This window comes from Anastrepha obliqua, chromosome 1 (genome assembly GCF_027943255.1).
Source record: "Anastrepha obliqua isolate idAnaObli1 chromosome 1, idAnaObli1_1.0, whole genome shotgun sequence".
NCBI classification, from domain to species: domain Eukaryota; kingdom Metazoa; phylum Arthropoda; class Insecta; order Diptera; family Tephritidae; genus Anastrepha; species Anastrepha obliqua.
The window spans coordinates 146,247,335-146,391,513 of record NC_072892.1 but is presented as its reverse complement, the minus strand read 5'-3'; the positions used below and the strand labels follow the sequence as shown (position 1 = coordinate 146,391,513).

Sequence of the window (144,179 nt, the reverse complement as noted above, 5' to 3'; positions counted from 1 at the left end):
CCCTAAGGCGTATGTCTGCCAAAGCGTCGAATTGAGTTGAAGAATATGAAATATTATGAAGTTTTAATATAAAATAGTATGAAGTTTTAATATAAAAGCGTCGAACAAATAAAAGAGTTGAGTTGATGAGTCCCTTAAGTTAAACCCTGAGTGTATGCCCCTAAAGCGTATATCGTCGAAAAGTATTTGAATTTGAGTTGAAGAGTATCAAGTATTATGAAGCGGCGAACTGAGTTGAGGAGTATCAAATTTTATGAAGTTTTAATATAACAGAGTCGAACACGTAAAAGAATTGAGTTGATGAGTCCCTTAAGCTAAACCCTAACCGTATGTCCCTAAAGCGTATATCTGCGACAGCGTCGAACTGAGCTGAAGAGTATCAGATATTATGAATCGTCGAACTGACTTGAAGAGTGTCAAATTTTATGTGGTTTTAATATAACAGCGTCGAACACGTAAAAGAGTTGAGTTGATGGGTCCCTTAAGTTAAACTCTGACCGTATGTCCCTAAAGCGTATATCTATTAAGCGTCGAATTGAGTTGAAGAGTATCATATTTTATGAATCGTTGAACTGAATTGAAGGTATCGAATTTTATGAAGTTTTAATGTAACAGAGTCGAACAAGTAAAAAAGTTGAGCTGATGAGTCCCTTAAGCTAAACCCTGAGTGTATGTCTTTAAAGCGTATATCGTCGAAAAGTATTTGAATTTGAGTTGAAGAGTATCAAATTTTATGGAGCGTCGAACTGAGTTGAAGAGTATCAAATATTATGAATCGTCGAACTGACTTGAAGAGTATCAAATTTTATGAAGTTTTAATATAACAGCGTCGTACACGTAAAAGAGTTGAGTTGATGGGTCCCTTAAGTTAAACCCTGACCGTATGTCCCTAAAGCGTATATCTATTAAGCGTCGAATTGAGTTGAAGAGTATCATATTTTATGAATCGTTGAACTGAGTTGAAGATATCGAATTTTATGAAGTTTTAATATAACAGCGTCGAACACGTAAAAGAGTTGAGTTGATGAGTCCCTTAAGCTAAACCCTGACTGTATGTCCCTAAAGCGTATATCTGCGAAAGCGTCGAACTGATTTGAAGAGCATCAATTAGTATGAACTGAATTTTAGCCCTATCTTAGAATACCTCTGAGAAATTTATTATTCTTCATCAAAGTAAGAACAATTTTAAATTACATCACATTTGCTCTCAATACCTATTTAAACGTATGAAGAGTTTATATTCACTATTCGTATACCTAAGTAGAAAAACTTACATATTTATAGCTCAGTCACGAGATGTGGGAACTCAGTCCATAGTTATCAATTTCGGAGTTATATTCCATATTTTCTTCTAAGCCTCATCAGAACTTACAATTTAATGAGGTGATATTTCTTACAAAAGCTGCATCCATCCACTTTATGCCCACTAACGGAAATATTTAAATTCGCTTTATGTTCCTTTATATTTGCTCCTCTCATGTTCTAGAAAATATTTTAAGTACTAACTTCGCAGGGTCTAAAGTATAATATTTTAATAATATACTTTCCTTAAGAAGCCAAATTTTATAAAATATCTATTATCTAACAAGCTTTAATAATCGTGCAGTAATTATTGGCACAAGCGCTTATGCGTATCGGCCATTTTTTAATGCAATATTTTCTAAAATATGACAACTCTTAGCACAGTTATGATATTATTTGGTTTTAAACAATTAACTTATTTTTCCTTCACTTAAATTAACAATTTGTCTTAGCTCTATCGTAAATCTATTTGCTCCAACGTTTATTTTTATTGAACTATATTTCAATCTTTTGGGGCCGTAGTAGTTTCCGAAATTATTTCCAACTCTTCAATAATTCTATAGATACATATGTGTATATATGTATCCCAACGTTTAGAGTTGGAATAAAGCGCTTCAATTTATGTAAAAGTATTGTATCTACAACCATTTACCTAAACTGAAAAAAGGATATTCGCATTTTCTTTACTAAAAAAAATTCTCATTTATTTTCTTATATTTTATATTTACATATATGTATATATATATACATATGTATACAGCTAGTATATGGAAACTTAATTAAATGCATACATACGGACATATACTTTAAGCTTTTTTAAATTGACTATTAATCCATTAGCAGTATGTCACTGTACAAAGGTTCAAAACTGACACGTAAAAGCTCAAAAAGTATTATTTACTACTGTACTCCTTCACGTTTATATTATTTCATTATGACTCTTTAATATAAAAAAATTCTATTTTTACATTATTACATATTATGGGATTTACATTACAATCTTGGGATTTTATTCATAATATTTTAATTTATAAATTTAGTTTTTATAAAATTTTTTTTATAATATTTTTTACAGTTTGTTTAGAACTTTTTTATATAAATTGTGTTTTTTTTTGGTATTCGAAATCCTTTCGTTTTAAACCATCTCTATAACCATATTCTCTATCACCATATTTCTATAATCAAATATTTTCTTTTTGTATCTGGCTTTAAGCCTTCCGTTTTATAAGCGTACCCGTATATACTTACATACATACATATATTTGCTTGGAAGTATTGTGCAATTAATGTAATATTATCGATGCCTTTACTTTTACCACAATAATATACACATTTCTTTATTAACTTATCTTACCGATAAAATTAATCATTCAAGAATTGGGATTTTTGAAGTCTTAAATGTTTGTTGTCTTAAGCAAATAAAAATATACTATAAATCGGCTTAACATCTCATCTTATTATTAGTAGCCTCTGAAAGCTTTTATTATATTGTACACATGCACATACACAGACATACGTATGTAATTTAAAATAACTATAATAGGTTCCTAAACTGTACGCAATACTTCATGACGATTATTAACATACTCCCTAAATATTATTATAGTACATGCTAAGGGTAGGTTTGACCAATCAATAACTATGGTGAAAAACCCTATTGTGGGGGCAACTTCGGCTACCCCGTCACAGGGGTGATTCGTCAGCCGAAATCTGCACTATATTTTCACACATATTCACACACTTGTCCAATCAGTGTTGTTCAGACGGCAACGAAGTAATATTGTGTTAATTTTTCTCGTATATGACTAACACACTCTTAGTTTTTTCGTAAACATCGATTCGTTTCCCCTGCTACGTCAGCCCAACAACTGATTCTGCCAAATTCGCTGAGAGCCGGCTAACGGTCTGATATTGACCACACCATAAAAAAATCTTTTCATAAGTACATGCTAATACATATATATTACTAGGTACATCAATAATCATGAAATAACTACGTGCGAACAAAACTCACATTTCCTTAAGTTATAAGTTTTACTCATGCATACGTATGCAAATCCAGTAACGTACTTTTACAACTACTTTTACTACTACTACTGTACTATTTAATGCTTTTCTAGTAATATTTGCCAGTTAATGTACTAACAACCTTCTCAAGATACTAATATTATTGACTTTTAAATCTAAATAAACTTACCAATTCATACGATTGTTCGAAAAATCATCTTTTCGGACGAAGCGCATTTTCGCTGGGTGATATTGGCGAATTTTTCTTTAAAAATGCTGCTCGAAATGCTATATTTGTCAACGGTGACAATATTTGGCTACAGCAGGTTGTGGCGCTCCATGCCACATAGCCTCTAGACCATAATCGTTCTTTCACGCATTAAGCTCGGTAATAGTGCTATTAGTCGTTTCGGCTATTTCAATTGACCACCTCGGAGCTGTAATTTGAAGCCGTTAGGCTGCTTGCTTTTGTTGCGTTCCGTAAAGCACCCATTTTAATGCGAACAATCCAGTAACGATTAGATGCTTAAGCTGAATATCGAGCTAGCCATTCGTGCGGGAAACGGTCACTGAGGTCTATGCTCTATTGCGAAACCAGACGAGGCACCCACATGAATAAAGCTGTATTTCGTAAATAAGTATGAATGTATATGTTCTTTCGTATAAACCAATAATATTCGGAAAGAAATTGTTTTTGCTATTTTTTATTTTTTTTTTTAACAGAAACCACTATATGAACAACCACCCTGTACCACATTTATTTTTTTGAATTAACTTACGCACTTGATACTATCATACAAAGTTTCGTTTAAAGGCTGATATATAATACATATATGTACATATACCATATCCATATACATACATACTTACATATGTACATAGGTCCTTATGGTATTTGCATACGTATTTTCATATTCGGCTATGTAGTTAATACCCACTAAACATAATTCTGTTATGATGTACATCATGTTTTAAAGTATAGTATGAATAAAATCTCTGAGGTCTTCATTCAGATGCATGCCTCAAAATTCTCATAGCTAACCCACAGTATGAAGCGCAAAAATAATAACGAATTATTTATTATTATTGAATTTCTGTATTTTGAGTACATGTGCATTCACTAAAGCGTAAGAAATAGTAACGAATTATTTATTAATATATATTTTTTTTATTATTGAAGTATTACAAAAGTATTTTGAGTCTATGTGCATTCGTAACGTAACAGTCTGTTAATGTATGACTTCACATAGTTGTATAGAAGACATACTCGTATATTTAAATACTCAGGCCCACAAAATATCTGCAAAATGTTAGTATTCTTTATAATAGCAGCGAGTATTTTTTATTATATTATGCATTTATTTTTCATAAAATAAAATATGTTTATATGTATATTCATTTATCACTGCATACATATTTATGTAGGTATATATTATTTTTTCAAGTATGAGGGCATTTACAACAAAATCTCACATACATATGTGTTCATAAATTCTCTAAATTCACTCAGAATTCATTAGTTCTCTAGCTGTGTTAACTTCGTTGCTCTCCTAATTTTATATTTGCGCCAATTGACCTATGGGAATGCACGACACTATCTGTTCTTGCCTTGTCTGAATGTATTATTTTTTTGCCACTATGCTTACATATACTCGTACACGTATGTATGTCTGTATGAAAGTGTGTACAGGTGTATTCTTTTTTTATTATGCGATGTATTGTGTTTTTGTATCAAATAGAAGATATGGATATGATATGAATATACTTCGTTACATATGAATTTGTATTCATATACATTGTTTTTGCATATTTTCACATATAAAATAATGAAGGGTTTTGCAAAAGCACGAAAAAATCTGCCAATGATTGCAATTAATCTGAATAAATATTCACAAGTGTATCGAACATATTTCGGAAACCAAGAAAAATATATAATTCCACGTAAATATTTAAAATTCTATATATGTTGTCATCGAGTATATAAATGAATTTATATAGCATTTGTTTAACCACTTACCGGCCAAAAAATAATTACATATATCACTCCCTCTAGACCTACCATAAGTAATCATCAAGTTAGTAGAGGGCAATCAGCCAATAGCTACATACAATAAATACTTCAATACTCATCCTCTTTTTAGTAATACACTTACATGCATAGCATATTTAAGGGATATAACGATATGAGATATTTTATTCTGCTGCTTTGGTACTTATATATTATAATGTTATATGTATGTATATATCTTATATGTATATAAGCGCTATAAGTACATGCATATATCCTCTATATATACATATATACATATATGCACATACATATGTATTTTGAAATATTCTGCGTTTTAACTCCGCCAATTTAAGCAAATTACTCACCTTTTCCACGTAAATATTTACACACATTCAATTATTCAAACATACACCCATATTTACATATATATAACACCCCTACTTACATATATATCCACAACATGCACTTATGGCCTTTGAAATATGTAGGTTTGCGTGTGGAAATGCAAAGTAAATATTTTCCATGCAAGTTAGTTCAAGGCTATGTACATATGTATATAAGCCTGAAATCATAAAAATAAAATAAATTTAATATAGAACACTCAAAAGTGCATCTGGTACTTAAATAGGATGGAATCTCATTCAAATCCTGCGAAGTGGACAGCAACAAAGAAATGTTGATTAAAAATTTAGAGCACAAAATTACCGTTTTATAAAAGAAAGAGTGGAGAAGGAGAAAAAATGAGTACGAGTGATACGAATGATATACGAGTATGATGATGACATTGAGCGAATGAACTCTTTAAATAAATGGATTTTGAATGGTAAATAAAAACAAAACAAAAACTCATGCACGTTAATTGAATGGGTTATTTGCTAACTTTAATGGAGACTGGACTGCTGATTTTCGAAGCAGCAAATTTTTTGTAGTAGATTGTCAAATAGGTCTGACATTAATTCGCCCAAAAACCTTTACTGAGATCTAAATATTATATAACGTGGAATATCAAAAAGGATTTAATACCAATTCTTTCGAGATCTGCCGGAAGTAAATATGTAGAAGAATTGAGGATTTGAAAATGGAAGAATTGCATAGAAAACAGTTAATGATTTTATAGAGATTCCAATTTGTATGGCTCTAGAAAATGAAAGAATCACAGAAAGTAATTATATTTTTGGAGACATCGATTTTTTTTGCCAAAGAAGATAAGAAGAATCCACAGAAAAAGTTAATAATTTTGGAGCGGCTCAAATTTGTGTATGCCTTAAAAAATCGAAAGAATCGCAGGAAAAAGAAGTGTATATATTTTGGAGAGATGCTACGTTTTTTTGCTCCTTTAAACCTTGGCAGTATCGCCGAGAAAAAAAATTATTTTAGAGAGACTCAAAAATTTGGGAAATTACAAAGGAAAATATGATTAATTTTGGGAAAAGTGGATTAATCACAGAGAAAAGAGTTATATTTTTGGAGAGGTGGAATGGAATGTTTGGCTAAGAAAATGGAAAGATTCGCACAGAAAAATTAATAATTTTGTAGTGGTTGATTTGAAATAATTTTAAAAAGTGAGAGAATCTCTGGGAAAACATTTATATATTTATATTTAAGCCGCAAGAAGCCTAGAAAAAAAACAAGTAATTTTAGAGAGACTCGAAAATTTGAAGGAGTACAAATTTTGCGAAAAAATATGAAGAATCGCACAGAAAAAGTGAATAATTTTAGAGCGGCTCAATTTCGAATGACTTTAAAGATGAAAAGAATTGCAGATAATTGGAGAGATTTTACGTGTCTTTGACCCATTAATTTAAACATTAAAAGTATCGCCGAAAAAAAATTACTTTTTTATGAGAGAATCGCAGAGAAAAGGATATGGTAAATAATTTGGAAAAAATGGCAATTTATATACATATTTGGTGAGGTGGATCTATTTTTTGTCTAAGAAAAAAGAAAGATTCGTACAGAAAACTTAATACTAGAGCGGCTCAATTTCGAATGACTTTAACAATGGGGAGAATCGCAAAGTAAAACATTTAGGTACATATTTTTTAAAGTACAAGAATCGCCGAGAAAAAAAAGATTAATTTTAGAGAGACTTGAAAATTTCAGGAATCGCAGAGGAAAAAATAAAAAAAATTGGGCTTTGACTTTAAATATTGAAAGAATCACAGAGAGAAAAGAATTAATACTTGTATTTTTGGAGAGATGCTAATTTGTTCATACGTATGAAAATACGGAATGCAATACTGCACCGCATTATATGCAAAACTCTTACCCACGTTATTGTGCTGCAAAAGAAAATAAGTTTCTTCGAGAATTTTAGAATACATGGGACTATGAAGGAAACTCGATATTTCGTTGAAGTGAAAATAAATTTAATAATACCTAATAACATTCCAACAATTGGGGCGTAGCTTCCTACATCACTGACCATATGACCGTATGTGCATGTTTGCCCAGTTCTTATACTTAACAATTTTTACAAACATCAGCATTATAAAGTACTTAATAAACATGCATAATGCAAACAAAAAAAAAAAACCCAAATAATTAGTTCTATTCTTAATTTTATTAATAGCCTATATATATAAATTTAAATAGTTTTAATTAAAACCTTTCGTCTAACTCGCTTATTATTTAGAGCAAAATTTATTTTTAGAAAAACTAACTTTTCGAATACTAATTAGTACGACATTTTACACAATTTCACAATTAAAATTTACAACTCTCAAAATGTATAGAAAATTTTGTGTGACATGGAACACAGCTACATAATCGAACTCATCGCAAGTTTGGTAAAAGCTTTAAAGCTTTTCGCAAAACCTTTTTCATACTTGCTTTGCTCACACAATTTTTTTTTTTTTTTTTTTTAATTTCGTCTTGTAACGAGACAAGGCATATTTGCTTCCAAATTCAGAAAGTACATATAAATGTACATGAAAATAATTATTTTATTATTTTTTAATTTATTAATAACTTTCGGGGTGAGGTTCTCTCCTAGTTAAAAAAAAAAAAAAAACAAAAAAAAAAATGCCTCTTCTGTGGTTCTCACAACACCACAAAAATGAACCTCACCCAACAAAATGTATAAACAAAGAGATCAAAATTGAGCTTGAAATATGTGTACATTCATTAATTGACACCGAGAAGCCAGCAAACTGAAGAGCACTGAGAGCTTGCCGAAAGGAGCCCCTTAATGACATCGAAAAGCCAGCAAACTGAAGAGCACTGAGAGCGAGAGCTTGCAAAAAGGAACAAATTCCATTTGCCAGATTGAGTCGAATATACATACGAATACATATTATCCAGCCAGGGCCATCACATCAATTCATCAGTATTCTCCGAAAAATACTATTGCGAGAACGTCTATTGCTTTCATAATACCAGCAACAACGACAATGAACTGAGGATTGTTGCGCACACAAAATGTTTCCATGATTGCCATCAACCAAGAAAGGTAAACATTTGAGTGACTCTAAGTTGTATATTTGGTATCTTTTAAATAGTGTACTTTCTGATTACACTGTCAGCGTGAAAAGAAAGTGCACAAAACACATATTGATAAGATTTGACTATTTATTTATTAAAAACAAAAAGGGGCTATGCAGTTTTTATGGATAATTGATTTTTGCTATAATAAAATGCACGTTGCAAGTGGTTGGAAAATTGCGTAGATCTTTGAAAAGTTTTTCTGCTGACAGTGTTGTGTGTTTTCTTCCACATAAGTAAGCGTTAAATATATTAGAAAAAAATGATGCAAGACCGCGACAGAAAAAAAATCTCAAAAATCAGTGTGTAACTTGCACCTTATTATATCAAAATTCAATGACCTATAAAACTGTATACCCAAAATTTTTCTAAAAATTCTGAGTAAACTTGAAATTTTAATCAAAATTTGCCGAATTTTTATAAATTTTATAAAACTTTGCTTCGTGTGATTCTTGTTGTAGCAGGAACTATATATATTTATATAAAATAATTGAAATAACAAAATAAATCAATAGTCGAAATTTATCAATATTTATTATAAACTTATCAATAGTGTACACTTTCTTTTGACGCTGACTGTGTATTGATTAGTCTTTGAAATTAATCAAAAATAGCGAACTCCAACTTAAATGTAAAATTATAATTATTTTATATTTCTTTTTTATTTTGCAGATTCTCGAAATATCTCTAATTGTAAACGGACGATTGCCTGAACGTGGATGGAAATGTTGTAATGCCCTGCCATTTGGTGTTCATGTTAAATTAAAAGTATTTTTAAAAAAACAAAAAATAAAAACTATACCTAATACATTTTTGAAATACCAATGTAAATGAAATCAATTCCACTTTTATATTTTTGTAATAGATCAAATTAAGCTTACTCGGGGCTTGTTCGGGGCGCCTCATAAAAGCAGATGTACTGCTGAAGTTGTTAACGTTTGCTTTGCTACCCTGCTTGAAATGCTAAGTTGATAATTTTCTGATGTTCGGCACTTGCATAGGCAGGTGACGGCAAATAGGTTAATAAAAATAATGGAGTTTTTTCTACAAATATTTTTATTTATTTATTTATTTTATTTATTTGTTTATATAAATAGTACATAGTAACACTAAGGTCTTTTAATAGTACTTCAACAATATTATAAAAAACTGGAATGTTTTTAACATACAAGTTTCTTAATCTAGATTTTACACCAGTTCATTTACAAATCAATCCAATATATTTAACTTAACTATAATAATAAGAAGAGAAGAAGCAGTAGGAAAAGAAAAGAAGAATTTAGAAAAAAAAAAAAAAAAATAGTACGAGTAATTAGAGAATGTAGAGAGAAATTTAATGCGCTACTTTAATGCAATCAAACACTTTTAAAATAATTATAGACTTGTGCCCTGAAGTTAAATCTGTTAAGTCCAGCCTTCACAGTGTCGGGTAATGAGCTCCACACTTTAACAGCGTTAATGAAAAATAATCTAGATGATGGTAGGTTATTCAATTTTGGAACGATGAATTTGTTGTGTCTGCGAGACCTTACTGGTATCAACTTCTCTGTCAGATAGGGAGGAGACCTGAATAATATAAGTTTGCACAAAAATATGCAATTCCTAGCAGATAAATAACTATTAAGGCAATAGCCTAGTAACCTTGATCTGAAGGTCATATCTGCCAATCCCATATACATACCGCGTGGCGGTACATTAAGTTTATGGCAAGATGTGGAGTCGAGTTTGCTGTATACCACCTCAGAGTAGATAATGAGAGGCATAATTAGCTGGAGAACTAATTTGCGCCTCGTTTTCTCTGGCGTGAATGTTGCAGAGACTCTCAGCTTTCGCAATGTAGCGTAAATATTCCCCACAACCCTATTTATGTATATGGTCAGCACAGGTAAGTTTTGTGTTAAGAATAAACCCCAAATTTTTTACCTTATCCATAAAGGTAAGGGAACTTGTACCTATCCACAATTTTGGGATATTGTCAACATGCACAACACTATTACATATAGGTAAGACATATGAGTTTGACGCGTTCAGACATAAAGAGTTTTCATTAGCCCATACAGAAATAGCAGACAAATCACTGTTTATTTTGAAACATAAATCTTCAACGAGACCAATACGACTGGACAAGTACAATTGTATATCATCAGCATACGCATGGACATTCACATACTGACAAACGTTAAAAACATCATTGACAAAAAGACTGAATAAAAGCGGACCAAGGATAGACCCTTGCGGAACACCAGTGTGTACGTATCTAGACTGAGATGTTGATTTACTGGTCTTGACCTTCTGTATTCTGCCACCAAGGTAGCTGGCCATGAGCTTCACCGCACTGTCTTTGAAGCCGAAATAGTGTTTAAGCTTCAAGCATAACAATTTGTGATTCACTGAATCAAATGCTTTAGAAAAGTCAAGTAAGCAAAGTAGAGTCAAGACTCCGTTGTCAAAACTAATTCTAATGTCGTCCAGTATTTTAACCATTGCAGTCGAGCAACTGTGACTTTGTTTGAAGCCAGATTGTAGTGGAGAGAGTAGACGATTGTTCTGTACAAATGATGAAATGAAATTTGCGTGGCCATCAAGTTTTCGCAAACTTTGGAAAATGCGGGCAGTATGCTGATAGGTCTATAGTCACCAGCATACTATAAATAGCATTTGTCTTTTTTGCGACTGGGAACTTCTCCCATACTGCTGGGAAACATGAACTAGTCCAGCAATGGTTTATTATATGGGTGAGGGGTCCTACTATATTTTGTATGACTATACGGACGAATTTTAGCGAGATGCCATCATCGCCTACAGCATTACACTTTATTTTGGATAAAGCTTTCAGGACATCTACCTCACTAACTGTCAAAAATTGAAACTGTTCTTTTAGAGTAGCACAAGGTGAGGACTCTTTTAAAATAGGAGCACAATTTGTTTTCTTACCAACACTGCTAAAGTAGTCATTAAGTTCATCAAGGTCAATCTCACGTTCGGAACTTTCCTTGCCATGAATTTTTAATTTTTTTAGGTGGCGCCACAGTTCTCTTGTTGGAAGTGACAGATCAAGTTTTGAGTAACTGTACCAACGTTTCGCTTGTCGTATTATTGCAGTGGCTTCATTTCGGATTACCTTGTACCGGCGCCAAGAAGTATCCTTCAAGTTTTTTCTCCACTTAGCATAACATTTGTTGCGCTTTCTAATGGCAGCTCGAATTTTCGAGTTGTACCAAGGACATGAACTATTTAAAACATTTACAGAACGAAGCGGAACATGCATGTTAAATATCGAGGATAGGTTATGGTTGAGGAAGTCAAGTTTATTATCAACAGTACTAAGAAACCAACATTTATTCCAATTTATAGAACCCATGTCTGAATACAGAGAATTAACATTCAACGATTTAAAATCACGATACTCGTAGGTGGCACCTAAATTTGGACGATTCATCACAACATCTAAAGTACAAAATATTTAATCATGGTCAGAGATAAAGTCAACTTGGTCGAATTTAAGAATATGTATGTGACAAGTCACATATTATAAAATAATCAAGAAGACTAGGTTGTGAGTTATTTGAATATCTCGTTGGTGTAATTCCGTTAATAACACAAAGTCCAGCTGTTGCCAACTGGTCGAATAGTTTACTACTACTAGGCTCATTTTTTAAAAGGTTAACATTAAAATCGCCACACAATAGGATATGTTCGTAATTTAAGACAGATTCAGACAGATCAACAATGCATTATAATGCGCAACATACCATTTCAGAGTGAGCAGTGCGTTCAAAAATGCAAATATGGCAGTACTGCAAATGCAACGCGTTCTTAAACGTCATTTTTGTATCAAAAGTCGTGCATTATTTGCAGCAAAAATTTTCACACTGCCAATAAATACGCTAGTACAATGTCTGATGAAAAGTGGGTATTTAATTATTTATTTTAGCTTTTAATACAAAAATTGATGAAAAATACGATATTTAAACTTTATTTTATTATAACGGGTGATCAATCATGAGGTGCTTTTTTCAATAGTTAAAAAAAACAAAAATGTAAATTATGTTCAAAACCTTTATTTATCATTTGAAAGGACATTCTTTGACATTTAATATACTTTTTGAATATGACTTCATTCAAATGTTGGCCGCAACTACGCTTAAGGTGGTCCATTCTGAAGGTCCAATTTTCAATCACTCGTTCGAGCATTTCGACTGGTATGTCGTGAATAACACGCGTAATGTTGGCTTCCAGAGCTTCAATCGTAGCTGGTTTATCAGCATAGACCTTGGACTTCACGAATCCCCAAAGAAAAAAGTCCAAAGGTGTGATATCACAAGATCTTGGTGGCCAACTCACAGGTCCTAAACGTGAAATCAGCTGCTCTCCGAAATGACTTCTCAATAAAATCATTGTTTCACGAGCTGTATGGCAAGTAGAGATCATTAGATTCAATTTCAGGTAGCAAAAAGTCCGATATCATGGTACGGTAGCGAGCACCATTCACAGTTACGTTGCGGCCATCATCATTTTTGAAAAAATATGGACCGATGATTCCACCAGCCCATAAACCACACCAGACCGTTGTTTTCTCTGGGTGTAAAGGTAGCTCTTGAACCTGTTCTGGTTGCTCTTCATCCCAAATACGGCAATTTTGCTTATTGACGTAATCATTGAGCCAGAAATGCGCCTCATCGCTGAACAAAATTTTGCTCGAAAACAGCGGATCTTCTTCAATCTTTTCAAGAGCCCAATCGGCAAAACGGTGACGTGCAGGAAGGTAATTTGGCTTTAGTTCTTGTACGAGCTGTATTTTGTATGCTTTTAAATGAAGATCCTTCCGTAAAATTGACCAAGTTGTTCCATACGACAGTCCAAGTTGCTGAGAACGGTGCCGATTCGATTCATCACGTACACTCTCTGCTACTGCCGCTATATTCTCAATGCTTCTTGCTGGACGTGGTCTATTCGGTCGAGAATTATCCACCAATGAATATTCGGATTCAAATTTGTTGATGGTATGTCGAATAGTGTTTAAGGCAGGCCGATTATGTTGACCATAATGCGGTCTAAGCGCACGAAAAACATTTGTCACAGAACGCTGATTTTCATAATACAGTTGAACAATTTGTAGACGTTGTTGCGGTGTGCGTCTTTCCATGATGAAATGCCAAACGCTGTTCAACAAATCCACGATGACAGTTTGCCACAACTCGCGCGCGATCTGTAAAAAAAAACGCAAATGAAAAAAACTCCTCTTAATTGATCACCCGTTACTTTTCTTGGTTATAGTGATTACTTTAGTACATCGGAGATAAAATTACTGCTCAGAGTCCGACTGAGCATGGAGAACGAGTTCACATCGGGAAAGAGGAAAAAGAGCGTACTCTGGGCTAAGGTCGTAGATGAAGTAAAAAAAAGTTAATAAAGATTTAAAAATAGATAGCAACATCGCCCAGCGAAAATTTTCTAATTTACTCATCACATATAAGCGAATAAAAAAAAGATATTAAACTTTTGACAAGATATGTCCTTCTTTTAAGCTTTACACGGTTTTTTTTTTTTCTTAAATTTAATAAAAGACTATCGGTTTTTTCCTCACATACATCGTCCATGACCAAACTTAGTAACAATTCCATTTTACTGCACAGCGCGTTAATAAATGCAACAAATCTATTTGCAATTTTTCAACAAATCTATCAGTTGCATGAATTGTCACATTGACAGTGCTGCCAGCGCTGCAAGTACTGCGCATTATAATGCGTTTCTGAACATAGCCATAGTTTATCAAGAGCAATACTTTTGTTAGGATTGTAAACACATGCACTTAAAATTTTATTCATGCCATCAGATACTTCAGTAAATAAGTATTCATTTTCACCGTTATTTGACTTTGCTATCAGTTTAAATTTCAAACTTTTTTTGCAGTACACTGCAACTCCCCCCAATTGCAACTCCTCGAACAAGTTCTCAGTTTTATATTACATATTTATATAATACTAGCTGTACCCGGCGCGCGTTGCTACGTCAACAACTAAAATAAATTTAAGAAAAATAACTTTAAAGAAAAATCAGTACACAAATATTCAATTCATTCTAAGCCATTTTATTGATTTTGTTTATTTCGAAAAAATTGTGACATTAAAAAAGTTTAGTTTCAATTCCTCGATGCTTATTGAAGTGCTGTGGGATACAAAATATTTCTTGTTTTTCCATCTGGTGCGTAGACGAATAAATCAGAAGGTTTTCCGACACCTGAGCAAGCCACATAAGAGCTGTCCATATGAGAAGCATGGATTCTGCAAATTTAATCCGCACACTTGTAACGATTGTCCTTGTGCTTTGTTAATAGTCATTGCTAAAGCAGCGAGTCGCACCGGGAACTGTAAACGTTTGAATTCGAATGGCATATCTGTCGGGATCATTGGGATAAGTGGCGACCTCTGAATTTTCCAGTCAAAATTGTTGCCTCGTTAACATTGTTCATCATTTTCTTGACTGAGAGTCTACAAAGTTCCGTTGCAAAGTCGTGGGGGATTTACATATGTTTCGAAGAGGAATGATGCCTACGCCAATTTTCAATGTAAGAACGTGCGGCGGCATGCCTGGCAAATCAAGCGAATTCAAGAATTCAGTTGGATAGTTGACAACCTCGTGGCGAGTTACATCTATGAACATGTCATATTCGTTTCCTTTGTGTAAAAATATATGGTCACACTGATTTTTATGACAATCGGTTGAACGGGGCAGAAGTTGCTACTCTGCACCGCCACCTGGTGGCGAGTGCCATCAATGAGAATATTTTACAAACCATCTCCGTGGGAAAATACATATATATACCAATTTTTATAATAAACGGTCCAGTAGTTTTTGAGTTCATTGATGACATACAGACAAACATTCATTTTTATATATTTATAGAGATATAGATTTACATACATATGTACGAGGGTTGCTATTTAGAATTCTGCCATAACAATGGGAAACTGAAGATAGTTGAAAACGGCAGTTGTCTCTCCTTCTGAGCGCATACAACCGCTATCGCCACCAAAGTTCAGCAAGGTCCTCAAATCGCTTGCGAGCAGCACTTGGGGCAAAGACAAAGAAATAATTGCTATCGACATTTAAGGCAATAGGCCGACCGGTTTTAAACTATGCTGCGCCTGTATGGTCGCCTGGAACCAGTGAGTTGCATTGGACGAAGCTACAGACTTGTCAAAACACTGCCATTAGAACTGACTGTGACAGGATGTCTTTTGATCTCCCTACTTCAACATCTAAACGACGAGGCGAGCATAATAAACTGCTCAGCAAGCAGTTCCTGTTAGGGTGTTACTGTAGGGTCCCATCCATATAGACATCTGCTTGAGCCTGAGTCGGTTCCCAGATACGTCAGGAGCAGTTCCTCAACTACGCGGACGAGATCCAGGACAAAATAGACCGACAATTACTGAATCGGACAGTATCCGAATGCCGTCATCGGAGTCCAATCATTGCAGGCGAAGAGCTCCAACTTCCCCGAGAGACCCGCGTAACCTTGGCACAATTACGTTCTGGATACTGTAGCAGGTTCAACTCTTACCTATCCAGAATTGACCCCGACATACTAAACATATCGCACCCTAAATACAAAAGGGGCACAACTCAAAATTTTCCACACTCGAGCTTGACTTGTTTACAGTAGCACAGAAAACAAACTATGTGATATATCACGCTGAAATTTGCCATGTAAGCTTATAACAGTCCTACCAAAAAACCAATAATTTATTTTTGCCATATGTCATCCGCGGACCGTTTTATTGATAACGTCTCGTTCATATTTGAGCAGAAGTACATTTTGAGTTGTGAACCTTTTGTATTTAGGGTGCGATATGTCCGGCATGTGAAGGCACCCCGCACGACACTAACCACCTTCTCACAGGCCCCATCAAACCCCGTTCATCTAACACCACTCAGAACACAACCTGTCAAAACAGCAAATTTCCTGGGCTAGATGAGCTAGACGAAGCAGACAGTTAATTACACTACCATATACTGATAGAGCAAAGTTACTGCTACAACAACAACAACAACAAAAACAACATGGTTGAAAACGGCTTTATTGTTTTTCAAAATATTCTCATGAGGGTCCAAATACCTGGACATTCGCTTCAATCAAACCACTGCCCAAGGATGCCTCGGACTCACGATATGTAACAAGATCATCTGGTTCAATCTTCTCGCTCAAAACATCAATATTTTCTAACACATCAACTAATTTTGGACAACATTTCCGGAATTCGTCAATGAGCGAGCAGCGACCGCGAGAGAATTCATTGTACCAATTTTTTTAGAATGCTAAAGGACGATTGTTGTTGTTGTTGTTGTTGTTGGTGTTGTTGTTGTAGCAGCAGCATAAACATAACCCATACATATACGGTGAATGTTGCTGAAGTGATAGTCCTTGGCCGGATATAAATCCTGGTCGTTCCGGTTACGTAAAACCGACTGTCGTGGGAAGAAAGGGATAGTGTTTGCTAGCCGTGAAATATGATAGTTTTAGTTCATCGATGTATTCTTGTCTTGTTAATTCACGTCGAAAATTGGAAAATTGTAAAAAATAATTGTACAAAAATGTTCAGAGATGCATTTTTAAAGCCACTTTAAACAACACTGATATGGCTCGCACATCAAATCGTTATGAGTGCGCCTATGGTAACATATATCAAATTTTCCAATGGAAACTTCAGATAGCGCTTGACAACATTAGAAGCGCCCAAGGCAAAAAATATAAATAGCAACCCTCGTATTTGTTATTCGACTTTTCAAAGGTAGCAACGCAGCATCTTAGATGCATTTAATATATACATATATCATGAATAAAAACCATTGGAGTCTTAGAATTAAAAACAAAAAAATGTATTTTATTTAACGGCACAGCACGACGAGGTAAATAAATAACTATATACGAGTATAACTAACGTATGGTGTCAAATTTCAATACCTACGATTGAAAAATCTTTGTTTATTAAAAAAATCAGCAACTTCAAGGTATTTAGGATTTCAAAATACCCATTTATAACTTGACGTTTAAGGATTTTACGGCATTTCTGATGCCTTTTGATGTTGCTGAACTCTACCTTTGGAGAACATTTTTAGCCTCCTTCACCTCTTCTTTGTTTCCTTTTATTGTCTTTTGATAAGAGATTAGCATCTTTCGATTAGCTGGAACTCTTGGAACAGTTTGACCAAATGGCTTCTCGAGATACAAAAACCACCACATTATTTGTTGAATATCGCTCTAAGACCACTTTTCTATACACGGTCCGGTACTCGAAGTGTAACCAACTTCAGATCGCTCGCGCAGCTTATGCCCGTGCCCGTCTGTTAGTTAGCTAAATGACAGTCCAGAGTATTGTTTACAAGCGCGCGGAAGTATTTTGCTGAGAGTAAACGCGAAAAAAGAAAATCAGTAACGGATTTCAAACGTAATAAAGTGGGATTGCATTATCACAACCAGCGATTGTTCGTGAGCTCGAGCACCTTAAAGCACATAAAGTTTCTGCTTATCGCACCATTACTCATTACAACGATACTGGTAGCATCGCGAAAGGTCATGGAGGTGGTCGTCAGAAGACCGCGACGTGAAGTGGTTCAAAACGTGAAGAAGCGAATTGAGCGAAACCCCCGACGAAGTGCTAATCAAATGGCGAAATCACTGAAAATATTTGACCATAGCATCCGCCGCATATTGTAGTGCTGTAACTCCCTCAATTTTGCTCTGATTGAACTGAAACTTTGACATATAACCTTCCAGTAAAAGTGCTATAATTCGCTCAGCTTTGCTCAGATTGGCTTGAAATTTCGGCACGTAATTGCAGAAGCGTCAGCCTTTCTAGATTTGCAAAAAGGAGAGGAGGGCAATACCATCAGCGTATTCGAGGTACAGGGTGGCTGATGAATTTTGCTACATTAAGAAACTCAAATAACTTTTTTTTTAGTGTATGGAATTCATTTATTTTTTTTCAAGTTGAAGGTCATTAAATTTTATTAAATGTAGCTTAACTAGTTTTAAAAATAATTGAATTTAAATGCCCCCCATGCTCGTTGACACAAGTGCTGCATCTTAGTAAAAAGTTGTTCATTGCTGCTTTGAGAGTTGCGACAGGAATAGCCGCAATTGTTGCCCGAATGGGTTGTTTTAGTTCATCCAAATTTGTTGGCTTTGTTTTATAAACTTCTTGTTAGCATAAACCCCACACGAAAAAGTCAGGTGCAGTAAGATCAGGCGACCTGGGGGGCCAACGAAATTCGGAGTTTCTTGAAATCAGTTTATTGGGGAATTTTCGTCGCAACTCTGTCATAACAGTCTGGGCTTTGTGAGACGTTGCCCCATCTTGTTAAAACCACACAGAGTTGAAAGGAATTCTCTTTCGGCGTAGTTCTGGATAGAAAAATTCTTTCAGCATTTTCAAATAACGGTCTCCAGTAACCGTAACGGTGTGACCATTTTCTTCAAAAAAATAAGGCCCGACAATACAGCGTGAAGAAACCGCACACCACACTGTCACGCGAAGAGGATGCAATTCCGTCTCGTGGAGTATCTGTGGGTTAGAAGTACTCCATATTCGACAATTTTGTTTGTTCACATTGCCGTTTAAATCGAAATGGGCCTCTTCAGACATGAAACGCCAGTTTAACATGTTTTGGTCTTCTTCCACCATTTGCAGGATCTTCTGGCAAAATTCCAAGCGAATCGGCAAGTCTGCTGCATTCAGTTTGTTAACCATTTGAATTTTGTAGGGAAATAAGTCTAAATCTTTGTGCATTATTGTTTGCAAAGACTGTCGGCTGACACCAAGTTGAGCAGATAAGCTTCTTGTTGAAACCCTTGGATTGCTTTGTATAGCTGCAGCTACAGCAGCGATCGTTTCCTCCGTCTGAACTGGTGGATTTCGATGATAAGGCCTTCTTGCGACTGTTCCTTGCTGAGCAAAATTATTCACCAGTCTCATTATGGTCCATCTGCTCGGGGGATCGCCGCCAAACATCCGCCTGTACTCTCTCTGTACCAAAACTACGGACTCCAGTGCGTGATAGCGGCGGACTATCCAAATTCTTGTTTGCGTGTCCCAGTTATCCATTTTAATAAATTTTAAAGATCAATCTGCAAATTAAAACAAAAATGGAACAGATAACTTAAAAAGAAAAAAAGTTATACAATTTTTTTTTGGTAGCGGCTTTCATCAGCCACCATGTATTTGAGATATTCCATACTAATAGAACTCCAGAGTACTTCCTCTTCTGGGCTAGTATCAATGGCGTTATTTAGTACATCATCAAGTAGGATTAAAAGTGACAATGGCGATAATGTTCAGCTTTGCATAGCTTCTGCTACTGGCTCGATTGGCTCGAATAGGACAACGACATGCAGAACTCTACATCGGAATTCGGAATACTGAGTTTGAATCAGATGAGTTATCTCATCCGGAACTGCTTTACGCCGTAGCAATTCCCATTCGCTCCCACACGCCAAAGCCAATGAGGACAAGGTGAAGAGGTTCTTACAGTTCGTTTACTTGCTCAGCGAGAGCTAAGAGCCGGAATAGAAGGAAAAAAAAAACGTAAGCCGATCTTTTGGATCTGGCTTTTAATATTCCCGGCATTCTACAGTGCAAAGTGTTATTGCTACTTACGTTAATACTGGTAAATTGAAAGCTAATCATCACCAAGCCGGAAGGCGAAAAATATTGACTCCACAAAATCCAAGAATAACATCCACGATACTATACCGAAATATTCTACATAGAGTCATTGCATAAAAAAGTAAGCCCACAAAAAGTTTGTAATTGCCTGCAAAATGCTGGTTATCATAGCAGAGTCGCACGTCGCAAGCCCTACAGATATTAACAGAAAGAAGAGATTGAAGTTCGCCAAACGCTATATAAATGAGCCAGATTCTTTTTAGGAAAACGCCTTATTCAGTGATGAGTCGAAATTTAATGTTTCCGGATCATATGTATGCCCCTCTAAAAGTTTGAAAAGAATGAAAAAATCGTACTCCTACCGTTAAGCATGGATGAGAAAATGCAATGGTTTGGGGGTGCATAGCTGCATCTGGAGTGCAGGAAAAATGGTTTTTATTGATGATAAAATGGACCAACATCTGTATTTAAACATTTTGAAGAATAATTTGCATGATAGGGCCGTTAAACGTGGACTGAATGCTGGAGGGTTCTGGTTCCAACTAGACAGTGACCCAAAACACTCATCTTATCTCGTGTAAGAATGTCTTATTTACCACTGTAAGCAGCTTAAATAATCACCTCAATCACTAGATCTGAACCCCATTGAGCATGTCTAGGAGCTCTTAGGAAGGAGAATCAGAAAGCACAAAATAACATCAAAGGCGTCATTAAAGACAGCTTTAGGTGTTGAGTGGGAGAAAATTGCAGCTAATGAAACCAAGGTATTAGTAAAAAGTATGCAGCGACGTATGGAAGCAGTTATTAAAGCGAAAGGCGGCCCAACAGAGTACTGAATACTCGCTTTTTTTCATTATTTTTTAATAAAATATTCCTTATATGGCAATGTACGCATAAAATTTCTGCATAAAATTGTGAATTATTTCGTTGTTACCTTAAGGGGGTAGTATGGTTAATTCGGTGTAAAACAAGCATATTTTTCGAAATTTTTTTTGTCCACACAGTTGATTTATTCAAAATTTTAAAATTACTTCATTATAAAGTCATATTTAAAGAATATTGTGTGAAATGTTCATTGATTTTTATGAAGAAATGAGTTGGTGGCAGCGAATCTTCGCGGACGTCTCATAAAAAAGTTTTATTGCGGTGTCCCTCAGAACTCATTACTGGATCAACTAAAATCAAAAAACCAAATTGATTTCATCAGCTAATAAAGTTTCGCAGGTAACAACGTCGAATTTTTTTTTTTTTTTTAATTTTTTAAAGCGCTTTGAAGTCAAAACACCGATTTTTCATAAAAAAAACTTGAAAACTTTGTTGTTTTAAAATATGACAAAATTTAAAAAAAAAAACTCGACGTCATTACCTCGTGAATAAAGTAAAGAAACAAAAAAACCAAATTTGAAAAGAATCGGTGCAGTAGATATGAATCTACAGTGGACACCGACCGTAAAAAAGGCAAGTGTGAGAAAAACGCGTTTAAAGATTTGTGAAGCGTGAAATCCGGTTGGAGAGGTAGATACTTAATCCTTTGTGTCTTTGTCAATTTTACTCTAATGCACTTCAAACTTTCACACAATAATCTTAAGATGTTATAGAATAATTAAAAAAAAAAAAAAAAATTAAAAAAAAAAATACCATACTATCCCCTTAAGTTCTCTAATTTCAGCAATGAATTTGGAAGTTTTTGTTCCTTAAAAATTGAATAAAAATGTTTTTTTACGAATATATTAAAATTTTGTTCTTTTGTAACAAATGTTCTAAGTATCTGTTCATAAACTGTGAGTACGAATAAATTTTGGGATGATTGTTGATTTTCATTTTAACATAAAATATCAAAATACCACAATTTGTGATCTAAAATAGTAAAATTTCCATTTAGGCACTCTACACTACATTGAGATATTATTTGAATATTTGCATGCGTACAACAAGCCACTTGTACCTTTCAACATCTCATAACCCCACAACCGCAATGCACTCACATTTGTCTGTTTAAAACAAGACAAACTTAAAAAGATAACAGAGTTTTTAAACTAAGATCACAAAAATTACTTTGAGTTCATTTTCTAAAGCTCAGTTACTAATGAAAACAATACAAAGGTTTGCATTTTTAACTCATTTGCGTTTGGCTAAGGAACATAGTATCAATATTAAGAATTCCTGCGTTACTTTAAAAATTCCGTACAGAGCTTCTGCAGTGCAATCAGTTCTTATTGGAATTAGATCCAGCAGCTTAACCACAACCCGCTCGCTTTCCTCGTCGAAAAATCTCACCAGGAGACACATATGCTTATTGAGTCCGATATCTGTGCTCTCATCGATCATTATGGGAAATTTGTTTACTTTTAATTTTTGTACTAAATTGTCTTTTTCCTCTTTTGCCAATACATTTTTTACTATGCTGGTGCACTTCTTTCTTACGAGCTCACAGTTTTTTATTATTTCCGAATCCGGCACGATTTCTTTTAAGAGTGGGATTAAATGGTCCACCACTTGCAACCCGACATTATGTTCAGCGAAGAACATGCTAAGTCTTATTTCGAAATTTTTGGAACCCTTCGTTTACTCGGCTTTTTCTTAAAAAAACTGTTTATTTTAGGCGTCTTTTTTGTTGCCTTCACATTTCTTTTGTGCATTTTTGTTTCAGCGGGCTTCTGCAAATCAGACTTACTGCACTTCAAAACTTTGTCGCACGCAGCGCATTTGCATTTAAATGGACCGTTAGCCACAGCTTCCAACCAGCCACTAAAATTGTCGTCGCCAAGCCACTTATTATTGAACTTTTGTTTCCGATACGTGCATGGTTTTTCTTGGTGTTCCTCCGAAGAGTCAGTCGAAGAGGAGGAGCTCATTTCTGTAAAATATATGCATTTTAAATATAAAAATAGCTAAAACTAAAATAATTGCAAACTTACTTTAAAAGTGAAAAGCAGCAGAAAACGTAGGACAACTAACAATTTTCGCGCGAAGAAAAAATTGCGTTAGCGTTAACGAAGAAAAAAAAATGGCAATGCTGCTATATTAACGCTTTTAAAAGTGTGCTGCCATAAGGAAAAAAGTCTGGTATGAAATCTTACTGCGGATTTTTATTTTAAATGTTGTTACGCTTTAACGTAACAAGTGCGATATGTTCAAACTCGATAATAAAAAAAAAATTAGTTAAAAAAGTCAAACCGTTTGTGTTTTATTCAAAAAAAAAGTTGAAGCGCTCTTACTGAAAAACGCTTTACATATATGCCTCCAGCACCGCTCGCTGCAAAAATACTGGGCTTACTATAGATTGCAACATAACATTCCCAGAAGCCTTGGGTGCTACAAAGCTTTTCTTTGTTGTTTTATTGAGATCGGTATGCGCTGAATGTCTCGTTTTGTTAATTTTAGTAAATTTTTCAACTTTTTGTTGATTATTACAAGTATTATAATTATGTATGTATATGATTGAATTCTGACAATAATTGCTTAATTGAAAAAGTAGAGCCTACATAAGGAAATAAAAATAAGGAAATATTTAATCAGATTATAAGGGAATTGTAGCGACGTGTAATAATAATTCTTGGTCAACTAGGTTGATATGTATGTATGTATAATACATATTTGTATTAATTGTTAATATTTATTTTTTTTTTTTGAAGTGAAAACTTCTTTAGAATCGTTGGGAGTGATTTGAGAAAAAGTGAAACGAAAAAAGCGACACTCTTGGCTACGAATATTACATATACACGTAGCGACGAACTAAATAACTTTTAGGCCAGCGCCAACAGCATGGCGCGATAGCCGAGCGGCTAGCAATGTGAGCTTCCGATCCAAAATCTTTGGTTCGAATCACAAGAAAAAAAAATTTTTTATACAGCTATTTTATTTTATTTTATGATATGTTTATGAGGAGCTTTTTTTCATGGCAGAAATACACTCGGTGTTTTGCCATTGCCTGCTGAGGGGTGAGCGCTATTAGAAAAATAGTTTTCCTTAATTTTGGTGTTTTCACCGAGATTCGAACTGACATTCTCTCTGTGAATTCTGAATAGTAGTCACGCACCAACCCATTCGACTACGGCGTTTGTTTAATTTTACTGATGCAAAAATGAGGAAAAATATATGAATAAAGTTTGCTTACTGTTTACACATTTTCCAAAGGTGACGGAGAACCAAAAAAAAAGTCGATTTTCAAACAAATACGAGTGCATATGTGTAATTGTGTTAGAGTTTCGGTCACGCCCCAGCAAAACCTGCGTGCATATGTGTTTGTAACATTCAAAAAAATGTAATTGTGTTAGAGTTTCGGTCACGCAGGTTTTGCTGGGGACGCTCATAATAGCAACCGCGTGTGTATTTTTATATTCGTAAATATTTTCATTTTTAAATATTTACCGCAATTATGCCGAAAAATAATGCAGAAAAGTGTTGTGAATATCGACAGAAAAAAAAAATCAATAAATAGCATCACGGAATTCATTCACGAAAATTTAATAAAGTATACACCAGAAGTATCGCGGATACTTAGAAAAGATTACAATAAAGTTCCAATGATTTTAAGTGGCGATTTTAACGTAAATTTTGCATTGGACACAGCGGTCATCACGAATTTTTTGAAGTGAAAACTTCTTTAGAATCGTTGGGAGTGATTTGAGAAAAAGTGAAACGAAAAAGCGACCCTCTTGGTTGCGAAGCGTTATATTATATGTTGATATAAACGTAGCGACGAACTAAATAACTTTTAGGCCAGCGCCGACAGCATGGCGCGGTAGCCGAGCGACTAGCAATGTGAGCTTCCGATCCGAAATCCTTGGTTCGAATCACAAGAAAAAAATTTTTTTATACAGCTATTTTATTTTATTTTATGATATGTTTATGAGGAGCTTTTTTTCATGGCAGAAATACACTCGGTGTTTTGCCATTGCCTGCTGAGGGGTGAGCGCTATTAGAAAAATAGCTTTCCTTAATTTTGGTGTTTTCACCGAGATTCGAACTGACGTTCTCTCTGTGAATTCTGAATAGTAGTCACGCACCAACCCATTCGGCTACGGCGTTTGTTTAATTTTACTGATGCAAAAATGAGGGAAAATATTTGAATAAAGTTTGCTTACTGTTTACACATTTTCCAAAGGTGACGGAGAACCAAAAAAAAAAGTCGATTTTCAAACAAATACGAGTGCATATGTGTAATTGTGTTAGAGTTTCGGTCACGCCCCAGCAAAACCTGCGTGCATATGTGTTTGTAACATTCAAAAAAATGTAATTGTGTTAGAGTTTCGGTCACGCAGGTTTTGCTGGGGACGCTCATAATAGCAACCGCGTGTGTATTTTTATATTCGTAAACACTTTCATTTTTAAATATTTACCGCAATTATGCCGAAAAGTAATGCAGAAAAGTGTCGTGAATATCGACAGAGAAAAAAATCAATAAATAATGGACTATGAATAAGTTCGTGCGGTTTTTTTCGAAATTTGAAACTTTATTGACGTAAAATGGTTACAAATTTAATATTCAAAGTATTGTCCATCGCTTACTACTACTTTTTCCCATCTTTCTGGCAATTCACGGATTCCCTTTGTGAAAAATTCGGTCGGTTTTGCCGCAATCCACGAATCGATCCATTTTTTGACTTCATCGTAATTACGGAAGTGCTGGTCAGCCAGGCCATGTTGCATCGATCGGAAGAGATAGTAATCGGATGGCGCAAGGTCTGGACTATACGGCGGGTGGGGTAGGACATCCCATTTGAGCGTTTCTAAGTATGTTTTGACCACTTGTGCAACATGTGGCCGAGCATTGTCATGTTGCAAAATAACTTTGTCGTGTCTATCGGCGTATTGCGGCCGTTTTTCTCGCAGTGCTCGGCTCAAACGCATCAATTGTCGTCGGTAGACATCCCCCGTAATCGTTTCATTCGGTTTCAGTAGCTCATAATACACAACACCCAGCTGGTCCCACCAGATACACAGCATAATCTTCAGGCCATGAATATTCTGCGCCGACGTCGATGTTGAAGCATGGCCAGGGTATCCATACGTTGCCCGACGTTTTGGATTGTCGTAATGGACCCACTTTTCATCGCCAGTCACAATTCGATGCAAAAAACCCTTTCTTTTGTGCCGTTAAAGCAGTTGTTCGCATGCCATAAAACGGCGTTCAACGTCTCTTGGCTTCAATTCATACGGCACCCAATGGCCTACCTTTCGGATCATTCCCATGGCTTTTAAACGTTTGGAAATGGCTGATTGATCAACTCTCAAAGTTTTTGCAACCTCTTCTTGCGTTTGAGCCGGATCGTGATCGAGCAATTCCTCCAATTCGGTATCCATGAACTTTGGCGGCGCACCCTCGCGTTCTTCGTCTTCCAAGCCAAAATCACCACTTTTAAAGCGTGCAAACCACTTCTGGCACGTTCGCTCAGCTAGAGCATGCTCACCATAAACTTCCACCAAGATACGATGACTTTCGGCTGCTTTTTTCTTCATATTAAAGAATTCCCCGCAAAAACACATTATTTGGCACGAAATTCGACATTTTCAAGTGTGGTAAAAATATTGTTGTTTACGCTTCAAATAAAAAACTTATACTGACGTTTGTGCCTTACGACAGTAGCTCTCCAATGAATGTTTGGAAATGTGGATCGATGGAATAATAATCAAGTTACGCCATCTGTTGTAAAACCGCACGAACTTATTCATAGTCCTATAGCATCACGGAATTCATTCACGAAAATTTAATAAAGTATACACCAGAAGTATCGCGGATACTTAGAAAAGATTACGATAAAGTTCCAATGATTTTAAGTGGCGATTTTAACGTAAATTTTGCATTGTACACAGCGGTTCCTTTAATTGACTTTCTCAATACAACATTCAATTTAAAAATGTGTAACAATCGCACTGAATCGACAACACGATCAAAAACAACCATTGACGCGGTATTTCAAAGATATGTTGACAACATCGAAACCAAAGCATTGGTATCATATTTTAGCTATCATAAGCCACTCGTATCATTTGTTGAAATTGAAAACATTGAGGATGAATAATAATAAAATGAAGAAAATAAAATATGAACTTTATAGCAATATTATAATGAACCTATAATTATCCCGCTCCTAATGCTGCTTTCGTCTTATTCTCTCTCAGTTTGTTTTACGGAAGGTTTCACTTCTATCGCGTCTAACCGTTAGACTGGTGTTTTTTTTTTTTTGTTAGAGTAGTAAAATTTAACTTTATTAATTATATATTTGAATTTCATATATTTTAAGCCGTTAAAATTTTATTTTTGTCTTGAAAGAAATAGTTTTATTTGATTTTAAGTATTAAACTGAATTTAATTTTAAATATTACAAAAACTAAATTGAAACAATTAAGGAAGTGCTAAATTGGGTCCGAACCGAACTTTATGTACCCGGGCACATTTTAATAAAATTTAATTGAATTTAGCTGTTCATTTTTGTTATCAAACAAACTTATAGACAATGAGTAATATTACTTTATTCATAAAAGTGATATAACTTTTTCCCCATTTTTGAAAATACCGTTCTATTCTATTTTGAGCATTTTGGTATATATGTACATACATACATACATAAATACATATGTATATAGTATGCATACACATGGATATGTATGTACATATCATACATATAGTTGAAATTACGCACAAGTTGTATTTTCATTGGGCGAGCCCCCAAGGTGGACTAGTTTCCTGCATAGTCTATATGTATGACCATATCGGCTAATATATTCAGGTATGATCGAAAGGCATGTCAGTTTTTTTCAGACCAATTTTAAGATTACCATCAGACAACCTAGCACGTTGCTAAACGCTTACAGATGGGATTAAATGTTCATCTTCTCACAGGACCTTACACTAGTCACGTGCCAATCGCATGCCTATTTGACAGCATCAACCTACGTTTGAGACACAGCAATAACTTCTCCATCCACCTTTAATTTGAGTGGATGTGGGTTGAAAGGGATCCAAGAATGGCAAGGCCTAGTAAAGGCCGCACCAGAGTTTCCTCAACTACACCTACGGCATCAACTTAATGGCACCAACTCAGAACGCACTTTGAGCTTACAAGTATTTTTCCGGCATTAATCCGTCAGCCCTTTATGTTTATTACCACCTTAAAGATGCCTTAGCCCTCTAAGGTGGATGCACATATGTAAAAACGAGTTTGTTAAACACAAAAAACTAAAGCAAAGAGGTCTTTTCATTTTCTGAATAAGATTTTGAACTCCAAAACCATATCAGCACCACTGATATGATGTCATCAAGTACAAAAAAAGTTCCATCAACTGATCGTTTTAATTAACTAATACAATATTTTCCATGCCTCAACAATTCAACATGTTTCGCATTTCGCATTATTTATGTCCGGTTACTTAGGATCCGTGGGCAATTTGAAACCGACCAAATCCGCTGTCTCTTTAACGGTACGCTCACCGCGTCCATGATACTCTTTATACAGCTCATCGTATTTTCGTAAGCTGGACAAGTATGTCAGATATGTCTGCCCTAGGAATAGTGCTTCATCCCGCGCCTTGCACAATTGCTGATCCGTGGTCGAATATTTTTTGTATTGCGCAAGCACATATCTAGCAGAAAGCGAGTTTTTGATGCAACCATTAGGTGAAGCGGCACGCAACTCCTGCAGTAAAGAGCGCAAAGTTTTCGTTGCAGCCATACTGTAAAAATTGAACTATATCAAAATTACAAGATTTAAAATAGTGAAAATTGTGCTCACCTGAAATTACAAAACAACAAGCATTAATGACTTCCCTGCTAACAGCTGTTTTTGACAAATACCACTCGTTGCCAGCAACTCGTTATAAATACACTTGACTACCAATAATGTCGTAAATACGTGCAAGTACTATTTACTGTAAATCTTAAGTTTTATTCAAATGTGTTTGCAAATTTAGAGTAAGATTTTTATATTTAATCAACGAAAAATGCAAAGGATCTTAATCCGAATCTATTATAAGGTAACCTAAATGCTAGGGAAGTGTCACCGTCTCTTCCATCTTTACGTCACTTTCGTCTTTATCAATACTCAATTCAAGTATCGCATCCTCGTCTACAGACATATTTCCCTTGGAACCATTTTCATCTGTTTGCGACTCCTCTTTGAGTATTTTCCCCGCTTCTAACTTTATGCCGTTTTTCTCTGCATGCAGAGGAATTCCATCATCATCACTCAATTCCATGGTATCCAAACCATTTAAATCCTCATCGTCACTACTCTCGCTACTGCTTTCCTCTTCCAATTGGGCCTGCAACTCACGTATAGAATACATGAGTAATGTAAAGTCATTGCGGCGTTTCTGAAATTTACGTTCCAACTTAATTTTCTTCTCCATCAACTCGGCAAGATCTTTTTTGAGCGCATCTATCTGCTTTGTCGTATCTTTCCGGTCAGGTTGTTCCTTAATAACCTTTGCCAACATATCGTACTCCATTTTGTTTTTGCGTATCTGCTTGGCAAGTACGAGTTCACGTTTACTTTCTTCTATTTCGTGTTTAGCCAGTTCAATGCTTTTTTCAATAGAATCTGAGAGTTTCGCATAGTTTTTCAATTCTTCTTTTATCATCTTGGATGTGTAATCTGTTTTGGCGGCGGCAAATTCACATTGCGCCATTTGGGCCAGCAGCCGATCGTAGATTATTTGGCTGTTTGGATGGAGGGTAAATTTATTAGCTAAACGAACGAATGCCTGAAGTTTCATTTGGAATACTTACTTGTTTTCCGGTGAATCATTTTTGGAAAAAGTCCATTTCAGGAACTGTTTAAGCAACATGTTAAGTCGGCGGTCATCGCCGGTGCCATCCCCATCAATTAACAAGCGGCGTTTAATAATCTCCTCTGGAAATTGTAAAACAATTCAGTATTAAACTAAAATATTTTATATTTTAAATACATACCATCAGACATTTCAAAATTTATAAAAAATGCACAAAATTTATACACAAACAACTGAATAAGTGCGAAAACAAACAATGAAGGAAAACGCACAACTCTCAGCTGTCAGACGTTTTTACCATTTGACATTTCTCTACATTCGTTAAAGTGGTTTTGTTACACGAGCAGCTATTAGTTTTCGCACCACAGTCAGTGTTCGCACACACAGGAGAAAAGAAAAAGGTGACAGATGAAAGGGTTAGAAAGATTTAGATTAAAAAAGGGGAAGATTGTCGTTAACATGTTTAATTTCTTTTTAGTGAAAAAAGACAAATGATTTGGTATTTTCCTAATTTATTAAATTTTTTTCACATGTGAAAGTACCAAACCAATGATTTTATTTTATATCTTCATCCATGCACATCGATATTCTTTAAAGGATGTTTCAAGATACTAAGCAAAACTTTGCAACTTGCTTATTAATCATGTCTATATATTTTTGTTTACCAGCAGCAGTATAAGATTGCGAAAATAAAATACTCCCAAAACGTACTAATTTTCCTGTTGTGTTCCTTGTGTTTAACTGAGCTACGAAAGAATACACATTTTCGAAATTACTTTTCCCGAGAAAAATAAAATCCCTTTTCCTGTTTTACTAATTCCTTTTTAAAAATTTTCAGAAAAGGGGAAGTTCCACAATTTTGGTGTCATTGACTATCAGAATGTAATAAAATTTTTGGATAGAAAACGAAAGGCACAATCTTGTATTCTATCACTTCGGTATTGTTCTCAATTATCAGCTGTTCATGGCGTATGACATTTCTCTTTACCCAAATTCGTGTTCAGGGCGAATCGAATGTTATTGCTAAGAATTCGCCCTGTTCGTTTTGTTGCCTGATCAGCTGTTAGTTTTCGCAGCTTATAACGCCATTTATTAGGGAATTGTAAATAAACACTTTTTAAAGTGGGCTGTTGAGTTTTTTAGTCGCTGATTAATATTTCGTATGGCTATGGCCAAATATGACGCTAGGAGTGTTCCCGGATCCTTTTTTTACAATCAGCCGCCCTATACACAATTCAACAAAACTTTTGACGACCCTTTCGACGCGCTATACCAACAACTTAACGAGGTACATCCGGTTTTTATGAAAGCTGAGCACCTTCAACAAGGCTTTGAGTACCAATTATTATTGGATCCACGCACTGGAAAGGAGGTTGAACGAATTTCGTATGATTACTCATCTGATGGGCATCAAAGAAATCAGATTTTTCGTAGTGTTTTGCCCTCGAATTTGACTATAACGGATCACACATTATGCCTGCGTCTCCTAAAAGCATGGCAAGAATTCAGCGAGGTAGATGAGGCAGACGTGGTATACTGGAATTCACTAGAACTGGCGCGAACAACAGATAAAATTGCGTTTGAAAAGCTTGTTATGGAATACTGCCGTACTCAAAAAGAAGTTATTTACGCACCAACCAAACGATTGGCCGCACTATATAAACGTTTGTACGCTGTAAAATTGGAGCAATTACTCAAGATATACCCAGAAAACTTGGCATTAAACACACAGGCCGGTATCCCACATGCGCAGAGTTATATGGGTGGGCGTGGTAGAAGTGTGCAAATAGAAAATGTTCGTTTGGTTACAAGTGAAGGTTGGGTTCCAGTGCTGAAGGAATATGCTTACGACCTCATGCGACTGAATTTGCGCTTAGAAAATTTGATGGACTATTATATTAATAGCTTAGAGTTCAAAAACGATCCCAAATGGGAAGCATCTGAAGAACTCGAGCCCCTGTCGAATCAATTTTATATACCCTTAGAGTCACTGCTATTTTTGTTAACGGCTGGCAAATCTCCAGACTTACCAACGGAAGTGCCACTAGAAATTGCAGATAATAGCGAAGGTAGTTTTAAAATTATTACATTCGAGGAACCTCTACCTCCACGGATATGTGGCTGGTATACACATAAAATGATAGTTGAAAATGCATTCGAAGCTTTAGTAAGCACCAGTGAAGACACCCAGTGGTTGCACATCGAAAACAATGCGGTGAAACAGCACAAAAGGAGTGGAGCACCTGAAATTGAAGCTGTTCGAAATTCGAGAAAAGAGTTTCGAGCCTACGAATTTAACGAGTATATGCAAAAAGTTTATACAAAACGTGAGGAAAGTATAAAAACCAATTTTGGTGTTGTGCAATGGAATCTTAATAGCACAGACGAGGGGCAGAAAAATATTGACCTTCAGCTTTTTACGCGACTAAAGTTGGCGCCCGCAACGGATATATCGGGGTCGCAATTACTGAGTAGTCATTCACTCAAATTAGAATATAAACCACAATTTGGCGCTGAAATAATGACAAATTATGAACTGCTCAAGGAATGGTTACATATAAAACTTTTGAGCCAATGTAAAGGTTTCACTGATCACTCCTTGTGTCTTCGTGTGGCAGTGAATGACTTCAGCGTGCAGTTAAATCATAAGTTAAAATTGGCCGCTATCGAGGAACAACTGATGAAGTTGTATCACATACGAATGCCTCAATTACTCGCGGGGCTGGCAGATATCTTACAGCTGTTGTTGAATATACCCACAGGCAAATACTTCTTAAGATTCAATCCAAAATATCCAGATCAATTACTACTGTCGGCTCCGTCAGCTGAAATAACGCCAAATACCGTTTTCTTGCATTCTCTAATCAAGGTGGACCCGTCCGATTTTGCATTTATAACGAATGTGCAGCCTTTGCCAATAAGTGATTTATTGTGCACCGCAGTACATGAACACCACCAAATTGCGCCGTGTGCATTTAAACCAACTCGTCAAAAAAATCACCGTATACCACCCAAAACCTATGGAATATTAAAAAGTGACGAGGAGTATGTACAGAAACGTATAAAAGCTAAATTGGAGTTGAACAAGAAAAAGAAGAAGGAATTTCTTCGCCAAGATAAAATTCGAAGAAACCAAATAAAGTCAAAGAAAGCAAAGCGGCGAACAAAGCTCAAAAAAGTCGAAGTTGTTAAAAGCAGTGAACTGGAAAAATTTATCAATGAATTTTAACAAATAATTTTTTCGTAGTACTAATTTCGTAGAAACGGCAACTAGTACGTACGTGTATGATCACTGTTTGTTGTGCGCTGCATAAGAAATGACTGAACTTGAAGAGAACAATGCTTTAAATAATGTAAGTCCAAATTTGAGACAAAACCACATTTTGTTTGGACTTTGTCTTGCGTCAATTGTTCCATATTCAAATTGAATTTTCAGGCCGCACTAGCAACCCGCACCTTGTTTCACGCAAGCTTATTATAAAATAAGTATTATAAATAAAATAAATAATTTTAACTAAAAAATTATAATAAAAAAATAGTTTTTATAACATTTTGAGTATTGTTTCGAATGAACAGAATGGACAATTAAATGAACTCCAATTAGTGATTACACAAAAATATGTACATATGTATACTCAAGTTACTTTTTATTAAGCTTTTTTTATAACATTTTAGTGTATACAATATTCGCAGCTTTTCCAAAAGATCCAAAATATATAAATTTTCTAGAAATTTGTTGTTGTTGAAGCAGGAGAAACATTCCTCATACAAGCATTGGGAAAGCTGCTAGAGTGACAGTCCTTGGCCGAATATAAATTCAGGTCGTTCGAGTAACGTAGAACTGACTGTCGTGTGAACGGTCCTAGAGCTTTATTTATTGCCATTTCAAAACATAATTTGACTGGGAACTGGAGTTGTTTAAATTAGAATTTATTGTATTATGAGGATTATTGTAGTTCAAATGTTTTCTCTTTTTAAAACTGTACACACAATCAATTACCTTTCAATCGTCTTGAGCAGCAGGATTTAGATTACTGAGTAATATTACGGGAGCTCCTATTTTAATAAATACATTATGCGGCGGCATTCCGGAAGGGTCGAGAGAATTTAAATATTCTATTGGGTAATGTACTGCCTCGTTAGTATCTCCTATTGTGTCTATCAAATAGAAAAATTCTGCTTCCGCATTATATTTTGAAATTATTAGGGTATAACTGAATCTACCTGCTCATTGGTAGCTACTGGCTGTTTATACCATTCCAATGATTGTTTCCAGATTGCAATCAGATCTTCAATATTTCTAACCAAATTACAAATATTTGTTAGATAGACGTGTCCACTTGTCGTTAGAATCGAATTAACAAATTTCTAACAAAGTGTGCTTTCTTATCTCGGGAAGTAGGCATTTCCATATTCTTCGGAAGCTGCAGAGTATTTATGAAAGGGCAAAGGAAGGACAATTTTAAGGATGTGGTGTGTTCGTTGCACTCTGTTACTTTTTTGATGGCCTCAAAGGTTGCTGATTAACTGCTGCAATATTGCTGAAGATCTTTCCCATGGAAAGCATTGTTTGAAAATATAGAGACTTGGGCCAATGACTTCCTTCATAACAATGCTGAACTTGACTAAAAAAAAACTAAAAGTTAGGTTCGATAGAATTCTTCATTATATATATATATAAAGGGTGGTTAAGTTTCAACGGCCGGTGTTGATTTTGAATAAAATACAATTTTTTAGGAAATTATTGTAATTTCTCTTTATTATGATAATATTGGTATGACTCAATTACGTATGGAATAAAATATCGGCCAAATGGTCGCCGCGGCCTCGGCGGCACACCTCCATCCGATGGTCCAAATTTTCGATGACGCTGAGGCATAATTGAGGTTCTATGCCGTTAATGTGCCGAATTATCGCATCCTTTAGCTCTTGAATTGTTGCTGGCTTATCGACGTACACATTTTCTGTCAAATAACCCCAAAGAAAGAAGGCCAACGGTGTCGTTGACGTTTAGGTGTGGTTCACATTCAACATCGGCCCTTGAAATTTAACCACCCTTTATATATAATTGGTGCGTACACCCTTTTTGGGTGTTTGGCCGAGCTCCTCCTCCTATGTATGGTTAGCGTCTTGATGTTGTTCCACAAATGGAGGGACCACCATTTTTAAGCCGATTCCGAACGGCAGATATTTTTTATGAGGAGCTTTTTCATGGCAGAAATACACTCGGAGATTTGCCATTGCCTGCCGAGGGGCGACCGCTATTAGAAAAATGTTTTTCTTTATTTTGTTGTTTCACCGAGATTCGAACCTACGTTCTCTCTGTGAATTCCGAATAGTAGTCACGCACCAACCCATTGGCTACTGCGTCCGACCTTCGAACTTCATTTGTATTTTTTTTTTAACAAAATTCTATTCTTTATATATTCTTTACTTGTTTCTTAATTTTTATTTTTAAAAGCTTATATGATAATACAATACAATTATAAGTAAACTCAATCCAACTCAGCGCTAGCAGCAGAGGCTTTCGGCTGGCTGGTGATGTGTGCTGGATCAGATACGACGGAGTAGGTCGGTGTCCTTTAGAAATTTTGTACATTTTGACGTGATAACGTCTTATAATTCGATTTAACAGGCTGCACGCACGAAAAAATGTGTCGTTACCTTGCTCATTAGTGTTACCTTGCTCATTGCCGTTACCTTGCTCATATGTCGTTACCTTGATCATTGCCGTTACCTTGAATGAACTGCAAGCGAAAGCGCGGAACGAACGACAAAGCAAACAAAGCAAACGAACGGCAACGTTCGACATCTTGCTCTCTCCTACTTAAGTGAGCGTATATGTGTATGTATATGCGCATATGTACATATATAAATTCACGTATTTGTACTTGCATATGCCTTCTTATTGATTATTATTAATTTGATTTACTTGAATAATTTAAAATAAAACCAAGTTTGTTAATAATACCTGTTGTTTTAATGTTATTATTATTTTTTGACGTGATAACGTCTTATAATTCTATGGAGCCAGCTGCACGCACCAAAAAATGCGTCGTTACCTTGCTTGAACAGCATGTTATGTTATGTTATGATATGTTATGTTATGTTATGTTATGTTATGTCATGTCATGTCATGTCATGTCATGTCATGTCATGTTATGTTATGTTATGTTATGTTATGTTATGTTATGTTATGTTATGTTATGTTATGTTATGTTATGTTATGTTAAAGTATGTTAAAGTATATTATGTTATGTTAATGTTAACTCATTCTCTATATCCATACAAAATATCTATCAAACAAATAAAATTAAAATTTTCATTTGAAAAATGCAACCATTCAATTAGTATTTTCTTATGACGTTATCACGTTAAACTATCGTCAGTAAACCGACTTTACAGACAACCTCTTTTTTTTAATGTTATCTTCAGTGGCATCTTTTAAAAGTAGAACAGAATCTGTGTTGCTGAAGTGGTGATGCCTTGGCTCCAACGTAGATACGCAAACTTTTGTAATATTATCATTTATTCTCATTATTGCTCCAACTCCCAGAAAATGATCTTTATTTTGTGTAGAAGCTATCAGAAATTGTACGCAGTTCTTCTTGATGTTGGTCAATTAAACTTGAGTGGACCAATTTCAAAATATTTACCGACATTCAATCGGTGCTCACCCTTCAAAAAGGACCTCAAGAAAGTGCTAAGATCTCAAATTCTTGGAAAAATTACACATAGCTACTCACACGAAGTTTTTAGTACCTTTAGTAAGAGAATTCAACTAACAAACAATACAAAATTCATTGTAAAGCAAAAAATTGGGGGTGCTTTAGTTTTTACCAATTACTTTTTTAGTATGTATGATTTTGGTTATGTTATATTGATACCGGATTAATAAAAAAAAAACATGGTACAAAAATATGCAAAATTATAAGTGGTTTTTATTGATTTTTTTTAATTTTTAGAACTTTTTTCTATTTTTTTATTACTAAAAATTTTTTTTCTATTTTTTTATTATTAGAAATTCTGTAAGGCGGGTGCTTTACGTTTGGCCAATACTGTATATTCAATCATTCTTGTTATTATCTGTTTTTTTTTCTTTTATTCAAATGGCAGCATGAAAATCCACAAAACGTTAGGGTATTCGACGCGATCAGTGGTGTGTAAGCGAATGCTAAAATTCCACATTTGCTTCTTTAATAAACGAATTAAAATTTACTGTACTTTTCATTTGAAGTTCTTGGTTTTTAAACGCAAACAAACGAATTAAACAAAGGCGAATACCCTTAAACTCAACCCTGCGAACAACCGGCGCTTTTCATTTGACGCAGGGCGAAAACATTGCTGAATTCGCCTCGATTTGACGTTTGTACTGAAAGCCGGAAGGCGTGTTTAATTTACAAATCTGCTAAATAAATTATTATTTATATAAAGGTGTTTTAAAGGTTTTATATATTAAATAATTAAAATAATATTAATAAAAATAAGCGGTTCAAAGTCAATCACCCAAAAACTTACCCTTTTATGCGTTCACTTAGTGTATAGTATCGTGTTGCTAAATAACAACGTCCTATAAACGTTTACCAAATTTTCATATACATTTTGCAGGAGTGTTGTTGATATACTTGAACATTAAACATGGATTCTGACTTATATGATGAGTTCGGTAACTATATTGGACCTGAATTGGATAGCGATGAAGATGACGACCAAAGTATCTACGGACAACAAGAGCCGCAGGATGATCAAGATGTAAGCATGAAAATGCAATTTTAATAATTATCATCAATATAATAGCATTAAAATAATAGGATGATGCAATGGATGAGGAGGAGGAACATCAAGACGATGAAGATAAAGAAGTGACAGCGGTGGTGCTACATGAAGATAAACGTTACTACCCGACTGCGGTCGAAGTGTATGGGCCAGATGTAGAAACTATTGTACAAGAAGAAGATGCACAACCACTAGATAAGCCACTTATTGAACCTATTAAAAAGCTTAAATTTCAAATAAAAGAGCAAGAGTTGCCAGAAACCACTTACGATATGGAATTTATGGCAGATTTGATGGATACACCGCCACTTATACGTAATGTGGCGTTAGTAGGTCATTTGCATCATGGAAAAACAACGTTTGTCGACTGCTTAATACGTCAGACACATCCACAATTTGAGCAGGCGGAAGAACGTACACTGCGATACACGGATACACTTTTCACAGAACAGGAGCGCGGTTGTAGTATTAAAGCCACACCTGTTACGCTTGTACTACAGGATGTCAAGCAAAAAAGCTTTCTGATGAATGTTTTCGATACGCCTGGTCATGTGAACTTCTCAGACGAAGTAACAGCGGCCATGCGCATGTGTGACGGTATTGTGCTATTTGTAGATGCGGCAGAAGGTGTAATGTTGAATACGGAACGTTTGCTGAAGCATGCGGTGCAAGAGAAAATGGCCATTACCGTTTGCATTAATAAGGTAATTTGTGAATTTCATATACTATTTTTCGTATTCGATAACTTTTAAAAAATTTTTAATAATCTAGATTGATCGCCTAGTCTTGGAGTTGAAACTTCCACCACAAGATGCTTATTTTAAACTGAAACATATTGTTGAGGAAACTAATGCCCTACTGAGGTACTTCTCTATTAAATATTTTATGCAAAATTTAAAATGTTTCAGTGCTCTCAAAATATTTAATTTTCGTATTTTTATTTTGTGAGCGCTCAGGCTGGACTAACAATTTGAGGCCGAAATATAAACAAATAAATAAAAGTAATAATTGAATTTATTCAATTTTTAGTATGGTCTTGTGCTCACAAATAAAAAAGTGATAACTAAATATTCATTTTTATATTTTATTTATATTTTATACATAGCTAATACATTTTTTTCTCATCTCAGCACTTATGGTGCAAATGACAATTTGCTAGTGTCTCCTGCCCTGGGTAACGTTTGTTTCGCAAGCTCACTATATGGTTTCTGCTTTACCTTGAAATCGTTCGCCAAACTATATGCAGACACTTACGAAGGCGTTAACTACGTAGAGTTTGCCAAACATTTGTGGGGTGACATGTATTTCCACAGCAAATCGTAAGTTTCATATTGACCCAAAATACTTTATCAAATATTAAGTCTACATTTTCTCTGGTAGTCGAAAATTCACGAAGAAGCCACCACACAACTCGGCTCAGCGCAGTTTCGTTGAATTTATTTTGGAACCCATGTATAAGGTCATTGCTCAAGTTGTTGGCGATGTTGATACTACACTCTCTGATACCTTAGCCGAGCTGAATGTGCGCATAACCAAAGAGGAAATGAAATCCAATATACGTCCACTCTTACGTCTTGTTTGCAATCGCTTTATGGGTGATTTCAATGGTTTTGTCGATATGTGTGTAGAGCACATTAGATCGCCACTGGATAATGCTAAACGTAAAGTGGATCACATCTATACAGGACCGAAAGAGGGGAACATTTACAAAGATATGATGGAATGCAATCAGAATGGCACATTAATGGTTCACAGCGCCAAAATGTACCCCACAGATGACTGCACCTTTTTCCAGGTAATGGCTCGTGTAATTTCGGGTACCTTGCATGCCGGTCAAGAAGTACGTGTTTTGGGTGAAAATTACACATTGCAAGATGAAGAAGATTCGCGTGTTCTACAAGTAGGCCGTCTATGGGTGTACGAAGCGCGTTATAAAGTGGAATTGAATCGTGTGCCGGCCGGCAATTGGGTACTAATTGAGGGTATCGATCAATGTATAGTCAAAACGTCAACAATTGTGGACATAAATGCGCCCGAAGATTTATTTATTTTCCGCCCTTTGAAATTCAACACTCAGAGCATTATAAAAATCGCCGTAGAGCCGGTTAACCCCTCCGAATTACCCAAGATGTTGGATGGCTTGCGTAAAGCTAATAAATCCTATCCGTTGCTATCGACACGTGTAGAAGAATCTGGTGAACATGTTATTTTGGGTACCGGCGAACTCTACTTGGACTGTGTTATGCACGATTTGCGAAAAATGTATTCCGAAATAGACATTAAAGTCGCCGATCCAGTGGTGGCATTCTGCGAAACCGTAGTAGAAACCAGTTCATTGAAATGTTTTGCGGAAACGCCAAATAAGAAGAATAAAATTACTATGATTTCTGAGCCGCTGGAGAAGGGACTGGCAGAAGACATTGAAAACGAAGTAGTCTCGATTAACTGGAATAAGAAGCGACTCGGTGAGTTCTTCCAAGTCAATTACGATTGGGATTTGCTCGCAGCGCGTTCCATTTGGGCATTCGGCCCGGATACAACCGGACCAAATATTTTGGTCGACGATACACTGCCTTCAGAAGTAGATAAGAACTTGCTGACTTCAGTGAAAGATTCGATAGTGCAAGGCTTCCAGTGGGGCACACGTGAGGGGCCACTATGTGAAGAACCTATACGTAATGTGAAATTTAAAATATTAGACGCAGTAATAGCAGGTGAAGCACTACATCGTGGTGGTGGACAAGTTATACCCACAGCTCGTCGTGTCGCATACTCGGCATTTCTTATGGCAACGCCGCGTTTGATGGAACCTTATTTGTTCGTAGAGGTGCAGGCGCCAGCCGATTGTGTGTCGGCCGTGTACACAGTGCTAGCACGAAGAAGGTGGGTGATAATAAAATTTATTTGATTTCATATTTTATCTAATTTTTTCTTTTAATTTAGGGGTCATGTGACACAGGATGCACCGGTTTCTGGCTCACCTTTATATACCATAAAAGCATTTATACCCGCCATCGATTCGTTTGGTTTCGAGACCGATTTGCGTACACACACACAAGGACAAGCGTTCTGCTTGTCGGTGTTTCATCATTGGCAAATTGTGCCCGGCGATCCGTTGGATAAATCTATAGTAATAAGGCCACTGGAACCGCAGCAAGCATCTCATCTAGCGCGTGAATTTATGATTAAGACGAGGCGTCGAAAGGGTTTGTCGGAAGACGTCTCTATTAACAAATTCTTCGATGATCCTATGTTATTGGAATTAGCGCGGCAAGACGTTTTGCTCAACTATCCACTATAATATATATAAGAATTTATATGTTTTCGAAATAAAAAAGGCATTTCATGCTATTAAAATTATTTAAACGACAATTAAGATCAGTGTCGCCCAAACTTGCCAAATCACATCTTGCGCATGTGTTCAAAGTGCAAAAAACTATGACGAAATCCAAATGAGAAATAAAAAAAGTAATACTAGGTTGTTCAATAAGTTTTGCGGTTCGTTAAGAGAGGGCGGTGCTACCAGCCTATTTTTTTTGTTGTTGTTCATAAGAAAATAAGTGAAATTTAATTTCAATGTGTTAATTCCTTCTTTGATTACAAGCCATTTAGTACCGTTGCGTCACAGTATTTCACATTGAAAAAATCAAGTATCTTGCGGTCATTGTATTTTTATTTTTGGAAGGTTTAAAAGCAACGGAAATTTATGAACCAAGTTTGAAAGTGTATAAGGACTTTGCGTCACCAATTAGTATAGCCGAAAGATGGTTGCTGAATTTAAACGTGGCCGCAAAAGCCTTAAAGGCGTCCAAAACAGCGAAACTCCACAAATCGTAGAAAATCACAGGATATCGTATGGGAGAATCGTCGAGTGACTGAAAGAGATTTAGTAGAAGCCCAACGTATCTTATTGGGCAGTGTAAGCAATATTTTGACTGAAGTATTGGGTTTCGGAAAACTGTGCGCAATGGGTGTCGCATTCGCTAAAAGTGGAACAAAACTTATGAGAACGCGACTTTCTCAGCAACAATCAGAGTGTTAAAGTGGATTTTGTGCGCCTATTCATCACTATGGATGAAATTTGGATCTATCCCCATGATCCTCCGAGGGTTCACCGGAATGGCAGGGAGTAATTTTTGAAAATCAAATACGTTTGTTTCATCAATGTCGATGTTTTCGTTATGAAGTACTACTTCTAGCTCATTTTTACTCTTAGATAAACCGATATATACAAGTATACGTATATTTGTAATTGGCGCTTACACCCTCTCTGGGCGCCTGGCCGAGCTCCTCCTCCTATTTCTGGCGTGCATCGTGATGTTGTTCCACAAATGGAGGGATCTACAGTTTTACCATAAGTCGATTCCGAATGCAGGATATTTTTTATGAAAAGCTCTTTTAGAGCAGAAATATACTCGGCGGTTTGCCATTGTCTGCCGAGTCTCGAGCGCTGTTAGAAAAAACTTTATATCATTTTGGTGTTTCATGCACGGAGATTTGAACCTACGCAATTCCGAATGGTAGTCAAGCACTAACCATCCGGCTACGGCGGCCGCCGCTATTAGTGAAAAATATTTCTGTGTGAGTACAGAGCCTCATTAGCACTCACGTTTTTAGTTATAGTTACTTAACGGTACTTTATTTGTGTTTGCTACGAAAAAGTATACATTTAAAAAATTTGTACTCAAAATTACCACAAAAGGGAAACACCACTCGTTTTAGCATTACTGAACATGACGGGCAACAGCTGGCAAGCAAAGCAAATAAATAATTTTTCTTGCTGTGCAAAGAAAGCTTTACACTGCCGTTAAAAAGCTCAATGGAGCCCTAACTCGCGAGCTTATGCCATTTCGATGCTTTTTGCAGCTTAAAAGCTTAGGCTATTAAAAGCTCAAGCTCACCTAAGACATCTTCAAAAGCTTTTGCAGTTTAAACTTTCATGAATTTATTGCAAACTAACGCCAGAGTTCGCTGTTGAGCTGATGGTACTGAAAAACTTACCACTTACAGAAAAAAAACAATAGGTCGCTGAGCCGAAAAATCCAGATAATTTTTTTCTGTTATCTAGTTTTCGGGATATCGACAAGTATCGGTTTTAGCTAGCTACATACGTAGGTAGGCTGAAGTGACAGTAGGTCTTTAAACCAACTCACTTAGACCATTGTCGATCCATTGTGATACCACAGTGGGAGTTCACCTGCTACTCATCGGTGCCTGCTACTTCTCGTTACTGACTGACACTTTTTTTCCTAAAATATACTACACGAATTGACCACAAATTTGTTGAATTTTTAATTTTTTCAAAAAACAAGTAAACTCCGAAATTATTAATCAATTTCTCAGAAATTATTTTAAGTATGTATATAAGGTGATATAAGTAGAACAGCTGATAAATTCGCCTTGGGCACCTGGGTCAAAAGTTTGTGCTTTCTTATTTGAAGTGAAAATGACGGTGTTCATTCATAATAATAATGACAGTTAAATTAAATCCGAACAAATAAAAAACAAAAAAAGTTTAAATATTATTTTGGGTAAAATTTTTTTTCCTTGTTCACTCCTCTCGGAAGCATAGGGCCTCGACAAGACTCTTCCATCGTACACGGTTCTGTGCTGTTGTTTTTGCACCGTCCCATGAGATGTCGGCATCTGCTAGTTCGCGCAGCATCGACCTTTTTTGGTCGACCACGACCTCTGCTCCCTTGCGGGTTCCAGTCCAGTGCCATTCTCGTGCTGCTATCTGGTGGTTCTCTCAATGTGTGACCTATCGATCGCCACTTTCTGCGTTTGATTTGCCTAAAGATGGGTTCCTCGTTCGTTAATCTTCGCAATGCGTCGTTACTGATGGTGTTCGGCCAGAATGTTCTACAGATGATGCGGAGGCATTTGTTGACGAAAGAGTGTAGTCTCTGTGTGTTGGGGTTAGAGACTAACCGAGTTTCACCTCCGTACAACAATCCTGAGCTAAATATTCGTAGTATAGAGCACCTGGAGGTTTGTGAACTCGCCCGTACTGTAAGCATTCGCCCGTAAACCGCACTTACTTTGTTAAGCTTGCAGTTGACATCTTCGTCTGGTCCGCCGTCTGTTGTGATAGTGCAGTCGAGGTAGCATAAGCTTTCGGAAAATCCACAGAACGCCCCTCAACCATTATAGGTTTTACTTTCTTGTGGTTGACACTCATAGCCTTGGTCTTGGCTATGTTGACCTCCAGTCCGACAGCGCGTGCCAGCGCGAATTTTCTCTTATCGATTTCTTTACTTGCTTCTGCACCTCTCTGTAGGCTGGCCGAAGGGAGCCATCGCTGATAAGTTGCCTTTTAAGTTCGTTTCTGCACTGTATGATGCCCCACGCGGTGTCAGTGATCCATGGTTTGTCGTTGGTGGTCTTTATTGTGCCAAGTTTTTCCTGAGCGAGCTGCTAACTTAACTTAAGTAAAAAAAAATGGTGGAATATGATATGTTTTGTGCGTACAAAAAAGGATGGAAAAGTACCCAAATTGGAGGAAACACGGTTGGTGTGGAGTAAAACTTGTTGTATGCAATTCGCAGCAGAAGAGGAGGCTTGAGCGGATAACTTCAGACCTTCAGATATTATAACCTGAGGGGTGAAGGAAGCACTTGTTGCCGGACACTGTTCATTCGAATCAAGAACACTTCTTTTGCCTTCGCCACAAATCTTTATTTAAGGGGGGGTAAGGGATAAACGCTAAAAAAAACACTTTTTTCATGAATTTATTGTAGCGAAACGGTTCAAGTCAGTTTATTAAAAGTTATTGCATATTATAAAGTAACATTTCAAGAATATTTGATAAAATTTTCATGTAAAAATATTGCAAAATGAGCGAATGAGAGCACATTTACGTAGACGTCTTTTCAAAAATACATTTTGTAGTAGTCAGCATATCTCAGCGTAGAATCATCTGAAATCAAAAAAATCGAATAATTTAGTTAAAGTATGAGTTAAACTTCCCCCCAACGTTTATTTTGACGATTTATTTTCATTTTCAGCCATTTGGTAGTCGTTTGAAGTAAAAAGTGATTTTTGACGAAAAAATGCCGCCATTTTGTAGGTGTAAAACCACCTTAATATAAAAAAAAAACGTTGGCGGGAGGTTTTTTATATGTAAAATATGTGTGCAAAATTTCAAAAGGAGCGGTTGAGTAGTTTTCAAATGCCAATGACTACGCACTTTAAAAAAAAAGGTTCGAGAAAACCGCGTTTAAAGTTTTAAGTTATCTCGGCAGATGCTTGAGGCGGCTCGGCTTTATGCTCTATAACTTAAAAAGTTTTGCTCGGATTGACTTAAAATTTTAACACGGTATTTTTGAAATGTTTTACTACAATAACATGCAAAAAAAAAATCGATTTTTATCCCTTACCCCCCCCCTTAATTTAGAAATTTATTTCGCACACTCATACCACTCGAAATACTTTGTTTACGTTTCTCTATTACTTATTACCCAATTCGCCTTGGAAATAATTATTTTATCCTTCCCCTCCACCATAGTTCCTCCTCCCTTAACTTTAACCTCACCCAAAAAAAACAAATTAGTATATTAGTATGTATGTATAGTATATAGATACTTAAGTTTATATTATCATAAGCCGAAGGCCCTGGCAGCCAGCGCTTAATACTTACGTGTGACAGTTATTTATAATTGTTACTCTTGTAAAAATAAATAAAATAAATAAATAATAATTTTAACTACTGAGATCAAAAGTAAAAACCAAATACATGTATGTATCTTTTTGATTTGCACTCACCTTGAGTAGATTGTTTTCGTATTAAGTCTGTCGAAAAGTGTATACAGTGGCTCAATAAAGAACTCAACATATCATGCAGCTAGCTTCAAATGCAAAATTTTTGTAAGAAATGCAAGTTAAATATTTTTGTTTTTAATTTCTGTCGTATTTGTTGAACAAAAGTTCAAATTATATGGTAAACATGGGTAGGCAAAGCTCAATTCAAGTCAGACATTTAACTACCATATTAGCCATCATGAAAAGGGTAAAACCGTTCGGGGAAATTACAGAAATAGTGAATACATCCCTTTCGATCCCGTACGACGTGATGAAACGTTTCAAAGAAACAAAGTCCGTGGCAAATAAGAAGCAATCGGTTATGTTTGTATTTTCTATGTACGAATGCGTTGAAGTCTCTTTATGTCTTTTGTAGTTTTCAAAAATGCGCTTGAAGAGCGTAAGTAAATGTGACACATAAACGCATTCGATTCGCAATTTTAAAATATATTTTTTTACTTACAACCATATCACTTGGGTGTCCGAGTACTTTATTGAAGCACTGTATGTACATTCTGTCGAAAAATTATCGGGAATTGTTCATTTAAAAAGCGCACGTTCACATATGTACGTCTAAATTTTGTTTTGCTGGACTGTTGGCACAACTGCCCTCTATAGTGTCGCAGACTTTAGGCGTGATCGGTCAATTTTGGAATTTAATTATATCAGCCAACCGCAGGTGTGCTCAGCGATTTTCACTATGAATAAAAATATCGAACAAAGAATTTGTTTTCAATTTTGTGTTTTGAATGGGATTTCGTATGCCGAATCCTTGGAAATGTTGCAGAAAGCCAATGGCGAGTGTGCTTTATCAAAAACACGAAAACACGGACTATGACTGGTATAAGGCTTTTGCTGAGGGTCTTGATCGTAGAAGATTTTCCCCGATTTGGTCGCCCATCAACGTCTTCATCGGATGAAAACGTCAACAAAGTCAAGGAAATGTTGCTGGAAAATCATTACTTAAGTTTGAGGGAGCTAGCTGGTGACCTTAGCGTCTTAGCGTGTCTCACAAATCAATTCGCAACACTTTACACCATCAATTGGGCATGAGACGCGTGGCTGCTCAACTCTTTCCGAGAGAGGTGAGTTTCTTTAAAATTCATCGGAAGAAGGTGGCTGAAGACATGTTTGAGTAAGTGAATTCGGAACCACCCATAACCTAATTCCAGCGCTCCATAGCAGGTGGTGAGACGGGGGTATATGAGTTTGACATGCAAACCAGTCAACAGGCGGCTGAATGGCGCTATCCACATGAGCCACGACAAAGTCGGTCAAAAGTGAACATTATGTTACTCGTTTTTTTTTTTATTATCATGTAGCTATGCACTCGAAATTCATTCCAAATGCTTCTATGGTAAATCAAGAATATTATTTGGAAGTTATGCGACATTTGAGAGAGAATGTGCGTAGGAAACGGCCCAGTTTGGGGAAAGAAAACTCATGGATCTTGCACCATGATAACGCACCGTCTCACAAGGCTCATATTGTGAACACTTTTTTGACCAAAAACTCGGCGGCCGCCGTAGCCGAATGGGTTGGTGCGTGACTACCATTTGGAATTCACAGAGAGAACGTTGGTTCGAATCTCGGTGAAACACCAAATTAACAAAAACATTTTTCTAATAGCGGTCGCCCCTCGGCAGGCAATGGCAAACCTCCGAGTGCATTTCTGCCATGAAAAAGCTCCTCATAAAAATATCTGCCGTTCGGAGCCAGCTTGAAACTCAAATAAAAGTCCAAATTTCACAGGATCTTGGTGGCCAATTCACTGGTCCGAGACGAGAGATAAATTGCTCACCGAAAGTAGGATGTAGTAAATCGATTGTTTCGCCGGCTGTGTGGCCTGTAGCGCCTTCGTATTGGAACCAAATGTTGAGGAGATTACGGGCTTCAATTTCCTGCATCATGCCGGATCGTTTATCAGGGACCCTTAGCTTCCGCCATTCATTGTTGCATTAGCGCCAGCCTTATTCTTAAAGAAATATAGGCTCATAATTACTCCAGCCCATAAGCCGCGCCAAACGGCTGTTTTCAATGGATGTAATGGCAGTTGTTGAGGGTTTATATACCTACAGTTAGAATTTTCAAAAAATGTAAAATCATTCCGGTGAATACTTTGGAAGTTATACGCAGATTTGAAAAGTCGTTTCAGAGTGCTTGAAAGTACAAAGCCGCTTTCCTGGAACTTTAAACGTGATTTTCTCAAAATGGTGTTTTCAAAGTCGGTGACCAACATTGCTCGAAACGGCTAAACCGATTAGTCTCAAATTTTAACACGAGCTTTTTAAATAATATATATTTTTCAGTAATTAATCGAAGATTTTCTCTCACCGATAAATATTTTTTTTATAAACAATTTAAGGCCAAAATTTTGGTCGAAAATCGATTTTTGTTTTTGAGAAACTGCCATTTTGTCAAAAAAATGTATTTTGCTATTCCTGTGATTAAGTACTAGATTTAGCATTACTTGAACGAAGTCTGTTTGGCTTTTTAATTTTTGAGGATCCAGTTCAGAGATATAGTTGTCACTGCAAACGTCTTTTTTGAGAAGAGCTCCCGGTGATTAGCTGTAGCTCCTTTCCAAATAAATATTTTTACTAATACTAAGTCTTAAAATACAAATAAAAGGTGACATAATATGTGTACAAATTTTTAAATCAATAAATTTAAAAGTTTTCTCAGAACAAATTCTGGAAAAATCGCTTTTTTTCGGCCCGTATACTCGTATAACCCCTTGAATGGCTGCGGGTTGCTCTTCAACCCAAATAAGGCTACATCACTGCACAAAATTGTGGGCCTGAGGTATAAGTCTTTCCATGGTGAAATATCAATGAATACTGAAAAAAACTTACGTATTTAGTTTGACATTAGTCGCGCGTGATCTGTCAAAAAAACATCCAATCTGATCACCCTTTATTATGAGGAATTTGAATAATACGAGGGGTGCTTTTATATGTCGGGATTAGAGAACAAAAACAAATTTTAATCATCGAAAATCACTTTATTGTTTTTCAAAATATTCTCCATGAAGATCTATACACTTTTGCATGCGTTTGAACCAATTGTCGAAGCACTTTTGCCACTCTGAATGAGGTACCTTCAAAACATGCATTCTGAATGCCGAAACCGCTTTTTCAGGTGTCGAAAAACGTTGATCTCTCAGTTTGTTTTTTACGTACGGCAATAAAAAGAAGTCATTCGGTGCCAAGTCAGGGCTATACGGCGGATGACCCATTAATTCGATGGTTTGGGTGCTCAAAAATGCAGTTGTTTGAGCCGATGTGTGAGAGCTCGCATTGTCCTGGTGAAGAGTGATCCGTCTTTGGCGATTGGTTTTCCTAATTTCTTGGAAGACAACTGGCAAACAAATGGTTGTGTACCATTCAGAATTTACTGTTCTGCGTTGTTCCAGTGGTACGGTTGCGACAAGTCCAGTTTTTCCGAAAAAACAGGCGACCATTTGCTTGGAAGTGCTTCGTGCGCGAACAACTTTTGTTGGATTTGGCTCATCTTGAAACACCCATACAGTCGACTGCTGTTTACATTCGGGTTCATACGCGTAAATCCATGATTCATCACCTGTCACGATGTCATAGACGTGTTTCGAAGCCCCGCGATCGTATTTTTTGAGCATTTCTTTCGACCAATCGACACGAGCCTTTTTTTGAGCGATTGACAAATTGTGTGGGATATAACGTGAACAAATTTTTTTGACAGTCAAATTGTTTATGCAATATTAAATGTATGCTGGTCTCCCACTAATGCCTAAGATTGTCTCAATCTCACGATAGGTCACATGACGATCTTGCAACATTAGTTCGCGCACAGCATCAATGGTTTTCGGAACAACAACTGATTTTGGACGACCTTCCCGAAATTCGTCTTGGAGTGAGCTACGACCACGATTGAATTCACCATACCATCTATAAACACTGGTCCTTGATGGAGCTTCATCGCCAAAAAATGAATTAAGTTCATCCATGCAATGTTGCTGAGTTAATCCACATCGAAAGTTGTAAAAAATAATCGCACGAAAATGTTCACGATTTAATTCCATTTTTGGACCGAGATGAATCTTTTAAGTTATTGTAAACAACACAAATAGCGCTGGTATTTCAAAACGTTCTGAGTACGTAAATGCCAAAAAATGTTAAACTTTGCGATACAGCTGTCAGTTGCCAGATTGCAACACCAGGGTTGCAAAGTCCCGACATATACAAGGCACCCCTCGTATCTCAATTGCTATAATTTGCATAAAGATCGGTTCTGAGGGGAACCCGTTTTTTGTTTTTAGCTGCATACCGGTAAACTGCCCAGGCCTCATAAACTTGTTCATAAAAAAATTAACTGGAGTTTCGAGATCAGCGATCAGATCCTACACAAGAATTATGTAGATGCCAATCAGTTGCTCATTTTTGTTGTAAACCTGTGTAAATGAAGCGCTTTTGGTCCTATAGTCTAGGAAAGTAATGCCCCATGTGGAAAGAAGAGAAATGCATAAACGCCAGCATTTTGCTATTTTGTTGTACAAAGACATTTCTACTTTATTTTTATATACTTTTTTTTGTCATTTTATTAAAATTTCTTTTACTCTAAAAGTTTCACGCTTAACAAATTATTACAATATTTGCAAATTAAATTGTAAAGTGAACAACAGTAGAAATAATTATTGCTCTACAAACAATGCGCTTGGGCGAAATGGTGGCGAACGAGACGCGTTTCCTTGGTGCCTCCCAATTTCTACCCGGCTTGTCACTAGATGCCGCCATTTCGCATAACATTTTCTTCGTAGGCGTCATGCTCCTCGTGCTCGTCATCGAATTCGACATCGTCCTCGACGTTAGCGTCCTTTGAAGTGAAATGAAATAAAAAGAAAAAAAAAATGTTTGTGATATCAAGCAACAAAACGTATTGGCAACAAATAGACGTATTGGCAACATTCAAATGCGATCTACTTCATTCGAAAATGCAACATCAACAATAACAAAAACATCAACAACAACAGCAACAGTTACATTATCCAGCACAAAGTAGAAATGTGCCACGGCCAAGGGCTAGCTACCAACAATCAGCAGCAATTTTTAATTAAAAGCAATCAATTTCCGCTTCCGTTCATACCTCCGTTCATACGAGCACACACTCGTTTCCATAAACATAAACATGCAAAAGCAACATGCCTATCCATTTCCATACACATGTTCACGTTCACACACACACACACATTTACATGCATACAAACATAATTACCTACGAGCATTCGCCAGTAAATGCGCAAATTTCGTACCTGATACTGTTGATATTCCGAAATCAAATCGTTCATATTCGATTCAGCTTCGGTGAATTCCATTTCATCCATGCCCTCACCGGTGTACCAATGCAAGAATGCTTTGCGCCGGAACATGGCTGTAAATTGTTCGGATATACGCTTGAAGATCTCCTGAATGGCAGTGGTATTGCCAATGAATGTGGCGGACATTTTGAGGCCACGTGGAGGTATATCGCAAACGGCCACCTTAACGTTGTTTGGTATCCATTCCACAAAGTAGCTGCTGTTTTTGTTTTGTATGTTTAACATTTGTGTATCCACCTCCTTCATCGACATCGGACCTGCAAATGAAGGCAAGCATAATTCCAAGAATGAGAGGAAATGTGATTGGTGAGTGATTGATATATCTTTGATTAATTCTGGTAGATAGGGAGTCTATATTTAAGTGTAATCTAGTAAATTTAATTTGTATATTCTTCTTAATTTTTTTACAAAATTACAATGATTACGTATAGGGTGATTTTTTAAGAGCTATAGGAAAGTTTTTCAAAAAAACACACGTACAATTCAGAAAAATGCATGAAATTTTTATTTAAATCGAGAGTACAGTCCATATAATTTAATGTTTGAAGATTATTTCATGCAAATGTTGACCGCGACTGTGCTTCAAATGGTCCATCCGCTTAGTCCAATTTGGGCATACTCTTTCCAATGTTTCGGCTGGAATCTCACATATAAATGATTTAATGTTGTCTTCCAATGTGTTAGTTGAAGCAGGTTTGTCTGAATAGACATGAGCTTTAACATAGCCCCACAAAAAATAATCTAAAGGTGTTATATCGCACGATCTGGGTGGCCAATTGACAGGTCCCGAAACTGAAATAAAATGTTCACCGAACTCGCCTCTCAACAAGTCCATTGTTATGCGTGCTGTGTGGCATGTGCCACTGTCTTGCTGAAGTTGAAACCACATGTCATGCAAGTCAAGCTCTTGCATTTTGGGCAAAAAAAGTTGGATATCATTTCACGGTAGCGCTCACCATTCACAGTTGCGTTACGATTCGCAGCATCTTTGAAGAAGTACGGTCCAATAATACCTCCAACCCATAAACCGCACTAAACTGTGACCTTTTCTGGATACATTGGTAGCTCTTGCAATTCTTCTGGCTGATCTTCACTCCAAAATCGACAATTCTGCTTATTTACGTACCCATTGATCCAAAAATGAGCTTCGTTGTTGAACACAATTTTTAGACTTTAAACTTTCTTAACAGAACTCGCATTTTTATAATAAAAATCAATTATTTGCAAGCGTTGTTCGTTTGTAAGACGATTCATGGTTAAATTATAGACCAAACTGAAGATGTTTGACAGTGAAACAAAACACGAAACGTGCCTCAGCTGTTTAAACCAACTGTTTAAAAAGATAATAGCTAAAAAATTACCCTTTATATAAAGTAGTACCTAGGGAAAGAGCGGGGGATTGTTTACTCTAAGTATTTTTGTTCTGAAAATTGCGTGGCTTAGGACGAACTTTGAGCTGGTCGATCAATCACTAGACAAATCAATGAAAGGTCAAATGGTCAAAAATTAAGGTAGACCTGTATGTAAGAAATCATGGCAGCGTTAGGTTAATATACAGGGTAGTCCATATAATCCTTTTTTATAATCATAACAATTTTTTTGAAAACAAATCAAATCGAAATCGAATAAAATCAAATCAAATAAAAAATAAATCAAATTAATCAGTTTTTTCTGACAAAGCACATTTCCATCTCGGTGACAATGTTAACAAACGAAATTGCCATTGCATCGAAAAGCCCGGATGTGATCCACGAAAAGCCAAGGCAACCTCAGCGAGTGACAGTTTGGTGTGAATTTCGGAGCGGTGGCATCACTGGCTCACTTTTATTTGAAAATGTTGCGGGATTTCGGTCAACGGTAAGCGCATGATATATGTAGATGCTTTCCATTTCAATTCAACCGGGCTATTCTGGTCATGTTCTTCGATTTCGATGTAACTGAAATATGTTGCTTTCTGGTCAAAATAATGAGACACGTATTTTTTTGTTCACCCGAAAAAATTTTTTTTCAAGAGTTATCGGCAATTTTGTTTTTCGGCTCAAACTCGATTTTTTTTAATTATATAAGAAACAATTTTTTTTTAAATGCCCATAACTTAGTCAAAAATGAACCGATTTTAATAATTCTGGGTTCAAAATGATCGTAATTACTTACACGAGCGACTTCATATAGAAACAATTGCAAAAAAGTAGTTAAAAATTTTTTATTTAGCAAAAAAGAAAAAAACTGAAATTTTTTCGAAATTCAATATTTCAAAAAGTGTATTCTTGTTTTTTTTATAACTTTTTCCAAATCAAGAGGACACCTCAAACTTCAATTAAGCTAAATGCCCAGTAGCTAAAATGAGTTGTTTTTGAGTAATGAATTTTTGAGTAAAAAACCTGTTTTGCACTTTTTGTTTTTTGCAAAATAAAACATTATCAACTACTTTTTTGCAATTGTTTCTGCACGAAGTCGCTCGTGTAAGTAATTACGATCATTTTGAACCCAGAATTATTAAAATCGGTTCATTTTTGACTAAGTTATGGGCATTTAAAAAAAATTGTTTCTTATATAATTAAAAAAAATCGAGTTTGAGCCGAAAAACAAAATTGCCGATAACTCTTGAAAAAAAATTTTTTCGGGCGAACAAAAAAATACGTGTCTCATTATTTTGACCAGAGAGCAACATATTTCAGTTACATCGAAATCGAAGAACATGACCCGAATAGCCCGGTTGAATTGAAATGGAAAGCATCTGTATATTTTTTTGTGACCGGAAATTGAACGCATGGAATTAGATGATCCTTGCTTTCAGCAAGATAGCGCGCAATGCCACACATCCCATGGCACAATCAATCTCTTGCGCTCCAAGTCCAGCCAGCATTCGTATTATCAGCAGTCTCGGCGATGTCAATTGGCCAGATCGGAGCTGGGATTTGACGCAGTTAGACTTTTTTCTAGGCTGCCGTGAAGGCGCGCTGTTGTGCGCATACTCCATTAACTATTCAGGCCCTTAAGGCAAATATCAAGCAATCCATTCGTAAGGTAGAGTCAGAAACCCTCACTAACGTCTTGTAAAACTGGGTTAACAGAATGTGCTACTGCGCAGCCAGCCGAGGTAGGCACATAAATGAGGTCGTATTCCATAAATAATGGGAATGTTTGCTCTTTCGCATAAATCTATAATTGTCACCATTATTTTTCTTCTAACTCCTTGGGGAGCATAGGGCCGAGGAGAAACATCTAAACCGAATTCGATTTTTTGCTAACTCCTTTATTTCCAACAATGATTTTCCTACATTCTGTGCCTCCTTCAAAACAGTGTGACGCTATGACGTTTTAGGCCTTCCCTTTTCCGGCTGCCCTGGGGATTCCAGTCAAGTGCGTAGCAATAGATTTCCTCGGAAGGAGACGAAGAAAGAGCAGGTGAAGGAACTAACGACGTGATGCAAAATACGAATAAAATTACAACAGAGGAGGCGATATCAGCATTCAAACCGAAATCGAACATTTCTTTAATTTCAAAGGAAACTTGGCACTTTAAAAAGTATTTCATTAATAAAGGGTGGTTAAATTTCAAGGGCCGATGTTGAATGTGAACCACACTTAAACGTCAACGACACCGTTGGACTTCTTTCCTTGGAGTTATTTGAAAGAGCTAAAGGATGAGATCATCAGCGTCATCGAAAATTTGGACCTTCGGATGGAGGTGTGCCGCCGAGGCCGCGGCGGCCATTTGGCCAACATTTTGTTTCATACGTAATTGAGCCATACCAATATTATCATAATAAAGAGAAATGACAATAATTTCCTAAAGAAATTGTATTTTATTCAAAATCAACACCGGCCCTTGAAACTTAACCACCTTTTATAATAAAAACAAATAAACTTGGATTTCTATCAGTAAAAATTGTATGGGGAAAAATCTCACTACTTGCGACAACCTCGAAACTTGCGTGCATAAAATCGTTAAACTTTTGACATCATTTAACGAAACTATTCTAAAATTACTTGAATAATATACAGTCTGTGTCAGAAGAAAAGAACCGGTTTTTTTTAACTTCAAGATATATTTCGTTCTGCCTTTTGCTGCATAATGGTTCCACTCAAGGGCTACGATGCCAATGCTAATTCAGGTCAGTGTCGTTCGAAACTTTCCTGTAAACGCAACCAAACAAAAATGAGTGAGAGGTACGCGAAGCGTTTTGAGGCGGTATTTTTATGCACGCATTCGAAAGGGCCGAAATATCTAAAGCCGCGGCTGCAAAAGTGATTAAAAAATCAAAAAAGTTTGTTGTGAAGTGGAATCAGCAATCCAGGGTGTACAAAAATGTTAATGACTTTTCCGAGTGCAACTTCAAGCGAGTAACGACAAAAAAGCAGGCTAAAGTGATCGTCCAATTTTTTAAGTGTGAGCCTCCTTTGTGACTACCCCAAGCACGATCTGTTTTTGTATCAACACCATCGAACGTCGACTGAAGGAGGCGAACATATCCTACAGTCTCAAAACATCAACAAAACCACTGCTCCTAGAAACACCAATTGAGAAACAATAAAACAAGAAAATGGCGTCCCGGTATTGGACTGGCCTTCCCAGTCCCTAGACGCCAACCCCATTGAAAAAGTGTGAGGAACTATAAAAACGCATCTTGCCGGAAGGCTAGTCCATGATTTGTCCACGAGCTACTCAGAAATCTCGTTCAAAGCATGAAGAAGATACCAGGCTATACTCGACAACGATGAAGACACACGGCTTATTGAGTAATTGTGACTCGTAGTTTTGTATAAAATTTTATGTAAAAAATTTTTAAATATGAATAATCGCAGTTCGTTTTTTCTGACACAGGCTGTAGTCCTTAAGTATCTAGCACGAATTTCCGGGTGACTCTGTAGAATTTGCGTGCATATCTTTTGTTGCATTTGACCGAGTTTCCCCTGTAATTAGTGGTGTGCGTTCAATATTTATGTAGCAACAAAAAAAAAAAAAAACACACCACTGAGTCAAATCGACAAATTTCGACAGAGTTTTCACCAGAAGCAAAATTTCTATCCAAATACATATATTAAATATATAATCAGGGGATCGACTAAAGGCTTAACAAGAAAAAAAAACGGTTCTAAGATGATTTATGGTGTGGGAGCTGCTGGCTTCTATTCGGAGCCGCTCAACCTACCTCAGTTAATTCGACTTCCTGACTATGGCAGCGTATTCTAGGCAGAACTATTAGCGTTTAGAGAAACATGCAAATCACTAAAACTCTACAAGGAAGTTGATGCAAGAGTAGCTATCTTTTCAGACAGCCAAGCAGCTATCAAGGCCTTAGACTCCAACTCCATTTCATCCAAACTAATCTTACAGTGTAGATAGGAACTAGAATTGCTTAGTCATTGGCGTGAAATTACTCCGATATGGATTCCCGATCATAGGAACATACGGGGTAATGAGATAGCGGATGAGCTAGCAAAAAAAGGTTCGACCCTAGACATAGCAGAGGCGGTGGCAGTCACCACCCCACTGAACACAATAAAAGCGTCCATTGCTTCACACTATCATGCTTTAGCCGAAAGAAGGTGGAAGCAATTAACTACATGTATTACAACAGAAAACACATGGCCGTCGTACAAAATCCAAAGGACGAATTACCTGTTACGATGCTCTCGACCAAACATTTCTCGCACCAGGCATACCACTACATGCCATTGAAAGGGAGGGGATCATGTAGCCAGATTCAACCTCAATCCCAACTGCAGAAGCTGTCAAGCGGAAGGGGTGAAGGAAAGTCTTTTCTACTACTTATGTGAATGTCTAGAGTTAGCTAGGGCATGACTTCGCTGTTTCGGTAAGCCTTTCTTACAGCAAATTAATGAGATCTTAGACATCGAGATAAAGAATTTGCTGCTATACTTGGATCCCACAAAATGGATCTGACTTAGAAGCAAAAAACAAAACAGAAAAACAAAAAAAGACATCATAACACGAGAAGAGTGGTAGTAAAACGGTGCTGGTCGCGCTAATTAGGATTATTTCAGGAGATATACTCAACCACTTCAACAACAACAGTCTTAACATCAACTGGTTTGAATTTCGTCATAATATTTAAGGCGGCTGATTGATTCTAAGAATTAAACCTGAATATCATACCACATACATACATACGCACTCACTAGTACTTAATAATACACGCCATGCACTCCCAGAAGTCATATTGGCTGAGTAAAAATGATTTCGAAGCTTCAAAAATAAAATCCAAGCAAATGTCAAAGACAGCGGAAATCAAATATAAAAAATACTATCTACCAGCAGTATCCCTAATTCCCCAAATATGAAATGTTAAACTGTCGTTAATGTCACCGTTTCTCTTCCCATTTCCGCAATGTTACGCACAAACAACACTCACCTGTCGCTTCATTACATTTTACTTGTTTACTTTCAGAGGCCGCATATCCTTTGGGAGTACATTTGATGTGTTGCACAGTGTGCGATTTGTCTACGCTTTCGCTTTTTGACTTGACAGCGTGCTCCCCTCCCTTTGACAACTCACCACCACTTCCCCCTTCGTTCGTCTGCAGTTTGTAACCAACAGCCTTCGCTCAGCACAGCTCGGCTAAGCGCAACTCAGCGAGTCTTAGCGTTCGTAAAATTTTTACTAGCGTTGGTAAAAGAAACTGTCGCTTTGCGTCGCTCAAATCTCTGAAGTCAACTAGCAAAGTTTTTTATGTTTCGTTTTTATGTTTTCTACACAATTTTTGATTAATTATTTTTCTCTCTTTTAACCATACCTGTGGGCGTGTGCTACAACTTAAGAGTCATGTTGTGTTGATATTTACATATTATATGCATCTACTGTGAAATAAATTCCTAAGAGTTTTTGATATAAAATAAAAAACCATTTATAGTCTGTCTGCTTTGATTTTTTTTCTAAAATTTCTAGCGAAGTTTTCTTTGGCAGATTTCGACATAATCTCAGTGGAATAGCTGAGTTTCGAGGCGCTTTCCAAAAGAGTTGAAAGCTCTAATAATTTAAAATGGTTGGATAAGAGTAAGCATCGTTTTTTACGTCAATAAGAATAGATTTGAGTCCTAATTTAATGCCAGTAAAGTATTCAGTGGCAAAAGTTGAGGTTTTATATTCAAAGTTTCTGCATAACCGCTGAGTGCACGAGTGGGGAGGGGGCCGAGTTAGCTTCATTATTCATGCGGGTTCGCAATCGGGGCATATTTCAGGGCAACTACTTGTGGTAGATTTCGTTCACGTTACAATACTCGACGTTTACGTGATGCTTCAAGTAAAGGCTTGATTAATTTAGCAAACTCAGTGGCAAACAGCCAACTGCCGGAGCCCAGCGGACTTACCCGGAGGACGTCCAACAAAACAAACCTCTCCAAAGCAAGTTCAGAAGTTCATTGATTTGGTTGTGACAAACCCGAACTTATCGCTGCGTGAAGCTGGAGCTGTTTTTAGAAAAAGTGGTGCTAATGTATCCAAAGACACGACTCGAGGACGTTTATTGCTCTCATTATCACACAATGAAAAAGGACTTGGCAAATTCAAAACAGAATTGACCAAATGTAATATTCACGGGTGAGTCTTTCTTTGGGGCGAATAGTCGGTGCTGGTGTACTGCTGATAAGCGACATCTTCAACACTGTTACACATCCAGTTGAGGTTCATGTTTGGGGCTGCTTCTTTGAAAAAGGATTTGGCCGTTTATTTGGGTGCAGTTTTGCTGCATAAAGTTTACCAAAAAGCATTTTTACCGTCAGCTGCGAAGATGCTTGGAAGAACTAGCTAACCTTGGATTCTACAAGAAGACAAGGATCCCAAGCATCGAAGCTGAAGGTGTGTAGAGTGGAAAAGCAAAATGGGATTGAAATATTGGATTGGTCTTCACAGTCACCCGATGCCAACCCTACTGAAAATGTTTGAGCAATAGTTCAACATAAACTCGAATGAAAACAAAACGGTCAGTCAAACAGGCAAATTCGGTTGATTTGGAGGCGATAACCTCCACAACTTGCGCACCAATTAACACAAAGTATGACTCAAAGATGTGCAACCATTATAGCTAAAGGTGGTGACTATGCATTTTATTGACTATATTTCGTTTTATAATAAATATTCTAAGCCCAAACAATGCAGTTTTTTAAAATCGAATGGGTCAATTAGTTTCTAAGTTATGGCGGCCAAGCTTCTATTGGAAGGATTGTATATTTGAAAGCAGAGATCTAAGGCAGTTGTTTACATGTCAAGTGGCTATAAACAAACTCGCTTCCGTGCGCTTATTTTTTTGATGCTTTTTGCTATGCGAGCAAACCGGCTATTGTGCTTATAGACATTTCTGAGAAAGTATTTTATTAATTACAGCATAGTTAGTTAATAGACGGCCGCCGTAGCCGAATGGGTTGGTGCATGACTACCATTCGGAATTCACAGAGAGAACGTAGGTTCGAATCTCCGTGAAACACCAAAATTAAGAAAAATATTTTCCTAATAGCGGTCGCCCCTCGGCAGGCAATGGCAAACTTCCGAGTGTAAGTTAACAAATGACTCCGATGAGTGACAAGGAGGTGCTTGTTAACCAAAGAATATTAATCCTTTATTAATAAAGGTTTTTTTTTACTTTTTTTTATTCATAGTTTATGAATTAAAAATACATGTAAACAAACTATTAAAAACTACTTTAGTGTTAAAATTCCCTTTAAGCCAATTTTGATCGTTTTTACGCATTTTCTTTTGATTGGGCTAGCGCAAATGAAATTTTAACTTTTACTTTTGATAGAAGAAATAAGAGTAAAACTTTGGTTTCTATTCTTAACCAAAAAAATATGTGAGATTTTAACTTTTATTTTTGGCGCAAAAAAATTGGGTTTTTACTTCAATTTTTGACTGAAAAAACAAAAGTCAGTTTGACAAAAAAGAAATTAAAAAAAAATTAATTTAAGATTTCACTTTTATTTTTGACTGGAAAAAATAAAGACAAGATTTTAAAAAATTACAAAAAAAAAAAAAAATAAAACAGAATTAAGTTTAATTTTTCACTCTTATTTTTGACAGAAAAAACCACAGTCAGCTTCAACCTTTATTTTTAACAAAAAAAAAAAAAAAAAATTAAATAAAAAAATTAATTTTAAGCTTTCACTTATATTTTTGACTGGAAAAAATAAAAATACGATTGCACTTTTTTTCAAGTTCTAACTTTAATTTATGTCAAAAAAAAGTAAATAAAGTTTTGAAATCCAAAATCCATTTTGGACTGAAAAAAATAAAAATTAGGTTTAAACTTTTTTCATCTTCCAACTTTTATAAGCATTTACCAGCATTCAAATATAAACGATTTTTCTCACAGCAGGAATAAGTCGGATTGCATCAAAACTGAATCTTCAATATTCAATATGGTGGAGTAAATTTCTAGATCTTCAGAACATAAACTTATATTATTAACAAAAATTATAAAGAGAAGTGGTCCGGGATTACCACCTTGGGCAACACAGCACGAAATCTGAAATGAGCGGGAAATTGTATTTTCCGGAGCAACTGAGCGGAATCTACCAGATAAATATGATGCTATCCAAGATATTGTAGGAAGGTAGAATGGAATTCGCAATAAGCTAATTTACTTAGTAATATTTTATGAGACCCCAACCGGGGCTAATATAAGCTTGAATTACTACAGAAGGTTAAGTAAATGATTTTAAAAAAGAGGTTGTCTGTAAAGTCGGTTTACTGACGATAGTTTAACGTGACTACGTCATAAGAAAATACTGATGGAATGGTTACATTTTTCAAAAGAAACTTTTAATTTCATTTGTTTGACAGATAATTTGTATGGATAAAGAGAAGGAGGTAAATGGAATCGTAATGGAATTGATTAAGTTACATTTACGCAAACGTGAAAAATTACGAAAAATTTATGAAATTCATGAAAGATATGTTCAATTTCGATTGTGCATCAGACGTTAATAAGTCAACAACACTAAGAAGCAACATCATCGATTTGCCTTTTTCAAGACCCATTACACTCGAAACACCCTACTCTTCATTTCCTACTTTTCCTATCGTCTTCCTATTCTCAACAGAGAAATGGTTCATTACCATGCACACAGGAAGAAGGCATATGCAAATACAAATATGTGAATTTATATACATATACGCATATACATACATACATATATATGCTCACTCAAGTGAGAGAGAACCAGATGTCGAACGTTGCCGAACGCGGGGGCCGATTGTGCCTCTTTGTCGTTCGTTCCGCGCTCTCGCTTGCAGTTCAAGCAAGTTAAAGCCGCATGAGCAAGATAACGCCGCATGAGCAAGACAACGATGCATAAGCACGATAATGACGGATTTTTTGGTGCGCGCAGCCGGCTACATCGAATTATAAGATATTATCACGTCAAAAATAGTTCAGAAATTTATAAAATTCATTCTTTGACATCGAAAAGTCAAATGGTTGCGTAGAGAGATTGTTGGGTTATGAAAGTGAATGCTCCTTAATAGGGATGAACAATCAATTTCCCCTTTAATTGTACTAAAAACAAAAGACAGCGAGAGTATAGATACTCTGCTTTCTTGAGACTCTAAGTTATTTAAAATCAAACGGGAATCATAGGAAGCGATAGGTTTTGAAAATTTTAGCGTCCTCAGAGCATATTTAATGAAAACCTTCTGATGAAAACCGAGAGGTTTAATTCTCTCAATTGGAAATTGGTGGTAAGAGCATCAAATAAATGTGGCATACTGTAATATGGAGCGAGCAAAGGAAGTAAAAGTAAAGTTGGTGCGTGGCTACCATTTGGAAGGATGCGGTTTCGAAATCCACTTTGAGCATGAAACCTTAAATGACAAACAAAAGTTTTCGCTAAAAGCGTTTGCTCGCCGTAGCCGAATGGATTGGTGCGTGACTACCATTCGGAATTCACAGAGAGAACGTAGGTTCGAATCTCGGTGAATCACCAAAATTAAGAAAAACATTTTTCTGAAAGCGGTCGCCCCTCGGCAGACAATGACAAACCTCCGAGTGTATTTCTGCCATGAAAAAGCTCCTCATAAAAATATTTGCCGTTCGGAGTCGGTTTCAAACTGTAGGTCCCTCTATTGGTGGAACAACATCAAGAAGCACACCACAAATAGGAGGAGGAACTCGACCAAACACCCAAAAAGGGTGTACGCGTCAATTATATATAAATATATATATACATATATGCTTGCCCTTTGACAGATAATGGCAAACATTCGAGTTTCTTATTAAAAAGCATCTGCCGTTTAGATATGGTATAAAATAGGTCCTTTCACTTGTAGAACAACATCAGGACGTACTAAATCTATTTATATATACACTCGTATAAATGTACATTTATATACGTATTAGAAACTTATGTCCCTCTTGTCCGTCACAATTATCTTGCGACATAATGCAGCTTAAGCCGATCGAGAGCTGCCTAAGTGCATGCAACCACATTTCATTTATTAATTTTCATAATATTTCACGGTATAATAATTCTTTGCTCGCCACCTTTTCTACTTCTCAAGTTAAGATGGATTACACTAAATACCATCTGGCAAAATACTTCGTGCCGTCGCCTTAACTACGAACGGAAATCCAACGTAGTGCTATGTCAATTAATTTCACCAATTCACTCGCTTGTTTTCCCCTTAAACACACAATTTTGTCACATTAATCCGACGGTTAGCCAAGCTCAAAAAACGAAAAATAAAAACAGAAGTATACTTACTTACAAATGGAATACAAAATATTACCCCACGTACGTGCGCAACACCTTTTTAAAAGCCTGTTATTAATTATTTCATTTCCACTACTGCTTATTTTTTTATTTGCGGAATTAGTCTTTGACCTAATGGAATACGAAGCATACGCTTGTTAGCTTGGCAATAGCACGCTAGTGTACTAAGCAGTAACCCACACTGGAATTTCATTGGTAAAAAAAGCAAACTTAACGAAAAAAAAAAAACAAATACGTTTGGGGCAACAAATTTCAAATGTTACAGCGGCGCTAACTGATAGCCTTTGAGGGATGGCAGTGCGAAGTCGTGGGTGGGCGAGGCGTAAGTTTGCTAAAAATTCTCAAACTCATTAATCATTTTCAGTGGCGCCCATAAGTAGGCTTTGCCTTTTTAGCTGTATTGTTGGACTGTCAACGTTCGAACGTGAGTGCGGAAACAGACGCTTTTCTACTCACTGTACCCACTGCGCGCTCGCTGTTTACGTATTGTATGTTTGTGTTTGCTCAAAGAAGAGTAAGTGCTAAATGGAATGACAAAGTGGCAAAGTTTCCGTTCGTCTTATTATTATTACATTGCCTACTTTTGGCATCGCACGGGACTGAGAAAAGAGAAAAAAAATAAAAAAAATAAAAAAGAGGTCAAAAAACCGAACAAATAAACGAGGTGTTTATGCGTTGTTGTTAAAAAACTATTTTTCTCTTTTGTCACCAGTTTTTTGTATTCGAACTTCTTATTTTATTGTTTTTATGCTTGTATTATCTTTTGTGGCAAACGACACTTTGTTGCGCATTAGAGTAGCATTTGCTATCAACCACAACACAAAAAGTGGTGAAGTGTTGAAAAGTCATAGGCCGAAAAGTGCAAAAGGGTAAGCAAAGGAAAAAAGCAAAATGAATGGATACGTGTTTTTTCCTTACTACTTTTTTTCTTGTGTTAAAAGGGACTCGCCTAACCGCAGATCAGACACACTTTTTCAACGTAGCAGCTAAAATACACAAGAGAAGCGTTGGGGCCCACACCATAAATATCAATTGAGCGAGACATGAACACCAAAAAAAAAGAAAAAAAAAAAGCAGCGAGCCTTTGAAAAATCTTCAGCTAAACACGCTAATCAGTTGTTGGCAGCGCAACTAAAACACTTGAACTTATTGAGAATGCCAACGAAAAGTTTTGCGTAGCAGGCATATGACTTGAAAGATAATGAAAAAGATTTTTCATTTTAAAAAACTGAATATGAGTTGATGAGTTGAACGTACCGAAAAGGTGAATATGAGTTGATGAGTTGAACGCACCGAAAAGGGGTGGTTTGGAAGCACGAAAAAGAAAAAAGGAACGTTTGCATTGTACCTAAAGATGTTTTAGCACAATTTAATCAGCAAACGAGTAGCAACCGAAATTCCTCTAGCAACCGGTGAGTTGCCGCAGCACAAAGTTTTACACGAATATTCAGCGGCGAGCGTGACTAGAGTGACTGTCAGACGCAACGCGCTAATTAATCATTCGGAATGAATTGCTTAAATACGCGTAGCATTAATGCGTCACTTTAACAACTGGCACGTGGATAAGCCAATGTCAGTGTAAGGGATTTGCTGAATGCAGAAATATGTATCACAAAAAAAAAAAATTATTGTGTAAAATACCAATTAAAAATTATTACGAAAAATAAATTAAAAACGCTAAAAACTCGACCGGCACAAATCTTCGTATCTTTCGTAACCTGTTTTGGTTTTTTTTTTTCATTTTTACTTACCTCTAAAAATGCACGCTACTGTCAAATAGCGGCCGTGGCGTGGATCACAAGCTGTCATCATATTTTTGGCATCAAACATTTGCTGAGTCAATTCGGAGACAGTCAATGCACGATACTGTTGCGATCCCTTGGCAGTGAGTGGGGCAAAGCCCGGCATAAAGAAGTGCAAACGCGGGAATGGCACCATATTCACTGCCAATTTGCGTAGATCGGCATTCAGCTGGCCGGGGAAGCGCAGGCAAGTTGTTACACCGGACATTGTGACCTATTGTTGTGATTGATTGCAGAAGAATAAATGCAAAGAGAAAGAAAAGCGTACATTAATCAAAGGTATTGAAGATGTTGGGTTAGTCAGCGTTTTGCAGGCATGATTAGGCGCAGGTTGCGTATACGACATGGTGGGGTATTAGAAGTAGTGGTAGTAATAGATAGTGCATAGGCGAAAGATTTATTCGACAACTGAAGAGAAGCCAGAGGAGGAGGAACGTGATAGCGTTAGTGGGAGAATGCTCCACATACCGCTGGTGCAGCGGCGCCTTTGATGATGGTTTTAACATTTTTATATTAACCTCCTACCACAAAAAAAGGAAAAAAATTCAATGGTGGTGATAGCTATACAGGGGATGGGGGATATGAAGATGTCGCTAGTGGCGGGAAAAAGGCTGTTTCAAGATAAGTACTTTTCGTATAGAGAATATATTTTAAATATAAATTGAAAAAAGCTACGATAGTATAAGCGAATATAGTATACAATTCTACATTTTGGTCCCCAACTGGAGAGCCTATTATAGAGGGCTGCCTGTATAATAACCATCGTCGTTTTAAGACGAATATTTTCTATAGTAAAAATGCACTCAGAAGTATGCGCCTATAAAATAATATACTTTTTATTATTTGGACACTCCGACAAGTAAAGGAGCTACTGCATCCTCTAAGTAGACAATTTTTTGGTCGATATTTAGCAGAGTCTTAGGATATTTGAGTACCTCATATCGGATAAGAGACAAAGCGCATAAGAACTGAAGTGTATAGGGCTAACATGTGGGATAACAGTGCGTGAATTTATCAGAGATTAACCAAACATTTTGTTGAGATACATGAATTTGGAATTGAGCAACACCAGAACGTAATTTCAAGACATTTTGTTTAGAAGTTTCGGCTATCAGAAAGTGCGTGCGCTAAAACGTATCGAAAACAAAGTTCGTCGTACACCCTCGAGTCTGAAGTGTTTTTGCAAAGCAATTCCTAAAAACAATTTAATTTTTTTCGTAGAGGTCGCCCTTTTACATTTTTGGTCATTTTTTCGATATATACAAATGAATTTTAGAGTAAGATATATCGATATACTTGTCTCGAGTAGAGTTTTCTTTTTTTGCTCAAAGGCTCATTGGCCTCAAGTACCTCATTATAGTACTCACTAGCATTCAAGTACCCACTGGATCTCAATTCCTACCGATTTAACGTGCCACTCTAATGCCAGTAAATTAAAGAACATTAGAAATCACGCTACGGAATTTTTTTTGATCCGAGGACAATTAAGATATTTTTTGGTCGAACATATTGCCGCCTTTTTTTAAATTTTTCGTCATAGTTTCGGCATTTATTGTCGGAGCGTAAAATATAATAAATCGATGTTTTTGGCTCGAGAAGTCCATAACTACTTTGTTTAAAATTTTATGCCTGATCGGTTTTTATATGCTATTGTTGGTATATTCTAGAAAGGCATTTAGACTTAGTTTCTCTTTTAAATTGTGGTGACCGTTTTTATGTTGCCCTATAAATGGAAAGGTAATGACAGATCTTGAAACGTAAATTCTTAAATTTGCCATGAAAAGTCTCTCAGAACCGGTCCCGTATTTTCGGAAAATGCACGAAAACTTTTAAGAGACCAAATGTCGAGCTGGTCAAATGATAAAAAGATAATTTTTAAAAATATTATTGAATGGTAAAAGTTACGTTAAATGGCTGTTGCTTATTCACTCAATGGCTGTTGTTATGTACTCAATTAGGCTTTGAAGTAGAAAGTTCTTAAAACTTGTTCCTATTCCTCTCAAAACTATTTCTATCTAGTCTGAATTTCATCCGATTTATAACTTTTATGAGTCTATTCTGAGGCTCAAAGTTCCCTTAATAACCGTCTACCAAGCGGGTTATTCAGTTCCTTTATCTAGTTAGCGCTCGGCAATTGCAGATGATCCATATTCGACGGACCCATGTGTTTTTTCGACGAGGCTTGTCCGCAGGCAACAATCTTTGCGTTAATTGAACCTTATACGGGAATTAATGCAAATCAATGCGGATAATTGGTTGTAAAGTGGTCCGAGCAATGCCCAACTGCTGAGAACGGCGATTTTGGGATGTCCTTGGCGACGTCTCAACGCTGGCCCGTATAAGAGCAATATTCTCATCCGATCGCCTTGGTCGTACAAACCTTGGTAACCTTTCGTACAAACGTTTAATGGTGTTCTTAGAAGGCGCACTTTTCACATTATTTAATTTTTTATACGCACGTTGAGTTTTCACAATGACTTCTTTTGTTGAATGTAAATTTCAACAATTTGGGAGCGCTCGCGTGGCGTGTACTGTACACAACCTGACAAATGCTACATAAATCTGCTCATGGGGATTCTAATTTGCCTATAGTTAAGGAAGTATTCTTTCTATTGAATAGGGGCTTTGTAGGATTCATTTATGACCAAAGTATTTTGAAAAATTTTGCGAGTGGATTCTATCCGTACACTTTTCTCTACAATTGCGAAACAATTCTTGAATAATTAGAGTTTTTAGTTTAGGCTCATTTATCGCTGATTCTAGTATCTGGTATATTTGTGGTACTATCATATAAGCCACCTCATCAACCTTGCGCTTCTTTGTGACAAGGACCTGGAAGTCATAAAATGTGTGGGCAAAATAATTTGGTCGTTACACAACTATAATTGATCAGTGGAATGTATTGCCTCAGAGTTTTCGTCCTTTACAAAAATTCTATATATACAATACTAGTATACGAGAGCCTAAGTTCCCCTAATTTGTTTTTACAATAGCTAGAATGCCACCCAAGAGTCTTATGTCATAAACAAATTGCAGGCAGAAGCTTTTCCTTGGCGCGTTCACTCTCGGCTATATATCTTTAAGCTATAATTATGCCTGAAACCATTCTTTAGTAGAGTTTTGTTCTTTGTTTTTAACTTTTTCAGTGGCTTCAAATGTTTACTTAGTTTTCGTACTTTTATTTCTGAGCTCAAGGCCGAATTAACAATAAAGCAACATATTAGTTTATTCCTTATTTTTATTTGTCAACATTTTAACCTCCATTAGAAGTCATCTTCAAGAACACTTGGTTATGCCTGGCTAACTAATTGTTGTATAAACTTCAGCTTCGCTAAAGGCATATTCTATTTGATGTTGCGTATACGCCATGGCATGAGCAACACGCATGTGTAATAACTATGATACATTGAAGGACTTAAGTCTACATACAGCAGCATATTTTCTTATTTCTCAGAAGGTATAAAATAATTCAAAAAAAAACTGTTCATGCATTTTTTTTGGAATTCATATTTATTCACAAATTTACAAAAATTAAATCATTTCATTTGCTTTATTACAAAAAAATTAACAGAACAACAAAAAAGGTGTATCACACAAGTCTACAGTTCAATTAGCTTAAAAAAACAACAAATATATTTATCAATCACTGCTTAAAGGCGTCGTGGCATTCATCCAACGAGTTGGGTAAGCTCTTCTAGCGCTATTTGGTTCCATGCCTCCTTTAACTCTTTCTGTAGCGATTTTGCGTCAGTTACTAAACCTCGTCGAATTTTTCTCTCCTAAAGTTCGCAAATATGTTCTATCGGATTTATATCTGGGCGCTGCGGAGGTGTATTTAGTTGTCTAGGTGTGTAAGATAAGAATCATTCTTTGACAATTAGCGCAGTATGCTTAGGGTCATTGTCTTGCTGGAAAACGCAACTTATGCCTAAGACGCAAGCATTCTACTGATGGCCTCAAATGTTGTTCCAATATGTCTTTATATTTATATCGGTCCATAATATATATATATATATATAATTGGCGCGTATACTCTTTTTGGGATTTTGGCCAAGCACCTGCCCTTTTATGTGGTATGCGTCTTGATGTTGTTCCACAAATGGAGGGACCTACAGTTTTAAGCGGCATTTTGGTTTTCCACCGAGATTTAAACCTACGTTCTCTCAGAATTCCAAATGGTAGTCACGCACCTACCTATTTCGCTACGGCGCCCGCCGTAATACCTTTTATAAAAGTCATATTTTTAAAGCCAGATGCAGCACCGCGAACCATTACGCTACCATCTCCGTGCTTGGTAGTATATATCAAATATTTTATTTGCATATCTGCATTTCTTTTCTTTTTTAGATTTTAGCCCGGATATCATTTCCAAATATGTTGAACTTAGATGCGTTAGTAAATAAAACTTTAAACCAGAAATCTGTTCCCTTGCCAATATATGCCCGTAAAAACTCAAGCTGAAGGCGACCGTTTTTTTCTGAAATCAGAGGCATTTTACGTGCTGTCTTGCTGAAATATCCGATATTCTCTTAATGATTCTTAGTTGAAAACTTGTTCTGAATTCTCGATGATATGTTGGACTAATTTCGGAGCACTAATTCTTGGACTTTGGGCGATTTCTCTTAAAATGCAGCTTAAATTGCTTCTGGACAGCTGCTTTGGGCGGCCGGTTTGCTTTGTATTTTCATATGAATTCATACGAATTATCTCATGTATGTACAGGTATGTGTGTAACAGCAACGATGATTTATCAACTGAAATTTGCGAATATTGGCTCTTTTTAGCTACTTTTCCTGTGTTTGCTTTGCTTGAGTGAACCAAAGCAGATGGTTGTATGTAGACTTTTTTCATACCGCTTCTTTGTTGTTTTGTTAATTTTATTGTAATGAAGCAAGTGAAATATTTTAATTTTTGGAAATTTCTGAATAAATATGAATTCCGAAAAAAAACTACATCAACAGTTTTTTCAATTATTGTATACCTTCGGGGAAATAAAAAATATGCTGCTGTAACACATGGAATGAAAAGTCCTGGCCCTAACACATAGATAGCACTAGTTTTATGTCAATCACCTCTTTTTCTGGTAGTACTAACTTTAAAGAGACAGCTGTTAAAATTTTTATTTTGCTAAGAGTGACGCTACTTTTGTTATTTTCAAAAGAATGGATCAAAAAGAATTTCGCGTTTTAATTCTTGATGGGGATAAATACCGTTCAAGCGAAGCAATGGCTTAGAAAGTATTATATGGACTCTGCTGCATCAGAAAAAATAATAAAACTATGTTTTGCTGACTTCAAAAGAGGTCGTAGAGACACCGATAATGCACGGATTTACAACGCAGTAGACACCCAAATGAGGCTGTAACACCAGAAAACATCAAAAAAATTCAAAAAATCGTTTTGAATGATCGAAAAGTGAAATTTCGTGAGTTAGCTGACATCGTAAATAGGTATATCAAAAGGACGTTTTGGCTTTATATGCATGAAAGAAAGCTCTGCTTAAAGTGGGTGCCGCGTTTGCTCAATATTTTTTGTTGTTCAGGACAAGCGACAGGGTACCACAAGTTAATCAAGACAATGGCAAATTAATATGACTTGAACTTCGAAATGCTCCCACATCCACTGTATACGCTAGATTTAGTTTCCAGCGACTACTGTCTGTTCGCAGATCTAAGAAAAAAAATGCTTACCGGTAAGACATTTTGCTAGAAACTGAGCCCTATTTTGAGGCAAAAGATAATTCGTTCAACAAAAGTTGTATTGAAATGTTAGATCAGCGCTGCATTGATTGCGTTGTTCTTGATAGAAACTACGTTGATGAAAAAGCTAATTTTGAAAAAAAAAAAAAAATGTGCACGGGACTTTTCAGCCCATGTGTTATGTAGACTAAAGTCCTTCACTGTAAATGCATACAAAGTACATTGTAAGGCATTTCCCAAAAAACTGTCAACAAATGTCAAAATATGACAGCCCTAGCGCCTAAAACCAATTAAAAAATTGTGAAATAAATTTGCATAAAAACGTGAGTAAATGCATGTACGTATTTATTTGGAGAATTGACTAAAAGTACTGGCAAATTAAATAAAATTTCCAAAACAAAAAATAACAGAAATGGAATGGGAAGGAAAAAAATACGTACCTACACACACGCGTTATTAGAATGGGTGGCGCACGAATTTAATTGCATAAAATTCGGTGATGCTGCTCAAGGCCACGTGAAAAAATGCTAATATTCAGTTCTAGCAGCCAAATAGGGCCAATTTGTGTACGTATGGGAGTATTTATGTATGCATGGATTATGTTGAATTTGTAAGTAGTTATGGAAATTTACGATTACCTGGGGAAATTAGTGAAACATTTTAATTGATAAAATGGGAAATTTTAAAATTCAAAAAAAAAAAAAAAAAGTATTCCCTAAATACCACACTTAAATCACTCCAGCGTGTGTTGTTTTGTTTTTTTACCCGCGAGGGCCGCACGAGTACGTAAATACGCATCGCTTTTTGCAGCAGTAACAGCAGTAGCAATTAATTTTGCTATTTTCAAGCGATTTTTCTTGATATTTTGCTTTGCGCTCGCAATTATGTACACCATAACCAATTCTACTTACGGACACCAGATGATTCAAATCTTCATAGGTGGGACACAGCAGACGCAGCTTGTGATAACAAATGTCATACAATGCCTCATTATCGATGCAAAATGTTTCGTCGGTGTTCTCGCACAATTGATGTGCCGACAGTGTGGCATTGTAGGGCTCAACAATTACCTCAGATACCTATGCCACAGGGGAAGGGGGTGTGGCCACAGGCAAACACATGCGAGAATGTGTACGTAAATACATATTCATTTATACAACGGCACAGGCACGGTGTGTGTGAGTGGGCGTGTGTGTGCGTGTGCGTGTATTGCGGTACACATTGGTAAATGCCATGCAATCGGCATTGTCGTCCAGTCATGCAACCGGGCCATCAATTGACGTCGTTGGTGGTTGGTTGCAATATGCATGGGAAGCGTGTAGATTGGGGAATGCGGAAAGCGGAAAAGAGATCGAGAGGAAACAAGAGAAAATCCATTAGTATTGCTTGGTATATTGGTCAACTTACGGATACAAGATGATTTAAATCGCCATAGGTGGGCGATGTCAGCTTCAGTGTGCGGAAGCAGATGTCGTACAAAGCCTCGTTGTCGATGCAGAATGTCTCATCGGTATTCTCGACAAGTTGATGTATGGACAATGTGGCATTGTATGGCTCCACGACGGTATCGGAAACCTGCAAAGTACCAATGAATGAGTGCAATGTTGCAAGCAAGCAGCCAACAAGCAGGCAAGCAGCATTTCGGTTGGTTTGATGTGCCACAGATGGTCAGGCAATGAATCGCAGCGTATTGTTGGAGTTTGTTGATTTGTTGTTATTGTTGTTGGTGTTGTTAGCGAGCATTGCGCATTATTTTTGTTGTTATATGTGCATAGTGCGGTTGGTGGTTGCCACAACAGTCACATCAGCAGTAGCGGCAGTCATAGTAGTTGTAGCCGTGGCACAGGTTGGCCGGTTCGTCAGGCAGCAGGCGTTGAGGTATTATGTGGTGCAACAGGCAACAGGCCACAGGCGAGTAAATAAAGCGAGTGTTAGCAAGCGTATTGACGATGTTTTGTTTTTTTTTTTTGTTTCATATTGATTTAGGTTGCAGGTGTCGTGCATGCACATATAGCGCGTTTGCGGTACGAAGTTGCGGCAAGCAAGTGGCATAGAAGAAAGAAAATAAATGCGATATCGTTTAGTAAAATAAATAGTTCGGTAAATATTAAAGCACTGATATAACTGTAAATGTCAAATATTATTGAATTTAAGAAATTCACACTTAAACTTACACAATAATGTTTATATAGTAGAATAAAAAAAACTAATAATAATTGGCTCGTACACTCCTGTTAGGTGTATGGCCGTATTTTCTGCATAGTAGAATCTAATGAGGATATTGAAAACTTTTGGTTCCCTATAATAAGGTTTAGCATATAAATTTGCGGTTATTATCTGCAACTTATAAAAAATGTGCCCAAATATAATATATGTACACATGTATGTTAAGGGAAACTTTTTCTTGCATTTTGCAATTTTGAATTTTCTTAAAGTATATACAAATCTGAAAAATGTTGTGTGAAAACTTGAAGTGAATCCGAAAAATACTTTTCCGAATTATTCAACAATTAACAAAGTGCGCTCGGGCGCTCCGGAGCGTTCGAGAGCAAGTAGCTGGATGCTGCACGTATGAAAGTGGCAGATAGGCGCGTTAACGATAACACTCGAGAAGATAGAATGCTACATGGGCTGAAGAACTAATTGTATGGTCCAGAAATAGATGACACAGTGTAAGTAAGTCGTATAAGTCTACATAAATCGGTGGCAAAACTTTAAATACGTTTTTCTCAAAACTATGTTTTTTGAACTGCTTTTTTATACTGCTCTTGAAAAACTTAAAAAACTGGTGCCTGATCGAAGAATTTTTTTTTTAAATTTCGACTTTTTTAAACAATTAATTGTCGGTTTTTTCTGAAAAATATTTCCTGAGATCGCCGTATTGTTAATTTTGAAAAAAAGCCTTAGATAAGGCACAAGATTATCTATAAATAAAACTAAATTTCGCTTGACCGATTGATTTAATAAGAATCTCCAAGGATTTGTGATGATCACCGCAAACAGTGATGACTTGTACAATTATAAATTTTTTTTGAAGTTTTGCTAAAGTCAAGTCGAAACATGATGTATCAATGCTATGTTTCTATTTTAGTAAAATAAAGCAAATGACTAGCAAAAAAAAAAAATTTATTGAAAATCATAAATTTTTCGGACCTCTGACAGGGGTAGTCAGACTTAATAACTGAGTCCTGCAAACACAGATTTGTGCAAAGTTTACTGAGATTTTCGAGGTTAAACCCTCCCGAAAGGTCTTTTCGATATAAAAGTGTGCTAAAAAATCAATAAACTAATTTTCAAACTAACAAAAATCACACAATATAACGTTAGGCGGCTTACAAATATGTACAACAAGCAGCCTGCGCAGGAATAACTGGAGCTATGAAATCGTGTCCAGCAGAGGCATTAATGTTATGCTTTACCTGTTACCAGTAGACTTACAACGAACTACTAACTTCAACTGCAAACAGGAGCGAATATCGCCTTCAGAATAAAATAAGGTGTTTTTTGAAATGCTAGGATGGTTGGTCATAGAGTTACTTTAGACAGCCAAAAGCTTACTCATCAGACTTTGTCACCGCCATCCTAGACTTCAGAATAGCGTTTAAGGTAAAGTTTCCCACGCGAAAAAAATGGGATTTTAATTAAGTAGTCAAAGAGAATACAGCTGGACTTTACGCTAATGGATCCAAGATGGGCTGCAGCGTTGACGCCGTTGCCTATTCGAAAGACCTTCCACCTACCAAATTCCTGCGTCTGAGGAATTGGAATACTACCTTTCAAGCAGAAGTTCTCGGGATGAGTGAAGCTTGGTAATGGTTGTATGGGTTAGACTAAGGCCTTTATGCATTGCGACCAGATTGCTCTGTTGTGCGCCCCTATAGTTACAGGATAATTAGAAACCATCCATCCAACTATCGCAAGTATGTATTTTTTCAGATAGTCAGGCAGCCATCTTAGCTTTAAAGTCACCTATAACCAAAAATTCCAAAATTGTCAGATAAAGCAAAAAAGAATTCAATGCTCTAGCGCGTACCACAAAATTCACTCTTATCTAGTTACCTGGCTATAGGAACATAGAAAGAAATGAGAAAGCTGATGAATTGGTCTTCGGGCATAACGAATCCGAAGAGGTCGAAATAGGCAGTCCTCATGGTGTGCGAAACAGGTAGATTTTTTTACTATTCCAGAAGCAGGACGTTGACAGTTGGAGTAAGACGGATATGGGCAAAATAACTAAACTAACGTGGCTCAATTTCAACAAATCCAGTACGGACAAGTTGTTAAGAAAGCCACGAGCAGACATATTCAGAATTACGTTAACAAAAACTGGCCACTGGTCTTTGGGAGGCCAGGGCAGGAAGATGGGGTGGTTGCACAACGATAGATGTAGAAGCTGCAAGCAAGAAGAATCTAAAGAAACAGTTTTTTACTCTCTGTGTGAGTGCCCAAGTTTGCGTGCTCCACGACATAAAATGCTGAGGGAATTCTCAGTGGTTAACTTGAGAGAAATTATAGAATAGAAAACAGACGACAAGTGGTTTATCAAATTGGCATTTTTTGTGCGAATCGAGTCTGTGCTGTGTCACTCAGACAACACACCCACCACCACCATCCCTGCTGCATTTGTGAATTGTTTCATATTACTATTAAAATTTTGGTATTAAAAAGAACATTAAACAAAATTATGTTTGTGTGCATTTTCACTGTATGCCAACGTACACTAAGTGGAAATAAGCAGGTAGAGCAGAGATGAAGCATGTGCGCTCTCTGAATACTACATCTGCTGATTTGGTATTGTGTTGGTTACAGTTTTTTCGTAAACGAGGTGTGTTCAAAAACTATCGCGAACTTTGAATTTTCGCAGGTTACGTATATTCGAATTTCGATTTTTTTGTGGCGATATTTTGGTACTCATGTCTCTCACTCAACCCGACGAGTTCGGCCATTTTGAATGTTTAGTTAATTGTTGACAGCTGCTTTGCTTGCACGTGTTTCGGCTCATCTTCGATTTTTACCTATTCAAAAAGATGAATCAAAGAACCTGTATCAAATTTTGTGTGAAAAACGAAATGAAGTGCGCGGATGCATTCCGAATGTTGACTTTGTCATACGGAGAAGCTACTTTGGACCAAAGCAACGTTTATCGGTGGTGCAAAATGTTCTCAGAAGGCCGAGAAGATGTGAACGACGAAAAGCGTGTCGGACGCCCGAGCACTTCAACAACAGACGAAAAAATTGATGGATTGAAAAAAAATGGTATTGGTCAATCGTCGAATAACCGTTAGAGAATTTGCTGAGGACCTAGACATATCGATTGGCTCGTGCCATTGATTTGAACATGAGACGGGTCGCGCGGGTCGTCGTAAAATTCGTACCAAAACGGCTCAATTTCGACCAAAAGCAGCATCGCATGAACATTGGTAATGAGATGTTGGACTCTGTCCGCGACGACCCAAATTTGCTTCAGAGGGTCATAACTGGTGACGAATCGTGGGTTTATGGTTATAACGTGGAAACCAAAGCTCAATCATCTCAATGGAAGCTACCGCACGAACCAAAACCGAAAAAAGCGCGCCAAGTTCGGTCGAATGTAAACGGTTTGCTTACCGTTTTCTTCGATTGCAGAGGCGTTGTACATCATGAGTTCTTGTCACAGGGTAAAGAGGTCAATAAGAAAAATTACTTGCAAGTTATGCGCAATTTGCGCAAAGCAATCCGCCAGAAACGCCCAGACTTGTGTAAGAACAAAAATTTGCTCTTGCATCACAATAACGCCCCTGCTCACACATCATTGCTTGTGCGCGACTTTTTGGCCAAAAACAACACACTAATGATGCCACAGCCACCATATTCCCCAGATCTTTTTCTGCCTGCTTAATTATTTTCTGCGTGTAAAAGTAGGCAATTATATCTACGAATCAAATGTTTCATATTGTTTTTTTAGAAAAAATATATTTTTATTCGTGGTTAGGTCAGGTTAGGTTTGGCAACCGAAACGCACATAGAGACAATGATGCCACTTAGACCACAAAATATGAATTAGTCTGATCAAAAATTATTTTTAAGATGAAGGAAGAATGCTTTGTAAGATGAAGAAATATCCAAGTGCTTCCCAGCATTAGATAAAAGCTCGAAAGATTCTCGTTTACTACCTTCAGCCGTCCATGCTGAACTTGAATTACTTTTCCTTCCTTTTTATGATTCTGATACAAAGAGTTGCAGATCTGTGTATAACGAGTGCAATGCGCACCACTCCCATAGCAGCACTGGACAAGATACTTGACCTTTACCCAATAGACTTAGTAGCAAAAAGTTCTGCAAAGAAGTCTGCACTTAAGCTATTGCACGGCACCACATACAGGGCCCGCCACCTATCGTTACGGATTTGACCTAGGTATTATTTGAAGAATGGTAACACTTAGCTGTCATCTGATTTGACAGAAAATTAGTTTTATTCTTCCGCTGAACGAAAATGGTTGTGTATACGCTCAAAGAACACTGGGAAATATTGCGACATTACTTTGAAAATCATGGTAATGTTGCAGAATGTGTACAAAAATTACGTACGGCAATGGGTAGAAGAAAAGCACCGAATGATATCTGATATCGTTTGGCCGCCTCGGAGCTGCGATTTGACGCCGTTGGATTATTATCTTTGGGGTGCCGTCAAAGACCAGTGTTATGCCAACAAACCAGCAACAATTGATGCACTGAAGACCAACATACGCGATGTCATAGCTGAAATACAGCCGCATACAATCGAAAATGTGTTGAAAAATTGGACCGATCGTATGGGATGGTGCATGGCTAGCCGAGGCAGCTATATGAATGAAGTTGTGTTCCATCATTAACCTGAAGGATTGTACTTCAAAATAAAAAAACAGTTTGGAAAAATATTGAGTAATTTCTTTTTTATAGCATTTTTAATTCCGTAAAGTTATATGGCGGACCCTTTAGTTGAAAGGCCTTATGACCACAGCCGAATATGCAGAGGTCTAAACGCTAACTCGGACTACGTTATTCCTCAAAATAATTTCAACAAGGAACCTAAGATAGTACTAGAAAAGGATGGATGGCAGAAGGGACAACTTTCAACGCGCCACACTTTCAACATATACACAGATGGTTCCAAAACGGAATGGCAACGGCACAAATTACCGCAATGCAATACCAATAAATCCGACGCCGGAATGGATAGCACTTTATAGTACGCACAAGCACTAGCCAGGAAACGGAAATAAGCGCCAAAAAGTAGGTACCAAAAAAAAAAAAACGCCAAAAAAAAAAAAACGCCAAAAAAATTGGGGCCAAAAAACGCCTCAAACAGTAGGTACCAAAAAATATATTTCCTTTAAGTTTGCACCAACAAACAAGCGCCAAAAAGTAGGTTCTGTTATTTCTCACTAGAAATTAGCAACCACAAGGAAAAACTCAGGAAAAATAGCCTTAAGTGTATCTAAGATATATATAAGTTATAGCTCTCCCTCTCCTTTTCCTCTACGTTATATCTCTTTTCTCTACCGCGGAACGAAAATGCCCAAAACGTTGCATGACCTTGAAATTTTACTCTCCATTCTCGCTCGTCCATCGACGCCTAAGAAGTTTCACTTCAAAAATCGTTTTGTAACCGAGCTCAGTTGTGCGACTCACTAACTTTTAACGATGCGACAATAGTTTATAGTTTATGTCTACAGTACTTGTCGATTGTACTAACGATTCTGCTATGTAACAACTTATATTAATTAACATTAAATAGCTGTCTTCTTCTTTTTATTTCAACTGATAGAGAGTGATATCTTTGTCAAATTAAATATGAAAATGAGCGAATAATGCGAGGAAGAATAACAAAAGGACAAACTAGCCAACCTGTTAAATTAAATTTTGAGGGTTTTTTGGATTCAATTAGCACAAAGTAAGTAAACTACTTATACTACTTTATATATTATATATATAATGCTTTAGGATATCTTCGACAGCTTTTAAAAGGAGCTGCCTCACAGCTAAGCGTTTCCAATCAAAAATATCCGCTCCACTTGGGTCATAGAAAACCTCATTTTTGCGCAAAATATGGAGCGGTTGATTGCATCTGTTACGGCTAATGGACGACTGGCTCATGGATATTCCCCATTCTTCAACTACAAGCAGTGCAGCTATAACCCAACTTGAAGGTTACAAGATTTATCTGTTTTTCAGTCAAAATCGCTGTTATCTGGAACCTCGAAGATAACTGTCAAGCTGTGGAAATTTGGTCCTCGGTAAAGTCTGGAGTTAACCGGAATAGTTATTGGAACTACGCTGTAGCCAAATGGGACGGATTGTACATATCACAGAGCAAACATCAGTTCAATGTTTAGGGCTCACTATCTTCTCTCCACGCGATAAGTCATAAGCCAAATATTGTACTTGGAAGACATATTCGCGGTATTTTAATAAGTTTTTGTTAATATAATTTCACAGTTTTAATTCAAACTACTAATTCTTATTTTATCGTTTAATTTAACCACAACAAAATTGTTGTCGTTTAGTTCGCGATAATCAACATGTTAACCAAATATCGATTTTGTTTAATCGAATTTCGTTATGAAGTGGGTTACCGAATAAAAAAATCGTTAAAATTTTGGTTAAGGGCTACAATGTTAATGTCGTTAAAATGTGTTAGTGAATCGCACTACAGGTTCCATATTGTGATTAAGCCAAGGTTATGTTTAGTAATTAAATAAATTCCTTAGCAAAGGAACCGTTGCTTGCAAATGAAATACACTAACATCTACACATGCATGTGCATCTGTGCTACAATAAGTTTCATACCAAAACCTATCACATTTGATCAAGACAGTCATTTTCAAGACTTCCTAGTATATAATAACACAAAGTGAACAAATGAAGCAACGAAAGCAGGAACAGTCATTATAGAGAAGCTCTCTTGCCTGAATTTCGGCAGTCAGTTATCATACTAATTGGGCCTTGTATAGTCAAGCGCAGCCATACACACACACTATTGAAGTTGGCATTCAATTCAGAGTTGCACTACAGTTATGCACATATAATAAATCACTGTTCATTAACAAACTTTAATTTTTGTATTTATACATGAATACTAATAACAATGAAGATCGTAATAATCATTTCAATTAACTTTTGATATACAGAACAATCTTGGTTGCTTACAATTGGTAAAATAAATGACTTGAGTAATTTGTTTTTTCGATAACAGCATTCGTCTGATTTAATTGATATATTGTATATAAACACTCATGGTCCGAAATTTTTATTTTGAAATTCAAATAGAACGGCTCTTATGTACGCTTATTATGAAAATTTCGGATGCTTGAAATCTTCTTTTGAGAGTAGCAGTCAATTAACATGACATTTATCTGTATCCATTTATGTATTCTAAAATATTATTGCCATCAGAAAATACATTAATTGCATTTACTGAAACAAAGCCATATACAAAAACAAATATAGACAATGCATTTCCAAGTATTAAGTTTCTACAAATTAGTGCGTTTCATCAAATTGGGCAATGTGTATTTGCTGAGCAGTAGGAAAACATTATTAATTTGATTATTGTCTATCAACATAGATATTCGTACGCATTCTTCTACCCGTAAGAGAGTATTCGAACAAATGCTTATACGAGTATGTATGTATGTATACGTTTGTGATAAAGGAAATTTGGCGCATTGTAAAAATATTTGGTATCAAATTTACTACAATTTATTTCAATATATAAAAATCTTCTGCTTGTGTGTGTGTTTTTCCATAGTTTTTGTTCAGTAATGAAAAATCTGAATTTATGAAAGTTAATTTAGTCACGTCGCTTCTTCATACAGCATTATTGGACATGTTGTGATACAAAGGATTAAGACCGAATAAGATTCCGGCCGCCGTAGCCGAATAAGTTGGTGCGTGACCACCATTAAAAATTCGGAGAACGTACGATCGAATCTTCGTGAAATACCAAAATGATGAAAAATTGTTTTCGAATAGCGGTCGCCCCTCGGCAGAGAATGGCAAACCTCCGAGTGTACTTCTGCCATGAAAAATCTCCTCAGAAAAAATATCTGCCATTCCTCCATTTGTGGAACAACATCAAGACGTACACCACAGAGTGTGTATATAGAGTTATTTAATAAGGAAATGCTATCTTTTAATATAAATGATCGGATGTTTATCTATTTATAAAAAGGAAGGTATGCCGTTAATAGTGGAAAATAACTTGAGGCAAATGACCACCACGACCACGCTTACAGGACAATATCCTTTTCATGAAATTTTCCATAACCGAATTGCAAAGTGGCTGCCCTATGACCTCAATAGCCTCACGAGTTCCATCTTTGAGGTCTTGAATCGACCCTGGTCTGTTGGCGTAGACCATGTCTTTCACGTGACCCCAAAGAAAAAAATCACAAGATCTCGGTGGCTCATCGTATTGTTGAAAATAAACGTTGTCCAGATCAATACCATCCAATTCTGGCCATAAAAAATCGTTAATCATCTTCCGATAGCGCAATGCATTCACCGTAACTGTTGCTTCAGTTTCATTTTCGAAAGAGTAAGGTTCAATGACTCCGCCGGACCATAAACCGCACCAAACAGTCACACGTTGAGTATAGAGAGGCTTTTCAACAATAACTCTTGGATTTTCCTGGGGCTCCGACAATTTTGCTTTGCGAAGCCACCTTCCACCTCGGTGGCTCATCACTCAAAATGGTTTTTCGATGGAATTCCGGATCATTTTCATGCATTTCAACGACCCAATCAGCAAAGACACGACGTTGTTGATGATCGGCCGGCTTGAGTTCTTGTGTTAACTGGATTATTAGCCTTAAGACCTAAATCTTTATGCAAAATACGGTGTAATCACGTTTTTGGAATCCCTAATTCCAACAGGAATGGAATGGAGGAACAACAATTATATTTTCGGCTGTTCTTGAGCGGCGTGCACGATTTTTATTCTTCACATCACTAACTTGTCCCAACAGCTCGAATTTTTTCACCAATTTTTGTATTGCGGTCCGACAAGGAACCGTCTCTGCCAAATTTTCACCGTTTTTATAGCGAATTTTAATAATTTCAATGCGTTGTTTAAGCGTGTATCGTTCCATTTTTATTTATGGCGTAGTTTCTACTTATCAAATATCAAAAAATGATAGCTTCAAAAGTGACATCTACCGAAATAGCGGGCTATTTAAAATAAGACCTGTTATTAGAAAACCCTTTATAAGCATTTAGAATTTTTTTTTTTCAAATTTTCTATTTTTAAACTGTAAGCGATGTTAGAGGCTACATGGCCGATGTGGTTATTGGAGAAGAAATCTGAATATTTCTATATAACCCCGAGACTTCTCAGCAGAGAATGAAAAATAATGGGTAGCGGCCAACGAAAGCAAGCTGAAATTTCCCCATGAGATTCCCGCGGCACATACACAACAGTCTCTAAAAGGCCAGATACAAAAATAATACAGGTAGTGATGTTCTAGAATAAATATGAACAAATGCTTTCCCAGTGTTTTTTTTACCGAGAACGGCTGGATCTTGCACCACGGTACATTCCTTGTTTATTATGCAAGAGTTTTTGGTAAAAAAGGCATTCCAACGCGATCGCACCCACTCTGCACAAATCGATATTATCCTCTGCGATCACTTTTATTTAAAATATAAAGTCGAACTACAACAAAGCTAATTAACTCATCATTGTAGTGCACAGCAGCCCAAGGAAACTGCAACCACCTAATTCAAAATGGGCTAGCTTTGGTTGATTACGAAAGTTGCTACTTTTACTAGGAAGATCATCTGCCTATGCACAGGTTATATTATTTCGGCGTCCTCTGAAAATAGTGCCACTGAAGCCTTGTCACGCATGTCAATCATATTGTTTCGAAATCCTTTGGAATGCTACATTTTATTCGGCGTAACAGCTTATTTTTTCTGACCCATATACTCTGAAGATTTTACACAACTTTTTCGTAAGATCTAGACCGGATTAAGCTGTACTCATTTGGCCGTTATATTAGACGTAGAGAGCGAACTCAAAAAATTTTCATAACTTTTTCGTTCCATTTGTTGAGTTTCAGAAGACCTTTTTCATCTAATTAATCTAATAGCTAATAAATTAAAAACCTCTGCATAGAAGATTTGTCTTTCTTCCCTGCAATTTTATACATAGTTTGCATGCTAAACTATTCAGATAACTGTTCTACTCTTGGGAAATATAAACTTTGAATATTTTTATATGTAATTTGCGTTGGGTTTCAGTATTTTATTTTGGAATGCCAAAGTAAAATTGTGTCAAATTTTTTCCTTTTACTAGGGTCCTATGTAGGTTAAATGGTGTTTCTCTTTTGGGGCTGCCTTGTGAAGTTTTCTGTAACTTATTATATGATTATATATTATGAAGTACTTTGAAGGATAGGCAGTTTGGGCATGAAAATGATAGAAACAGTTTTTTTTTCTAGTCACCGTTCTTCGGCAGGCAATGATAGCCTCCGAGTGCATTTCTGCCATGAAAAAGAGTTCCTCATGAAAAACCATCTGTTGTTCGGAAGCGACATAAAAATTTAGGTGACTTCATTTGCAATCACTGTGTAGAAGAAGACTATTGTGAAGTTCGATGATAAAATTTGCGCATAGTTGCGTAAGTTGCTCTTATTTTATAGACGAATCCTTGGAAATGGATTGCAACAACTACTTTATTTAAGTAAATATCTTTCGAAAGTTACGCCTAGATGTCAATTGTGAATATTTCTTAGACGTTAGCTTTTTTCATGTCACCTCAAGTGCGCAGATGTATAATTTTATACGATAAAAAACGCATTTAAATTATTGAAACTCTTTATGAAAATTGTCGATCTTTAGGAACAACATATTGCAAATCCGTGTGTTTTATTGAAAAAAAAAAAAAAATAAGAAACTTTTTCTGTCTAGGATAGAAAAAGGACTGGCAGGCCAGACTGGCATTTTTTGAAAAATGAAGTCTATGATAATAAGCTAAAAGCTCAAAAACTACATTCAATGCGATGATATGTGAGCGAGACCTTGAAAATTTTAACTCTCGTAGCCTGTAGATGTGTTCATGGTGGACCTTCAAATGATGCCATTTTTCACATATTGTAAGAGCCGTGTTTTGAATAAAAATAGTGAAACTTCAACATATATTAATTTTGGCATGTTTTATTTTAAAGCAACAACTAGGCGCGCCTTTCAAAAGCCTTTTTGTATCATAGTTAAGTTTTTTTTCATAGTTGGTCTTTTCTGTAGTCAACTAGAATATTACCTACAGGAACATTGCGCAAATTTTTACGCTTACTCATTAACGCACCACAATATTATCCAAATAAGTGTAATTGAACTGGAAAGTGGGGAGATGGGTTTGTTTTTAGGATATTTAGGAAGGCAGCAGGTGGCCGCACGTCTGATGGCGTGATTAGATCGCTTAACAGTAGTATAACAGTGCTATTTGCTGCCAATCGCAATATTTATTTATATGCACCTGGCGTACACTGCGTAATAGCATACAATATCACCATTTGGCTACGCTTGTTTCATGGCAAACACAAATTAGTTTAGTGCAAACCAGACGACCTCCCGGACGTATGAGTAACAAATATTGCAGCTGTATGCAAATGGTCAAAAGGCTAACGAGTATCAACTAAACACTTATACATATGCACTTATATATGTGTGCGTATGCACATGATTCTTTGAGTGCCGAGTATATATGTATGCATGTGCATACAACTAAGCGACTCTATGCGTGTGTGTGTATGTTCCTTGATTTATTGCTAATACTTTCCGTACCTGAACTGGCCTTGTTTGTTGTGCTGGCTGTTGTTTGTTGTGCATTTCTATTTCCATTCCCATTTCCAATTCCATTTTCACGTACGCTATTATCTATTAGGGTACACCTAAGCATAGTTGCACAACAACTAACTGGCATACACAAATCTATCATAATTTGTAAACGCTACGACATGCACGTAATTAGAAATGAATTTCATATACAATAATGCCCAGTATGCGCTCTATGGCCTCTGGCGCCTGCCGCCTGACTCTACGTGTAATGCACAATTTGAGGTTGGTTTTTTGTACAAATGGGTATTTAGTACTGTACTGTGCCCACTTTGTTCATTTTGCGCCGCATACAAACTCCTGCACTCACACATACAACTATGTTGCACTTATGCAAGTAAACACAGTCGAAATTTGGAAAACCCTACTTGGTAAGCAATCAAAACTGGAATTACTCATATACGAGTATGTACGAGTACAAGATGCACATACAAATAAGCAATTATTAAACACGAAAGCATTTGCTGGTATTATGGTGCTGTTATTAGGATGCATTTGCCTGTCTGTTGTCCGTACTCGTACCACTTCTTGTTCAACCAAATACGTAAGTAAATTGGATATACTTAATTCCCTTTGTGTGTGTGTGTGTATGGTTAGGTGTTTGCAAATCTTTGATTTTATATCATTTGTGCATAACGAATGTGACTGCTGAACTTAAATTTATTAATGACCAACTATGCTTTACAAATAAAATTATATATATATTCTAACCACTGAACCAAATTGGGTGTTTGACCAAGCTCTCCCTCCTATTTGTGATGTGCGCCTTGATATTTTACTCAAAGGCAGCGACCTAAAGTTGTATGTCACCTCCGAATGGCAGATATTTTTTAAGAGGAGCTTTTTCTGTACGGCCAACTTACCTTACAGGTACGTTGTGATACCAGTGCGTGATACAGCAACTTTATATAGTTTTCTTCATGGAACCATTTGGTGGCACTTATTAAGCGCAGGATTGATCCCATCTCCATACTAGACAGCTCCGTAAGATAATTGCAAAAGTATTTTCTTAAAAAAACTGCTCTGACCGTAGCTAAGGCGGTACAATTGCAAAGGAAGTGTTCAACTGTTTCTCTTCCACATCTCCACAACTTCTACAATATTCATAGTAGACAACTCCTCCTGTCAAATAGCCAATGATAGGGTATACAAGCCACGACCTTCGAGATATCTTCTCTTGAAACACAAAGCAGTTCCTTTGTCTGTTTCTTATTTATTTGGGGCCACAGTAGCCTCGCTGTTACGTATGTGCATTCGTCCCTCCATGCCCTACTGCTGGATAATGTTGTTGATTATTAGTTTGGTCGTAGCCATAAGTACCCCAATGATACTTCTATCACTAAGCAGCTGCAGTGTATTACCTTTCCTGCTTGACGATTTCCTTCAATACCTATGTGCCCCGAAACACAAAAAAGAATGACATTGATCACGACACTAATATCATCTAGGGCTGCCCGGCAGTTCAGTGCAACCTTTGATCTTAGTATAGCCGCATTCATTGATTTAATGGCCACTTGGCTAGTCGTTTTCGTTACGCCATGCGTATTTAGATACGTTGCCACTTTTTTATAGCTAAACTTCTGCCTGATAGACGCTGCAGTAGTCTGATAGTTGAACGGAAAGTTCCAGTCCTAATTCCTTCGAAAATACTCCATAGCCTACCCTATCGTCTAGCTTAGAACCATTTGTATAGAAATTTTATTTCCCCCTTCTACATGGCCTTGGTGTCTGCCCAACTTGACGGTACACTTGTCTTGAAGAGTCAGGCGAAGGGAAGCCTAGGAGTCTAACCGCCTTTGAGCTATTTTCCACAGCTGCCAGGTTATATCAAATTTAGTGCTATGCTGCTTTTGCCTTTACAAATGGCAATAGACTCAGATGTGGGCTATAAAGGTTACGATTACCAAATGATATGATTGCAGTAGTCTGAAAAAACTTATGAAAACTCGATTCCACTGAATAAAATCATTCATCACATGAGCTTGGATTACAATGGCAGCGATCGTAGTTATGCAAAAGTTGAAATTACGATTACTGTAATCAGGAGTAAATGCAGAGGTTCCATCATCAAAAAGAGTCATGTAAACATTGGTTTTATTTAACTAAGCCTCATAAATCCTCTAGCAATCCGACTGATTCTGTGCTGAGCGCACAAAAAGATTCATCTATTGTCATACAAGACAGACAACAAGCTATAAATTAATCTTACTTCGCGCATACAAAGTTGATGAAGTCGAGATTACTTTCAAGAAACCAAAACTGTCATAAGACCTACACTCAAATACAGGTGCAAAGTCTGAGTGTTGAAATCGAATGAAGCCGATCAGTTAAATTGTTTTGAAATAGATATTCTAAGAAAAATATATGGATCTCTGTAGTTTATATGGACCTCGGTACAACGACCAGTTAGATACACTTATCAAGAGTGCAAATGTAATCAGGTACATGAAAGCGCAAATGATTCTATGGTACGGTCACATTTTACGAATGAGCAGCGATAGAGCCATAAAAAGGAACTTCGAAACAAATTCACAAGGCGACAGAAGGAGAGGTCGGCCAAAAAACGATGAAGAGATGACATTGGAGGCGAATTTGGAGCTGGGAGCTATGGGCATGACGTGGACGCAAATTGTAACTGATGCCATGATTCACCCCGAACTGTGATGTTATGACGATGATTATGATGCTGCTGATTCTGCTATAACGGTGGCAATGTCTTATAACCCTCTAATTATTTAAGTAATTTGAAATCATTTGACTCCGGTACTTTGTGCGCTACCTGACACAGAAACAGCTTATCTTGCATAGAATTGTGCAACATTATAAAACAATTCTCCGCAAAATCAGGTATTTTTGGGAATATTAAAATATTTTACTCATTTATTTATTTTTTAATCTACAACGAAAGGCTTGAAACAAATGTTTTCTTGGACGCATGAAAATTTGCATTTATTTTTCCTATTTACAGATAAGGTATTAAAAAAACGGGTAGAAATCTACAGACCAATTGCAAAACTCTTCGAAATTATTAGATAAATTTGTTAGTAGTTACTTATTGATTTGAATGGTTTGGTCCCTGACTAGCATTCGGAAGACCTCGGTCATGAAACAACAATCGATAGAAAGAGTTTTTTTTTAATATTTGAAATTTCTAAGTGTGGTTCCCTGCATGTCGCTCCATTTCTTGAATACATCAAAATGCACACCACAAGTAAAAGATGGGTGTAAGGTCTTAATATAAAATATATAAATATATATAATTAAAGCACACAATTTTACATAGCAACATGTCTTCTATCCGTATGAGCCACGCCACTTTCTTTACCTTTACATTAAACGCAACAGAGAATGGGTTTCAGGTGGATGTTCTAAACACTGATTTCGTTAAGGTTTTTGATAGCATAAACCATGATTTTCTACTTGCCAAGTTAGAAAGTGTGGAGTTTCCTTTTTGCTTTTAACTGGATTGCATCGTAGCAGCGGGTAGTTTGATTGGCAGCTGCAACCCTGTTATAATTTTAGTGAATTCTGGTGCACCTTAAGGCCCATTACTTTGTACAATCTTCAATAACGATATCGTAAAAGTTTTCAATTTTTGCGGGTGTTTACTGTACGCCGATAACCCAAAGCTATACCATTCTTTTTCCATCCCCTCCAGTCATCCTCTAGTCATCCATTCCAAACTTCTCAATAATTCCCTTCGAACTGCGCCGTTATTTTCAATTCAACACAGGCGCATCTATGAACTAACTCTGTTTAGTTCGGTGAACTCTATGTACATATCTGCTTAGGCTTTCTAAATGCTGACAGTTTTGACTTTATATTATGAGTCGTAAGCCCTCGAAGCTAGTGCTCTTTTTATTGTAAAATAATTAATTAATTGTTATTTTCCATATAAAGGGTGGTTAAATTTCAAGGGCCGATGTTGAATATGAACCACATCTAAACGTCAAGCTTTTTCCGCATTTCATTTGATATTTTTTAATTTCCGACTAACTCAATTTGAACCATGGAAAGATACATAATCGAGCAACGCGTTAAAGTTATTCAGGTTTATTATGAAAACGGGCTACAGTGAATGACCAATTTTCGAAGAAAATCATCTTCAGTGATGAGGCATATTTTTACCTCAGTGGATTCGTCAATAAGCAGAATTGCCGCATTTGGGCGAATGATAATCCAAGAGTGATTGCGGAAAAACCAATGCATCCACAAAGAGTGACTGTTTGGTGCGGTTTATGGGCCGGCGGCATCATTGGGCCGTATTTTTTCCAAAATGAGGCCAGTCAGGCAGTTACTGTGAATAGTGCTCGCTATTGTGAGATGATAAGGAACTTTTTATGGCCCGAATTGGAAGATATGGATGTGGACGATATGTGGTTTCAACAGGACGGTGCCACTTGTCACATAGCTAATCTCACGTAGCGCGATGTCAATTGGGCGCCAAGATCATGTGATTTGACACCGTTGGACTTCTTTCTTTGGGGTTATTTTGAAAACAAAAGATGTACGTTGATAAGCCAGCAACAATTCCAGAGCTAAAGGATGAGATAATTCGGTACATTAACGGCATAGAACCTCAATTATGCCTCAGCGTCATCGAAAATTTGGACCATCGGATGGATTTTGGTCGATATTTTGTTCCATACGTAATTGAGCTATGCCAGTATTATCATAATAAAGAGGAATGATAATAATTTCTTAAAAAAATTGTAGTTTACTTAAAATCAACACCGGCCCTTAAAACTTAACCACCCTTTATTAAATACACAAAATAAAATTCTTCATACTACCTCACAATAAGTCGAATATAATGTTTTAGATGGTATATGTGACAATTTAAGACGTTGTAGGAATATATGCTAAATTTTTGGTACGCTGGGTTTCTACATTGCGAAGTTAGTTGGTTTGTGTTTATTTAATTGAAAATTATGCTTAATTTTGATTCCCAGTGGTCTCATTGTCACAAATGCTCAACATTTGCATTGCTCAGCGAACGAAAACAAATTTCATTCTACTGCCTACATACATACATAAACATATACACTCTCTTATATATATACAATATGTATTCATAAATATACGAGCAAACAGTGCGTTTAATAACTATGGCACAGAGACTTATCGACAAGTTTTGATAAATTATTTGTTTCTTATATAATTTCAATAATTTTTTTATGAAAATATGTATAATTTATTCGCTTATGAAACCCCTATATAACTGTATTACAAACTTTGTGTAAAAAAAAAAATCAGCAAAATTTGAAACTTTTTCATCCGAAGTATTGGACAAATTTCAAGTATGCCCATTTATAGACCATTGAATTATTATGATTTAATTAATTTGTATTCATTTAACTAATTTATACCCCCTTGGGGTATAACAACACTTAAGTATCAACTGACTGATTTTTGAAAACTGTTTTTGGCTCACATTATTGCTTGTTTTCTGCCACGTTAAAACTGTCCTTCATTCGTTATATGGAGAAAATACATCAAACTGCCAATAAAAAAAATTGCCAAAAATCAATGCAATTTTTCTGCCACTTGAAATTTACACTTTATCTCGCTTGAATTTAATGAGCTATAAAACTCCGTACTCAAATTTTTTCTAGAAACTTTTATTACCTAAAAAGATGTGAAATTTTGTTAATTTTTTTTTCAAACTTGACAACGTGCTAAACTTCGATTTGTATGGCTTTGGTAGGAGAATGAACTGTATTTTCATCTAAAAAGTTATTAAAATTAAATAAAGAAAAAATAAATTGTCAAAACTTGTTAATAAAACCCTATGCTATACTTATTTAACGCACTGTACGCATTTCTGTTGGCAAGTTGAGCAATTAAATTTTTGTTAATACCAGTAATGATGTCGAATAATATACCAGCTTTTCATTTACCTACGGAAATATTCCATGTACATACGTCTGTAATTAGCCGCTTTATGGCACTCCACCTACTTTAGTGTTCATTTGCTTAGACAATCTTTTTTAATATCACTTAAGTAACAGTAAATATTACACAATTACCGAATGCAAGATATCCTTGCTGAAAAGCACATTTGTATGTATAAAGGCGAGCAGCTGCACACATTTGCATTCATTTGCATTCATTTGCAATTAGCTCAGACCAATGGGGATTTTATGAAGTACATTAAGCGTCAAAGTAACTCTCCTAAAGTACATTTCAATGTCTTCTTTGTAAATATACAATGCATGTTGGTAAATATTTTAGAGCCAAATGCATTTGTATGTGAGTGTGCATGTGTGTGCTTTTAATGAAATATTTGCTTAGCATCACCTGTAGTAATGAAAAATTTATTGGCACACACGCACGCACATCTCTTACAAAGTACTAATGCATATTTTCGCATTCACACGCTTTGTTGCCTCTGAGCAGCGCATAAATTACATACTAAGCTCTTAGTTATGGAGTGTGCTACTAGCTATTCCCTAAAAGAAAAAAAAAACATAAAAACCGAAACACAGAAGATTTGTGTATTGCTAAGACAGTTACTGCTGTTTTATGGTGTGTATGGTAATCAAAAAGAATAAATTAGTAGGTGTCCTCTACTCCTCTGAAAATAGCGAATGGCGAAAAGGTAATATCTTTCAATTCTGAAACTAGCGTACATTTTGGGATCAATGTGGACATTTACTATATGATCAGTTTTGCTGAGGTACTAAGAGCGTTTTGAAGGCAAGGGAGTATTGAATGTTGATGTGATTGAAATGACTGAAAATGCTGCCTCAGTCTCAAAGATTACAACAGCTAATTTGTGTAGGCTGTCAGAATAAAAACTAAACTGAAGTACGGGATAGAGTTGCTCATACTATCAAGTCTTCTCTCTCTAATGCAGTACCTCTCATTTCTCATTCCATTAAAGTTTTTTTGTTTGTTTAACAAAAGCATAAAGTTACAACATTTAAATGCATATACTAAATAAAATTAATAATATTTTAAGGAATTTCATTAATCATTTTCTGCAGTGTGACATAATTTTATTTCAAAGCAATCAGGAATGTGCTGTGCAATAAGATACTTCTTACATTCCGGTGCAGCTTCACTGCGTTTATTCTGTTTCGCGCATACCTGACATCTTCGCTGAGTCTGGAGTTTACTTTTGTAGGACGAATTTTTTTTGGGAAATGTCCCCACTGTTTTGCCTGCAAAATCAATGGTGTGCTTTCTAAAGAAGTCCTTCCGCCTGTTCGGTATTCAGGAATATTAACATTTTGCAGAATTTTTTCTTGATTTTCAATATTTCTTAGAATTTGGAATTGGTTTTGCTTTTTGAAATAAAAGCCATGTTTTTTACAGTTAATTCAACAGGCATATAATGCACGATATTGCCAGTCAAGAGCGAATAACAAGTTGACGTTCATTAAATGAACTGATAGAAAAATGCAGTGTTTCGAACAATGGATGAAATTGCAAATCAAAAAAGGCATTAACTAATAAACAATAATATTTAAAAAAAAAAACGCTTCCACTTGTAACAAAGTCCATAGCAAAAATTTCCAGTACAGGCTACACAATTATGCATGTGTGGATATGCCATGAGTGGAAACTGAGGAACTCTATCGATTAGTTTATGCAATGTGCCATGCATGCTTCGAGTATTCGAATTCAACGAGTGATCTTCAGGGGCTTGCGTGAAACCAGAATCAGGTGTGAGCATTGAAAAGGTGAATACACAAGATATTGCTTGATGGTTTTAAATGTTCGGGTGTTTTTTAAGAGTTTGGGAAATTAAAATGATAATACAAAACAGAAATATTTTGGAGTATATTTTTATTTTAGTCTGGTAGATAATTTCATGTCATTTGCATACGATATCCGACATACAGTGCGGTTCACTGGATTAGAGGCAATAATTTTGATGGAAGAAAATGGTTCTTAAAGTTGAAGGTTTCCTGATAATTCAAGTGAAGACTTTACTTTGCTCGAAAATAAACATGAATAGAAGTATTATTTCATCTAATGTTATTTCGTAGCAGTAAAACTTCAGCAGCTGTAATACTGGGCTTGATTTATTAACTCATTTGAATAGAGGCGCTGACCAAATAAGAAAAAAGTAATAATAAATATATAATTTTTTCACATTTATTATTTAAAGCTCAATAGTTTTTGCTGCCACCTTATTTATAAGTTACTTCTTAAATATGTTGAGGATTGGATTTGTACAAATTCTTTAGATAGCCTAATGAAATTTCAGACTTGACCGTATTAATGATTCGAATTGAAGTATTTCTGTTTTCAAATTGTTGGTGATTCTCATACACCTTACGAAAAAGCCATCCCCATACATTTTCAATAATGTTAAGACCTGGAAATACGGTGGCTATACTAAAATTTCAAGGTTTTGGACGCAAACCTAGTTTTGACCACACTTGAAGTGTGTGCAGGTGCATTATCCTGTTGAAGAGCCAATAAATAGGTCCAAATGTCTCACGAATCTCGGGAAAAGATGATTCCAACAGACTTTATAGCTCTTTCCTGCCATTTTGTAGTCTACAATTTTCAATTCGAACGCGCCATAATGCGATATTGCTCCCTATACCATAACATCACCTTCACGTCTGTGATGTCGACTGAAGTACCTTTCGTCCTTTCTTAAGTCCAGATTGAACTTCTTTTCGTCACTAAATAATTCAACAAGTTCGATATTTGTACCAGAATTTCAAGGCATTTGGTCCCTTGCAAAGGTGTTGTTTTTGTGATTTTTTATGCTTCAGATGGGGCGCTTTTAATAGCTCCATTTCTTTAATTTTTGCTGTTGGAAGGGCGAAATCTGATACAATCCTAAGAATTTTGCGGGTTTTCTTCGGTGTCAAAGCCATAGCAGTTATGTGTTTGTAGTTCTTAGCATAGCACACACTTTGCTTCCCTCAAACATAGACACCGTTTGAACTTAAAATAATGTTTTTGGCAATTTGGCGATTTGAAAGTTCCTCCGAGGTTAAAATACTGATTTGTCATTTTTTGCTTTCCTATTTTATTATAATGAAGAATTTTTGGATCAAACACAGTGTATGTTTAAAATAACGATTCCTTTTCATAGCTTTAATGCGCAAATAATGTAGGCAAACTGAGTGCCTTTATTCAAGTGAACCGCATATGGCGTGACTGGTGGCTTGAATATTGCAATAAATCGATTGCTTAGCGCGCTATATGGCAACTTGCGCCGGCTTGTTGGAACCAAATGTCGTCGATATTTTGCTGATTGACTTCAGAAAAATTCAGCCAGCATGGCGCAATGGCGCTCGCTATTCACTGTAACGGCAGCTGCATACTCATTTCAAAAGAAATCACGACCGATGCTGCCGCCAGTGCTCTATGAACTTCGTCAATAAATTTATTTTTTTCAAAGTAAAATTCCAAAATTTGGCAACGTTGTTCTGATGTTAAACAATTCATGATGACTTTTCAAACCTTACTGAACAGAAATGTCAAAACAGTTTGTCAGTTTTCAGTTGTCAAGTCATAGTTATCGATATCAAAGTTCCCATGCATCTAAAAAATATTCGATATATAAGTTTTTCAATTTCAATTTTCAGTTTCATTATTATTTGAACTGAATCGCAGGTAAACAGTTAATTTAGCTTATTCTCTTAGGAAAATACATTCTAATGTTCTAGGCATGAATTTGTATGATAACCTCCGTGAACAACTCAAACCACTTTGCAAATATTCCCACCCCTCAATGCAAATGCCTCAGTTGCAGCTTAAGCAATTGACCAACAAACCAAACCGATTGATTTGAACATGTGCGATAAACCGCAGCTACGGACCGCAGCACAGCAGAAGGCCATATCCGGCGTAACAACAACAACAATAGCGGCAGGAGGTGTAATAAAACGAAGCGTAGATTATAGCACCAACCACATATGCACCGACCAGGCGCCTGCTTAGGTTAGTTTTTGGAGGGCTGAGAAAAAGTGTGTGCATATTTGCATTGGAGCCCTCACCATGAAACATATTTTTCTACTCTATTGTCTTACATACTTATATTTATACATATGTATACAGGGTCAGCGGTAAAGTCGTTTTGGATACTTAAGGGGGGAGCCTGGTTTATGAGGTCTAAAAATTGCATCTCTTTGCGATTTTTTTTAAGGATAAAATTAATTTAGCACTGCAAAGTTTTTTCTATCTTTTAATGAACATTTAAAAAGTATAAAAAAATTTTGTACTGGTTTAATAAGTTGAAAAAAAAATGTTTAACATAGAAATTAGTAGATCGCTGCAACGCTGGAGTTTCCAACTGGCGTACAAGATACAGCTCGTAATTATCATCTAAAGCAAAAAATTCAAATGGATTTCTAATTATCATAATTCTTTATTCTAGATGAACTAAGAAAACTGAGAGAGATTCCAAAATTTCAACTTTTTGGAGGTTTCAAAGAAAAAAATGCCTTTCAATAAAAAAAAAAAATCACTTCAACTTGGTATAAAAATATTGAAAAATTTTTTTTTATCTATTTTTTTAGTTCAAATAGAAGAGAATTTAATACTGAAGGGAACAAGCTATGAATCATTTCAAAAGGTTCATTAGTTTTTTTTCATTCATATACGCCAATTCAAAGAAATCATAAAAATGAAAAGTCGAGATAAGAAGATAAAGTTTGTACTATAGCTGTCTGGTCACAGCGTAACTGCCTAACGCTCGTCTATCTTTGGCTTTGTATCTACGGAAATATTGAGAATTAGGCTCTGTAACTTTGTGTGAATATTCTGAAATATATTAAGAATCGCTTAAAACGAAAAAAAATGATTTTTTTGACCTTATAAACCAGGCTCCCCCCTAAAGGGCATTATTACATAGGCCATTTTTGATTTCAATTTGGTTATATGACAAGATATTATCATAAAAAGCAGTGAAACATGCACATATAGAGAGCCTCGCGACTGCAAAGAAATGTTTATACGACCATTTTCGATTATTTTAATTGGGCCAGGTACTAAGAGATATCGATTTTTCATAGTGTTGGACTACCTGCTGAGTCTAATCATTCAGTTTTTCTATTCATTATCCTGCGATTTTTATACTTTTTCAGATGCTAGTATTCAAAATAATTTCCAGAATAGTTTCCATATAGAATTTTCTATTTTTAATGATGCAAAGAAGGAAACGCTTTGTGAAAAATCATAAATTTACAAACTGCTTTATCAAGCAGCCATTTTTAACTGTCAGGCACAAATCTTATAGATGGTATTTATTAATAGACTTTCCGTTTAACTAAAAAAAGAAAAAAGTGGGACCTTTCAACGAAAATTAAAGAAAAAAGAGGACGCTCAAGCAAAAACAAATTTTTTTTGTAAATAATGTTTAAAATCGAATATTTGGAAAAGGGTCATGTTTTAAGAACTATTTCAGTAACTGGTCTATTATAAACCAGTTCAGTAACTGGTTCATTGCAAACTAGTTCAATAACTGGTTTAATACTAACATTGATGCATGGGCTTACGAATTCAGTAAATGTTATAATGTTAGCAGTTAAAAGTTCTGAAAAAAATTCTGGTTTTAATAAAGAAAATAAATCCTAAAAAAGGCAATTTTATCACCCAACCAAGCTATTGATGCAACGGAGAAGACGAGATGAAATTTAAGGTGGCGCACTACCGCAGGCTGTCGAAGAAAGGAACTGCCACTGAACGTTAATCGTCTAGCTGGCACCCAGAGAAAGTGCTCAACAGTCTCCTTCTCTGAAAGGTCCTCACAGTTTCTGCAATGGGGGTTAAATGATACACCCAGCTTCTCCGCGTGTGTGCTGATCGTCCAATGACTGATAAACGCAGCTCCGAGTTTGGAAATTGAATGGTGTGGAGTCCCCATGAACTGCGTCAATTGAACTAGGACCATAGGATTTTCCGCAATTCCCCTTTACAACGGTCAACAGTTCTAAGGTAACAGATAAATTGGCTGATGTAGAGAAAACCCCTGCTTCGACTCCCAATTCCATATCGAAGGCATCAGTGAAGACAGGGGTCACAATCTCGGTACAAGTTATACCCTCATTCCAATCCTGCGTTTCCGCGACAGTCGGTTTTACGTTACCGAAACGACCCGGATTTATATCCGGCCAAGGACTGTCACTCCAGCAGCATTCCCCGGGTGTAAATATGGGGAATGTTTATGCTGCTACAACAACAACAACAACAGGGGTCACAACCTCGGTACAAGTTATACCCTCATTCCAATCCTGCCTAATTTAAAATATTGCGATCCTTAAACTCCAGTTTCCGGTAGAGAGATCTCCACGAAGTTCAGAGATATGCGGTGTTAACAGTCTAAAAATGCTCCCATGTCCCATAAGGGATTGCCTTCAGAGTCCAACTTCCTTTTACTTGATAGCTATTTCAGCAGTGATGGAAATAACGTCAAAGTAAGGGAAGTAGGTACAAAATGACATGAAAGACACCACTGGGATAACTTTTACATACTCCGCTTACGCCAAAACAAGCAGTCCTTTGAACCCTCCCCAGTTTAGTGATATTACAGCCCTTTCGAACAACTTCGCACCAAACCAGCCATCCGTACGATCAAATTGGCAGAACCACTACGTTGCATGATACATCCAAAGAACGACCTGTGGCTTGTTCCTAACTGTAGTAATTGTCTAAATATCGTTTGGACTTAAACCCCAAAATCCCCTTTTGTTATTTAGGCTCGCTTAAGCCAATGCCAACGACAACAACAAACTACTGCCATTAATCGCAACTGATCGCTACCAGAGAGTAAAACTAACACCAACACGTGCAAGAAAAACAGTCCAGTCCAACAGCTTCATCAGCGCGCGTATACAAATGAGTACATTTTACAATCAAACACCACCGATTGCGCGCGAACACGCGAACCGCTGACCGCTTGAGAATTTAGCTGCTGCAGCAAAGAAAGTAAATGCTGGAGGTAAGCGCTTGCATTGTGGGTTTGGTTGGAGATTCGCAAATTCAGATCAGCTCAATGCAGATGCGCGCTGTTGACATTATGCAAACAAAACCACAGGCGCTCATATGTGGAAATGATTGTTTGAATTTACTGTAGACGCGTGAGAATGTAAATTCGTGCATAAGTGCGAGCGTAGGTGTATGTGGTGGTGAGTGTGTGAGCATTTGCGTGAACATGGAAATTCATGCTAGCCCTGCGCTGCTCATTGCATAATCGACTAAACATAAATAAGGTGGTACATTTCGTCATTTAGTGGTGAACCACAGCGCCAGCGATACGCACATAACACAGTAGTGTTATCTGACCAACAGCAACAAAAGCAACAACATAAGTGGGCTTAGCTAATTTCCAGGTTGAATAGAGTTCGGTGAAAGCTGTGGGTGCTGCTTTTCGATAAATTTGTTAAAGCGGTGGCTACGCGGCTTTTAAATTTTATTTGGTAAACCTGCACTCCGTTCCTTTGTCTCCCCTTTTGGTATTATTTCAGATTATTACATAATTTTTTACAACGACGAGTATTATTTGGTTTTCATTTCGTTCAACATTTTCTTTGTATGCGCGACGAGCCGTGAAATTAGCAGCGACACGATTGCCAATTGAACCTGACAGCCTATCACACAAATCTCCATACTCAACAATCGCACACATACACACGCGCACCCACCCTCACACACACACATACATTAAACGCCATTAGTACACCGCTTGCGGTTACATGCCTATTCGCTCCTGTCCACATACCCACACTCACACACGCCTACACATGCACACATTTGTGCTTATGTGTTCGTATTTGTATTTGCATATGCCACATAAATTTCCGTTTAGCGTAAAATTTTTGTTTAAAATCATTGAAAATTTATTGCCGATTCGCTTGATTGGTTAAGTCGTTTGCATGCTTCGATTGGCATTCTGCTTTTCAAGCGCATCAAGTGCCGCTGTTCACGACCCCTCCTCTCCTGCCGTGGTGGTTTCAAAATGCCATTTAAATCCATATTGGATGTACAACTCACTGAGACGCCGCCTCCCCACCTCACCACCGCATTTTAATCATGTGGCTCAAAGGTGGCAGTTGAAGGCGTTATTGCATGCGGTCGAATTTGCTGCTTAACTTATGCCGTTTCGCATGCCTTTGCATACACACGTCGCTACAGCTGCCGATATATTTCTATTTACATATCTAATTTTAAATGTACGACTTCGTTTCTATATTCATATGCTAATAGTCGCACTTGCATGTGTAATTCATGAGTTGTGTTCACTAATAGTCCGCAAAGATTGACTTGTGGTGTAAGGGCTTCTGTTGTTCTAAGGTCGTTAGCGCTGACCCTGTTATATTTGCATGTTTTGATAAGCTCTACCTGCAAGTGAGACTGCTAAATTTGGTGGGAAATATACGGATTTGTGCGAAGTATTTTTCATCTTTAAATGATTTGAGTTTTCTCTGTTTTTTTCAGAGAGCGGGATTCGGACCATTTGATCCGAGTGCCGTTAACAACTTAAAAAGGGAATTTGGTTGAAAAAATATTTTGCATAGATTTGTGTAAGATTACTCAAGTGCGTGCTCTGATACACTTAAACGGGGTGGCACCACCATATACTATACCAGTTTTGGCCAAATTACATATTAAGCTGCTAAAAGCTGCGACCTTTTCCAATACTCCCAGTTTTCTGGATTAACAGTATGGGAAGCTTTGCATGTATGAGATGTGCCACGCCCCTTTTTTAATACCTACCACTTTTCGCTATAAGTAGTGTGTTCGTAATACTTTGTGTCGTAAACGGTAAGGACTATCGTATAGTACATAGGAAAAATGGTTGAAGAACCAGGCTGGCACTCCCCAATTAGCACTAAAACGCTGTTTGATCCTATTATGAGACCTAGACCAGGCAGATATCCACAACCAACCAGAGCTGTTGATGTTACCGAGAAGCTTGATGGGATTTAGCTTGGCGCACTGCCCCAGGCTGTCGAAGAAAGGAGCACTCAGCGACCTTAATCGTCTAGTTACTGAACCCGGACATCTACAGAGAAAGTGCTCAACAGTCTCCTTCTTTGAAAGGTCATCACAACTTCTGCAATGGGGATTAAATGGTAAACCTAGCTTTTGTCGTGAGTACTGATCGCCGGTTAGCATAGCTACAAGTTCGAAAATTGAATGGCATGTATTGGGTATTGATATCTCTGAGACCAATTCAGTCGACTTCTTCCTGGCAAGCTCATCAGCCATTTCACATGCACCTATGTTCTTATGTCGTGGAACCCAGATCAGCGAAATGTTACGTGCACACCCAAGAGATGTGATCTCATCTTTACGTGAGTTCAGGAGTTCGGGTCTGCAAGTCGTCAGTGCCATGAACGCAGTTTGACTATTGGAAAGAAATATTTGGTACCTTCCTCGCTCCCGCGTTCCCTAAATATTCTCCATGCCTGCAGGTTTTCCAAAATTTGCTGGAATAGATATTGTCTATTTTTCCTTCTTGGCATATAGTTTCTCTTTTAATTTTTTTAGAGACATGAAGGTTGTATCTGAGAAAACATCTAGCTTATTTGGTGGAGCTCCTCCCCCTATTCGTGGTGTACATTTTAATGTTTTTCATGCATGGGGGACCTATGAGCTTTCTCACGGCAGAAATGCAGGTGGACGATTTCCTTTGCCTGCTAAGGTGGGACTGTTGTTTAAAAAAAAATTAAATTTGATGTTTAATGTCAACAGTGGGTTTTTAAATTCTCAAATCCTATCGCTTTCTATAATTCCCATTTAATTGTAATTAAGTTGAAGTCTGAATAGAGTAGTAAGTCTATACTCTCGCTGTCTTTTGCTACTGGTATAATTAAAGGGAAAATTGATTATTTATCCTTATTAAGGCGCATTCACTTTCATATCCCTACTATATGTCTACGCAACTCTTACCCATTTCATCTTAAAGTGCTAAATATGAATTATGCGTGTAATGCTGCTATTGCCCGCGCTCTAAGAGAATTCAATGAGATCTCGAGTTCTATTCCGCTCGACTTTTCGAAGTCAAACAATGAGTTTTATAAATTTCTCAACTATTTTTTTAATTTATTTATCTAACTAGAGAATCAAACCTGAAAGATTGTTCAAGACAGAACAGGCTTGTACTTATATGGGTTCCAGGACACTCCCGTGTTCAAGGAAACGAAATCGCCAATGAATTGGCCAACCGTGGATCAGCGGTTTGCCCACAAGGGCCAGAACCAATAATCCGAATCAGTTCTGCAGGATTCACGAATTGGATCAGCGATTATGTATGCAATTTACATAAAGATCGATGGTCTGGTCTAGAACGGTGCAGAACTGCAAAGTGTCCGAACAGCAAATTGTCAAACATTCTACTAAAACTTGGAAAGAAAGCCGTTTGGTTGATGGTCGGTATCATTACAGGACACAGCGTGTGACCACCATTGGAATCATTGAGGACTCGATGTGCCTGTCTTGTTTGAAGGAGCCGGATAGCACTGAGCACTTTCTTTGTGAGTGTCCTGCCTTTGCTAGAGCACGGCTATGAGTGTTGGGTTCCGATGTCATGAGAATGAGTAATATTCGTTCTCTAAAACTGGGTGATATTTACAGATTTGCCAAAGAATCTGGAAAATTCTCACAGGACTAACTACCTTTGTCTCTGTCTCTATTCTTTCCTATCTCTTTCTCTGACACTTTTCTCTTCCCTCCTTGACTATCTACTCTCTTTCCAGGTCACTAAATACAATGGGCTTTTTCGTCTGAATAGCACTAACTACCTTTGTCTCTGTCTCTATTCTTTCCTATCTCTTTCTCTGGTACTTTTCTTCTTTCTTCCTTGACCATCTACCAATGGGCTTTTTAGTCTGAGTGTTTTAGGAGCCACAAAATCCTTTGGAGCTCCTTGGCTCGACCTATTCAAGTTTCAATTTCAATAATTATATTTTACACTTGAAATAAACGCAATAAACTCTCCAAAAACCATATCTGCACCTTCCAATATGGCTCTACATGGCGTATGCGTGATATTAATTTTTAAATGCTAAAAAAATTTTAAATGTTATTCTATTCACAATAACCCTTTATTATATACGAAATATATTAAATTTGTATCGAAACTGTTGCAATTTAAAACAAAAACAAGAAATTAAAAATAAGCAAACCCAACAATAATGAGCTACAATTAATTTTTTTTTAGCGCTCTTGTGAAATCCTACTTAATCCACGTAATTACAATTACACTCTCATTTACATGCATACATTGTGACACATTTGCACCGCATAAAATGCCACGCAAACGCAGTGATGCGTAACTGCATGCATGGCTAATGTGATGCATGTTCGACGTACATACAAATACACATACGCACGCATACAGGCACAAACGTACACATGTTGCACATTGCACGTAAATCATTTGCGATAAGCGCAAGAGCTCAACAAATTACACTGAAGGACAGTTTTTAATCGTATCAGCGGCTGCAGTGAGTGTCCAAGTGTGGTCGTTTGTATATTTGTGATTTTTTACATACAATCTAACTATGCATATAAGTGTATGTAAATTCACACATCAATTACTGCACTCACAAGTAGTATAAACACGCAAACACACAGTAAGTTGCTGTCATCCTTTTTTGTTCGTATTCTGCTGTCATTGCAGCCGTTGCTTATTTGTTTGCATCCATTCATTTTATTAATATCTTAAAGCAATAATTTACAAATTGCCAATGTATGCATATTAACAATATTCGATATGATTTCCAACTGACCTACTGGTCAACGCAAATGCATACGTGCAAATAACAGTATATTTGCATGCTTTTCAATATTCGCTTACACATTTCAGCATACTTCTGTAACTTACTGCACTTTTGCATGCGTTGCGCCATTGGTATGTGTGAATGCATAAATATATTTCAGTCCCTGAAAATAGGCGAATTGCACGATTTTATCATGAAAAGAAAATTATAGTTATTATTATGTTTTTTTTTTTATGTTTTTTTTGCTTCTTTTTGTGCAAATAAATTGAATGCAAATATTCGTTTGTGGATGTGAAATTGTCAGAAAAGTCGAGTCCTTTTCCTCTGTATGATTGCATTTAATATGCGCCAATTGAAGCGCAATGAATGTGAAATGTTTGACTTGTACCCACTGATTTGTGGCATCATAAATTGGCTAATAAATGCAGATTGAAAACTCGGAAAATTATGTAGTGCCATTATTACACACTACGTGAACTGGAGTCTAATTCTCAGCTGCAAGCAAATCTTATTAAACGAAAAATAACAGGAAATAACTAGCTCTGCAATTCTACTTCAATTTGCAAGTAGTCTGTAATTAGATTTACTTAGTATAAACTATGCGATAAATAAGGAAGTACTTAAAAAAAAAAATTTTTTTTTACCAATTTACTAAAAATGATCAATTTGCGATTCTATATATTATATATAAAAGAAAGTCATGTTATTTATAACTCGAGAACGGCTGAACCGATTTGGCTAAAAATTGATGGAGAGATAGCTTAGAACCAGGAGACGGACATAGGATACTTCTTATTCCATTCGAACGCGTTTCCATGAAGTCACTATAAAATGTGGTATAACAAAAACGCTTCTGATATGGAATAACAAAACGCAAATGACAGCTAAACGTAATTTTGTCTATGGTTAAGTAGAAAATTTGATAATATAAATTTTGTTAGAAATATATAATCACAGTAATTTGTATTCTCTTTGAATCATCATTATCAATGCCGCGACCAAGACGATCGAATCTTTCGCGACAAAGCCAAAATGCAAGAAGGATACGAAACATGGCGAATGAAACGACTGAAGAAGCGCAAGGAATTGCCTGTGAAGAGCGCCGCGTTAGTATGGCTCGACTTCGTGCTTCTCAATCACAAGAGCAAGGCGAGGCAGCCCGTGAAACGGCTCGTTTGGCAATGCGAAATCGTCGAGCGAATAACCGAAATCAACAAGTAGATCATTTTCGACGCACAAGAAGAGAATTATCAAGTACTGATTTGAATCGAGCAGCGTTTCGATATGATGGCAACACTGATTACTGCTTGCATCCTAGCGTTTGCGTTGGGCCAGTGAACGTTGTTTGCGAGTATTGTGGCGCATTGAAGTTTTCCGGATTGACTTTTTTGGAGGCGCAATGATTTTACTGTCTGGAAACTTTCGCCAAATACTGCCAGTAATTCCAAGATCAACGGCTGTTGACGAAATAAACGCTTACCTCAAATCATCGAATCTATGGCGCTATGTGAAGAAACTTCAGCTGACAACAAACATGAGAGTTGCATTACTTAATGATACATCTACTGAAGATTTCTCTGAGTGCTCAGATTATCGGTAATGACTATCGCAATGGTCGAGTATCTGTCGACGAATCGAGCGGATTGATTTCATTTCCTCAGAATTTCTGTAACTTTGTCTCATCGAAAGACGAACTTATCAATAAAGTACTCCCAAATATCATTAATAACTACAAAAATAATGAATGGTTGAGTGAGCGAGCAATTTTAGCGGCTAAGAATAAAGATGTGGTTGACCTAAGCTACATAATTCAAAATGAAATCATTGTAACAATGCATTCATTCAAATCCATTGACTGTGTAACAAATGAAGACGAAGTGACCAACTATCCAATTGAATTTTTAAACTCCTTGGATGTGCCTGGCTTACCACAGCACAATTTACGCCAAAAAGTTGGCTCCGTAGCAATCATGCTTCGAAACATAAGCCCACCAAAACTTTGCAACGGATCCCAACCGATATTCCGTTTGAGTTTAAAAGACTTCAATTTCCATCGCAGTCCTTTTGTACGTAAGCTGATGCATTGAACGTAAAAAAGCTACTCAAGAGAACTAATATCCCTCTATTCGCTAAGCGTTTTGCGGATTATCTGGGGCTTTTGCACAATTTGCGGACCAATACCAGTAGACATTTTGGTGACAGAAATGAAGAGAGTAAATATACGGCTATACTTAACCGAAGGCAGAGCAAGGCGTAAAGAAATTGCAGCAGAATAAAGACGTCGTTCGATTAATCAAGGCAAGACCGGTGGAACAGATCACCGAAGGGTAAATTAATGCGTGGTAAATTACGATGTGGTTGGTTAGAAAGGAACCATGCGGAACAAACTACCACCTAACTTAATTCCTTTCAGGACATGGGGAATTTAGAAAATAGCTCCATAGATTTGGTAATGACAATTCACCAAATTGCACAATCTGCACGGAGAGGGAAGAATACGTGAATTACGTCTCAGTTCCAATGCCTAAGCTATGCTCCTGAAATGTTAAAAATCTTAAACCGAGAAAATATTGTAGATTTTTTGGTGAAATGAATTGATAACTGGAAGGAAATCTGCGCCCATGTGGCACTTATTCATAATGATTTAAGACGCGCAGAGTTTCATAGCTGTCAACAATAACTAGCAGCCTATGAGATAACCAGCACCGCGAGGTAATACCTTTTTGGCACTTCCGCGGGGAGAGTGGTAGGTTGTCGAGAGGTGTTTAGTACGTAGGTGTAGCTGTGAGGCTGCAAGCCAAGCATAATGCCATGCCGTTGAAGCAGCACTCACGAGAGTTTCCGCTGCACGGGCGTCATACCCAAAAAACAAAAAAATTTTATATTTAAAAATTAAAAGAAAGGGAGAAAAATAAAAACAAAAAATTAAAAAAAAAAATATGAAAAAAGATGTGAATATGTGTGAAATGAATTAACATGGTTAAATTATGGTGCCGAATTCTCGATGACTTGGTAGCCAAAGTTACTCTCATAAGTTTGCTTCGCATGGCCAAATCTTCTTTGAAAAATGTTTAGCACATTACCTGCCTAAAAGAAGACTACACACGTTTCGCCAACAATACCTCCAAAACCTAGTGAATAAATGCCGTGCAGATATAAACGTCCGTGTCGAGTAACTGGTTTCATCTCTATGCCTGCTTTTGGTCTATGGGTATGGCCAGCTAACCTCATAATTTGATAGGGCATTTAAGCAATACATTAACGTGAATTCTTCTACCGGAAATTCTCAATTTACTCGTATTATTCGTTTTTTTAATTACTTTGGTCTTCATCATAAGAGTGCACTCAATAAGGGAAAATAATTTGCACTTAATGAAAATACCACGAAATCAACATTGGATGTGAAAGTGAAAAAAATATAATTGAAACAAATTGCTTGACACTTGAGTGACATAATTGATAAAACAAAAACAAGCATAAACAAGCAAAATAATTTATGAATATAAAAAATATAAATTTGTATATCTGCAAATTAAAATTCTACAGATGTCATTGTTGGTATTTATGCATGTAATAAAACTTCAAATTGTAATTAAAATTGAAACGATATGTGTGATAGTGTGCTTGCATATATTTAAATTTGTACTAGCATGCCAGTGAATTTTTATCCAGTGTTTAATAGCAAATAGTGGAAAAAATACTTTTAATACGTGATTCGCTGCACAACATAATTTAATGTAATTGGTTTAATTTGTTTGCGCGAGCCGATCTAAAAGAGCGTTTTAAAAGTGGTTGTGTGTATACATGTCTGCGTATGTACACTAGTGCTCACATAATAGAGCTACTTCATATTCTTACAATATTGGCAACGGTTTATGTGCTTCAAGATTTCTGAACATCTGCTTTATTTGAAAAAGACTCTTAATGCACAAACAAAAAAACTAAAATAGATAAAAAAATAAATAAGATTGTCAAAAATCAACGTGATTTCAGAACGACCACGGACGTAATTTTTATTATATTAGGTGCGCAACTAAGTTCCCGCTGTTTGTCAATAGATGCCGCCAGCAGTGTATGCTAGTCGTTTCTAACACAACCAAAACATCATAAACCAAGCTTAGACATATGATAAACAAACTGCTTCGACACAAGAGTGATTTTCTGTTGGTATCATATACTTTTGGTTTTGTGAAAATGTCTGATTTTGTGCGAATAATCGTCATTTGCGGGAAGTGTTGATTTTCCCCTTTCATTCGAAAAAAAAAACGGCGGCTGAAGCGCATCGATAGCTACAAAAAGTGTATGGAGATGCTGTTTCAAGTGAAACAACGTGCCGAAATTGATTTCGTCGCTTCAAAGACGGTGATTTTAATGTTGACGACCGTCCGCGTGAAGGAAGGCTAAAAACCTTCGAAGACGCTGAAGTGGAGGCGTTGCTCACTGAGGACCCGTGTCAAACGCAAGAAGAGCTTGCTTCAGTATTAGGAGTTACCCGCCAATCCATTTCCAAGAGATTGCATGCTTTTGGAATGATTCAGAAACAGCGGACTTGGCTTCCTTATGAGTTAAAACCAAGGGATGTTGAACGTCGGTTTTTTGCCTGTGAACAACTGCTCCAGCGGCAAAAAAGGAAGAGTTTTCTTCATCGCATCGTGACGAGTGATGAAAAATGGATTCATTACAGCAATCCAAAGAAAAGGAAGTCATGGGGACTGCTCCGTCATGCTTCTACGTCGTCGCTTCGGCCGAATATTCACGCTGCGAAGGTTATGCTATCTATTTGGTGGGATCAAGTTGGTGTTATTTATTATGAACTGTTAAAACTAAGGGATCGGTAGGGATCGGTATCAACTTTAATTGATGCTATTGAGTCGAGCACTGTGCGATAAGCGGGCGCAATACGCGGAGAGGCATGAAAAAGTGATTCTACAGCATGACAACGATCGGCCTCAGGTTGCCAAACCCTTTTAAATCTTCCTGGAAACACTGAAATGGGAAATCCTACCCCACCCGCCATATTCTCCATATATCGCGCCGTCCAATTATCACCTGTTGCGATCGATGGCGCATAGTCTAGCTGATCCGTGGATAGCCTCAAAAAATGAACAGTTTTACCCCGACGGTTTACGAGATCTACCAGAAAGATGGGAGGAAGTACTAGCCAGCGATGGACTTCACTTGTAACCATTTTTTCAGAATAAAGTTGTATTTTCATCAAAAACACAGTGAGAACTTAGTTGCACACCTATACTAAAATTTAATGGGTTATTAAACTGCCTACTCAGTAGTATTTTAAAAGTCTCGATTAAGAAATTGAAGATTTTTCCTAAAATTTTTTGAAATTCGTTAAATTTTTTCTAAGAAGTATTCCAAAGATTCTTATTAAGACGTTGAAAATTAGGATCACAATTTTTTGAAATTCGTTAAATCTTTCCGAATTTTGTGCAAAGTTAGGGACGCTAATTTATTAAGCTTTTGCTATAAAACTGATTATATTTTTACCAAAAAATAACGGAGAAAAGTTTTGCATGAAAAATATTCCAAATATTTTAGAAAGATGAAGCGACTTAATTATGCGAGCACTAGTGTACTGTCATGCTGGTACATTAAAAATATTATCATAAAAACATTTAAGGATGATGCAGAAAGTGCAGCAAAATATAATGAGACTATTTTTTTTTTAATTTACTTACTATTTGTCTGTCGAAACAAGTTAGCCTCCGAGATGGAACAATCGAATTTGCAGAAGTATTTTCTCTGCTGGTTGCAGACAATTTTTTATTCAGAAAATTTTTTTCTGAAACATCTCTAACAATCGTATTTCTAGTCTAGTTACAGAGTGTTAACAATGCACTTTGATAAAGGGGAAAGTGCGAAAATGCAAGCCAGGCACCAGAAATTGGGAATGGTGCCGATGCTGTAACGGCTAATTTCGTGTAATTTTGTTTCATCGATTCCCTTCTGATGTTAAAGAAAATGTCTATAAAATCGGTGGAATAATCGAAGTTGACGGGCATGTTAGTAGTCCTAGCATCGCCCAGGAGGTAAAGATCGCCCATAAAACCATTCTGAGCTATTCGCGTTAAATTCAAAAAATAAAAATATTGGATTCTTTTCCCCTAAAAATAATATAATGAGAATATTTTTGGTTTTTTTAATTTGCCCACTGTGTGCCTGTCGGAACTTGTTAGTCTTCAAAATAGATCGATCCATTGCAAGGCGAATTGATGGCGCCATTAAAAAATAGTTACTTTATTTTTCGCGATTTTGACAAGTCTGACGTCAGATTACGTGTTTGTGAATGATTTAAACTAATCAAGCTAATAAAAACGAAGTGCCCTGTGTTAAATTGTGAAAGCACAAGTTAATATAAAGCCTTCAAATGCAGTTTGTTTGCGTTGTTATGCGGAAGACGCCGTGACAAGAAAGGATGTGTGTTAATTTCTTGGCTGGTTCCATTGCTTTCGCCTACTTTTCCTATTCACAAACAAGTAATTCCTCTTCCTTTTGTTTTATTTATTGATTAAATCTTACGGCACGGCGAATTCGGAAGGCGCAATCTGTTTTCTATCATTCTTGGATCGAATGTGAAAAGGAATTATCTCTGCAAGCTACAGGTCATTTTCATTCTCAAGATATTACTCGCCAGTTGACGCTGGCATCGAAGTATTTATAGGCCATTTAACTCAAATTCAAATCAAATATTGTCGACGTGCAAAAAATGTATCTCTGATAAAAGGAGAAGAACTTGGCTTCACTTGGTGTGTCCAACTGGCGTCGGTTAGCACGAGAAAGAAGCGACTGGCGTGCTTTGTTAAACTGCCCTAAAATCGCTTAAGTGGTTATCGCACCAATCAAGAAGAAGAGGATAAAAGAGTAGGACAATAAAAAAAGTGTACAAAATTTGAACTAGTTTTGGTTAATTTATTTTTGTTCCTTTAGTGTTAGTGTTAGTACAACGAAAATGGTATAAATCGTTTTTTCAGACTTTGAGCAAATATTTTGAAAATTTAGTAAGTTATCACCAAAATATCAAAGTTTTTAATCAGAATTTCTAAAATAATTTTTGGTATGCAGTTCCAAAATACCGTTGACTTTTAATAATTTTGTTTGCTAGCCGTTCCCTTCCAAAAAAAAAAAAAACTGTCGCATGCACTTATATGGCAGAGGTCGGCAAAAATGATTTGGTGAGCACAGAGTAATCGCACTGAATACATTTTAAATCAGAAGAATTTAGCTCGCAAAAGTATGTGGAAGGAAAAAGTGATCGTATCATAAAAGAAAATTGTTTGAGTTGAGGGGATACAAACTGTTATCTAAATTTCTCCAGAACTCCATTATATGGTTTCCATAATAAAAATGTATATAGCTTCGTAGCATTATAATTTCTACTTGAATTTCAAACTCATATTCGCTCACATTACAAGTAGGGGGGTATTTGAAGCGTTCAATGTAATTCTGAATTCCCTTATAAATAAATAAATAAATAATTGGCGCGTACACTTCTGTTATGTGTTTTGGCCGAGCTCCTCCTCCTATTTGTGGTGTGCGTTTTGATGTTGTTCCACAAATAGAGGGACCTACAGTTTCAAGCCGATTCCGAACGGCGGATATTTTTATGAGGAGCTTTTTCATGGCAGAAATACACTCGGAGGTTTGCCATTGCCTGCCGAGGGGCGACCGCTATTAGAAAAATGTTTTTTTATTAATTTTGCTTTCACCGAGATTCGAATCAACGACCTCTCTGTGAATTCCGAATGGTAATCACACACCAACCCATTCGGCTACGGCGGCCGCTGAATTCCCTTAATGTTGTCAAATCTGTCCTCAAAATTAAAGAAGAGGGTTTCCAATAGTTTAGCATGAGGATCATTGTTTATAGCAATCTCTGTTTCTGCAAAAATAGCAGCGTTTGGTGGGAAATTTTAATGCTCCTCTGCCCGAACTTGAGCAAAATGTGAAAATAAAAAAGTTTGAAATTCAATAATTTCTTTAAATAAGTTGGTTTAATTGTTTTCCTTGTTTTGAGTTTCAAATTCAGTTCATTCAAGTAATTTGTTATATCAGAGAGAATTGTCAAGCCTTAAATAAATTCACTATTCTGCATAGCCTGCCTTAATTTTCTTGTGCCATCAAAATTTTTAAAACTTAAAAATTCTATTTCACTCATAGATGGCTTCAGTTGAATTTTTAGGTTTGCAGACGTAGCACAAATGTAAAACACATTTTGTTATTTGATAGTTCCCAGTTCAGCTATCAATCAGTAAAAAACGTTTTTTGATCGGTTTCGTTTGGAGTTCGTTGGAAAATGGAAAATCAAAAGGAACATTTTTGTCATATTTTGCTTTTTTTATTTCCGCAAAGGAAAAATCGCATCGAAAGCTCATAAAAAGTTATGCGCTACTTATGGTGACGAAACCTTAAAAAAACGGCAGTGTTAGAATTGGTTTCGTTCTGGTGATTTATCACTGAAAGATGAAAAACGCGCTGGTCGTCCAGTTGAAGTTGATGACGCCCTAATCAAAGCAATAATCGATTCGGATCGTCACAGTACAACACGTGAGATTGCAGAGAAGCTTCATGTACATACCACGCATGTGCATTAAATATCACTTAAAATAACTTGGCTATGTTCAAAAAACTCGATAAAAGGGGTTCCTCACGAACTGAAAGAAACGCATTAACAACTGTGATTTGGTAGAAAAAAGTATCGAAAATGATCCATTTTTAAAACGACTGATAACTGGCGATGAAAAATGGGTTGGGAAAAGATCGTGGAGCAGGCCAGGTGAACCAACTCAAATAACATTAAAAGCTGACTCTCATCGAAAGAAGGTTTTGTTATCAGTTTGGTGGGATTACAAAGGAATTGTCTACTTTGAACTTTTACCACCCAACCGACCGATCAATTTTGATGTCTACATTCAACAACTAACGCAATTAAACAATGGAGTTGAAGAAAAGCGGCCCGAATTGTCAAATTGAAAAAGTATTGTATTCCATCATGACAATGTAAGGCCACACACATCTTTGGCCACTCGGCAAAAATTATTGGAGCTTGGTTGGGATGTTTTGCCACATCCACCATATAGTCCTGATCTTGCAGCATCTGATTACTTTTAGTTTCGATCTTTATAAAACTCTTTGAATGGAAAAAATTTCAATAATGATGATGATGCCAAATCGTACCTGATTCAGTTTTTTGCTAATAAAAACCAGAAAATTTATAAACGTGGGATTATGATGTTGCCTGAAAGATGGCAAAAGGTCATTGATCAAAATGGGCAATGCATTACAGAATAAAGTTATTTAGTTCCATGAAAAAATTGTCTTTGATTTTCTAAAAAAATACGCAATTACTTAGTTGCCAACCCAATAATACTTTTTTCACTAGAATGAATAATCTATTCAGGGAATCATCACGGTTTAGCCATCGGACTTCGGAACATTTTAAGATGATAGTATCTGCCATTAATACTTTTTAAAAATGACGTAAATTTCCTGTGTTTAAGGAACTATTAATTATTTCTTCTGCAGTTTTCATGGTAAAAAAAATTGCTTGGAACTTTTGAGTTCAGAAACAGTTGATGAAGTACGCAATGAAAGGTAAAGCATTACATAATATCGTACTTTTTTAGCTGACCCACAAAATCATCTTTTTTGCCAACCATGACGTTTGCTCTATCCATACATACCCCATCGAATATACGTATTCTTACTTCAGATAGAAGTTCTTCATAAACGATGTTACACACTAATTTACCGGCCACGTTTCCGTAAAAAATTTCGGATGAAATTGAATTAAATACATCGTTCTTGGAATCCACGGTTCGAATACAAATGGCCAACTGTAAAGTAAGTAAATTTGCCAGCATCTTTTTTAATGAAGTTTGTAAGGCTTTTCCTATTTTTTTGGGAAATCCATTTCTTGAATAGTAAAAGAAAAACTTTTTCTTTTCAGTAAACAAATTAGCCCTCCGCGCAAATTGGAAATTAACAAAATCTCTATGGAAAATATTATAATGTTTACTTGGTTTATATTCACACGTTTCTTTCAAAGATGTGCGGCACAGAAGGCGCTGCATGTCACGAATGGAATCATAAGCTTTTTTTATATATACTTCTACTGTAGCATAAAAAAATTACCAGCGAAGTCGCTGCTTATCTTACTTCGTTGGTGCTAGAACAACGACTAATTCTAAAGGGTAAGAATACTTGTGCTGAGTGTACTGCTCGCACGAGTAAGCTTTGCCGACCTCTGGTATATGATATAGTAAAGTTCTATTTTAAGGGGTTGGGTGTAATTAGAATTTTCAAAAAATTGATTATAATATCTTGAAAATATTGTGTGAAAATTTGAAGTGAGTCCGACCAATACTTTTCGAATTATTCAACAATTAACAAGGGGCACTCGGGCGCTCCGGAGCGTTCGCAAAACATTAAATGCGTTTTTCTCAAAACTATGCTTTTTGAACTGGTGATCACTGTAACTTAAAAACCGATTCGTAGATTTCAATAAAATTTATACTGCTTTTGAAAAACATAAAAAACTCGTGCCTGATCGAAGGACTTTTTTTCAATTTTTCAATTTCAATTTTTTTTAACAATTAATTGTCGGTTTTTTTCTCGAAAATCTGAAAAACATTTCCGGAGGCCGCCATATTTTTAATTTTGAAAAAAGCTTCTATCAGGCACAAGATTATCTGTTAATAAAACTAATTTCTTTTGTCCGATAGATTTTAGATTAATCTCCAGGACTTGTGATGATCACCGCAAGGGACTTCTGGAGAAACGGGCTGCACACAAAGAGCGATAACTTTTACAATTACTAAGTTTTTGTTTTTTGAAATTGCTAAAGTTAAGTCGAAATATAATATATTAATGCTATGTTTTTATTTTTGTTAAATTAAGCAATTGACTAGCAAAGAAAAATTATTGAAAATCATTATTTCTCGGGCCTCTGACTACCTTTAACCCCTTAAAGAAATCCCCAAAGTGCGATTATAATTTCGCAACTTTTGTCAAATGTTTTCTCGCCTAATACAAATATGTTGTTTTTGTTCCTTGTTACCTGAACTTTTTTCTCTTAACATGCAAAAATATTTTCTCGAAAATACAACAAAAAAAATATAAGTAAGATTCTTGTGCATTTATAATTATGCAACGGGCTGTATGGAGATTTAGCAACATCATGTAAGAACATATTCGAAATAATTAAATAAAGACAAAAGCAAAATAATGGCATGTGGTATGAGTCGCCACGGTGCATTCTTCACTGCCGTACTTGGTCCAATGATGAAAAATATTCGAACTATAATTTAAAATTGAATGCAGAACTTATTTTGTCATCCTTTGCACGTTCCTTTAATAATAATTCGCTGAAGCTGAACTTCTTTTACACTTATCAATGCGCTTTGAGCGGTGCAGACATGGCGTATGAGTAACTCCATTTAATTACTACAACAATATTTTGTTTCTCATTTATACGCTAATTAATTTCAATTTAACTTTTTTGCAAAACACTTCACACCCAGCCGTAAGTGAGCGGCAGAGCGTTGTAAAAGCGCAATTAATATGCAAAGCAAGTGTGCAGCAGGCGCACTTACACACATACATACATACACAAACACTAAATAAAGCACGCCCGTGTGAGTGCACGCATATTTATGCCCGTACGCACTTCAATCAATCAACAGCCAAATTAAGGCCAAAGCTAATGTGCATGCTTTAATTAAATTACGCCGATAGTAACAAGAGCAACAAAAATAGCGAAGAATAACAACACAAATCTGTGAATGAAAATAACAAAATCAACTGGCAAACGGGTGGCTGGGTGGTTGGATGCATGCATTGTAAGAGTGCGTGTGTGCATGTGTGCGTATATAATTAATTTCAATTACGTAGATTATAATAGTTATTGGTATTTTACATAAATTTCTATGCACCACACACAGGCACACAGACACAGGCTCAGCAAAGCGTCGCGGACAAATTGTGGTTTTGCATTTAATTCAATTTATTTTTGTTTTGCCAGTCAATTGCGTCACACAATAATTAACACATATTTGTAGGCGCATAATTTAGTTACATTACTACGCCATTGTAGGTGCAAGTGAATAGCGGGTATGTATGTGAGGGTGCGTGTGCGTGTGCGCTATTTTGTTATAAATTTTGTGCGCTTATAATTTTCGAAAAACTAATTCCCGTCAGTTGACATTTGTGGTGCATTTGACAATTAGCTGCTGCGTGACCAGCTGGCCTTTCACACCCACGCACACACACACGCACATTCACATCTACATAATTGCTAAAATTTGCCATTCTTGTTTACACTCTAACGGTTAAGCGATTTACAAATATTAGTATTGCTGATTGCTGCCGCCTGAGTTGGCAAAGCCGCTTGCGGGTTGATTTCGGGTGGACAATATAAACGTCAATAAATTAAGTAAATTTGTCAAAGAATTTGCAAAAATTAATAATCATCAAAAATTAGGTACTTTATGCAATAATTAGCTGCGAAAATACATATTTTAGTGCTGTCAATTACGCAGCGCATTGTTTATGCTTTTTCTCATTTTTATGCACACAGCAAATAGAAAAACGATTAATTTTTCATAGTATTAGAAATATTTATTGAGGCTTTCCCAATATTTACTGCGCAAAATGAAAAAGTTGACATGTTGCAATAAAATAAAGTGGCAGCGCAACAAATTTGAAATAAATTGTTGTGAATATTTTGCTGTTCTTCTTCTTCTTAATTGGCGCGATAACCGCTTACGCGATTTTGGCCGAGTTTAACAAAGCGCGCCAGTCGTTTCTTTCTCGTGCTAACCGGCGCCAGTTGGACACACCAAGTGAAGCCAAGTCCTTCTCCACCTGATCTTTCCAACGCAGAGGAGGCCGCCCTCTTCCTCTGCTACCACCAGCTGGTACCGCATCGAATACTTTCAAAGCCGGAGCGTTTGTATCCATTCGGACGACATGACCCAGCCAACGTAGCCGCTGGATCTTTATTCGCTGCGCTATGTCTATGTCGTCGTAAAGCTCATACAGCTCATCGTTCCATCGTCTGCGATATTCGCCGTTGCCAACGTGCAAAGGTCCAAAAATCTTACGCAGAATCTTTCTCTCGAACACTCCAAGCGTCGCTTCATCGGATGTTGTCATCGTCCAAGCTTCTGCGCCATACGTTAGGACGGGCATGATGAGAGTCTTGTAGAGTGTTAGTTTTGTTCGTCGAGAGAGGACTTTACTGCTCAATTGCCTACTTAGTCCAAAGTAGCACTTGTTGGCAAGAGAGATTCTACGTTGGATTTCAAGGCTGACATTGTTATCGGTGTTAATGCTGGTTCCTAAATAGACGAAGTCTTTTACAACCTCGAAATTATAACTGTCTACAGTGACGTGGGTTCCGATACGCGAGTGCGCCGACTGTTTGTTTGAAGACAGGAGGTACTTCGTTTTGTCCTCGTTCACCACCAGACCCATTCGCTTTGCCTCTTTATCCAGTTTGGAGAAGGCAGAACTAACAGCGCGGTTGTTAAGGCCAATGATGTCAATATCATCGGCATACGCCAACAATTGTACGCTCTTATAAAAAATTGTGCCTGAGCGATTAAGTTCTGCGGCTCGTACAATGCTCTCCAACATCAGGTTAAAGAAGTCACACGACAGCGAGTCACCCTGTCTGAAACCTCGTTTGGTATCAAACGGCTCGGAGAGGTCCTTCCCAATTCTGACGGCGCTGCTGGTGTTGAGCAACGTCATCTTACATAGCCGTATTAGTTTTGCGGGGATACCAAATTCAGACATCGCGGCATACAGGTAACTCCTTTCCGTACTGTCGAATGCAGCTTTGAAGTCGACGAAAAGATGATGTGTGTCGATTCTCCTTTCATGGGTCTTTTCCAAGATTTGGCGTATTGAGAATATTTGGTCGATGGTGGACTTTCCAGGTCTGAAGCCACACTGATAAGGTCCAATCAGTTGGTTGACGGTGGGCTTCAGCCTTTCACACAATACGCTCGCTAGAACCTTATAGGCGATATTTAGAAGACTAATCCCGCGGTAATTGGCACAAATTGCAGGATCACCCTTCTTATGGATAGGGCAGAGCACACTTAAATTCCAATCGGCAGGCATGCTTTCATCCGACCATATTATGCATAGGAGCTGATGCATGCACCTTACCAGCTCCTCGCCGCCATGTTTGAATAGCTCAGCCGGCAGTCCGTCGGCGCCCGCGGCTTTGTTGTTCTTTAGCCGCGTTATCGCTATTCTCACCTCGTCATGATCGGGTAGCGGAACGACAATTCCGTCGTCAACGATTGGGGTATCGGGATCTTCACTTTCTCTGTGACATGCGCAGCTGTCACTGTTTAATAGGTTCGAGAAGTGTTCCCTCCATAATTTAAGATTGCTCTGTACGTCAGTCACCAGTTCGCCGTCTTTGTTCTTACAGGAAAACGCCCCGGTCTTGAAACCTTCTGTAAGCCGCCGAACTTTCTGGTAGAATTTTCGGGCGTTGTTCCTGTTGGCCAGCATCTCAAGCTCTTCGCACTCACGTATTTCGGCCTCTCGTTTCTTCTTTCGGATAATACGTCTCTCTTCCTTTTTCAGCTCCCTGTAGCGATCCCACATGGCTCGCGTTGCGCCCGATCGCAGCGTGGCTCTATAAGCGGCATCTTTTCTTTCTGCGGCAGCATGACATTCCTCGTCGTACCAATTGTTTTTTCGGGCTCGCCGGAATCCGATTTCTTCTTCGGCGGCGGTACGTAGGGAACGAGAAATGTGGCTCCATTGCTCGCGCATGCCGATTTGTTGGGCAGTGCTTTCGGAGAGCAGGAGTGAGAGTCGAGTGGCGAATCTTCTGGCTGTCTGTTGTGATTGCAGCTTTTCGATGTCGAACATTCTTTGCGTAGGTAGATGTACGTTTTTTGCTGCACAGAGGCGGGTGCGCAGCTTGGCTGCAACAAGGTAATGATCCGAGTCGATGTTGGGTCCTCGGATCGTGCGTACATCTAATACACTAGAAGCGTGTCTTCCATCTATCACAACATGATCGATCTGGTTTCGCGTTTTTCGATCAGGAGACAGCCAGGTAGCTTGGTGTATCTTTTTATGCTGGAATCTGGTGCTGCAGACTACCATGTTTCGGGCCCCGGCGAAGTCGATCAGCCTCTGTCCGTTACCGGATGTTTCGTTGTGCAGGCTGAATTTTCCGACTGTGGGACCAAAAATTCCCTCCTTGCCCACCCTGGCGTTGAAGTCGCCAAGCACGATTCTTATGTCGTGGCGGGGGCAGCGCTCATAGGAACGTTCCAGGCGCTCATAGAAGGAATCTTTGGTCGCATCGTCCTTCTCTTCCGTCGGGGCGTGGGCGCAAATTAGCGATATGTTGAAAAAACGGGCTTTGATGCGGATTGTTGCGAGACGCTCGTCCACCGGAGTGAACGACAGTACTTGGCGACGAAGTCTCTCTCCCACAACAAATCCGACACCGAATTTGCGCTCCTTTACATGGCAGCTGTAGTAGACGTCGCAAGGTCCTATGGTTTTCTTACCTTGCCCCGTCCATCGCATCTCTTGGATGGCAGTGATGTCAGCCTTTACTCTCACGAGGACATCAACCAGCCGGGCAGAGGCACCTTCCCCATTAAGGGACCGGACATTCCAGGTGCATGCCCTCAAATCGTAATCCTTAGTTCGTTTGCAGGGGTCGTCATCAGTATAGGGAGGTCTTATCCGAGGCTTTTTTACACTTTTCATTGGGGGCGATTTTTAAGTGGCGGGTCCCAAACCCAACGCACAACCAGCTATCCTGGAATATTTCGCCTTCTCACGTTAGCTCACTCCCGAACGGATGTTCGGAAGCTACCCAGAGGATACGTGGGCTAATCCCGGCCGTTGTGAGCTGCTTGAACCATATGCAGAAGAATCGTCCTGGCCATTCCCAAGTGAATGGCGATCAGTAACTTTCCCCACTTGCGTGGACTTCTACACATGGAACCATCCTCCTTTGCTGTTAGATTTGCATTAAATATCAGCTGGCGTTATTAAATAAATAATAAATGCTGAAGAATAGAAATTGAATTTTAAATATTAGTTTTGTAATGAAATTAGTATTTTTTGGCGCATTTCAATGCTTAAACAAATAGCGCTAATGCGCTTGAATGAAGTTTGATGGTTTCAATTCTTGTTCATATTATAAGCCTCTATAAAATTCTTCTCATGCGGCGCACAATGAAAAATTTAATTATTGGAAATCAAAATAATTGTTCAAAAATAAGGTATAAAAATATGTTTACATGTAAAAATATATTATATTAATATTTTATTTTACGTAAAAGTATAAAAAATATATTTGATTTGTTTTTAAGACTAGTACTTAGTACCGAACAATAAGCTGATGGTTAGTAGGATTTTTATGTGTAAATAAAACTGTCATAATTTTTTCATGTTCCATCAAAAATAGATTAAATTAAAAAAAAAAATGTTGTAACTAAAACTAATACGCGTATAAAGGTGATGCAAATACAAGTTTCGATTTGAAAATGAAAATATATAAAAAATTAAATAAATAAAAATTATTATTTAACAACACATATCCGCACTACTCCTGCAAAAGACACCGAACAAAATACACTCAAATGCATTTCACATATAAAACCAGCCCCGTTTTCTCTAAAAGTAAGATGTTTTGTAAATTGTATAAAATTTTTCGCTACAAAATTTGAAAACATGTGAAATGTGTGCAAATCGAGAACACATTGTCTGCCGAGGGGCGGTAGCTTTTAAAAAAACTTTGTCTATCATTTGGTTTTTCATCCTCGAATGTCGAGCCTGGAACCCTAACCCATTCCGCTACCATGGCCGCCCAGATTATCTAAGCATATATACAGAGTTACCTAGAAAGTCGTTCTAGATATTTAAGAATATTCTTATTTAGGCCATTTCTGATCCTGAAACTGTTCCGAGATTATTCGACTTTGAAGATTATTTAAAAAAAAATATATAGTTTTGTTGCTTGTCGGCCAATTTTCTCTAGATGTTAGTTCAGGGGTACGATCCTTTTTCTATTTTAAGTTAAAGGGCAAGCCAGTTAATAAAAATGATTAATGAAATTAAAGACAGGCCCTGACAGTTTAAATTGGCTGTCTGATATATATATACATATAATTGGCGCGTACACCCTTTTTGGGTGTTTGGCCGAGCTCCTCCTCCTATTTGTGGTGTGCGCCTTGATATTGTTCCACAAATGGCTGTCTGATACAATTGAGAATATCAGACTTACCTTCAAGTAATTCCTGTCTAATATCATACAACAAATTTAAAGCGATTAAGAAAAAAAAAAATCAATTAAAACAGTTTTTTTGTTTGGAAACTTTTCTGAAGATTATTCTAGTATAAATTTATAAATAATATGTGTAGTCTTTGTTATAGGGTAGTAAATACACTCGAATGTTTGCCCGTATCTGCGAAGCGCCGGCCACGCCATTACTTCGAAGTCCACAGTGAGTTTCGAACAAAAGGTTAACCGAATGATAGTCACGAAGAAATCTATGCAAATCACAATGAAATATTAATCTTTAACTAATAATAACGAAGGTTGTAACATATCAGAGTCCAGCTCTAAAGTGTTCACCATACGGACGAAACAGTATCTTTTGAGGTTTCAAACCCTTTTAATTTTAATAAAAGTTTTCGATTTAAACTTCTCAGCCCGAAAAACTAGCTCAAACACAATCTCTTTTCCACAACAACAATAAAAAAAGTATAATATGAAAAAAAACAACCGAGCTGAAAAGTTTTTGACTTAAACACTTTGTTGCTCCCATTTTAGGTAGGTGTTCGACCTCCAGTTTTATGCCTAATGGAAGCACATGATTTTGATGGTCAATTAATTCATTGCTTTCATTATTTCGATAATAACAATAATAATTTCCGTTGCTTCTGTACTTTTCTTTAACAAAAACAATCTACAATAGGAAGCCAAAAAAATGGATCCAAATAATAACCAAGGAAGACTGGAAAGAAAATAAAGAAAACAGGTTTTTCTAATAGCAGTCACCTCTCGGGAGCCAATGTCAAACCTCAGAGTGTATTTCTACCATGAAAAAACTCCTCATAAAAACCATTTGCCGTTCGAAGTCGGCTTAAAACTGTAGGTCCTTCCATTTGTGGAACAGCAGCAACACGCATGAGTAGCTCGCACCAAGCACCCAAAACGGTCATTTATATATAATATTTTTTTTTAACAAAGCTGCATTTTCTAAACTAAACTCGGAAATTTTTTCAGTTAACAAATCTTCGTGATTGCTTAATAAATTGTAATTTGTTAGAAAATTTAAAAATTGAAACTAATTTTTGTAAACCACAGTTGCAAAAAACTACGGTCAATACTAATAACTATCGAACTTTTTCATTACTTATTTTTTTGTTTACTTACTGGCCAAATTTTTTAATCAGACTAAATATTTTGAATCATACTTAAGTTTTACTTTTTAAAATCATAAAAAGAAGTGTATCAGCCATTGATTTCCCACTCACCTTTGGCGATGGTACTACCGAGAAGCTGTTCATTATCCTATCAGGATACTCCTCCCGTATCTTGGATATGAGCAGTGTACCCAGGCCGGAGCCGGTGCCGCCACCCAGCGAATGTGCCAATTGAAAGCCTTGCAGACAATCGCAACCTTCGGACTCTTTGCGCAGCACGTCCAGTACAGAGTCAATCAGTTCGGCGCCTTCTGTGTAGTGACCCTTGGCCCAGTTATTGCCTGCGAGAAAAAATGAAAATGTGTAGAATTTTAAGCAAATGTTGTAGGTAAGATAAGCAGAAGAGTGCAAGAGTTTAGAGATTTTCAGCTTAAGGCTAACTGTAGGGTAAAATTTCCTGTGATCCAAAAAATTTTAATATATTAATATGTAATAATATTTAACAAAATTTAATTACTTATTTAACACTTGCAAACTAATAGTGCAGTAAAGTATAATTTTAAAATTTGTATATATTTCAGCCAAAAGAATGATACACATTTTCAAAGAAAGATTCACATTTGATACACAAAAGTTTTAACATTTTATTTGTTTTCTATAATTTTTTTTTACTAAAAGTACGTAAACACTTTTTTGCCCACCTGTATTATATTTTTAGTGATAATTAGTGAAGGCTGGTGCTTTAAAATTGTCTCTCAATAAATTGAATTAACAAATAATTTCACTCACCTGCTCCGGATTGTCCAAAGACAAAGTTGTCTGGCCTGAATAGCATACCCATTGGCGATTGGCGAACAGCATCCATTGTGCCTGGCTCCAAGTCGATGAGTACAGCGCGTGGTACATACTTACCACTGCTGGCCTCATTGTAGTACACATCGATGCGTTCCAATTGCAAATCATTTTCACCATGGTACATGCCATTCGGGTCGATGCCATGCTCATCGGAGATTATCTCCCAGAACTAAAACAGAAATGGAGGTAATGAAATTTAGTTACTCTTAGTTTATGTAATAATCTTGTTGTTATGAAAATAAAAAATATAAGCGAATATAGAAAATTAAGAAATAGGAGCAAAAGAAGTGAAATTTAAAAATATTTTATTTTTATTTATTTTATTTATTTAATACAGCGCACGCTCGATAACGTGAACTAATTCAACCCAAGCCAGTTCACGTTAACAAAAGTGTTCACGTTTCGGAATGCCCAAAAAGACTAAGTAAATATATTTTTTCACATTTAAATTCACATTTTATTCTTGTTTTCGTTACATATTAACTGAAAATTAGGTAATACGATGGCTTTATTTAAAAAAAATCAGCCATCTGTTTTTGGATCTTCTGTTTTTCTAAAACTTGAAGCACAGCTTCTGCCCTTAACCGTCTTAGCACGCTCATATCATTTTGATCGACGTCTTCATGACCAGCCCATATTAACGCCTTGTTGAAAATTTCAACTACTTCAGTCGGCTTAATTTTCTCCAGTTGCTCTGATACGCTGTCATCATCGGATTCGTCCTCTTTTTGATGATCGTCATCTGCATTGCCCTCCTCGATATCTTCGTTCCATTCATGAACGGCTGGTAACGTGAATTCAATCTGAAATTTTTAATAAAAAAAAGTTTTTTCAATAACATACATATATGTATTTGAGCATATCTGCGAACACGAACGAACCTCAGGATTTAAACTACTAAGGAGATCGACGGTGTTGCTCATCAAGGTGCGAAGTTCACCTTCCCATTTTTCTTTTAAAACCGCCAACGGAACATTACCTTCGGGATCATCATTGTTTACCGCAAAATTTACAATGCTGTTCCAGCACTTAGCTAATGTTGATTCAGCAACACGAAACCAAGCCGCATCCAAAAGATTTATAGCTGTTTTTAAGTTAAATTTTTTCAACGACTCGAGCAAATCAGACTTTGTCGCTGCTATTGAAGCTAGAAGGCTGATTCTGTAATGCAACTTAGTGATTTTTATTGCATTCTGATCCATCGGTTGAATGAGGGGAGTAACGTTTGGTGGCATAAACATTGCCGAAATTTGCCCATTCTCCGTTTCAGCTTCATTTGGGTGAGAAGGAGCGTTGTCGATTAGGAGGAGAGCTTTAATTGGTAAGGCTTTCGCCTTTAAAAACGATGTAACCTTAAACAACTACCAGTTAACCTTAAAAATCGGACAAAACTTAAAAGGAATATGAAACCATTGCTTGAAAATAGCCGACGTAATCCAGGCGGATTTCGAGCTCTTATAGTCGGTGGGACACTGAAAGTTTTTAAAGCAGCGTGGATTCTTCGCCTTTCCAATTACCAAAAGCTTAAGCTTGTGGCGTTTGAACAGCATAAAAACGTGATTCGTTGCTTCTCGGACTTTACCCCTGGGGCTCTCTTCTCCAAACTTGACGTGTACGTTTTCTCTGGCAAAAGTGTCCAGAATAACCCCGACTCATCAACTTTATATAACTGATCGTTGCACAACTCCAATTTGGCCATTTTAGCTTTAAGTTTTTCTTTAAATGGATCCACTAACTGAGGTTGCGAAGACAGTTTTTCGCCTGATATTTAAAGAAGATGAATACCCAGGCCCGACGAGAGAGGGGGGGGATCGGGTACTTTTTCCCCCGGGCCCGGAGTTTTCAGAGGGGCCCGGACTCGAGGGTAATTCCAAGAAATTTTCTGCTTGAAAAAATATAGTAAATAATACTTCTACCAGAGTTCCGTCACAGACTTTTTTTGGTGTCACCATATCGAATGTTATGATCACGATTACGAAGAATAAATATAATATAGTGATACAAAAGTGTATATTATTGAGCTCTTATTAAAATGGAACATTTTATGCTACTGATTTATAAGGTAATTAATAATTATAGTGATGATTAGATTAAATTTAGATAGTTGTATTTTAAATGAAGACCAATTTTGAAGCGTAGATATTCTTTAAAGCAATTTGTCCTTACGTTGATAAAGAATTAAATGTAGAGATAGCAATAATACTTTTTATAGACTAGAAATTTTTGATTTTTCACTGGGTATGTTGTTATATAAATAATTTTTTAAATTCGTTTCCCCAGTTAATTTTACACTTTTATTTTATTTTTTTATGTTTCGGCAACTAATGCGTGGCCCCTTTCAAGAAAAGTTTGCTGTGTGAAATAACGTTACATTCTGGTAATCTTGTCAATTATTTTGAGTTTAAAACATATACGTTCTGAACAAGTGAACACTTTTCGCATTTTAGATACTTCATAAAACAAGTTATTTTGAATATTGATTTCAAGAGGAACACATTTCTCGTCATCATGGACTCAGTTATCACTAGTATTGAAAATCGGTTTATTGCAATTAAAAACATAAACAACATTTTCTCATTCCTGTGGCTATTTCCTAAATTTGAAAAAGCAGCTCTTAATTTTGCTAAAAAAAACCCTTCTGATGTGTCGGAAGAAATCTCAATTGAGATGGTCACTTGAAGAGTGTGTACAAGGCGAATTTTACTGGAAATTCGGAATGGTGTATGCCTCCGTTCGACTTGTTGAATGCCATCACAGCTAAAAACTTGGATACTCTGTTCCCGAACATCTACATTGCTTTGCGAATATTCTGCACCCTGCCAGTATCGGTTGCCGGCGCCGAAAGATCGTTCAGCGCTTTATCAAGGATCAAAGACTACCATCGTTCTTGTTCAACTCAGAGTCGAGTAACAGGATTGGCAACTTTGTATTTGGAATCTGAGTTGAGCGATGATATTATAAGAGCTTTTGCCTCAGCTAAAGCAAGAAAAGTAAAATTCTAAGCATCGTGGCAGTCATTTTCAAATATTTGTAAGGCTCACAAAATGAATAAAAAATTTTAACTTTTTTCAGCTGCGTTTTTTATTTCAGATCTGCTGAAGAGTTTTCTAAAATTCATTTTAATCAATATTTCATAATTAATTCTATCAAAAATTTTATCAACGAGTTTTCCAATGTTTAAATGTTATATCACTATAACATAACACGCATTTTGATAAATAAAAAAATTTGAAGGGGCCCGCATCTCAAGTTTCCCCCGGGGCCCGAATACTCTCTCCACGGCCCTGCGAATACCACACCTCTTCTAGAATCCTTGGAGCCATCCATCACTAGCGAAGAAGTTTGCTTCATTTTCTTTAAAGTTTGCATGCAGTGTTTTTGCCTTTTCTCATGCTTTTTCGCTTTAATGTTACAAATTGTTGATTTAGCAACATTATATCATACATATACATTTGCTAAAATCGTGACAGATGAGCCTTTTTTTAAAAAGTCGAGAATTTAAGCCTTTTGTTTTAATGTCAAGCACACGGGTATTTTAGAACTCATTTTCACCAGAAAACATAAGACGAAACACTCTTTGCAAAACCAAAACCGCGACAGAAATATTGACGTGATAACGTCTTATAATTCGATTTAACAGGCTGCACGCACGAAAAAATGTGTCGTTACCTTGCTCATATTAGTGTTACCTTGCTCATATGTAGTTACCTTGCTCATTAGTGTTACCTTGCTCATATTAGTGTTACCTTGCTCATATGTAGTTACCTTGCTCATTGCATTGAATGAACTGCAAGCGAAAGCGCGGAAGGAACGACAAAGCAAACAAAGCAAACGAATGGAAACGTTCGACATCTTGCTCTCCCCTACTTAAGTGAGCGTATATATGTATGTATATGCGCATATGTACATATATAAATTCACGTATTTGTATTTGCATATGCCTTCTTATTGATTATTATTAATTTGATTTACTTGAAGAATTTAAAATAAAACCAAGTTTGTTAATAATACCTGTTGTTTTAATGTTATTATTATTATTTTTTTATTATATATGAAGGAAAAAATGTATGGTAATATTTACCATATCTATATTAATATTATAAAGAGGAAAACTTTGTTTGTTTGGTTGTAATGAATAGGCTCAAAAACTACTGGACCGATTTTAAAAATTCTTTCACCATTCGAAAGCTACATCACGAGTAACATGGATTATATTTTATTTTGGAAATAGGGCTCGAGATATAGGTCAAAACGTGGACCCGGGTAACCTTCGGATGTGTATGTACAATATGGGTATCAAATGAAAGCTGTTGATAAGTGCTTTAATACGGGGTAATTTTCGTACCTATTGATGACTAGGGTCTGGAAATATATGCCAAAACGTGGACCCGCCTTGTCTTTGCACCGAATTAAACCAAACTTCCACACATTGTTAAGGAGGTATTGAAGATGGTTTCCGTATAGTTTGGGTACCTATTGATAGATATGGTCTCGAGATATAGGTCAAAACGTGGACCCGGGTAACCTTCGGATGTGTATGTACAATATGGGTATCAAATGGAAGCTGTTGGTGAATGTTTTAGTTCAGAGTATTTCCATCCGTTCCGTGACTAGGGTCTCGAGATAGAGACCAAAACGTGGACCCTAGAATGTGTTTGTACAATATGGATATCAAATGAAAGCTGTTGATAAGTGTTTTAATACGGGGTAATTTTCATAACTATTGATGACTAGGGTCTCGAAATATATGCCAAAACGTGGACCCGCCGTGTCTTTGAACCGAATTAAACCAAACTTACACACATTGTTAAGTAGGTATTGAAGATGATTTCCGTATAGTTTGAATACCTATTGGTAGATAGGGTCTCGAGATATAGGTCAAAACGTTGACCCGGGTAACCTTCGGATGTGTATGTACAATATGGGTATCAAATGGAAGCTGTTGGTGAATGCTTTAGTTCAGAGTATTTCCATCCGCTCCGTGAGTAGGGTCTCGAGATAGAGACCAAAACGTGGACCCTAGAATGTGTTTGTACAATATGGATATGAAATGAAAGCTGTTGATAAGTGCTTTAATACGGGGTAATTTTCATACCTATTGATGACTAGGGTCTGGAAATATATGACAAAACGTGGACCCGCCGTGTCTTTGCACCGAATTAAACCAAACTTACACACATTGTTAAGTAGGTATTGAAGATGATTTCCGTATAGTTTGAATACCTATTGGTAGATAGGGTCTCAAGATATAGGTCAAAACGTGGACCCGGGTAACCTTCGGATGTGTATGTATAATATGGGTATCAAATGGAAGCTGTTGGTGAATGCTTTAGTTCAGAGTATTTCCATCCGCTCCGTGACTAGGGTCTCGAGATAGAGACCAAAACGTGGACCCTAGAATGTGTTTGTACAATATGGATATCAAATGAAAGCTGTTGATAAGTGCTTTAATACGGGGTAATTTTCATACCTATTGATGACTAGGGTCTCGAAATATATGCCAAAACGTGGACCCGCCGTGTCTTTGAACCGAATTAAACCAAACTTACACACATTGTTAAGTAGGTATTGAAGATGATTTCCGTATAGTTTGAATACCTATTGGTAGATAGGGTCTCAAGATATAGGTCAAAACGTGGACCCGGGTAACCTTCGGACGTGTATGTACAATATGGGTATCAAATGAAAGCTGTTGGTGAATGCTTTAGTACAAAGTATTTTTCATGCCGCTCCGTGACTGGGGTCTCGAGATATAGGTGAAAACGTGGACCCGGGTAACCTTTGGTTGTGTATGTACAATATGGGTATCAAATGAAAGCTGTTGATAAGTGCTTTCATGCGGGGTAATTTGTTATGTTATGTTATGTAATGTTATGTTATGTTATGTTATGTTATGTTATGTTATGTTATGTTATGTTATGTTGTGTTATGTTATGTTATGTAATGTTATGTTATGTTATGTTATGTTATGTTATGTTATGTTATGTTATGTTATGTTATGTTATGTTATGTTATGTTATGTTATGTTATGTTATGTTATGTTATGTTATGTTATGTTATGTTATGTTATGTTATGTTATGTTATGTTATGTTATGTTATGTTATGTTATGTTATGTTATGTTATGTTATGTTATGTTATGTTATGTTATGTTATGTTATGTTATTTTATGTTATGTTATGTTATGTTATGTTATGTTATGTTATGTTATGTTATGTTATGTTATGTTATGTTATGTTATGTTATGTTATGTTATGTTATGTTATGTTATGTTATGTTATGTTATGTTATGTTATGTTATGTTATGTTATGTTATGTTATGTTATGTTATGTTATGTTATGTTATGTTATGTTATGTTATGTTATGTTATGTTATGTTATGTTATGTTATGTTATGTTATTTTATGTTATGTTATGTTATGTTATGTTATGTTATGTTATGTTATGTTATGTTATGTTATGTTATGTTATGTTATGTTATGTTATGTTATGTTATGTTATGTTATGTTATGTTATGTTATGTTATGTTATGTTATGTTATGTTATGTTATGTTATGTTATGTTATGTTATGTTATGTTATGTTATGTTATGTTATGTTATGTTATGTTATGTTATGTTATGTTATGTTATGTTATGTTATGTTATGTTATGTTATGTTATGTTAAAGTATATTATGTTATGTTAATGTTAACTCATTCTCTATATCCATACAAAATATCTACCAAACAAATAAAATTAAAATTTTCTTTTGAAAAATGCAACCATTCAATCAGTATTTTCTTAAGACGTTATCACGTTAAACTATCGTCAGTAAACCGACTTTACAGACAACCTCTTTTTTTACTCCTTACATGGGATTCCCCAATTTCAGAATTACTTGAGATCAATGTGAAGTACATTCAAATAATTGTAACGTTTATTCTTCATGTTATAGAGCTTTTTGGGTTTGTTCACGTTTTAGAGTAGTCAATGCACAAAAATGTCTGTTCACGTTTTGGGGTGTTCACGCTTTAGAGCGTTCACGTTATCGAGGGTGCGCTGTATTTTATTTATTTAATATATGAAAAATAACACTAAATTACTATTTTACAACAAAAGAAGCATTAGCTGCCAGAGCTTACGGCTAACTTATTTTTATTCTAATTAATATTAATTTGTACAAGGTGGTTCATGTAGCGTTTGGAATTTGATTTATTGATTTTTCTAAGCTGCGATAGTTAAAAATGCACCTGTGATGTGCCAAAAAGCCTTGAAATACTAATCAATGTTCGAAAATATTTGAACATAAATTAATTAGCTAAAATGGAGATCTCAGTTGGACACCTAGAAGCTTCGAAGTAACTCCATTAGAATATTTTTTGTGGAGCCTTAGTAAGCATAAGTGTTGCGTTATTCATCCAGAGACCACTGAAGGGTTGAACATTGAATGCGAAATCCCGATATGATATTTCATCTTCGGAGATTCAAAACTACACTCTTTGCAAAACCGAACAATTTGGTGGATAGAATTAGCCCCTGTAAGCCAAGCTTGAAAGCAATTTTAATGAATTGTGTTGGGTTCTGCCATGTGTAATGACACGGTTTACTTTTTCGAACAAGAAAATCATTATTGAAATTAAATTCACGCATTTTCTATTTATAGCCAAATGAAGTTCCAAACGTTAGGTGGTTCACTTGGTTGGAAAAAATTTGTCGCTCATTGCTTATGAAAGCAAATAAGAATTCAAGTAGGCAATCACGTGAAATATGTGTTCCGTTTTGTTTTTGTTTTGTTGATATAAACCAATTCGTTAAAACTGTACGTATACGCTAAAGTCGTGCCTTAATTGACTTAAAACATGTTGATATTTTTTTACATACCTAAGCTATGAAGATGGCCACGATCAAAAAAAGCCTTAACAGAGATATTAAATAAAGGTGCATAAGGAGACATTTTCTAGCCCAATTTAAAAAAAAATGAGGTGTCATTGGAAAGTTTATAAATCAGAAAACATTTTGGAAAAATTCGGAGTTATTGGAAAAATTTTTCCCTTAATATATCTTTTTATTAAATATTTAGAAAATTTTGTTCCATATTTCCAAAATTTTTTTTGAAACCAAATCATTTCTCAACTCTAATTGCTTGTACTTATTTTGGTATTAACCATACGGTTGCCAGGTCATATTAATAATGATGCCATTCAATTTATGTCTGCTTATCGCCAATTGGTGCGCCAATTGTTTTTGAGACCTGCCCACTTTTTGCTGTTGTCAAGCCACGTCTGTTACTGACTATATCCTACAAAAATATCGTTAAGCTACAATACACAATTGAGCAGAAAAGCTTAGATAGAGTGAAATCGAATTAAGTTGCTTGAAGTCCCTTGGAGTCTCCACGAGGCGTTCCTTGAAGTATTCGAAGAAAGATTCTGCGGAAGATTTTTTGAATTTTGCACGTTGGTGACGGGAATAAAGATCCAGCGGCTAAGTTGGCTGGGTCATGTCGTCCGAATGGATGCAACTGCCACAGCTCTGAAAACATTCGATGTGCTACCAGCTGGAGGTAGCGGAGGAAGAGGAAGACCTCCTCTGATTTTGAAAGATCAGGTGGCTTCACTTTTTGTTTCCAACACTTGCCGGTTAGCACGAGAAAGAAACGATTTATGCGCCTTGTTAAACTCAGCAAAAATCGCGTAAGTGGTTACCGCACCAATCAAGAAGAAGAAGAAAGTGAATTCAACAGAATTCAAGATCTCAAGTGAGTTCAAGAAGCGAATGAGAAATATGATATTTATTACATGAAGACCTGGTAGGGACCTGGAAACAGTCAATTTCCCCCTTTAGGCGAAATTGATATTCCCGTTTCTTGGCGTCTGAGATTAATTGAAAATAAGGGGGGTTGAAAATAAGAGGGCTGACAAAGCGGACTAGAAAATTTTGACTTATTTAAGATTTCAGTACCTCCTATTAAAGCGGTACTGTGAATAGCTTCTGTGAAAAAAAAATGTCAAAGCTGCTTTAAGTCCATTTTCTTCTGTGTGTGTATAAATTTACGCCATATGCAAAATTTCAGCGAAATCGGAGACCATGTTGCAGAAAATCACGAGGAATTGCTGTATAACATTAATTTCGAATCATATTCAAATATTTTTTTTTAAGATGACGTTTTGCTGAATGTCCCACGAATGTGAATATGCAAACTCTGATTATTAATTTACAGTCCGATTAATAAACAGATGTGCCGAGCAGTGTTGCATACATCATGGCGCATGAAAAAATTGGAAATTTTGTGAACAAATAGCTACTTTGCACCCATACACACCAGCATAGAAAGCATTTTGTAAAATCTAAACCTGAAAAAAAAGCCTGAAAATTCACAAATTCAATACACGAAAATGCAAATATTTTTGATGCCAAGCGAAAATCATCCAAATCATATGTATGTAAATGTATGCGCGCCCCCAACGATTTAAATATGCGCACATACATATGAATACAATACATGCACTTATTATTTAACTGTATATGCGCATATTTCAATCGGTGGCAAAATTGTATTGTAACAAAAACAAAGAATCGCAAAACATTTGGAATAATTATTTTGCGCCATAGAAATTCATATCCTTGCAAAATGAGAAAAAAGAGACAAAAACCCATAGCTTCGGGCATTCATTACAATATCCAAGTACGAAGCGATACAAAAAAGGACCCAGGGAGAAATATTTTTATTCAAATCAATGAATTTTAAAAATTTCCCTTTTCCGCTATTTGGATGGTGCAGGTGGAGGTAGATGCGGTGAAGACTGCTGTTACGGTTCTCAAGCGATGCTGCTGGTTGCATTTACATTTCATAAAGTTCTCGGGTATTTCTATGCTTGCCGTTTCACATATGCTGCTCTTTGTGTGCATAAGTTTGTATGTGGATTTAGTTGTTATTTTGCAGCTGTGCTCTATACCGCGTATCTTATATTTTTGTGCATCGTCGTCAGGTGAAATTGCTGGATTTCGCGCGCCAAATTGTTTTTTTTTTTTTGCAAAATTTCCAATGCTCGAAACGAAGCAATGAAGATGTTTTGGTGTGGCTGTAAGCATTTAATGCTCAATCGATAAATTAATTTGAAAACATTGCTGTTTTTTGTATTGTATCTTTTGGTATTTATCTTCCAATCTTTTTATACGGTTTTGCTTTTCAGTTATGAAACACCAAAATATCTTTTTCGTTGCTATTGCGCTGCGAATATCATTGCATACAAATGGGTGAATGAGAAAGTGCCCTTCGCCGGTGCAGATTTGGTCACGAGAATTCGGCCTTGCTTCAGCGCTTTTCGTTCGAATCATAACTAAAGACCGTATGAATTTGTACAATTGTGAAGGTGCATGTGGTGGTGTGTTTAGCGTTGGAAAATGCATGCAGGATGTTCAAGAGTGTGATGAATTTTGCCGACAGAAAGCCTGATAAAAAATTTTCGATTTTATTTGATGAAATAATACAGGGGTACTAATGCGCTTAAAATCTGTTAGGAAAACAAGTGAATTCGTAAATATTTTTAGTAAGGCTTATTGGTAAGGTAATGAAAGGTTTTTCGATAAATCATATCTTCTTCAGATGTATTATATTTCAAACAAATTAAATGCCTATTAAATATTCATGCAATGGAAGAAAGAAAGAAAAGAAAGCAACGAACCTTTTTATGCTTTCAAAGCTTATTTATGCGTATTTCGTAGTAAAATCTTGAAAATTGAAATAGAGTTGGATCGCCGTTAGTCTCTATCACTCTAAGAACTGCTAAATAAATTTTGTAAATCCCAGATGGAAGTACTGATTACTAAATTTCTCAAAATTAATATTTTCCACTACTCCTGTTAGTGTAGTCGTATGTTGTATGTTGCAATTACCAAGTTTCAACTATTTTTCTTTCTGTATTTAATTTTTGTTTCTCTGTGTTTATCAAAGTATCCACTACAGTTTGATAAACAGTACAAATCATATAACTTAAAACTTCAAACTTTGTGCGAAAATTCACGAAAAAAAATAAAAATCGAAAGAAAGAAAAAACACGATAAAATAAAATAGATTTCAGAAAATAATGTCTTTTTATAAAAAACATGTGTCGAGTAGTACACATAACAGAAGTGAAACTTTCAAGGCAGACAAAGAAAGAGGGAGAGACCCGAGAGAGCATGAGAGAGAGAGAAATAGAAAGAATATATATCTAATAAATTCACAACATTTGCAGAGAATACAAATAGTCAAAATTTACAAAACAAAATTTACACTACTCCGAGCTTTTATCACCCGCATAAACGCAGCGATTCCAGGACCGCAGCAACGGGACAAATTACAACAAGGCAATACCAATAAATCTGATGCCGGAATGGATAGCACTTTATAACGGGCGATTTTTAAGCTATTATCTTTTTAAACAGTTTGTTTAAACAAATGACGCACGTTTCGCGTTATGTTTCACTGTAAAAAATCTTCAGTTTGGTCTATAATTTAACCATGAATCGTCTTACAAACGAACAACGCTTGAAAATCATTGAATTTTATTATAAAAATGCGTGTTCTGTTAAGAAAGTTTAAAGTCGAAAAATTGTGTTCAGCGACGAAGCTCATTTTTGGATCAATGGGTACGTAAATAAGCAGAATTGTCGATTTTGGAGTGAAGATCAGCCAGAAGAATTGCAAGAGCTACCAATGTATCCAGAAAAGGTCACAGTTTGGTGCGGTTTATGGGCTGGAGGTATCATTGGACCGTATTTCTTCAAAGATGCTGCGAATCGTAAAGTAACTGTGAATGGTGAGCGCTACCGTGAAATGATATCCAACTTTTTTTTGCCCAAAATGCAAGAGCTTGACTTCCATGACATTTGGTTTCAGCAAGACGGTGCCACATGACACACAGCGCGCGTAACAATGGACTTGTTGAGAGGCGAGTTTGGTGAACATTTTATTTCACGTTCGGGACCTGTCAATTGGTCGCCCAGATCGTGCGATATAACGCCTTTGGATAATTTTTTGTGGGACTATGTTAAAGCTCATGTCTATTCAGACAAGCCTGCTTCAAATAACGCATTGGAAGACAACATTAAAGCATTTATATGTGAGATACCGGCCGAAACATTGGAAAGAGTATGCCAAAATTGGACTAAGAGGATGGACCATTTGAAGCGCAGTCGCGGTCAACATTTGCATGAAATAATCTTCAAACATTAAATTATATGGACTGTACTATCGATTTAAATAAAAATTTCATGCATTTTTCTGAATTTTACGTGGGTTTTTTTGAAAAACTTTCCTATAGTTCGTAAAAAATCACTCTTTAGTTAGTACCCACAAGCACTAGCCAGGAAACGGAAATAAGCGCCAAAAAGTAGACACCAAAAAAAAAACGCCAAAAAAATTGGTACAAAAAAAACGCCCCAAACAGTAGGCACCAAGGAAATATAACGCCAAAAAGTAGGCACCAAAAATATATTTCCTACAAGTTTGCACCTACAAAGAAGTGCCAAAAAGTAGGCAGTGTTATTTCTCACTAGAAATTAGCAACCACAAGGTAAAACTCAGGAAAAATAACCTTAAGTGTATCTAAGATATATATAAAGTATAGCTCTCTCTCACTCCTTTTCTTCTACGTTATATCTTTTTTCTCTCTCGCGGAACGATAATGCCCAAAAAGTTGCATGACCTTGAAAATTTACTCTCCATTCTTGCTCGTCCTTCGACGCGTAAGAAGTTCTGCTTCAAAAATTTAAAAATTTTGCTTTGAGTCCGATAGATTGAAGGAAAAAAATAAAGTTCACAAGCTAATTTTTATTTGTAAGAGCAAAACAACAAACCCTCGGGAAAATGAGTTTTATTTTCGATAAAAAAAAATTAACTTAATTAAAGAAAAAAATGTTAATAAAAATAAAAAGATTTAAAAAATTAACAAAGGAATTATTTGAAATAAAAAAATTAAATAAAGCAAAAATAAGATAAAGTAAAATAAATTAAGAAAATAATGTTCTTTTATAAAAAATTTAAGTCTCACACAAATTTTGATGAGTTTTGATCAAAAAATAAAAACAATCGTAATAATACAATAACAATTCACACAATCCTCATGATTTCTGTGCGAAAGAGTAAAACGTCCAAAAATAGGTTTAATATAAAAAAAAATTGTTCGGTAAAATATTGCATTTTCTGAACGATTAATTAAAAATTTATATTTTTATTATAGATTGGTTCTCGAAAAATTTCAAGTGGCACAAAATGCGTAGCGAAATTGCACAAGGTACTTACCCAGAATTTTTCATTTATGACGTTATAAAATATCATTTATTTTGAAATAATATTTTTTTTATATAAAAAAATACAAAATAATATAAAAAGCATAAAAAAATATTCACAAAAATATGCCTATCCGAAACGGTTCTACAATGTTCATAAGTTTTTGATTTTTTCATTGAAAATTTTAGAATAATTTTTTTTCGTTACATGCTTCAAGTATTTCATTCATTCTTTATTCAGTGCATAACATTTGGGCATGGAGTCAGACGGTTGGCCAAAGATGAGTTATTACTTCTTTCTTTGTCTCATTACAAGTGCGACCGCAGCCGTGATAACAGCTGTAGGACTGTAACTGTAGTAAATGTTACTCATTGAGGCTTTGCTCTCTAATAAAGTTAAGCACTGAAGTTTGTATTTTTTATATTGAAAGAAAATTATTATTTCAAAATAAATGGTGTTTTATAACTTAATGAATGAAGAATTGTGGGTAAGTGCCTTGTGCAATTCCGCTACCTCACATCTTCCGAGAAGCAATCCGTAATAAAAATGTATACTTCTTTATTGTTGTAGTACACATTTTATTGCCTTTGGTCCTGCTATTCTATGGCCGCATGAATATGAATTTCAGATTTGTACCGAATATTTTAATATTATAAATATTTTAAGCATCAGCGCCAACACAACCTGTTTTCTTAAAATTTTACTCTTGCTTATGTTTTCAACCAGTTTTGTGATATTTTTCTTTCATAAGATGTTGTTGATTTTGTGGCAATAACGTTTTTGTTTTCACCACTTGTTTGCTTCTATTTTACTTTACTGAAAAAAAAAATGTTAATTGTGAGAAAATCACAAGCTGCTCTACCGTTGTTGATTTATTTATTTTTTTAATGGATCGTTTATGCCCCTGAAGCGATGTGGAATGATACGGTTGAAGAGATTCGCTCACCTTTCGTTAACATAAAAAAATATAGTGAGTTTATTAAAAAGAAAGCGAAAAGTTGAGTGTTCCGAAATTTTGGCTGCTATCAATAATTCCAAGGCAATTACAATGAAATTGATGAACCGATGACCGATAGCCGATGAAATTATAAGCTGTGAACGGGGACAGATGAGAAGATTTAAAAGCTGGGCATGAGTGGTGGTGTGCGAGCGCATGGGAAATGCGATGAAGGACACCGATAGGATGAAAAGAGATAGAAGAAGAGGTGAGGGGGGAAGGAGGATGGCGGGTGGTTTAGTATTTGTGAATTACGAACGATGACTGAGTTACGGTCGTGTTAACTGCTTTATGCTGCTGATCAGATTTTTGATATCAGGGTCTGCTATATCAGCAGGCATAGAAAAAAGTGAGAACCAAGATGATTTAATCTTAGCCCCGAAAGAGCAGAGCAGCTAAGGAGAAGGTGCTGAAATGATTCCAGCTCACCTTCCATACAGATGACGGACACAAAAAGGACTCGAAGTAATTCCAAGTCGCACAGCATGCACACCTTGCGTATAGTGGCCTATGAGGACACCCACGAAATTCGAGAGCAGAGGTTTTGTCATCCCCAGAAGATCCATCGAACGCCTCCGATCCATACGTGGCCAAACGTAGTTCGTGTTATTACAAGTTTATGTACTTGCCCAGCGTTCGCTTAGTTGATGCAAAGACCATCGTTCCAGGAGTAGAGCGTAAGTGATCAATGGGATCCCAATCTGCCCTTTTCGCGGGAAAACTACCTCACACGCCCCTTGTCTGGCCAGCTCATTCACCTCGCAGTTTTCCGCAATATCGCCATTAGCAGGTATACAGATGAGTCTTAAGCAAAAGAATTCGGTTGCACTCGAAAGTGAAGACTGTCATTTTCTGATCAGTTTCGAATGCACCGTCATTGCGCCCAGTTTCTGAATTTGAGTCTGATGGGGAGCTCTTCGCAGAATACTCCTCCACCAACCCACCCAACTCTAGCCTATGAAACTAGGTTTGATAAAAAATTGTATGTATCGTAAGAGTTCAGGTTTTATGGAATTGAAAGAAAAGCTGCAGAAAGCCACTCTAGTTGTGGATGTTGGTTGGTGTACAATTATCGCATTTATAGAACAAGAATTGGAAGTTGCTAATTATTTTTTGAGGAATGTCGCTAATAGCCTTTCCACTGGGACCAATCGACAATTACTGGACCCAGTATTTCAGCGCAAGAAGCAGGCATCTGATGCATTTAAGAGGCGGCTCAACCTTCAATAGTTGCCAGCTGCCCATTGAACACCGTTTAGGCAAAATTTAAAACCGTTTAGTTATAAAACACTTTTACGCAATTAGTTTCCTTCAAATAGAACTCAAATTGATAGTTTTCCGTCACTTTTCAACTGTCAAAGTGTGAGAATAGACTAAGTTTGATGTTGATAAAAGTGTTTAAAATATGTTTAAGTATTCAAAGATAATTCACATCAACATTTTGTTTGAGTACGTTTTATTGTTGTCAACCCATATAAACTGACTCCTCTCCAGCCCGTTCACGTAAAACAAACAACTGGAAACTCTTCAAAAACTAAGGCAAAAGGGAAGCATAAAATATGTGAAGGATATGAAATTTACCGAAAAACAAGTGGTCTGACGTAAGAGCGTTCACATGTATGTAGCTGTGTTTGAAATTTCATAAAACTTTTCATTGTCACAATGACAATCATGAAATTCTAAACATTTTCTACCAGCAACTTTTGAATAGCAATAACGCAAAGTAAAAAGAATATATAAAATATTATATGTATATTATGAAAAATTCAGTGCATAGTTTTTCAGTTATTGTTGTTGTTGTTTGGTTAGTTGAGCTGAAAACTTTTAACTTTTCTTCTTATCTCGGCACAGCAAGAGAGCTTTAGGGCAAGCAGCAGCAAACACGTGCACTCATCTACACATACACGCATGCACACATACACATACATACATTTTTGATATACTGGTGCATATGCAAATTTGCTTTATTGTCAGTTAAGTGCACAAGTGACCAATTGACTGCCACTTTGTCGCCATCCTTTTACTCGCATGTGCGTGCACATGTTTGTCGATGTACTGTGCATATGTGTGTGTGCGTGTGTGCATGGCTAATGTTTGCTTATTCATAATTCAGCGCGTCTAAGTGAGGACGGAGTAGCTTTATCTGGCAGCTCCTCAAGCGGAACCAAACAAAAGTGACAACAAGTTTTTCTTTTTTTCATATTTTTTCTTTTATTATCTATGCTGCAGGTTTTTTAGTTGATTTTCATAACATTTTTATTTTTTTTATTTTTATAGCGATACTTTTCACTTTTATCACGTTTGTGAATTATTGAAAAGTTGAAAAGTAAAATTTACAAATGCATATTTCATGGCGTAAAAAACACAAAGCGACAGCCAGGTAGCTCTTTTGCATATAAAATAATTGCAGCAAATTGAACATAGAATTTTTAGAATTTTATTTTTGAATATCTCAGTTATTAATATGTCTAGTATAGCGGCGTATAAAGGGGGTGCGTTTGGTAGGTTCTTGTGTCCGTAGGTAATTTTGTGTTATTTGAAGTATCCGGTGTATTTTTAGTTACATCAGAACTATCGATATCGATAACTGTGATTTGACAGCTGAGGATGGAAAAATGTGTTGATATTTCTGTTCAGAATGGTTTCGCCGTGTAGGGCTTGGTATTTCCAACTAGCGCCGGTTAGCACGAGAAAGAAACGACTGGCGCGCTTTGTTAAACTCGGCCAAAATCATTTAAGCGGTTATCGCGGCGCCAATCAAGAAGAAGAAGATTTGGCAAGTGATCTCGAATCGTCTAACGATAGATTAACGCTTTCAAGCTGCGGTGATTAACTTAAAAAAAAAAATATTTCACGAAAAGTGCTCAACGAATTTCGAAATAAGGAAGAAGCTGCCGCTACGGTGACTGACGGTATAGGACTGGCTTTGACAGCTGCAACAACATTTGTGGTGTGCAAAAAATTTAGTTTATGGTCGGAGAATTACAAAATTGGTGGCTTTAATTCGTTGATTAAAGTTTTCTTTTTTGACTATTAACATTTTTACCGAAAAATCATCGTTTCAGATAAGGCAATTTTCATCAGGGCGGCTATAGTAGCAAAAGGAATTGTCTCATTTGTGCAACGGAAAATTCATATGCCATCATGGAGAGGCAATGCATTCACAACGAGTAACTGTTTGGTTCGAATTTTGGCAGGGATATATTTTTGATTTTTTGAAAATGAGCCCCACCAATGACGATTGAAAGAGGATGATATAGACGACAACTGATTTTAACAGGACGGCGTTAGGTGTCACACAGTCAATCTTCTATTCAATATTTTGCCCACTGCCTTCGAAAATAAATACTCAGTCAAAATAATGATGTCAATTGGCCACTTAGAAACTGTGATTTGACGCCATCAGACAATTTTTTGTGGACGAATGCTAAAGATAAATACCTATTATACTATTTAGGGACTCTTAAAGGCTTGAAATATCAAATCGAAGTTGTCATTGATGAAATATGTAAGTGTGAAAATTCTCAAAAATGTCGTGAATAATGGGGTGCTACTGTAAAACAAGCCATTTCGAATTATATAGAATGAAATTGTATGCCATATTTAATAGCGAAGTTTACTCTTTTCAGTAGGTTAGGTAAAATAGTTAAAAAAGAGTGGACCCACTTGGACGAATAAGTCAATTTCATGCTTTGAGATTCCTTTCCAGTAATTTCATATTAAATTTCAAATGAACCATTCAGTACATGTGGAATTAGACGGTCGAAGATAACGAGCTGACAAAAATCCCATTAAGCAACACTAACAAATGATCTACAGACGCAAAATTGCATAACAAAAAAAGCGATTAGAACTAATCAGATAAATTAATGAAATTAAAAGACATTAGAAAAATTACAAAGCAAGCTGACTTTAGCTGGCATACGATCAGGTGTGTTGGATTCATCAAATGTTACGAGCGTCAACTTATAGACTAAGAGGAAATTATAAGCAAATATTATACAAAAATTTTCATTGAAGTAAATGTATTGTGAACTAAAGTGACTAAATATCAAATAAGGCTAGTGCGTCCTCTTGTTGATGCTGCTGTATGAAGATAAGCCCATATCGCTATTATTATTAGGACTTTACTTCACTGCGCTGCGATGCTTTGATCGATTGCCAACGGCCGTAATATGCGAGTGTACTAACAACTCACCTTCTGCATTGATTCGCTGCACACATTTTACTATATCTCGAAAGGTTATGGGAGTATCATTATGTAACTTGCAAAAAAAGATTTTATGTTGGGTGTTTTCGAAAAAAAAAAAAAATGTACAAAAAAAGAAAAAAAACTTAAAAAAAATTTGCGTGTAAAAATGAAACAGAAATGTTACCTAAATTTTTCTGAAGTATATCTTACGTTAAAATATTAACAAAAAAAAGTTTCCTAAACACTTTTTGTTGCGTGTTCTTGCAAAAAAAAACACATTTTATTTTGTAAAGAAACTTAATTTGTAAAAATAAAATAACAATGTCTTCTTAGAATATCTTATAGTAAAAAATTAACAAACAAAATTTCTTAAAATTACAAAAAAACAAAATCTTTTAATATTGAAATTTTTTTAAAAAGTGTGAAAAAAATATTAAAAATGTTAAAAAGAAGCGAAGATATTGAAAAACTTCAAAATTTATAATTATTTTTCCAAATTTTTTCAGTTTAGTTCTCATTAGAATGTAACCAGCAGATAAACAAATTTTTAGACGGATTGACGACAATGCCCGAAATTTTCTCGAAACTAACAAAAAAATTAAATGTTTTTCTAATATTTTTTTAAATTTAATTTAAATTAAAAATGTTTTTTTAACAATTTTTGTTTTAAGTGCACGTCTGAAAACTTTTAACAAAAAATGATGGGTGTTTTTGAAATAAAAAAATAGATAAAATTTAAATAAATATATTCAATTTTTTGTAAGAATAATAAATAAAAGTGTTTGCAAAAATTTTTTCTTAGTAAATATTATGCTAAAAAATTAACAAAAAAACTTGTTTAAAATAAAAAAAATTCAATTAATTTAATTAATTTTTTTAAGTGTATTTTATGCCAAGAAATTAGAAAAAAATTATAAAAGTATTAAAATGTAGCAAAGAAATTTCACTTTAAAAACTCTGTACCGAAAATTTTCAACATTAAAAAATTTCAAAATTTATCATTTTTTTTTTCAAATTGTTTTCAGTTTACTTTTCATTGGACTCAAACCTACAGATAATCCAATTTTTAGAAGAATTGATGACAATGTTCAAAATGCTTGAATAACTTGATAGGTTCATAATAAATTTTAAACAAAAATTTTAATAAAAATTGTTAACAAAAAACACAATTTTTTTCTAAAAGTATATTTTACGCTAAAAAATTTAAAAATATGAAAAATACCCAAAAATTGTATCAACAAATAAATTTTTTTAATTAAAATATAAAAGTGTTGAAAAGAATTGAAGATATTTCACTTAAAAAAATTCTATAAATTTTCAATATTGAAAAATTTCAAAATTATAACATTTTTTTTAAACATTTTTTCAGTTTACTTCGGTATTATGCTCAAGTTTGCAGGTGGAAATGTGAAAAATGCTTGGATCATTTCACAGGTTCATAATAAATTAAAATAAAAATTTTAACTAAAAAAATAAAAAAATTTTGTACAAGTACATTTTATAAAAAATTTTGAAAGCATATCTTAGGCTAAAATTTTAAAAAGAACATGAAAAATTCCTAAAAATATTTAACAAGACTAAAATTTTTAAATTAAAACTTGCAAGTGTTAAAAAGAATCCAAAATATTTCACTTTAAAAAACTCTATGCAGAAATTTTCAACATTGATTTGTTTAAAATTATAGCTTTTTTCAAAACTTTTTCAGTTTAATTCTTCTTACATCACAAACCTTTTAGAGGAATTGACGATGCCCAAAATACTTGGATCACTTGACAGGTTTATGGAAATTTTTAAACCAACATTTTCATAAAAATTGTAAGGAAAAAATTAAAAATTTTTTCTAAAAGTAGATTTTATAAAATTTGTTTAGTAAATATGTATGGTAAGAATTAAAAAAAAAAACGGAAAACTTCCCAAAAAAATTTAACAAAAAATTAAAATTTAAATTTTTTATTAATTAAAAATATAAAAGTTTTCAAAATTGCCTAAAATATTTCACTTTAAAGAACTCTATACAAAAATGTTGTACATCGAAAATTTTCAAATATGTATACTAAAGTTTTTTCAAAAAATTTTCCGTTTCTTAATACATAAGCCTAAAGATAAACCAATTGTTAGAAGAATTGACGATAATGCCCAAAAATGATACCCCGATAGGTTCACTTCTAACCGGGTTTTTATACCAGATAGTTTGCGGGATGAGTGGGCGACTGAATTGGAATTTAGGGATAATAGATAACAAAATGTGAGCAAAATAATTCACATAAATTGCTAAAGGATAACAATATGCAAGTATAATCGGCAACCCAGTATATTGGAGGAAAGACGGCCCTTTGTTTCTCGCTGGAACCATAAGAAATAATAATAATAATCGGATATGGTTCTATGAACTATGAAATTCAAATACTTTTCCATCATTTGTTGTAATTGTTAAATTCTATCAATTCTTAGTAAGACATCTTCGAGGAAGTAATAAAAATTCATCACAAAGAAATGCAGATTAAATAATCAAATAATACAATACGCAGAATGTGTGAAGTAATGCCGTTCTCCAAATGCCCCTTGCGTATTCGTAACTTCAGATTTTATAAGTATTGCGTTTGATTTCCACACAATTCCAACAAATGATTTAACCACTAATGGGTTACGATTAGTAGACACCGATAATTAAGTTGTATTTCCATTAAACTCACAATTTCGATTTTTAATAACAGCTGCAAATCTTTTACCTTTTAATTCACCCAGCAACTGCTTTTGAAGTAAAAGTTGATGCAATTACTAAACGACTAAATCAATTTCATTTCTTAAAAATCATCTAGACTTATTTTGAAGTCAATGCTCTGATAAAAATTTCCCTAAATACTTTCCTTCCTTTCCTTAAATACTTTTCACCCATAACTACGACTTGACCCAACACAAGCAATACTTTTTGTGATCTTTTAGACATCTAAGCAAATTTGGAAGACTTCATCGACATGCAAATTACACCTAATTTTACAGAAATATGTTCATTGAAATTCCAGCTTTGAAGTGCTTTGCCATTCTCTCTGTAATAATATGTATATTTTCTGCTTCTTTTATTTGTTAATATTTTTCAACTTATAGATTCAGTAAATTGCTAAGTCATCCAACGACAGGCAGACTGGGCAAAATCACCAAACAAAATTTTCAGCTCCATTTCGTTTTCTGTACTTTTGTATATAAACGTGAATATGTCTTCAAAAAGCATGCCTAATTTTTTGTTATTTATTCAAATAGTAAGTAAATAAATTTACATTCATTTGGTGGCAATGTTGCTCCATTTATTTTCCACTTTTCAACAGCAATAAGGCGTTATAATGTAGGTTTTTGAAGTAGGCTTTACCGAATACACGCACGTACAGCGGCGGGAATAACTGAGTGCTTGATGATGTTTTCAAGCAAACTTTTTCTTTGTGTCAGCCTTGGATCACTAAACATTCGTCTAATAGGCTACGCACGCCTGCAGTGCGACATATTCCCGTTACACAACCTTACTAACAGACCAGAAATAGTTAAACAGAAATACTTAGTTCTCTTAATTTACACTCATTTGCTTGAAATAAAAAACGGAAATATAAAAATATTCTTGGTTCTAACTTGTAGTCTGTGAACCGATCGAATGATTAGCGACTGAGTAATACTGACTTAAGTTCAGTAATCTAGGGTTAATGTCGTTTATTTCAAACCAAAACCACTAAAATTACATCAAACATTGTACAAATTTTAGAAAAAATCGAATTTTTGAATTAGATCTAAATTTTGAACTTTTGAAAGTGAATTTGAAGTATGCAGTTTCGTATTGAATTTAGATGCATTGAGGTGCAAGTTTTTAATAGGTAAAAAATTCTGGGTTTTTTAAATTCCAAGTTTTTGCACCTTTTTTTTTCTTATGCTGATTCTCAATTTTTGTTTTTTTAATTTTTGTTCTTACAAACGGTCTTACAAGAACTGTATTTCACAATAAATTGACTTTTGCGAGTATATAATATATAATAAAGTACAAGAAGCCGTAAAGAATTCATTAAAAATCCAATACATTTTTCAGACACTTAAACTTGCACTTATTTTACTATAATTTCATGGGACATGCCACTGCGCATCTGAAATTTTCAAAAATTCATATTAAAAACTCAAAATTAAAAAAAAAATGTTTCATTTTTTCAAAAGTAAATAAAGTATGAAGGTTTAACTTATGCGAATGGGGCTAATAATGGACAATATCAAAAAATAAAAAATAATTATAAAGTGGAAAAATTTCAAATAGTAAATAGAAAAAACATACCCTGGTACATTTATGTAGACATTGATGCAAAATTAATCACTCTATCGGAAGATTTATACAAATGACGTCGGGCGTCCAACATATTTCATACATGTAAACTAGGCGGCAGTAAAAAATTTATTTAAAAATAATAGATGATTAATTTTGCGCCACCCATGATAAAGGATGATCAGATTGCAGATACTTTTTCCATTAGGGGTTTTTTGACAGATCACGCGTGACTACTGT

At 36.1% G+C, this 144,179-nt stretch overlaps 5 protein-coding genes, 1 long non-coding RNA gene and 1 pseudogene across 9 annotated transcripts; 3 read left to right on the top strand and 4 right to left on the bottom strand.

Annotated features, from left to right (window-relative positions):
• The first annotated feature begins 7,853 nt into the window (after window positions 1-7,853).
• LOC129236400 (uncharacterized) lies at window positions 7,854-9,639 on the top strand. The gene is made up of 2 exons (XR_008581662.1): window positions 7,854-8,771; window positions 9,476-9,639. It is a non-coding gene; the product is annotated as an uncharacterized LOC129236400 (long non-coding RNA).
• Window positions 9,640-23,800: 14,161 nt separating this feature from the next.
• LOC129236396 (116 kDa U5 small nuclear ribonucleoprotein component) lies at window positions 23,801-41,346 on the top strand. 4 transcript variants are annotated; one of them, XM_054870767.1, is made up of 7 exons: window positions 23,801-23,822; window positions 37,813-37,956; window positions 38,016-38,684; window positions 38,752-38,843; window positions 39,111-39,299; window positions 39,361-40,863; window positions 40,924-41,346. In XM_054870767.1, the coding sequence occupies exons 2-7, from the start codon at window positions 37,843-37,845 to the stop codon at window positions 41,279-41,281; spliced, it is 2,925 nt and encodes a 974-aa protein (XP_054726742.1). In that variant the 5' UTR covers window positions 23,801-23,822; window positions 37,813-37,842; the 3' UTR covers window positions 41,282-41,346. The 4 variants fall into 4 exon arrangements, with proteins under 4 accessions (XP_054726742.1, XP_054726740.1, XP_054726741.1 ...); XM_054870765.1 differs by lacking the exon at window positions 23,801-23,822 and adding an exon at window positions 37,569-37,638; XM_054870766.1 differs by lacking the exon at window positions 23,801-23,822 and adding an exon at window positions 37,580-37,649.
• LOC129236399 (protein FMC1 homolog) lies at window positions 28,750-29,306 on the bottom strand. The gene is made up of 2 exons (XM_054870771.1): window positions 29,208-29,306; window positions 28,750-29,148 (listed from the first exon to the last, which is right to left on the bottom strand). The coding sequence occupies exon 2, from the start codon at window positions 29,145-29,147 to the stop codon at window positions 28,842-28,844; it is 306 nt and encodes a 101-aa protein (XP_054726746.1). The 5' UTR covers window position 29,148; window positions 29,208-29,306; the 3' UTR covers window positions 28,750-28,841.
• Window positions 29,335-30,489, bottom strand: LOC129236398 (THO complex protein 7). Its single transcript, XM_054870770.1, has 3 exons — window positions 30,386-30,489; window positions 30,203-30,326; window positions 29,335-30,133 (listed from the first exon to the last, which is right to left on the bottom strand). The coding sequence occupies exons 1-3, from the start codon at window positions 30,393-30,395 to the stop codon at window positions 29,461-29,463; spliced, it is 807 nt and encodes a 268-aa protein (XP_054726745.1). The 5' UTR covers window positions 30,396-30,489; the 3' UTR covers window positions 29,335-29,460.
• Window positions 31,358-33,773, top strand: LOC129236397 (little elongation complex subunit 2). Its single transcript, XM_054870768.1, has one exon. It carries the CDS (start codon window positions 31,367-31,369, stop codon window positions 33,431-33,433), a length of 2,067 nt encoding a protein of 688 aa, XP_054726743.1. The 5' UTR covers window positions 31,358-31,366; the 3' UTR covers window positions 33,434-33,773.
• Window positions 41,347-50,326: 8,980 nt separating the features above from the next.
• LOC129236395 (tubulin beta chain-like) lies at window positions 50,327-121,372 on the bottom strand. The gene is made up of 6 exons (XM_054870762.1): window positions 121,142-121,372; window positions 120,464-120,693; window positions 71,769-71,936; window positions 64,613-64,877; window positions 51,068-51,390; window positions 50,327-50,631 (listed from the first exon to the last, which is right to left on the bottom strand). Exons 1-6 carry the CDS (start codon window positions 121,329-121,331, stop codon window positions 50,539-50,541), a joined length of 1,269 nt encoding a protein of 422 aa, XP_054726737.1. The 5' UTR covers window positions 121,332-121,372; the 3' UTR covers window positions 50,327-50,538.
• Window positions 121,373-121,418: 46 nt separating this feature from the next.
• LOC129237647 (jerky protein homolog-like) lies at window positions 121,419-124,558 on the bottom strand (annotated as a pseudogene).
• Between the last annotated feature and the right edge of the window lie 19,621 nt (window positions 124,559-144,179).

Bases quoted from the DNA above. Each gene is read 5' to 3' on its own strand.
- LOC129236395 (XM_054870762.1), bottom strand. From the start codon at position 121,331: ATGTACCATGGTGAAAATGATTTGCAATTGGAACGCATCGATGTGTAC. The intron at 51,391-64,612 runs GTAAGTAAAAAT...CTTCATTTGCAG, and splicing joins AGTAGCGTGCATTTTTAGAG to GTCCGATGTCGATGAAGGAG. The intron at 50,632-51,067 runs GTACGAAATTTG...TTCACTTCAAAG, and splicing joins CGGAATATCAACAGTATCAG to GACGCTAACGTCGAGGACGA.
- LOC129236399 (XM_054870771.1), bottom strand. From the start codon at position 29,147: ATGGCTGCAACGAAAACTTTGCGCTCTTTACTGCAGGAGTTGCGTGCC.
- LOC129236398 (XM_054870770.1), bottom strand. The intron at 30,134-30,202 runs GTAAGTATTCCA...CCATCCAAACAG, and splicing joins AATGATTCACCGGAAAACAA to CCAAATAATCTACGATCGGC.
- LOC129236396 (XM_054870767.1), top strand. From the start codon at position 37,843: ATGGATTCTGACTTATATGATGAGTTCGGTAACTATATTGGACCTGAA. The intron at 37,957-38,015 runs GTAAGCATGAAA...TTAAAATAATAG, and splicing joins AGCCGCAGGATGATCAAGAT to GATGATGCAATGGATGAGGA. The intron at 38,844-39,110 runs GTACTTCTCTAT...TTCTCATCTCAG, and splicing joins GAAACTAATGCCCTACTGAG to CACTTATGGTGCAAATGACA.
- LOC129236397 (XM_054870768.1), top strand. From the start codon at position 31,367: ATGGCTATGGCCAAATATGACGCTAGGAGTGTTCCCGGATCCTTTTTT.